This window comes from Tinamus guttatus, unplaced genomic scaffold (genome assembly GCF_059628265.1).
Source record: "Tinamus guttatus ecotype Peru unplaced genomic scaffold, ASM5962826v1 Tinamus_guttatus_pri_ptg000394l, whole genome shotgun sequence".
Classification (NCBI taxonomy): Eukaryota; Metazoa; Chordata; class Aves; order Tinamiformes; family Tinamidae; genus Tinamus; species Tinamus guttatus.
In genome coordinates this window covers 1,777,731-1,921,909 of record NW_028288928.1, presented here as the reverse complement: position 1 = coordinate 1,921,909, position 144,179 = coordinate 1,777,731, and positions in this window count along the sequence as shown.

Below are 144,179 nucleotides of genomic sequence, written 5' to 3'. Positions count from 1 at the left end.
CCCTTAAAAGAGATGGAGCATTATGTTATTCTTGGGTCCCACCACTATGTGAGGATCTGATCTGACACTCATCAACAAGTCTCTTCAATTTATTCTAGCAAACTTTAGGTTGAATCTTTAGTACCAAAGGTCAGTTTATATCTCGCTCATGTTATGTCTCACTCTTCTTTGATTTTTATTTTGTTTGTGTGTGTGTGTGTGCGTAGTATCCGAAATAAAACTAAAAAATCAAGAGTCAAGACACAATGCATCTTTTTTGTGAATTAAGCAAAAATGTCAGGCATTCCAGATAATAGAGTCCTAGTATTTTGAAAGGTTCATTACACAGGTATAAAATTGTAACAGTTGCATATGTTGTAGGTTGTTCATGGCCACTACTCTTGCTGTTGCCTTCCTTTTACCTGGCATAGCAGAGATTAAACAGGAGACTTCCGCCATGGAGATAGATCTGAATAAGATAGATTATAAAGCCAAACTTCACAGCTAGATCTGTTAACATGATCTCTTATGTGTTTCGATTTGGGATAGACAATATCTTTACAGGAACACGTCTTCCTTGTCTGTTACCTTGGCGATGGTACTTCTGCCCCATTTCTAAAAATCACAGAGGAGCAGTAAACATGACTAAACTCTCAGAAATCCTGGAAGCTCTTTACAAAAGCAGTATGGCCACTGATGTGACTAGAAGATGATTTGGGTTAATTCTGCCAGATCACACCCTCTGCAAGGAGCAGTTGTGTCATAGTAGGTCAGAATAGTCGTCACCCGAGATGTACCCCAGCTACCCATCAACTACATAGATTCCTAAACTGTGTATTTTCCCAGTGTGTCACTCTTCTGATAGGTCCTTCACAAATCTACGTTTTTTCAGGTGAGAAGAGAGATGCCTTTTTTGGAGAGCTGTCATATCTAACTTCAAACGTCTAAAACATAGATGAAGAAACCCCCGTTTGCCACACCAGACTACCCTTGTAGCCAAAAGGCCTTCTAGCAGACAGCTTCTAGCAGATAATCTGATTTAACATAAAGGCCCTTTTTTGTAATAAAATAATCTCCATCTGGATTTTGACATCTCTGAAAGAAAATAGCAATTTATTCTACTACAACACTGACAAAGGAACAGAGAATAATGAGACAGATTTTACATGGCAAAGTTATGTTATGTGAATCCTACACAGTGTCTCATAAAGGCACATAAAAATAATGTCATAAGACAAACTGATAAAGGTCTTTGTATCCCAGAAGAGCAACTCCTAGTAAATGATCTCAGCTGAGGCTAAGTCTCCAATGATAACATTTACCAGCTGCACAAATTCTGTGGATATGTCATTAAGGGATGATGTTATAAGGCTATCCACCTCATGGTATAAATAGACATACCTCTGTCAACTCCACTAGGACCCTATTGATTAATATTTGCTGGAAAATGATCTGAACATTTCAAAAGTTAGAATATTGTTATTACTGTTCTATTAATAGGATTGCTTCTGATGGAAGAACGAGGCTGTTCTTTCCTTCATTTTTTAATACAGCTGCGGACACAAATTCATTATTTGCCCAGATTTTTAAAATGTTAAATGAATACCTGCTAAAAAAACATAAGGTAAAAATCTCTGTGAGTGTGTATATGTACACAGAGTGTATTCTCTGGTGCTTAAACCTACATAGCAAAACAGTTTATTTGTCTGCAGTTTATTCTGAAAGCGGGTGGGTGGAAATATGAAATGTTTCCCCCTCCCTTTTTCTCTTTCCATGTTTCTCTTTCTCTCAAAAAAAAAGGACTTATTGTACCTGTCTCACAATATGTATGGGCCAATCTAAAATATATTGCCCTTTCCCCCAAAACAACAATTGACACAATGTAGTCCAGTCCTACTTACATAAAACTGAGAGGTTTGTAGTGATCCATGACCTTGTAAGGCTCATTATTAGATAGATACCAATTTGTCATGCTGCGCCTAGCTATCAGCTTTTCTAGTCACTCACTTCATGCTTCTAGTGGCAAATTATATTTGACTTTCAATTTAAAATCCAGGGTACTTTAATGTAAAACCTCAGTATAATAATGGTGATGAAGCAGCAGGGCATGCAATTTGACGGAATGGATTTTTCTAGTTTATTGTGTCGAATCCCCCTCCTCCAGACTTGCAAAGGAAGAAAGAAGGGAAAAAAAAAAAAAGAGAGAGAAACAAAAAGAAAAGGAAGGAGAAGAAGGAGAAGGGGAAGCAAAAGGAGAAGAGAGGGAGTATCACTACTATGAAAACCAAGAAAACCGGGCAGACAAAAAATACAGCAGTGAATTACTTAAATATGGAGACTCTATAGACCTAATCCAAAGCTGTTGTAAACCTTTTCAGGTTTGCTTCCCTGAGCACAAGTTAAGATATATTATATACATCATGATAAGCTATAATTCATGAATGAAGATTTAATTCCTTTTTAATAATAATAAAAAAGTTCATACTTCTTTTGCAGGTTACTGCACTTTATATTTTTTGCACAGTTCCTGTCAGGCATAAGTAATGTTTATTTCCCTTGCCGAGATGCCAAGCACCTACTATTAATGGTGTCATAGGCAACTAAACTCTGATACATTAGATGTATGATTTCAGTATTTTTTTAGTATAGACTTGATTTTGATTTTGAATAGTGCCTTATAAGGGATATGGGGCTATAGAAACTTACCAAATGAAACAAAATGTGTATTCATTACATTTTAGGACTGTATATTTTTATTATAGAAACATACTATTCTGTGAATTACAATCAGGCAACAAGAAACATGAACTAAAGGAAATATTTAATGGAAACAATAGCACATGTTTAATTTACCTTTTCCCTTCTTTCTTTTCTCTACAGGTAGTAAAGATTAACCACGCATTTAAAATGTGAGCTTGAGTTTCAATGTAATTCAGTTCATCTAAATTCTGTCACTAACGTAAGGCTAATTATCCATGGTTTTTCCAGAACAAATGGAGAAAAAGATACCTCTAAGGGTAACTCAACTGATATATTCATGTCACCTAACTTCAGACTTTTAACAGTTATGCACTGAAGTTCTAGCAGCATCTTTAAGCTCTCTTCTTAGTCAACAGGCAGAAATAACCGTTTTTAGAAGGGCACTCATCTGACTTACTTATAAACACAGTTTAGAAAGAAATTAATTGCCCTCTGGAGCTATTTATGCCACTCTGCTGACTGTAAAGAAAAAAATGTAGAGAGTGATCAGATCAGACTTGTATGTCTAACTTTAAGACATCTAAGTTAGAGTATGCTTCTTACATTTCAACTCACAACATACTGATAAAGTGAATGACTTTAAGAAAAAGTCAGTCTGTCCTTGACTATTGAAAGAGTGTACTCTAGGTGCTTAATTTTTAAACAGATAAATGTAGGTGAAATGAATTCTATCCTTCATAACAAGATTTGCTTCTGAAAATTCTCATGTGCAATTCCTAGGCATAAAATGAGGTACATGAACAAGTTTTTGCCAGGACTGGGCCTTCAGTTATTAGACTCCAGGCATCTGTACACTGATGTCATAATTCTTCATTTTGTCAAGATATATATCTGAGCTACATTGTTGACTGAGTTGTGCATAACAGTTAGGTTTTTAAGAAGTAAAATTTTCAAAAAAAATAGACTTAAATGAAACAAAATAGTTGGGTTTAGGCAATAAAATCAGTTCTTTCCTTGAGAAAAAAAAGTAAGAGTTACTCTCCATAGAAACAGAGAAAGTAGTTTTTACGGCTGGGGGGGTCTGATGGAAGGGAGAGAAAGAATGAAAGCAAAGTTTAAAAGGAATGAATTAACTGATTTAAAGGATTTGATTGTCTAAACATGGCCTTCTAGTGACATTTTAAATGAACAAGGTGTGCTCTCCGGCATCCAGATTCTGCTGAAAACATATGGGTTTCCCACAGAGCCTATGACAAATTTGCAGGCTTTTAGGCAACAACTCACAAACTTGTGTGACATAGCCTGTATGTTAGTGTGTCTTTAAACCAGAGAACTGTGACCCCAAGGTTGATGGTTACACTTACACATGGCAAGCACACAAGCAAAATGAAAATGTTATTGCAGAAACAGGGCCAGGGCTTTAAAATTTCTGTGTGCGGTTCCAGAAGAAAGCTTTAGGAACGCTGTTATAAATGAAATAGGTCATCTATAACTGATGGTTTTTAATTTTTACATCCATCCTACAAGTTTGCTTAAGTGTTACCCTTGATTTCACATTTGTATGTGAGCAGCAAGACTTTTGTCTGCAATTTGTTTGCTATAAATTGATAACAGATCAAATGCTTTCTAGAACATTAGTAAAATTCTTTTTCCACTCAAATTCCACACTGTGTTGAAAATGTTGCAGTTTGAAAGCCGTAGTGGTAGTGGTGGTGGGGGGGGGAAGGAGATATCAAAAAAAGTATCGGATTCACAAACAGTCTGTGGACTGTAGGTCCGATCGCCTTCCTAGGAGCGAATCGAGTTCCCAAATAGCGTGATCCACTATAAGCTCGACCCTGGCAGTATCGGATTCACGAACAGTCCGTGGACCGTAGGTCCGATCGCCTTCCTAGGAGCGAATCGAGTTCCCAAATAGCGTGATCCACTATAAGCTCAACTCTGGCAGTATCGGATTCACGAACAGTCTGTCAACTGTAGGTCCGATCGCCTCCCCCCAAACAAGTAGTCGAGTTCACAAACAGTATGATTTATTCAAATGCAACATTTACAAAGCAGGTTTCGGATGTCAGTACAGGAAATTCTCTACTAGAGCGTGGGGTTTTTAGCTAGCTCTGATGTACAAATGTGCAATCATCACTCACCCCAGAAGATGGGAGAGGGCTCTCAGTCTCGAGTCTCCTCAGACGGCATCCTGAGGGAAGGGGGCTCAGCCTGTTGATTGACCCAAGAGTTACGATGGTTTCTTCCCTCTAGACTTTTAATCCTTAGTTCACCTTTTATACTTTTCTTTACATTCAGGTGGAGTTTGAGTGACTAGAGTCATACTTAATATTGTTATTGATTGGTGAAAAAGTTTCTCGCTTTCATTTAAAGGTACAGTCAACCGAAAATCTAGAGCGCATGCTCAGTGAGGGGTGGTCGTACCTCGGAGGCGGGTAACTTTTGGGATGGAGGTATGGTTTTCACATTATAATGAGCAAAGTTCAAGCAAAGTTCATCATTTGCCACTTTTGCTGGCTCAGCACCGGACTTGTTATCGTATATCTCTCATTAAACAGCCACTGTGCAGCTTATCAGCAGCCCAGCACAGGGAGTGCAACAGAGTTTGGCCACGGTGCCTTCACCCCGCTCCATCCTCCGTTACTCCCCTTTGCAGCTGCGAGGAGGGCAGATTGTGCTGCCCAGGGAACCGTGGAGGAGCAGGGTCCGTGCATACCAACCATCCTGGAAGTGGCAACTGTGTAGCACCCCAAGCAGGCCTCTGTAATGCCAGAGCTGTGTTAGGGCCTAGTTTTCCTCTCAGTTACTGCTTTCAAACAATTCTTCCACAAACACTTCTTCCACACACACCTATATCTTTTTTTATTTTTCTTCTAATATGCTAGGGGATTACCTCATTGAAGATTATAGACCTAGGGAGGTGTTGGTTTTTTTCTTGTTTACTTTTTGACTTTATCTGCAATACATTTTCTGTGCTATATCCACTTTCTTGGTATCTCAAGACTTTTCACAATGCCACTTGGTGAATTGCATTGTTACGTTTTGTCCCTGCTGTGTTTTTTTTCCAAACATTAGCTGAACAATTAATGAACAGATCAAGTAAATTAGAGATGTTGTATTTTCCTCTAGATGCAAATGTGAAGGATATTCTTTTAAGCACTTATATATTTCTCCCTCACGCTCTGGGGAGGATGTACAGGCTTCAAGTTCTAAATTACTCACTCCTTCTGGCATCATTTATGCCCTAAGGAGTTATTTTCAGCTCCACTGTCAAGGTTTTAACTACGCAAATCCGTTTCTAAAGAGAAAATAATATAATATAGCATTTTCCAGACAATTCCTCACAGGTGCTCTAGCATCCATACAGGAAAGTGATACAAATGATCTAAGAACTGATACCCTCTCTTTCACAAAGTGACCACCATTTTATTTGGCTAAATCTCTCCCACTGGCTTAACGTTCTACTAGCGCAGGATGCTTAATACTAAATGAGATCAGATTATCAAGATACTCATATAAAGTCCTTCTAAAGTCTTCCAGATCTCAATATTGTAGTATTGTTTGAAGTTCTAATTATTTTTCATAATATTATTACGCTTTATCATAAGATTTAGAGATCCCACCTTCTGGAAGTAAGCAAGGTAATTTCAGATTTTCCAAATATATTTATTTGAAAACATATTACTACCTTATTTATAAAGAGAAACCTATAAATACATCACAATGATACTATAAAATCAAGTCAATAAAATAGTTCAGTTGTGGTTTTGTAGACATTCTTCCTGCTCTACTCAGTGATGTTCTTAAAACCAGATTTTCTTTTTGTTAGGAATTTGAACTTGCAAGAACAGCCCCAAGAGGATGGCCGGTCCAGGCTGTCTCAAGATTTCTGGTTACTTCTTATGCTATTAGTACCAAATTAGGTAACTACACTATAATGTCCATCCGGAAAAAAAAAATGAAAACAAAAACAAAAAACTGCGAGCTTCTGCAAGGTTTTCATAAAGGCAGGAGGTAGGGAAAAATAAAAAGTCAGATCCATACTGTATTCCCAGCTGCTTGGAAGAATCTGCTGGAAACCTGAGTGTAGGCAACCTATGAGATTAACTCTCTTCCTTTATGTTAAGGAGATGTATAAGTATTTTCTTGGAGTTATACTATGTGTACAGATCTGACTGCAATAGTGCAATAATAGAATTAGTTCTGAATTGTTCTGATGTAGCATGACAATTGCATCTGATGATCTGTTTCCAGCTCCATTTACCACAATGAGAGATTTATAAAATCACATACTGGGCCTCAGCCTTCTAGAAATTTTCTAGAAATCTTAACAACCCAACCATAAAGATAATTGGCTTTAGATAAACAAGAGTGTTAGCTAGCTTAAGTATAAATTCACCCACATCTATATGATTTTCCTAAGCATAGTGCAATTACAAGCAGGAAATTTTGTTCTGGTGGTTAGGATTTTGAAAATAAAGTGTTATTTGTTTGGAGTATGCCATGGGAATCCTTAATTTTTCTAACATTGACACATTTTTAAAATATTTAAAATCAGTATCTTACCCTGAATGTTACATTTGCAGTTTTTCCACAGTGAGATAAATACAATCTTCCTGCTTGCTGGGTAGCAAAGAATATTTTTGCTTTATTACAATACTTTAAACTTTCACTTTGCCAGGCATGATGAGATTTCAACACTTCAAAAGTTTTGGCATGCACTAAATCTCGAATCAACGCTTTCCATCAGTAGTTCTTCAAGGGAAAAAGAACAATCAAAGTCAAACCTTATCATAGGAAGGTGGGACATTCTTTGTCTTGAGAAAACTGTGAAGTTTTGCTATAGTGGTATAATTTCTATGTGGTATAATTTCTATAGTGGTATAATTTCTAGTGGTATAATTTCTATGTTAATTGTAGTAGGATTGGGTGCTTAAACTTATCTCTCTGGAATGTAAATATATCAAGAACACCTAAGTTTATGTGTCTTACTCTGGAGTGAATGACTCATTGAAAGCTAGACAAAATTATTCCCACTTAATACTGAGTTTAACTACAAATAATTTTCTCTTTTTTCCTTCTTCATTATTTACAGACAAGCCGGCAAAGCTTTCTGCTTTGCTCACAAATAGACTAGTTATCATAAAGCAACTCTTACGTCAGAAATTTTCCATCTTTCATGATTTTCTATAGCATCTTATACTCAAATTCCAGAATAACCCAAATTCTTTATTTTAATAGTGCAGAAAGATGGGAAGCTCTTTTTTTTTTTTTTTTTTTCCAGCAAACTCACTGATGCTCCTGCTCATAATGCCAAAAGGGCTCTCAGTCTCTGCTTCTGATTGCAACAGTGATTAGATGAGGGAGACTCTCACAAAGGAAAACCTGGGCAAGGGCAATCACTACTCATTACACATAGCCCATAAAGTCGCTCTGTGAAAGCTTTATCATTACTGCTACCTTGTTGTTAAGATTTGACCCAAGGGTCAAAGAAGTTCCTGATTTCCAGTATAAGTCTTTGTTTCTCCAAAAGTAATCGTGTATCTACAGTACCTTTATGAATACTGAAGGACTGTGTTGTTTAAACCTAGCATTAGATCCTCAGAAATCTTGCTGCTTGTAATTGTTTTTCTGACTGTGAATAACTTTTAACATAATGTTATTCCAAACCACTGAAACGCACATGTGCCCAAAATGACTAGTTTCGAGTCATCTATCAAAACCATGTCATTACACAGAAAATTCATTGAGATGAATGGAAACTATTGAATATACTGTACTTCCACACAGCAGGTAAGGAGAAAAACTAAAAATTCTAGTCAAATCTGTCATTCTTAAAACTTTTGTTTTCTTATTCCAAAACAAGACATACAAGCTGCTATAGTTCTAGGTAACTTTTATCAAAAGTTTTACTTCATGGCTCCTTATGCGGCCACTTATCACTGCATGCATACTGTAGATGCATACAGTGATAAATGATTCGACGCAAATCAAATGGAAAGGTTAGTTTTGTGATGTGACACCAAAAGACACAATTTAGAACAAGGATTAGGGTGGGGCTAGCTCAGTGAAACTTGGTAAAAAAAGTGCATTTTAACTAAGTGCATATTTCACAATAATTATATCAGTGATCACAAAAGAGCTTTTTTTTAAGAGAAATTGAGAAAATTCTTGCAGACTTTCTTCCTCCTCCCCACTACTCCTCCAGAAGACATGAGAAGATTTTTTTTTTTTCAAAAAGTAGTTAAAGTTGTTGCAGGTGGAATAACTGGAAATTCAGAGCCAGATAGATACTATTAATGAAACATCAGACTGATAGAGCAGTATTTATACATAAAATATAGAGTAGAGCTCAGTTGCCACATAGAAATCACTGGAGCGGGATATTTTGGGGGCATGTTTATCATTACATAATTTTAAATCCAGTCCATTCTCTTTGTTCTTAATACTTACTGTCTCACTAAGAAATCCCTTTTTCTCCCTTCTTTCATCTTCACATTGGAAAGGATGTTGTTGTTTGAGTAGAAGACAGACCAAAAAAAAAAAGGAGAGAGAAAACACTCTGCTGAAAACAATGACAAATTTGAGCTAAATTTCCCTCTTTTACATACACATTCACAGAAGGACTTATTGCAGGTCTCTTCCCCTTCAAGTAACGTTTATTTAAGTCCCTTTTCCTCCTGCTGTACATGTAGCCATTATAAAGCCATGTGATTATTTATATAAAACTCCAGTGCAGTCTTTTTCCTCCCCTCCCTCACTTGTTTTCTCCCTTTCTTATTTCCTCCCTATTCTAATCAGCTAAGATTGGCTCATGCAAATTCAGTAGCATAGTGTGAGCCAGCAAATCTCTGTGCGAACAACCATGGTGTGAGTAAAGAGGCAGGTTATGAACCAGAGAGACAGCTTTCAACACAGCATGATTTAAACTAACACAAAACTCACTTAGTGAGTGTCTTTATATATCTGATTCATGAACACAGTGATAGATATACCCGATCTCAACAGTAAAAATCCACACCAAAAAAAAAAAAAAAAAAGAACTCTTTATCCCATTAGTTCCAAAATGATCTGGTCTCTGTTTTTTTTGTATTCACTGCATAGCTTCCAGTCCCTCTGAGGGTGCAGGTGTGGTAAATCACAGCATTAGTCTATAAACTTCTTTTTTTTCTAATTCTTTTCCTTTATTTTAATGTTAGAATAAAACTGAATATGAAACAATGATAATCAAGTACTTCCCTACTACAAATGCTGATAGAGCAGAACATCGAGGGGGGGGTTTACATTTTCTCCTAAGTCTATACACTAATGCTGTGATTTACCACACTCGCACCCACACACAGGTTTTTCACAGCATGTTTTCCTGCCAGATTACTAAATTTCTATGCCTTTATGCTGATTGCTCCTGAAACATCCAGTAAGCAGGAAGTACCATTCTCTCTTCCAAGAACCTAAAGCCTAAAAATTCAAGCTCAGAACAGAAGAATCACTCCAATACTGTTTACCACTGCTGAAGATTAATTTTTACTAGCCACTTAGATGGCTAAGGAGTGCATTACAGTGAACATTGATATTCAAGTTCAGCAGAATAAAATCCATCAGTTCTGAGTGGGGTGAAAATGGTTTCTGTGTGAGCCATTCCTACTGCTCTATAATTTAGTCACATACACCAGCTCTACTTACATTGCAAACTTTATTTTTTGCAAGACGCAAAAAGTTCATTAGTTGGTTCAAAACACTTCTTAATGAGTGTGCTAATTGAGAGCACATTAATACATTTCACTAGGCTCCCATGTTTATTTCTTGAGAAGGGACACATATTTGTCTTCCTTTGTGTGGTTAATGCTAGCAAGACTTTGTTTAAAGGAAAGCAACTGTGGTACCTATTGTGCTCAGAAAGGTTAAAATGGTAAGAAACACATCACATAAACGCTTTGTGAAGTGTATTGGAAAATTAGACTGCAGTGTAATAACATTTCTTTCATCTTTAATGGGTGAATGAGGGGGAGAAGGGGTTTCAATCTTATTAGGAAGCATTCTCAATGATGCCACAGACTCTGCAGACATTTAATGTGACACGTGGCAGCCCATTTCCCATTTCTTTTCCTGATTCAGCAAGGTCCTCAAGTACTGGCCTCATTTTAAATGTTTGGGGAGTGTCCTAGAAGCCAAGGTTAGAAGACAGTAAATTAGCTTGTTAAAATGGGAGTCTTCCCTTGGATAGAATAACCAAATACCAAACAAATTTGACAAAGTTTGAATTTTTAAAAAGCTATTTGCTTCTCAAACCTCTGTACTGTTATTCTAATGGTTAAGCCTATCTGCATCGACTTGTGCTACAGTTTGTTCATCATTAATAATGAAGAGTCTGGCTTTTCAGTCAGGCAGAACCCCCTCCTGCCTTACTAGCAAATCTTTTTAACAAAACAAATTTTGAAATAGTAACTTCTCTCTGAAAAACTACTCTGAAAATGCAGTCAGAGGTACATGATAAAATGAGCATTTCTTTCCACGAAACCTGCTCGGTAAATGGCTTTCATAGATCTGCAGTGTGAGTTGAAGGAACTTGAGTCCATGAATTATTTCTTTTAAACCTTTACAATGATAAGGTGGAGGAAGACGATAAAAATCCACTTCACGTAATAGGAATCATTTTATTAAGCAAAAAAGCAGCACCACACATCCCATTGATTCACACACAGATTTCTTTCCCACTACAGTAGTAGTAAGTATTACAAAATTAGTGCCAAACTCAGAGGCATCAGACTGACTCATTAGAAAAACGTGAGTTTAAAACAGAACCCTCTGGCATGGAAAGTGTAGCAAGGTTTTGTTAAATTGCTTTTATTATATAAAATCTCTGCAAATAAACATAGCAGCAGAAAGCAAGCTCCTGATTTTCTTTCCACTTGGAGTGGTCGCTATGTCCAGCAGGCAAAAGGGAAGTCATTTGTACTCATGTCCAGCAGGATGGTCTCAAAGAAAAGTCTCTGTTCATAGTCCAGCTTCAGTCACTGCAGCTGACAGGCAAAGCCCTTAAGGATAAGCCTTGGAATAACAAAAAGGCTGCTAAGTCAAAATGGCCTGGGGCTGTATGTTTTTAAGCTATATCCATCTACTTTTTTAAATCACTTTGGTTAACCTTCACTCTGTTGTATTAAATATCAATTTAGACTTATATGTTAGCCTCCAAATATAAGAAAATATATACCAACTCTGTGCAAAATCGCAAGGAAGGTAGGAGTCAAATAAACTCTTTCTAGAACAGATGCCTCTAAATAACTGTATGCAGAAAACACTGAAGTAAAAAACAAGGAGTATGAACTCTCCCATCCACTGGGCTAGAAAATACCAATGTCAGTGATTCACAACCAGTTCTTAGGGGTTCAGGTAAATGGTCAGTGCCAAGGGCTCATCTCTATCTTCTGTGATTGAATCAGGTCTCTAGGTTCTGCAAATTATTTCTTAAAATATCATAAAAATCCTCTGACTTCACTCAGGTCAGATGCAATTTCACTAGGCCAGATTCTGATAATTTTGCTCGTTACTAGTAAGACTCGGCAAAAAATCCCCCTGAAACTTGGGGGTAGCAAGGGTAGCAAAACCTGGCCTATTCCTTCAATACTTTTTGTTTTCCTTACTTCCTGACAACAGAATATCTGAAAATTAAGGTGTGTAAGTTTTTTCTCAGTTTTAATAGTTTTGATCTGTGACAGATATTTTTTATTTGAATTTTAGAGTAGAACTCTGAGTTGGGACACTTGTTCATCCTTCTCTTAGCAGGATTCTTATAGCTGTGAAATAGATCTCTGGATACTCTGTATTTTCTCCTGCACTCTCCAGCATCACACCTTCTATGCTTAGAAGTGATTAGATTTATTTATGTTGCATAGAAACTAAGCTCAAATGAATGCAGAACTGAACCCACTCTTAGAAAGATCTGTTTACACGCCCTGATTTCTATTTAAATAGTGGCCAATTAAACATTAGTAAGTAGAAGTAAGCACCCATAGCCTTTGAAATTTCCAGGCAGATATGCAACATAGATGAGCATTTCAGGTTATTGCTCTCTAATGAGTACTCAAAGCACAGCAGCATTGTCCTTTTGACAATGAAGCCTGCCTGTCTCATTTGCAAGCACATATATGAATTAAACATAGCACCTAAGCATAATGCTCTTGCATCTTACAGTTGTGTACTAGACCTCTCCAATCTAATGCATTCTAAGCATGAAAAATCAAGCTAATGCATTGCTTCAGATCCTGGCTGTGCTGCAAAGGAATCGACCAGGCCAATTGGATTCTCCAGCAGCACACGACTGGCAGAGATGTTCTCATTGTGGAGCAGTGTCCATGGCTTCCCCATGCACTGGTAATGTCCAGCTGCCCATGGTGCTGCCAGCATCTGCTGCATGTTATTTAAGGCTGCTTGCCTACAGACTGCTTTCATGTACTCAAGGGAACATACCAAGCATTCAAGCAAACGCAAAAGAAGGGAGCGGAGGCATAGCTTGATTCCTCCCTTTCAGTTCAAACACGGAGAAAGCCCTTTGTGTTTCTGACCACAGCAGGAGCTCCGAGTTAGAAGATCGAACTCTGGAGCAACACAAGCTACGCTCTTAAGTGACCACAGGTCAGTGGCAGATGGAGGCTGAGAAAGGGAAGGGAACCAGAAAAAAAAAGCGCTAAAAGGAGAATGCATAGTGAAAATTTGGGGAGCGAAAGCAAGCTTCTCTCTCTCGAAGGTATGGGTGATGCAGCTACAGTTTTGCAGCTGACGCCCCCAGGAGATGTACGGGTCTTAGAGCCCGGTGTGAGGGTACTTGCTGGAGTTACACAGCATCTGTGCTGGTTTGAATAACAGCACATTGTTTCCAGAAGCTCCTGCTGAACTGCACACTTCAGTACTAGTTCTGAGCCAAAGCAGTGAGGTTGCACATTATCTAGCCTGGAGATGTTTTTAATTTGTTTTGATTTCTCTCAGAGGCTGCATTAGTAAACTGGTATTAGAGGCCCCCAGTCTCTTGCTGGCACAACTTCACCTCTCTTATAGTGCTGTGTCATAGAGGTAGAAGGAGACCTCTTTAGTGAAGAGACAAAAGGACAGCAAAACCATAAGTCAAATACTATTTTTTCAAAGTTATTTCTTGCAAAAAAAAATCAGACTAACCCTGCTGACAGGAAACTTAGCTCAGATCTGGAAGGTCTTCAGGTTGACTTTATAAAAAGTTTACACTATGGAATGAACACAGCTAAAATCAACTCTTCTTTTGAAAATCTAGTACTTTTTTATCTGGGAGGAAAAAAATACAGGCTACAGAAACTGATATAGCACAACATGTAAAGCCTGCACTGTGCAAAGTTTTATTTCTGAATAATAAGTTCCTTTAAACCAAACATGGAAGTGGGTCCACTTGCTGCATAGAGTCAATATTTCTCTTGTTACTTTGGCTTAACCTATTGTGGCTATTATTGGGATACTCAATGGGTGTAGGATATCTCTGCATAAAATGGCATCTGTTGGAATTTATCAGGAATGCTTTAGGTGTGCTCTGCTTCCTCCTCAAAAACCATAGGAAACAACATTGCTGCCTATTAGCAAATGTCTCCCATGGCCTTACTAAATGTGGATGTGGCAGCAGAAAGGACGTCCCTTAAAGAGTGTATTGTGGAATTTAAAAGACAACAGATGTGCTGAGGTTGTCAGTCACGAAACTTAGTTTGAGTAAAACAAGTCTTCAAAAGGACAAGCAAGGGAATGATCTGTTAAATGCAGTGGCAGCTTTGTTCTGTCCCTAAGGAGGAAGAAAACCATGTTTTCAAATCATTTGGCAAGGTTTATCCAAATAAACCTCTTTAGAAAAGTATTCCCTCAAGAATACGATAAACAACATCCTCCAGGAAGTATCCTCCAGCAGCACTTATCCTTTAGCATGGGATTGAGAAGCTGCATGTAGACAACAAGAAGCAAAGCCCCAGTCTCACAGAATCAATCATTTTGATGAAAATTTTGTCCACAGAATCAGACAGGGGGCCATCAGCCTCATTTCCTCATGTCCAAGCATTATTTTTTGAGCATAATTTTATCATTTTCAAAAAAAAGGTTGTGTGGAGGCTGAAGCAGAGGTTATCTTTAGCAGGTATCTATTCTGGAGGGAAAGCAAGATTTCTGCATGTGAGCCCCTCTCAGCACTGATGCTCTTTACTGATGGTTATCTGCCACCTTTTCTCTCTAGGTCAAGTTAGCCAGATAGCACAAACCAGTCAGCCTGCTGCCTGTTCCCAGAGAGCTCACTGCCTCTTCTTTGAATCCCAGGACCAATCCTGGCTGGAAGCATTTGCAGGACTCACACCAGAACACCCCACCCAGCAGGGCTCTGCTGGAGCAATGCCATGTGGGAGTGTAACCCACAAAGCCCTGAGGCATTCAAACAATATGCCAGGACATCGTCTCCTTCAGAGCTTGAGACTTCTAATTTAATTAAGTCTTTCTCATTTCATGCTAAATGATGTATCTTTCTACTATTGTTCTCCTCTCACAAGGTAAATCCCTATGTTCTCTCCCGACAGCACTTTCCAGTTGCTGGACTGGGAAGCAACTTACTCCAGACCCCATCCTGGGGCTTTCCTCAAGGTTTCCGACTAATGAAGCACACATCAAGAGGTAAGATGAGAAAAATATACCAAGAATATAAATCACAGAATCACAGAATGGTTAAGGTTAGAAGGGATCTCTAGAGATATCTGGTCCAACATTCCTATTTAAGCAGGGACACCTAAAATGCAGCACAGGGTGGCACCCAGGCAGGTTTGGAAGATCTCCAGAGAAGGAGATTCCACAGCCTCTCTGGGCAGCCTGTTCCAGGGCTCTGTCACCCTCACAGGTAAGAAGTTCTTCCTCACATGGAGATGGAACTTCCTGTGTTTCAACCTGTACCCATTACCCCTTGTTCTGTCACTGGCCCCCACTGAGAAGAGTTTGGCCCCATCCTCCCTAAATTCACCCCACAAGTACTTGTACATATTGATCAGATCTCCTCTCAGTCTTCTCTTCTCTAAGCTAAACAAACCCAGCTCACTTAGTCTTTCCTCCTAAGACAGCTGCTTCAGTCTCTTAATCATTTTCGTTGTTCTACACTGGACCCTCTCTAGAAGCTCCACACCCCTCCTATACTGGGGAGCCCAGAACTGCATCCAATACTCCAGGTGCAGCCTCACCAGAGCTAAGTAGAGGGGCAGGATCACCTCCCTCGACCTGCTGAAAACACTCTTCCTCATGCAGGCTATGATCCCCTTGGCCTTCTTGGCCTCAAGGGCGCATTGATGACTCATGGTTAACTTGTTGTCAGCCAGGACTCCCAAATCCCTCTCCATGGAGCTGCTTTCCAGCAGGTCAACCCCTAATCTGTACTGGTTAGTTAGTCCTCCCCAGCTGCAGGACTCTGCACTCGTCCTTGTTGAACCTCATGAGGTTCCTCTCTGCCCAGCTGTCCAACCTCTCTAGGTCCCTCTAAATGGCAGCACGGCCCTTAGGAGTGTCTACCATTCCTCCCAGCTTAGTATCATCTGCAAACTTGCTCAGGGTGCACTCTGTCCCCCTGTCCAAGTCATTGATGTGTTCACTCTTGTGATGAGTTGAACAGCATTGGGCCCAGTATGGACACCTGGGGGACATTAGTGGCCACAGACCTCCAACTAGACTCAGCCCCATTTATCACAATCCTCTGAGTTCTGCCATCCAGCCAGTTCTCAATCCACCTCACTGTCCACTTGTCCAGTCCACAATTCTGAAGCTTTCCTATGAGGACGTTAGGGGAGACTGTGTCAAAAGCCTTGCTGAAGTCAAGCTAGACAACATTCACAGCTTTCCCATCATCCATCCAGCTGGCCATCCCATCCTAGAAGGCTAGAAGGTTCATCAAACAAGATTTCCCTTTGGTGAATCCATGCTGACTACTCCTGATCACCTTCTTTTCCTTGACAAAAGGAAATCTTGACATAAATGAAATCTAAAGTGATATATAATCAGAAGTTATGGGTCTTGTGCAGCAACTCATTCTTAAGCACATAAGCAAAACCAGTAGGGACATATCTATATACCTGTGCAGGCATTTCAGGAAGTTTTAAAGAGGCTGGGGAGTAAAGCAATCTACTCTGCTTGATCTTACACAGCCTCACAAATTTTAACCCTTACAACTTTTGCATAACTCTTAGCAGCCCTTTCTCCTCTCAGGCTTTCTTGCTGTTTCTCTGCCAAAGAATTATCTCCAAGGAGATTCAAAATATAACCTTAATCCATCTTTAATTTATGACATGGAACCTTATTCCCACAAAAGAATGACTTATAATATACTATCAACCTCATCTTTACATTTCGGTTCTTGTGCAGTATATTCCACCTTTAATACATCTCTGAGCAGTGTATTTGGGATACGGAAATACCACCAATGAAAGAAAATGCTTACAGAGGTTCATTCTGCTGCTGGGTAAAATCATGCTCATTTCTTTTTGCCAAATATTCCATGAGGTGAGAGCAGAATTGTTTAGCGTACAAATGCAAAACCAATTAGTACAAGAGGAAATAACAGTGGAACAAAATTCAAACATGAGCACTGGTAGAAGCTGCATGGCAGTAGGTAAGCAGCCTAATAAAATGTATGATCTAAAGGAAAGAGAACTCTTTTCAGGGGGTTGTAAATGCAGAAAATAAAACAGTTAATGCTTATTCTGGAAGGGCTTTCCTGTGTATCTGTGCACTGTGGCAACAGCTCTGCTGATGCTTTTATTTGAGACATTGTCAGATTAGTCAAACTGTAAAAAGTGTAGAAGCTTTAGCTCCACAGATCCTTGGCACTAGCTGAAATTATTTCCAATTCACATACACAATATCTCATGCTGTACTATGTGTATTGGACATTTTATACTCTGCGATCTCCATGTTCTCCAGTTTCCACCCTTGAGCACATACAGATGAGTTGTCCTGGTATGAAAAACTACATCTCTAGTTACCATTTTATAATTTGCTAAAGTGTTTGGGGGACCTATAATTAATTCTGAATCTATTTTAATTAAAAAACATTATTTAAATCATTCTCCACAGGTGGATTCCCTATTGATGGCAGATGTGCGATCAGCCATATGCTCACTTCCAGATCTCAGCAGGTCAAAAGTGGAGGGAAATCAAAAAATGTCTTGGTAGTTAGTATGCTCAGTGCAATTTTATACTGCTTTCAAGTACAAAAATAATTTACGCATATAACAGGAGCTTGAATTGTAAAGGACCTGCATAGTACTTCAGGTCTGATGAAGTTCCACACTCCTCCTTTTTTTTTTTTAACTTCCATAGACTCTGTGGTGTCACCCATTCCTTGCGCTTCTAAAGATTTAATAAAGTAGAAAAGCTGCATGTGTCCTTTGAGAGGTACTAGATATTGAAGTTATTGAGATAAACATATGGCAGTGGAACGTCCAATATTTTATCATTGTTTATGAAAATCCAATAAAAGCATTGACCTGTCACTGCTGTAGAGTCAAAAAAAAAAAAAAAAAAAAAAAAAAAAAGCTATCTGTTCTAACTATAGCAAACACTGCCTTTTAATCAACAAAACTTTTCTTTCTGCTTTTAAGTCAAGATAGACAACTGGTTTAAATATATTAATTAAGAAAACATAAGTGAACCATTTCCAAATTTAGTATAAAAATGCCCCAGATTATCTTCATTTTCAGATAGGTATTCCTGTGTTTATAAATTGCATGGAAGTTCAAAATCAGATTTCAAATGGAAGTCACATTTCAACTATGGAGGACTACTGTCCTCCATATTTTATCCCCCCTGCCAATCCACAAAACGTGAATTATATAATGCACTTATATGATGATGCCAATGATATACATTTTTCACAAAGTATGTAAGGAGAAAATACATCACGAAGTGTGTAAAATCAATGAAGAATATTTGTATACCTGGATCAGTGGTCAGTGATAGCATGGTTCATTGTGAACTTCTCTTCAAACTGAAGTTTCTAGGCAAAAAGAAGTTGCTGCAGAGAAATTGTGTAACAAGTTCTGCACATACACAAGAACTACTAAACAGTCTATTCTTACTAGACTCATCACTTTTGTAATCTATCCTGTAGGGGGTCAGTGCTAAAATTAAATTATACCTGCCTACCATTCTCAATCTAATCAGGCTGTGAACTGAAAAATAAAACAATTAAAATCAGAGACAGGCCAGCCTCCCACTGTTTATGATCTCATTCTATTTGTGAAGAGTAGGTGGAAATTCACCCATGGTGAGCATTTGGTTTATGTCAATTTTTCTTGCTATTACAGCTGGGGCTTATTTTGTGAACTGTTTGTAGCTATTTCTGCTAAAAATAGGTGGATACCAATTTAAACTTCCTGGCAATATTTCAAGTCAAAGTATCATTAGTAGATAGTTATTATGCTGCATTTTATTGTAAGGGATCCTACCATGAAGCCAATCTATACAAATATAAATAAAGACAGCTAGAATTACCTTCCAAATGACTCTATTGGAAGTTATTCACATTTCGTTTAGCAAAACAAGTTAAGCTATTTACAAGAAAAGTTATTAGTCAGAGGAGCACTGACTTAATGAGACTTTTTAAAACTCTGTATCAGGTTAAACTGTTGTAGTTAGAGAGAGATTGGGGATCAATTTGCCTTTTTCCCACAGTCCTAAATAAGAGTAGCACATAGTTCTCCCTTGGTTTCCAAAGGATATAATTTCCTTTTATCACTCATCCCTCCTCTGTTGATTCAGCTCTGTCGTGCTGTCTCATAATAAAATCATCTTCCCCAAACACATTCTCTCACAGAAAAGATAACGTGACAATTAGATACAGACTTCCATATCTTCTCCTGACAGCAAGAGCTGAGATGTGAGAAGACCACATAATGGTGATTTGGTCACATTGTTGCATTTAATTTCCTAGCTAGCCATCACAGGCCTACATCTTGTTCTACAAGGAATGAAAAGGCAGGCCTAGTTGCTATTAAAGTTTTCAACAGTAGCATCAAAGTCTCAGTGAAACTACTCATGCCATTTCCAGGATCTTCACCTTAAAACTATGAGCTGTTAGTGTGGATGCAGCCATTGAACAGTCAATATTTCATTCTCACCAGTAATCGTCTAGTCTTATGGTGTTTGAACTCTGAGCTTTGTACAGACATACCAAGACTTTATTTTGGCTGCCATTCCTCACTGTAAAGGGATACATCTGTCAAGATCATTAACATTTTCAGGAATGCCCAATGGTGAAATTTCACAAAGCTAGTGACAGTATGTCTATCAAATGTCATGCCATGAAGGGCTAACAGGGCTAGGAGCAGAGTCCACAGCTATGGCAATAAAGAAAACAGTCCAGTCCCATTCTCTAGCCCTGAAGGCAAGTGATACAACATGACTTATATTCATAAAGCTGATCTCTCTCTCCCTCTAAAACAGATGATTTTTTTCATATTACATGTTAGGAACAGGCCCTCTTTGAGCATTGCCTAGGAAATGCTAACTGGCACAAGTCAAAATGCTCCCAATTAAACAGTATGGATGATCATGTACCAGTGCTTGTGTCTGTGCCATGGTCCAGTCTAGTTTTCCAGCACAGTCAGCCATAGAGTTGTAGGCACAAAAGCACAAGGCATAGCTGCATCGTCCCTCAGCTATTTAACTCCACAGAGAGGCAGAATGCACTAGAAGAATTGATTCTTTATTCTTCTCTTGATTCTTCCTGCTTAACAGCACATTTTAGCCTGAAAGGCATCTCTGGAAGCCTTTGCTCACCTCTTAGTATTGTCTGGAATCCACTTTTCAGACAAATAGAAGTAGCTGGAATGGGAAGACACTTGGGAGGAGAAAAGGTTCTGAAAAGATCAGAAGAGGAGAATGAAATCAGTTTCGTAGTGCAACTCTTCCAAAGGCTAGGCTGTTAGGCTGACTTTCAAGAAAGGGCTTTGAAAGGTTAAAATATGCATAAGATGCATTGCATCTTAAGATTATGGATGCAAATCTAGTGTTATTAACTTAAATATTGAACCAGAGTAGTTTATGTTTCTTTTTCTGAAGTTTAACACACAAAGATGAATTAGGTGTCCAGAGATCAAATATCTAAAATGGGAGAAATTTAAGTATCCATTTAGGAATTACAATAGTTTGTAAATGATTGTTTATATCAGATTTGCTCTTTAGTTATTTTTCTCAATTAATAAAAAGTATCTCTGCAAAAATAGAATTCAGAGAGTGTCTTTTTCCTTCAGTGCTTCCTTTCTTCCATCTAAGTGCCTACACATGGTGAGACCTGAGTTCTAAAGATGGGGTTCTACAACCCCCAAAATTATACTGCCATACAATATGGTATCCCAAAATGATATCCCAAATGAAACTATGATATCTCAAAAAAGTATTATCTGTCAAATCATCCTACACCATTCCCAGAAAGCTGGGATGAGATTAGATTCAGAAAAGCTTAGCAGATACAGAAATATGAAGCAGACACAGAAGCAGAAAACCAAGGATGTGAATCAGTAAGACCATAATACAGAAAATAATTGTATAGAAGATAATAAGATTGTATCTTTTATAGAATGAATTATTATGATTTCTAAATGACCCAGTGAGAAAGAGAGAAAACAAGCCAAAGTTATATAAGTGTGTGAATGGAAAGTGTTTTGAATGTCTGTTCAGAAAGAGAAGGAGCTTAGACATTTTTAGAAGCAGCATTTATTTGATGAAGAGACAGATAACAGTGAAGATTTTGACGTAAGAACAACTAAGGTAAAATTAGTAAATTAAATGTTGTCTTGCACAGATATCAGACCCTACCAAGAACCTATAACTAATGAAAGAAAGGAGAAGGTTCTCTGACTAAAAAACTAGAAGACTAAAGACCAGGCAGAGAAGTAACTGGAAGAACAAAGCATGAATAATCACAAGGAAAAAAAGAAAGAATACCAAAAAGAAAATTGCTACCAGAAATGCAACAAATATTTAGAAAGAGCCTGATGGATGGTGAGAAAGGAGAGAACTCAGCACAATCATACTTAGCCCTCCTTTTGAAAAAGTAATTAAGGCCTGGGATGGAAATGGTGAAAAGCTAGAAATAGAGAGTGTTTTAAGATGATGTCAGAGACTGTAATTAAGGTAAGGAAGAAAGTAGACATGTAATTTAATTACATGATATTCTAGGTAGAGTGTGGCAAGATAGCTTAATTTTTCTACCACCATATTAACACAAACTTTTTTTTTTAAGTTTTAAAATAAGTGGCTCCATTATACTTATTCTGCACTTTTTAGTACAGAGTATGCATTTACATTTACGTAAAAATATTCATGTGATTTACCCAAATCTGTCATGAACAGTATAAGAAATACTCCACTCTTTCAAGATTTTGGATCATTGTAGGCTTACATGCCTACAACTGAATGATCATTTAGCACATGATAAAATGGAGTATAAAAACTACCAACTTGGAATTTTTACTCTCTTTAGTAAGTGGCCACATACAATTAAAACTAATTGTAAAATATGCAAAACAGAATGGACTCATGTCATTTGTGCTGAAATAAGATTACAGAAGACTAATGAGCCAGGTTTTTTAAAAAGAAAGGAAAAGGCCTAAAGAATAATATAAATGTATTTTCATTTTGCACATGACTGACATAAGTCCCCCTAAATTGTTCCGTAAGTTAAGGATTCCGCTAGGCATTCCAATATGAACAAATTGTACTCATTCAAGATGTTACTAGAGGACTTCAGCTGTTAAATTCTCTCCTTGTTCTTCTAGACTTCCATCACGGGAGACCTATTTCAACTGTCAAACACCAAGACATGACAGATTTGAATTGGATATTCACTATCCATCACCAGCTCAAACTCACAGAAGTCTGGTATAAAAGGCACAAATTCTGCAAGGCACCAAAACAGAACAACAACAACAGAAAATCAAAACCTAAAATAACCCCTAGGTAATTTCCTCCTAATGTTACCCTTAATAGCTCACACATATCTCATCTTAGAGTTTCAGTAGCTGGATGAACAGCCCTTCAGAGAAGCTGATCTCTGTCACTCACTTCTGTCAAATGATTTCTCCCAGGTTATTATATTTTTATCCTTCTACCTGCTTTTTTTTTTCTGTAAGTATCTTTCATTAATGATATTATAATTCTCAACAAATCTGATAAGTTACTTTTAATGAATTACAAAACTGCATGTGGCTATCTGACAACAGTAAGTTGTGTTTATTTGTTAGAATGGAAAATAACAGCCAGTGGATTCCACCGCCACTGGCAAGCAAAACATCTTTACTCACCTCTATTTCTGAATTAGTTTAGGGTGACACATGACCAAATCTCTACCAGACAAAAGGCATTTCTGTCAGTGGACTGTTTCACTGAGATAAGAATAAAGGAAAAATAAGTCTTTATGCTTTTAGCACAGATTGTTTACCTTGTGATAGATGTAGGCAAGTCTATCACTAAGGAAAGTTGCATTTCAGTTGACATGATTGAAAAGTATACTAAATCTTTTTTCTTTCCTTCTTTCTTTTTTTTTTTAACAAACTAACATCAGAATAAACTGTTTCTGTTAAATCCTGTTTCAATGCATTGACTTGCTTTAAAAAATAAAACACACATTTCTGTAAACCATGAAGTGTGGTCTCTTTGGTACCAGCTCTGTATCAGATTTTAGCAATTACACAGTCATTTCTCTTCACTGACAGTTAAAGTCACAGGGCATAGTTGCCATTTACTTTACTGAGACCAGGATTTGAACTACTTTGTCTGGACTGATGCAGCCTGGAGACTCCTCTGTGTTGTTGCTATTATTCATCTTTTGTAACAGAAGTAATCCCACACTTCTATCCAAAGGTGGCTACTGCTCCCTTAGAGAAAAGCCTGTATTTTTTCCTAAGCACCATTGTTCAGCAGCATCTCTGTAGGAAATAAAAATAATCCGTGCCTGAAAGGTCATGAAGTTCTTAGAAAGCCAAATTCAGAGATCTCAGGCTTCAAATTTAATACTCAATCCTGCAAAAATCAGGTAAAGTTCATCTCACTTTCTGTAGGTCTTGAAAAATAAGGTTCACAAAGTGTGGACACTTTAGAGAATGTAGATTTCTAACTCAATTAAGTCTCTCCTGAGTATGTTAAAATTGAGATTTCTCATAGACGTAGAACTCAGCAAATGGCACATTCCCAACAGCAGATGGGTGGTAAATTCCACCACCAAATTTAATCTTTGTTCTAACATACACTGGAATTGTTTTGAGAAACAATATGAGAATTTAAAAGCAACAGAACAACATATCTTCCTAGCACTTTGTAGAGATTTAACTGTTGCTGCATTACTATTGCTTCTCCTCAGAAAAAGCAGAACACAGACAGCAGTCATAGAAATGCTGGGGCTAAGCAGTTACAGTTTAGTGAAGTTGCAAGGAAAAAAAAAAAAAAAAGCAGTGTTTTAACAAAACGCGTATCAAGTAATCATGACTATAGGCAGTACCAGATGCACCATATATAAAAACGTATTTCATCTGGGTTTCATAAAAAAACAACTATCACACTCAAAGATCTTTAAGAAAATTCCCAGATTTTGTAGGACATTTGCCAAAGCTTGCAGTAATAGAGGTAGGAATCCATCCAAGAATTATAATCATTGCTATAGCACAGACAAACAGAAAAGAGAACATTTGCATCAAACCAATTTTTTTGCTATCAAACTAATAGTAAGACTGAAAAGTTTAATAATATAAGTCCTTTCTCTCTGTCTGTGGGCAAAGTTATCATTACAATTTGGAGAGCTCTTTGCAAAGTCAACACACAAAGTTAATTCAGCTTTCTATTCTCAAGTTTTATCTGAAATATACATTCAGTAAGGCCAAACTTCCACTGACTTCACAGATAGTTTTGCTTGACTAGGACACTAGAGTTTGGATGGTGCTAATTACTTGCAGCCTGAGTTACCACATTATCATATTGCTAGACTAATTTTTTGCTTCTGACACTACAGAATTACAAAGTGATTAATTTCTATATACATTTGATATCGTGTCACATTTAACTCAGTGTAGTGCATTGTCATTCACTTTAAAATATATTTAGCATCACGGAAAATGAAAGTGAGGCAGTTTGTCATAGAGATTTCTTGTAAGAGTATGTCTAAGGACTGCGGCAAAACAAATGAACAAAATACTTTTTCCTATATCTTACAGTTGCCCATGCTGTGGTGTGTATGTTTTACAGTATATATCTTTCTTCAGCAGAAGAGAAAAAGAGAGCCAGAGAAAATCCTGTCTCTAATAAAATATCTGTTCCCTATGCAAAATGTTGCCTAATGATAGAGGAAGAGTAAGTTTCTGTGTATAGAGAAAATATTGGCTTACCACTCAACCATCTGGTGTATGGTGGGAATGGTCCGAGTAGCTTTCTCAGTTGGAACATTTGGAAAATGAATATACTGCTGCAGCAGCTCAGATTGTTGGCCATGATGTTTGTGATAATGTTGTTGATTTACCAGCTGTCCTGAAAATTCCTGGTGTGGTAGTGTTTCCTGCTCCTACTGAAGTCTTCATTATGTGGTGAGTTTATGATGGCTGTCATTTCTCACAGAGTAGGAAGGATCTGGAAACTACGTCCAAGCACAGCATGGAGTCCATCATCCACTCACCATTTACCATTCTATACCAACATGTAGCTTCTAGATTTCTAAATATTACATGGGAATACATGTAAAAACTTGACTAATACAACTAGCAGCGTTTGCCATTTTTCTCAATCATGTAACGCCCAGTGCAGATGCTACACATCTGTCCTCCTATTAGATTGCCCAGGCCTTTTTCCTACTTTCCAACTTGCAGGCAGGAATACAAATAGGAAGACTAAACGCTGTGTTCATTATGCTCATGAAGTGTATATGAGGTCTGAATAAACATGCTTCACCCCTCTGCTCCTTTTCTATTAGATTAATGTGAAAATAACGTATGACGTACAGGTGAGCACCTAGGCTTTAAGAAATTAATTAATTTTACTTTAAAAATAAATAAGCACATGTGCTGCTTTCTCCTTTTATTTCATGGTATCATTTCATAGAAAGGCCATAGGAGTATCCTAGGTTCATACAGATACAGAAAAGTGTAGTTCCCAACACTATCAGATGGGTCAGTTCATTTTTGTTCAGAATGTCCTGACATGTTCACCATTTTTATCTTCATGGTGTGATCATTGTTCAAGCAGCATGCTTTAAACTCTGTCTTACAAAATTATATCTTACAGGCTTGAATTAGTTGTCACCGGTTAAGTAAAAAAGTCAGAAAATGCACATACACACAAAAAAAAATTAAGGTTGTCTCTGAAACAAAATATAAATAAAGAAATATAAACAAATATGAAAATATATATATACAAACATCATTTATAAATTTAACATACAAACAGCATTTGGTTCATTTTTCACTTTATCTTGATTACAGTATGAATGTTTATGAGCTAAATTACTAGCTTTAGTTTAAGGAAGTTATATTGCCTAAGTACCAAAATCCTGAAGTACAAAATGTTTATTTAAAAGGTGAGTTTACTTTTGTCACATGCATCTTAAGGTATATAACAGAAGTTGCTTGAGCATCACTGTAGGCATTCATGTTCCATGGTGGCAGGTAATATCACCAGGGGACCTGTAGTTAGGAAATGTGGTTTGAACGAAATCGCTTTCTGCACACCATACAGTTAGGTTCTGTGATCAGTACAAATATTTTTTCTGGATGTTTCTGGAAAGTCATAGAGAAAATACCAACACATCTGTGATTAGGTAGCTCCAATGCCCACAAAATCTTATGTGGAAGACTTGGTACTCCAGACTAACTATAGCACAATGTCAGTAACAAATCTACCTCATGACTCAATACTACTTTTACAGGTAGAGAAGTCAATTCTATACCACTGAGAAAAAAAAATCAAGAAAAAGCAGGATTATTCATGCCTCATACTTTCACACAGAGCTGTCTTTTCTGAGTATGAAAATAGATCAGAGCCTGTGTGTTGAGTATGGGTAATTCATCTTAGAACAGAAAATTACTGTCATAGAATAGCATAGTATATATTACTTGTGTCATTTCAGCATTCAGAAACAGACAGCCTTTCTAAGACATATCCAAATCTCTAATGAAGGAGCACAGGGTTTCTCATGAAAGTTTCACCTGTTCTTTATTCAGATAGATTGGAAACCTCCTTTCTTCCTTATAATGTCTATCTCCAGGCTATCCAGATCCAGCTACAGTGAAAAACTATGAATCAGATTCTGTCAGTGAGAGCAAATTTTACAAACCTTCTCTGGTGAAGGAAAAATGAAGATACAAAATATATAATTTGTACTGAAGAAATGTGACTCCACATGGCTGATCACACTGCCCTTGCCCTGCGTGAGATCTCTCATTTCTCATCTCATTGCCAAGAGCTGTCTTTTAGCACAGGTAATTTCCACAAATATTCTGGATTCTTCCCAGGTGAGCCTTACACAGAAATGGGACAGAGACATGGTGCAGCTGGTGCTGCTCTGAGTCTTTAGCTAGGTGACTAGCAACATCTAGGTGGGAAACCTGAAAATAACTGCACTTTATTAGGGGTTTCCATGTGCCCTGCTCTTGAGCGGTGTTACTTCAGCTTGGAGAACCAGTGGTAGCATGATGGAATATTCACACCAAGACCTGTCCCTGGTGATTTGGACAGGCAGCTCACATCAGCACTGACCCCTCAAAAGTGATGTTTGCATGATTATTAGGATCAGCAACTTCCAAGTTGTTTCCAAAAGTGACTACCCTTCCATTTGAGAGGCACTTGCAGAAACAATTTAATTTATTTTAGAAAAATGTTCTTTCTCATGATGATTACTTGTAAAATTGTTGCCTTTACTGTATTCCACTCCAAAATATTTTCAGGCAAAAGGGAAATTAAAAAAATGAAGCTTAGGGATTTTATACACTACTTCTTGTAAGTCTGGCTGTGTTTAAAATGTTATTGAGTCATCTAACTCCAACCCCTCTGCTGACAGACATCACACCAGCAGCAAAGTCTGCAAAAGAAGCACAGCTTAGATTCCTCAGTCTAATTTGTTTTTGCTGAGACTGCTGATGAAGGTAGATTTAACTAAGATTCAAATGTAAATCAGAGCAAATGGAATTGTGGCAATTCCTTTACACAAACTCAACTATGATGGTGGTATCCTAAGACAGACAAGTATGGGAGACAGCTAAGGACAGTAACGTCTTAAATCATCCCAGCAAGATTTGCCAGAGCTTTTATGTCACAACAGCACTTTCTAACAAAACTACCTATATTTTGTACAAATGAAGCTTGCACAAATGTAAGTAAGAAACAATAGGAACCTTTCAGTACAACATCCAGACACCTCAGCAACAATCCACTAGCCTAACCCTTAGCTGTTCTCTCAAACAGAGAAAAAAAAAAAAAAAAAAAAACAGTAGGCACTGAAATTGGGTCCAAACAGAATTTGACCCTAAGTTCTTCATTTAATCATTTCAAGCTTGGAGAAAATACACATTTTGCCTTACCTCATACCCAGCTTGTGGTCAGTTCTTTTTTTTTTTTTTTTTTTTTTTTCTAAACTGGTTTTCTCCTTCCCCATTTTTTCTTCAAAAGTAATGAATATCAGTCTTATTTCCTAAAGGAAATAAGAATATTTTTTCCCAGAAGTTGTATGTACAGCAAATGGACCATAATACATTTATGAATTGTGTCCGTAGCAGTTCTTTAGATGGGAAAGTATTTGAAAGCATTAAGTTTAATCATTTTGGGTAATTGTAGGTTGTACATTGCCTGTTGGGACTCTGGACTTTTAGATAAATGTTTTTTTTGGAGGATATTACAGTTGGTTGCCTTTTTCTCTTCATCATTAAATGATGGGGCTGATGGAGATCAGCTGCTTCACTTTGTAAATGGCTAGCATTCTCTCACCTGCTCTGCATGACTACTGAACTGAGGTATGTTGTGACAGTCTGCCTGCTCTTCCCTGTTCAGATTAATGAATACAGCTTTAACTGTTAATTCAAAGGCAGTCAAGCTTATATCCAACAATTAGAGTACAACTTCCCTATTCAGATAGTGTATGTGTAATTTGGCGTGGTCTTTTATATTACTTTGGGGTTAAAGTGTGGTTCTGCTCTAAAAATGACTTTGTAAAAGCAGCTTCAGGATTCAGGGGGCTCTGTGTTTATTGTCCCTTGGAGATATCCAAGGGAAATTTGCTCATTTTGCACACAAAGATATTTTTGTTCCATCTGCCAGCATGCAAATTCAATCTGAGCTTGGAAAGAAAAATCTATCTTCTTTCCATCCTGTGCATCATTTCTGGTAATAAACATATTGTAGCCCAGATTTTGCACTTGGTTACATCTGAGCAACCCCACCGAAAACACTTGCAGTGTTTCAGTTGCACAAGACAGTCTCAAGGGCCAGGGAGTGCTCAGCCCTATGGAACACAAGTGTCTTGGCTGAGTAGTACTGGCAGAACTGAAGCTCTCACCAATCTCTTCTTTATTCATCCAGAGTTCAGATAGGAAACCCTCCTCCTGTTTCACTATACATTGTAATACAAACAGATATCCCATTGTTTACATAAATAGCAAATATTCACTCAGTCATGACAGTGTTTCACTCACAGATATGTCCCACAAATGCCAGAGGTATAATATTCCTCTTAATATAACATCATTTTCTCTAATTTTCTCCCCACTCTTCACTCTGAAAAGTGGAAGCAGACTTTGAAATAGCAGGTTGTTTAAGATTGCTAGGAAATTTATGCATGAAATGAAAAATGTTTATTCATACATCTACACAGGAGTAATAGTTCTGCAAAGCATGACTTAGAAGATCTGGAATCAGTGTTTAGTGCTACCCCTAATTTCCATGGACTACTTATTTTACTATAAAATGGCATCAATAACACTTCACTTTCATCAAAAATCTTTAAAACTTGCCTCCTATAACAAATAAATAGATGATCTGCCACTTTAGGTCCTAGTTTCAGCTAATGTCTCCAGAGGGTAATATAAATGTTAAAGGTAACAAGTGAGTAATCTGTTATAGACCTAGAACCCATCTCCAAAGCTTCTTTGAATTACTCCAAAATGTAAAATTCCTCGCTGTTGGAACAAAGAGCCTCATAAAGTGTGGTTAAATCTAGGCAAATGAGAGCTATCTTTCACATCTCTATAAAACAGCAAGTAATATTTAAGTAAGAAAGAAAAAGTATTGCCAGTGTAAATATCCAAAACGCCAGCAACTTTGCTACATAACTGCTATCTTCTTCTCTCTCTCTCTCTCTCACTTGGTGGGCCTTAGATTAAGGGGAGGCCTTGGGTCAAAACTGCTAAAATATTACTGTACAGGATAATGAATCACAGAAGTCTTTTATCTTCAGCTTTTCGTGCTCTTCTACATAAGATTCAGAATAATTTGTTTCAGGTTATCTGTTACAGATGCTAGGAAACTGGATTTAAAAATGCAGATCCCAGCTGATTTGCATTGACTTCGGGGTTTAACTGGTGGTTGAAGGGAGTTGTTATGAACTTCTGTTTGAGAACTAGGTGCTTAAAGTCTAATGAAGGTTGCTCTTCCTGGAATTTAGGTGGTCTGAATCAAGTCCAGTCTTTTCAGAATAATTGTGCTTTGATCATTAAATGCACTTCTCCCTCTCAAGAGACTTTAAAGCTCGAATCACTACTATGTAACATCTAAGAAATGGAAAAGGGAACATTTAAGAAAAAAAAATGCTAGCAATTCTTCAGGTTTTTGTCAAACTTCAGAAGTTGTTGCTAAGTAAACTACCAACATTAAAATGCAGTCAGCGACACGCACTTATTAAGAACCTGGATTTTTTCAGGCAGACGTAGGCCAAGCATGCTGAATTCATGCAATCTAAGTCCTTGTAGCATCACCTCTGCCTAATTAGCCAGATGCTATCATCCCAAAGAGCCAAAAGGAATTTCTTTGGTGCCAATATCTCAGCACTGTCACCTGGATTTATTTCATATCTTTTTTCTCTCTCTACTTGGTAGCATGTCGGACAAAGATTCCAAAGGGGTCTGTGTCTGATGGAGCAGACCCAACCGACCATTAGTGTTAAAAGATAGAGGAGGCTGGAGGGCAGCAGTTGCTGACTCTAGAGGGACATCTGCACTTGCAGCACAACACCCTGACCCGCGACCTCGCCAGTCTGCCCCTGCTTGCTCTTGCTTTCTTTAGCAGTCACAGGTTTAATGTCATGTCTCTGTAGCTTTCCAGAAGTAGAGAGGAAAAAAAAAAAAAGAAAAAAAAAAGAGAAGGGGCTATATTAGAAGTTAATGGTCCACTTTTGCAGCTACGCTGCAACTAAATGTAATCTTTCTCCTCCTGTGTGACAGCCTTTTTGTACGTTAGATGGGAATAGACTGTTCCTGCCCCTGTCCAACATCATGCTGACTTCAATGGCTTTGTAAACACAGCCCAAGACATTAGCAGCCGGCCCTGTGCTCATGAAGGGGGGCAGCACTTAGGGGCATGCATTGTCCATAGCAGGGCATTGTTGAGGCTTAATCAGGTCAGGTCACTCTCTATTTCATCCTTGAACTGCTACAATAGATTTGAGTGAGGCAGCTGGCCACTTACGGTGGGGATATCTCCCAAATAGTTTTCATTTCACACCTTTGGAAGATGCTCTGAAAAGCCCTCTGAAAAGCTCGGAAATGGCCATAATGCTGCCATTCTATTTGCTCCAACTTTGTCTTTAACAAGGTCTTAAAAACCTCACTACTTTGAGGCTCTATAGAAAGTGCAACCTTAGTAGAGAACATAGCTGTTTGTCAGAGCCAAATCCCCTTGCTGCTCATGCTCTGCCTCCACTGAATGTAAAACGTAGATTTTAAAGGGGGTGGGAGAGAAAAAATATACACTCTTTTAATATGTTAATGTTTAATATGATAATATGTTTCCAATCAAGCTTTACAAGATTCTGCTCAGCATGGTTTACAGCATACTGCTGAGCACTGCCTGAAAAGAAACACACCTTTTAATTATTATTTATTCTTTGTTTTCTTTTTTTCCCCACCCCTTTCAGAAAATAACAAGGCTTTGCAGAGAGGGAAGAGAGAGGAAGAGAAGACATATATTGCAAAATATTTCCCCCCACATATCAGCTAGTTACAGCATATGAATGTGTAGACAATAAAATTTGTAGTAGACAGTTAACGAAGCCGAGGATAAAATGTGAATTGGAATGTAATGAAAAATTCATACTTTCAATACATGAAAAATAAGTGAGTGCCCTTTAATTGTTCAGTTTCTTGCAGAGAGCACAGCTTAGATAAACTGAAAAATTATTCTATGTTGTTATAAACATTGCGGCCTTTTAAAAGCAATAATGCATGGTCTTCCATGCTTTATACTATATCTTTCAACCCTGATGGATTTAACACTGCAAGAATGTGAACCAGCACAACCCATCTGGCAGCCTGCAAACCCAGGCCGACTTGAAGAGGTTCCTTGAGGAGACAAGGAGCAGTGGTGTGAGCAACACACTGAATTCCTCTTTAACTGCTTCAAAACAATTCATGTGGATGCCAGACAGGGGTAGGAAGGAGAGCAGAGAGCAAGGTTGGTGGTGGAGTGAGGAAGGGACTTCCCTTTTCGCTTTTGCTGAACTTAAGGCAGCAGAAACAGGTTAAGAAGTGCAAAGCATGAGAAATTGAGAGCTGCACTGGGAGGGAGGAAGGGTAAGTTGCTGCTGCTGGAGGGACTGGAGAGGGAAAGCTGTTTCTGAGGAGCATCAATGGAACAAAAGGCTGTTGTTGAAGGAGATTTGCTGGCATGAGCAAAGAGAGGGACAGACGTGGGTGGAGGGGATATGTTTCTTACAAGATGTTAGAAAAGCACTCATGCCAAGAAGATGATGAAAACCTGAGAGCAAGGAGAAAACTGGGCTCAGCTGCATAAGGAGACTTCCCTTGCTTTCTCTATATAGGGATGCCACCCATATGGCTTTTGGCACTTCTGTTCTGGCACTTCTGAGTCGATTTTACCATCTGTGTACCTGTCCCTGTCTTACCTTAGTCCCTGTCTTACATCACTGACTTTCAAGGCTACTTGTTTGCTATCTTTTTACTTCTACAGATCTTCATATGCTTATATAAATCACAATTTAAATAGTAATTTTCATCAACAGAGTGCTTTATAAACGCTTGATTAAATTACAAAATAGGCATCACTTTCATTTAAAAGTAGAAAATTTAAAGTGTAGATTAAAATAAGTAAATAGAGGAGTCAGGATAAAGGGCCCATAAAATCTTCCAGATTAAACTCATGTCATGACAAGTGTCTGCGGCTCCTTTTTTTCCACTATAGCTCCTCAGACAGACTTTCACAGTAACAAGGCACCCTAGCACTATTCAATGTTCATATTGCTTCAGCTGAGTTTCCTACTCCTACATCCCTGAGTGATCAGGGCACCACGAGTTTGGTTATGATCCCATTGGACTGGAAGTTCTCAATTGATGGCAAGATTAAATATTTTGTCTATATTTTCAGGAACAACTAATCATAGAACTGCTGAAATGAATTTACCTCAGTTCTGTATCTCAGGTACAACAATTTTCTGCAAGAAAGTTTTATGTCCTCTTCACTCTGAATACTGCAGAAAAGCAACTCTTTTAAGTGTCTTGTAGTGACAAAAATGGGCAAGAAACATCTCCATTCGGGCATTCCTGGGCATTTTTTTTAATGACAGTCTAAAATGCCAAGTGAATTGTTTCATTTTCACAGCCATTAGCAGAAGAAAAGACCAAGTAGGTCAAGACTGTCATATTAGAAGCACTTAAATAAATAATAGTAATAGTCTGACATGCGACCAAAGGAGGATTTTTCCCTTCAGCACATCAGCTAGGTCTTTTTTGAGTCTAGTTTGAACATGCTATAATTAAAACACAGTGCAGCATGAAGTTGGTGAAGTTACAGCAAGGGAAATTTGCACATTATTTTCCAAGCAGGTACATCAGTTATCATTAGTCAACCTACTGAGGCAGTGGGATATATAGATGGATTAGTTTTAGATCATGTACATACATTTTCTCCTTTTATTTTTACAGAAGAAAAAGTGAAACTAAATTCTACAAACCACCAGAGTCAAATTTCAGTCACATACAGGACAGCAAAGCAGAGCTTTGTAAATATGATGTGCTGGCATGAGAGGATTCAGAAAAAAATCTAAACTTTTTGCTGATAATGATATGACAGCACGTTAATTTAATTTAAACATATAAAAAGCTAAGCCTACAGATAGATACACCAAACTAGCAATAAAAAGAAAAATATGACTCTACATATAGGCTTTTTCACACACTATTATATCTTTCAGCTGTCATCATTAACTGCAATTCTAGAAATGCCTTGTTGTTCTGTTGCCTTTGAAAAATAGATATGATGATTAGGATAGACTTTACTTGGATACACTGAAAAAATTATAATTCCTTGACAGGTATTTGCTTTTTTCAGGATGTTTCTTCAACACATGTTCATCATTATAATGATTGAATTTGAAAATTTACACATCTCTAGAGGAAAAAAAAGCTAGAATCTGTAAACTGTTTTCCCATGGCAATTAGAATGAAAGTCAAAACTGGAATAGTAGTAGTTACAGAACTTTACATATTTGTATAAAAAATGAGCCTTTCTGCCTCTTCACTGCTTATCAGCAAAGAAAATAGGGAGAGATAGAGCTCTGCAACCTAAACAAGCTGATAATGAGTGGTGCTTCATGGTATCTTGTAGCTCTTTTAAAAATAACAACAACAAAAAACAAGCTAGGATAACAAGGCAGCAGCAAACGATACCATAGAAATTAAGATGGTATTATTGGTACTGAAGTGTACTTATCCTTTGCAAACTGGCTGATATAACTGTGTCAACTGACAGCCAACTTAGTACTGATTTCCTTGACATATAAAAGGCAATGATTCACTGACTGTCACTTAAGGTGCATCTGTTCTGAATGAATAGTAACATTCATCCACTTCATAATAGAGATCCTGTTGTGAATAATATAATAAACACATTCAAGATGAAACCCATCAGAAGCGAGCGTGTCAGTCAGAGCGTAAATATGCTGATTTGCTGATTCTTCCTCAACTCTACCCAAAACAAGATAAAGCACATAAAAAAAACACCAAATGTGTTCCCACACCAGGTAACAAGTATTAAGATCAGAAGAAAATGTACAAAGAACAATTGCTAGCTGAGACAAACTAAATGCTTCTCCTGTACTAATGTAAATGCGAAATCAGTGTTGATCGACTGGTCTTTGGGTAGTCCTGTAAGAACAACATCCCATCAACTACATAGTGCTTGAAAGAATCTAAATGGGATGAATCAGATCTTTGGTAGGAAATTCCACCTACAAAATGCAGTGCTGAAATTTTTTCTTTTTTAAATTAAAATCTTAACATTTGTAATGCACACTGTAACTAAAAGTTGTGCTAGTGGGTCAAGGAGTACTGCATGCAAATATTCCATAAAAAGAAAAATCAATGGCATGGAAATTAAACAGAAATCATGACATTATCACTCTTTCTAATAACAAATGTTGGCGTTTGACTGCATGGATGGGTGTCAGTTGCATAGGTACAGGTAGCGAATGTTATCTGAAACCTCCTAATATAGCGTAACATCCACACAGGACTGGCAGGCAGAACTGACAGATCATTGCTCTCCAGAGCTTCAGCTACCGCTTGGAAGGATATGGTTCTCCCATAGGTCTTGTATCATATTTTCTGCCCCAGACTCAGATATGCTCACCTCAAATGGCACTAGAGGCTACAGTACATAAAAAGGTGGCTCCAACTCTGCTGCCTAAATTCATTCTTAAGCCCTGTAACTACTGGATGGCTGCTGAGTCCCAAATCTGGAAATTTCTTTTAGCCACCCATTCTATCCCCTCATCTGAGCTGTTTGTATCCCTCATATATAACATACTGTGCTATTGTACTATGCTATTATGGGACTAACACTACTGGCCCAGCTGAAGTCCTGAAGTGGTTTTGCTAAGTATGACCTTTCCCTGTAAAATAACTCTGATGAGATGTACCCCTGACTAAGCAAGATGATATAATATGACCTATACATTACTCAATTCTATCCTCCATTGACAGGCGTGAATGTCTTTAATCACATGAACTTAATGAATCCATTTTCTTCTGTGCATTAACAGTTGGCAGAATACTGGCTGAAACTGCTGGGTCTTATGCTCCCCTGTGGTATTTTCCTTCCTCACTCCCAGGATTTCATCGTGAAGTCACCATGAAAAATAATCCATCATATTTAAGAGGAACTAGAGAACTGAGTATCAGCAGGCACTTGATTTTTCAACCCTGGATGGCAGTAAAAGCCAGGTGCCTTTTTCAGTGGTTGACATTGTTTTTCTTGCCCCCCACGGAAATTCTGGGGCATTATACTTGATTTTGCCCTTTGCAGGAGTAATTACCTTGAAGCACTGCTGCCTGTGTGCTCTACTCCCTGCCTGCTGCCCCACAGCTTCACCTGTAAAAGCCTTAACTTGGCACTTTTAACATTCATATATCACTTTACATCTTCAAAGCAGTTTAGATGCGTTAATTAAATTACATGCCTAGGAGATAACAAAGAACAAGATACAAAGGCATTTTAAGCTACAGACAGACTATCAAGTTTTAGTACATCAAGAATAAATTAATAATGGCCTTTTATAATGACTGAAATGTTAGCTTTACTTTTTTTTTTTCCCCCAAGCAATAAACCAAGGAAGATTATTATGAATGGAAATGCAAGTTTTCAAGTTAAAAGTCTTGTGGACCTGCAGGCCTAGAAACTAAGCTATATGCTATTGGAAAAAATTGTGTTCCCAAGTTCCCATATTCCCATATGAAAAAGCATTTGATTCAAGCTCTGAAAACACTTCAGAGAATATAATATTTAACATTTCTGTGTATAAAAATGCTTGGAACATGATTTTCCACACATTAAAACATGGATGAAAAGACAGATATGGAGACATCTTTCTGTAGCATTTTGGTATCAATTTTGACTAGGCAATAGCTCCAGAAAGAGTTTTAGAAAAAGGCAGCAAACATCTCTTGGCCTCCGATATAACTCCATTCCAAATGTAACTCCTTCAGCTCTCCACTTACTTGCAGTAACCTGGGAGGCACACAGAGTACTTAGGCTTTTGAACCATCTACATTTTCAACTACAGAATTTCTTTGGCACCCAAAGTCCTGCTTGCCCAGCATACATAAAACTTGACCATGCTGGAGAGCTTTCTGCCTACTCCCCTGCTCAGCCTTGGAGATAACTACCAGCTTGCTCTACCAGGAGCATACACCAGAGGTGTTGATTCAATTTCTGCCCCTGTCACAGAAAGCCTGAACCGATTTCAACCATTTATTAGGATGGTTCCCATCTTTGGGCTTTGGGAACATAAAACTATGGCAACTTGCTGCAGCTATAAAGGCCTGAACTATTCCTTGAACATGAAAAGATATGGAGTTGAATGCACAGAGAGAATAGAGCTATGCATTACGTGCAGTGGGAGCAGATCTGGGAGGCCCAGAGTAAATTATTAGAAAGAAGCAAAGCTTAAAACATCCATTTTGTAACCAGTGTATCTGTACTAACTGTCTTAGATGGTAAGCAGTCAGTGTGCTGGCTTGACTGCAATCCTATCTTAGATATTTAACTTACTGTTCTTCTGTATTATCCAAAGGACCTAACTTAGATGATGCAAATTCTACTAAATGGCTGGGTACATAGAGCTAAGTTGAGTCAACATTCAGCTATTATAATATCTAGGCACCAACTCCTTCAAAAGGTTTTTTTTACAAGTATTATCTATAATTCCTTTTTCTGATTTCTGCAAATGGGACTTGTGGTTGCTAAGACTTCTGGTTTTGCCGAGGCTGACCTATATAATTCATACATTGCCACTTGTGAGTAATACAACCAACTCAAATCTAGGTCATTAAATTTTTTCCAATACTCCACACTATTCTCTGCATATAACTCCTTCATTCATATCAGAAAATTAGTTTTGACTCATGGGAAAACAGTCTGTTGTTAGTCTTTTTAAATTGATTTTATTATCCCCACAAAAATGGGAAATGAGGAGCTGAGAGATTTTTCGCAGTGATGTCCATATTCATTTCAGTTTGCAAAAGCAGTGTGTGTGCGTGCATATGTGTGTGTGTGAGAGGGAGAGAGAGAGAGAATAAAGAAAGGAAAATATTCCATTTTTTCTCTTTCCTGCATCTGCTTCATTTTAAAATGTGTATTTGCTCTATAAAGTAAAAATGCATAAAGAGAATATAAAGCCCTTTAGGATACCTGTTTCCTCAGAATTTTGTCCAGATTTTGTGTAGGAAGACTAATCTCTTTCAGATGAACTAATTGCATCTTTTTTTTACCTTAAAAAGAGGTAGAAAGGAGAGATAAAAGGTAAAAAAAGGACAATGGCATGGGCTGAGCTGTGTCGTTCTTTCCTTGTACTGATCAATATGTGAAACTCATTGTAGTACTCTTCTATCTTTGCCTTTGAAACACAGATCAAGCTGGGTCAATGAGACAATCCTTTTGTATTAAGCCTTCTTTCTTCTGTAGTCTGCAGACAACTTGTGAACTGAGTCTTCTGCAGGATAACTACAACAGCACCTGCTTTCAAACGAGGTTTGCTCTTAAGCAGTTCTTTTCTTTGTGTCATTTCTTGCGTGTGTGTGCAGCTCACTGACTGCCATCAGCAACTTAACAAGAGCAGAGTATTCTAAAGCCTTTGATCCTAAGAACTTTTACTCATGCAAGTTGTCCACAGTCACACCAGAACTCCCACTGAAGTATTGGATAAGAAAAATTAAATAGTATTATATGTATAAATGGCTGAAGCACAGGAGAATATACCCTCTCACAATCAGATCTCAGTCCATAAACAGCAGTTCATAAACATAAAAATATAATTCAGTAATATTCATGGACAAACATTTCTTATTCATTTTCAGAGACAGGAGGTTAGAGGACATTTGCCACAGAAGAAAATGGATTCTCTAGAGAAGTTTCTAAAATAAGGCATTAGTTCTGTGAGGCCCTTACTACAACTGTCATGCACTTACATGTTATACCCATTATAGACTGGAGAGGAGTTTTGGTTTTATAGCTTACTTTTGATATCTCTACAAGATACTTAATGCCCAGCTTAACACCAGTGGCAAAATTCCTCTTCTTCCAGCAGTGATACTGGATGTACCTCATTATGCAGAGATTCTCTTGAAGAATTTCAGAGAATAAAATGATTTTCAGTCAAAAAGGCAGTACTCCAAAAGCAACAGTTCAGAACTCTTTTCTGGATCTAATCTAAGACAAATAAAGAATAAGTGATTTACTGAAGAATCCAAGCTTCATTAGGCTGAAAAGTGAATACTACCTCTGCACCACTCAATAAGGGCCTTTAGTTGGGGCACAGGTGATTGGAGTTCTGGGTCCTGCTCTAAGAGATACTTATGCCTGATATCAAATGCTTGTTTAATATAAAAGGAATGATTTCAAAGTCTTGTTATGTGCAACCATGGTGTGAAACCTGCTATATTCATGTGGTTTTTTTGGGTTGCTTCAAAGCACCTTGATAACCAGGGAAAACCCAAGCAAATCTTACAAAATGTTGAGATTATAAACCATATAAAAGATCAAGTTTGCAATCTAGATTGTGGAGTCTTAATTTTGTGTGAGAATTACTTTTTTCTGCTAGGTTGAAGCCTTGAAAATTTTGACTGCTGATGTGAAACCTATGTCAGATTCACAAGTTTTCTCAAATAGGTCCTCAAGTTTTGTCCTTAACTGTTTTCAATAAGAGGAGTGGGAGGTTGAGGGGAGAGAGGAAGTAGGAGGGAAAGCTTTAATGCTTTTTAAAATAATTAAAAGTTTTAATCCAAAATTTTTGTGACAAAAACAAATAACTATTTCTGGTATGAAAATAATAATTATTTGATGTTTTATCATCATCATGCTAAGGAACATCAAAACCAAAAACATAAGTCCTGCTTCACGTGGGAACTCTGTATGTGTACCCTGAGCTCCAGTTCTGAAACAGAGTTTTCATTTTAGCATATGCTAAATCTGCAAATGTTAGAAGACATTTTCCTGATTTAATAAGGCCACAAAAGACACTAGGTTTTCTATAAATGCTAACAGTCAGCATGATGGAGAATAACCTAGGGCCCACATATTCATCCCAAGTCACAAGTGACACCCCTCCTCTGAGACGTGGAAGTTTCTTGTGAATATGATTCATTTCTTGCTTGAAATAACACCTAAAAAAGGTTGAAAAGCACCTGTTGCATATAAAACAACACCCTAGGTAGGATTCAGTTGCCTAGATATAGGATGCCAATATCGCTTAAAATGAAGAAGGCAGCGACAGGAACCAAAGAACAAAAGGGAATGCAACAGAAGTGATGTAAAACATATCCTAAAACAAAGTTAAAAACACTATCCATATTTTTAATTTAATTTTTAATTTACTCTTTCTAATATGCATATAGCATTTTCTAGTTATTCCGCTCTCTTTTTTGTTCCTATAGTTGTGCTCATTAGCTTCATGTTATAGGAATGTCAGTTCTAAAAATCTAGGCAAAAGACTTGATTTTCACATATCTTTGTAAGCAAAGATGCAGAATTCTGATGGTAAGTATGAATACATTCTTCATATGTATGAATTTTGCCTCATATTAGAGGAATTATTGAGCAGTTTACCTGGTTTGTTATTTATTGGCTAGCATTAAAGAATTGAAGACATGAAGAAACAAAGCTATTCTAAAGGCAGATTAACCAGGAACCCTGGTGCTCACAGGAACATTGTCTCCTAAGATTCAAAGTGAAGTAAAGAAAAATGCTGTAATTACAAGTAACACAGTCCTTTGAGATTTCAGCAACATTAAAAATCAAGTGATTACCATTTAACTGCTTTCAATCAAATTTGATGTAATAACTTAACATGAAAAACAGCAGTTAAGAAAAGCAGAGACTTATGTGGATAATAACCCCTTCGTTACAAAGTGATTTTTACGCTTGAAAGATGATTGATTGACAGCTTCAAATGAAATCCCCTATGTAGTAGCAGACCAAGTTCACTGTGGCCATCACTGGAACAAATACGCTCCCTACATCAGTAGTACCTTCAACTGGATAACAAGGCTATCTTGTAGATGGGCTGGATATACAAATTTGAAGGGGGAAGTTCAATGGCATGTTAAAGTTGTCCAATGCTAACATAAAAAGAGAAGATAGTGTCAGCACTGGTATGGATATTAGCTCATTTAGGGTTTATATGCAACAGGCATAAAATGGCACTACATAGCCAGCTACCTACTTGCTTAATTTTTGCATCATTTTTTTGCAGGACATTTCAGGTTCTGATTACCCAAACCCATTGGTATCCAGCAGTGGAGGGACAGCAAATTCCTCTTATTCGTCAAATATCTGAAGACAGCCTGAACCCTGTGTAGGACAGTTAGGTATTATGACTACAGGAATATATGTCCTATGCAATTTGATCCAACCCACGTAGTTAGCAAATGGAAAGAAAGATTTGATCATCACAGCAGTGAGAAAAAACAGAATGCGATATTATTTTTCTCTGCTATTATTTATTATTAATGACTTGATTCCTCAGAGAGGAGTTGACATCAATGTCAGTTGCCAGTTCTTGACACTTCTAAGGAACAGGCCCATTATTAATTAATTAATATTATTGTATTACTGCACCAGCTGTGTGATAGATGATTTACAGACATATTCAGGCAGGGTCTCTACATGAAATGTTTAAAAACTAAAACATGAAATTACAAACAGCATTATAGACAAACAAGTATGGGGGAGCTGCAAAAATGACAGCAGTGATCATATTTGTCGCAAGGTCACTGAGCTAAACCTTGGGCAAAAGGGGTCTGAGGGAACTTTGCTGTTGACCACACAGGCTCAGCAGTTTGCTGTTTGCTTTTGCTTCACAGAAAGCTCAGGTATTGTTGGCTTGGGGAAGGGTAAGAGGATGATTTATATGAGGAGATTCCTTTACAGCAACTGAGTTAAATGTCAGTGAAACAAAACCTGATATCAAGATGCCTGGGTCAGGGGCACAAAGTTTTGTCAGAAATTAAGTTTTGGAAGGAGTTGAGGATGAGCATAAAGAAGCAGTTGACAGTTAATTAGTGGATTACCAATATTAATATGTCCAGTGAATGTGCCATTGTTTCTTTTATCCAGCCCCTGGCAATTTAGAGAAACCACATTTTGATGTTTATGTCTAGCTCTTAAAATAGATGGAGCTATTTTCTCATTTATATGTACTTTAACTCAGCATGAACTCAGTAACTTCAATGAACTTATTCATTCCACTGTAAAATGAGAAAAATGTTGGCCTGGATTCACCCAAACTAACTGAGTCTCACAAGTAAAGAGCAGGGTTGCCTAAGGCTCCCTCCTTAGTAAATGCAGAGAGACAAGGACCTCCGGTAATCCTGACTGCCTAAGATCCAAATCACCCTCTGGAGATGTCTGTCTTTTCCCATTGATGATGGAGTTTAGGGTGATTACACTCCTAACTCCATCACTACAGCAAGGTAGCTGAATGGAGTAGAACAAATTCACGCCTCTATGCCTATGTATAATTTAAATCTACACCTCCCTCCAGCTCTGCTGCAGAGAAAGTAATTGCTGAGATCTAAGTGATCTAAGCAAAAGATATTCAATAGATAGGAAGACCATTAAGGACTGCTTGGATTACTTCTATTTTACAGGGCTTTCCAAGTGTGCATTCTGCCCATTAAATTTTTATTTAAACTGTTCTTAAATACAAGAACCTTACTGGATTTGTCTCTTCATGGCTAGGAGCCAAAGTTTGTATCCTGCACTATGCCTACTCATTTACAGCCTATTTTGGAAAAAAAAAAAAAAAAAAAAAAAAAAAAAAAAAAAAGATTAGTTCAGTCAATCAAGGATTTTAATATATTTATATGGTGCAATGGTGTACAGGTTTATTGACTATGATTTCATGATGCGGAATAGGGAGAAAGCTATCCTGGATAAATGTATTGTTATTTTATATGAAATTCATGATGCTATTAAGTTTTTGGTCTCGTATACTGTGGAGTGTAGCATTTCAGAGATAAACTATCTTGATGTTTTCATTTCAAAGACAGGTAATAAGTGGAATACAACAATTTTTTGGAAACCCCAGACAGGAGTAATCTGCTTTATGCAACCAGTCATCATCCTGAGGCTCTTAAGAGTTTTACTTTATAGCCAGTTTGAGAATCTGTAGGATTTGCAATCATGGCACTGGCTATATGGCAAAGATGTATTATCTGGTTAATAAATAGAGGGAGTGGGAATAGAAAAAGGAATCTATCATGGAGTAAATGAAGACTGCATTAAGGGAAAACAGTAGAAAACTGCTGTAGATGGAAGCAGATAAGAATAAGGAATTCTTGCTTTTTGGTGTTGCATTATGGATCATGCTGTCTGATCTAGTCCATAATGGCACAACTCTCTCTTTCTTTGTCAGCAATCTCCTTTTCTCCTACATGTACAGAGGTGCATAGACACTCTTGGTTTCCATACTGAGTTTCTTTGCCTTGTGGTGCATGTTTGGATGGATACACAGACCCAATGTTCTTTGCCCATGCTCCGAACTGGCAGGATGCCTGTTTCAGTCCATCAGGCAGACAAACAGCACTGTGTCCAAACACATACATCCAAATGCACAGCATCCTTGTAACCTGGTTATATAGCTTCTGGACTGGGACAGGATTGCATTAAGGCAGTTCAGAGAAAGAAAAGAAATATTCATCTACTTATGTCTACTTATACCTAATATCTATAGACTTATATATGTATGTTTATTTGTCTTAAGACACACATTTTTCACAGCAGAAGATCCATTCTGCACTTGTGCAGTGTCTAGCACTGGGCACACCAGTGTCTAACACAAGTTTCTGGGTTTCTGGGAAATGATCCAATTCTAGTAACAATAAAGAAGAAATTAGCCAGTAAAGAAGAGTTTAAGTAAAAGGAAATGTGATATCTATGTCTAATTACATGGTCATTGAATCTCCAACATGAATAGGACTTTGAGATACGCTTATCTTTCTTTATTTAAAGGATACATATAACGCCATTTTCTAAGGATATGGGATCAAATTTGTCTCAATTAAACCATTAGAAATCCATAGTGATGTCACTGAAATCACCAACAAAAACCTCCTGATTTACCCTGACATATCAGAGAAAGCAAAATTATACTGTAATTTCAGCTGGAAGCACCATACTCATTATTACCATTTCACTTTTTCCTTACGAAACCATAAATCCGAAATAATTTCGGTGTAAATGAGCTGAGGAATTGTTTTTTGACAGGTTTTTATTTCATGGGGCTCCATACATGGTCAGAGGAGAGAGAAAGATACCTTTTAAAAAGATTCTAATTCCTCAATGGACTTAAGAGATATTTCTCCCTCTTCACACAGTTCCTTGGGAGTAACTACATTTCCAACTTGCACACCCTTGGGTTCCTCCTCTCAATTTCTTCTCATGCCCTATGACCAACAGCCAGCTCATCAGTCAACAGAATTCTTCACTGAATCTTTCTGCAAATAGGCCCTGAAAACATTGTCAAATAGGAGGTATCGTCAGGCACCTCAAAGACAACTTTCTGTGCTTTGGAAAAAATGCCATCTCAGGAATTCTCATATGGTCTGCACATATGCACATCCTTGGGGATAGCTAGAAAGGGTTTCCAGACACACCAGAGAAGTAATTATAAAAATAAAAAGGGAAAACAGTAATACTGTTGTTCAAAATATAGCTTACTGCATTCTGTTAAGGACATTCCCTTCATGCTGGCTTCACAGGTGCTTGACATTCCTTAGTGTTCAGCACAGACCAGCTGTGCAATGCTTCTAGAATGATTCCAGAATGACTTCCAGATTAAAATATCTCAAGCAATCTAGTAGTTAGGGGTCATGTTTACCTGTTTCTGAATAGAAATTAATACAAACTTCAGTGGTCAAAACTTCCCATCTATATTTTCACACAGATGAAAAACAGGTTAGATGTTTTTACTCCCTCTAGAAATTGTTCCAACAACCTTTCTACACAAAGATGCACTTATGATTCTCTGTATGGAAAACGTGTTTCTCACCATCTGTTCCATATTTATAATTCTTTAGCTTATATTAAAGGAAACAGTAAGCTACAGGGACATTATGCATGCAATTGAGGATTTTATAAGGTTCAATAAATTCCCTCTTAGCAATCAGTTTTAAACCTAGATAAATTCTAATCTTTCACCTGCTCTGTATTTTACTTTCTCATTTCTCAGTCAGTTTTTGTTGCTCTGTTCCCTGCTTTAAGATCAAATATCAATTTTATGACAAGGTAACATGCTTGAAGAATTGAAACACTTCATCAAAACTAACTTTGTAGAAATCACTGATTTTGTCTGGCAAACTGAAGAATTGGGAAAACTATTTCAGAAGAAACAGATTTAACATGTTTTCTTTTTTTCTTGTCAAATTTCCATTTCACTGACACCAAACATCTCATTCCCTGAACCTGTAAGAAGGGAAGGTAGTGATGACCTACATTTAGAAAATGACAGGAAAAAAATCGTTTCCATTTTACGCAAAACTTAGAAATATGAGCATAGAGTAAGATATGGGTGATTCAAATCTAGTTCCTTTCTATACTGAAAGGGACTAGAATTAGCATCACCTGAGACTGGGATATTCCCAGGTGGCTTGTTGTTTTTGCAGAGACAAGGAAGCAGGTGCTGGAAGAGGACGTGTATCTACTATTCCTCTTAGGTGAGTATCTTCCTCACTTGCCTGAGCAGTTTTTTCCAGCAACTGGTTAAGTATTTTATACAGGGTTTTATACAGGGTTAAAGCACTTTCTCAGTACACAGGATTGAAAATCTCTCCTTGATTCAAATCCTTTTCCTGAAATGAGTAGAGAGTTGTTTCTGAATCTGATTTTGTCACAGGGAAGTCCTAGGCCTCTAGGATGAATCACTCTTTGAAATGGAGTTTCTTCTGTCCTCTTACTAGCTCTTTTGTACTTCATGTAGCACATATAAACACTTACTGTGAGAAAAAGAAAAGCAACGATGTTGAATTTCCAGCAAGCATAGCTCACCAGCGCAGGAGACAACTCCTAATTCCTTTTCCAGCTGATATTTTTTTTTTTACAAGATGAAATAGCATATGGAAATCCCTAACAGATTGTTTTTAGGGAGTTCTGATAAAAAAAATCTTAACTTTCAATCAGAAGAAAGAATTGATAACCATCTTCCACTTTACAACCACTTGCTCTAACTCCTGTAGTAAGTGAGGATAAATCCTAAGATCTTTTCTTTCTTAAGAAAAAATGTTTCACAATTTGGCTGAGATTTATAAATACTATCAAATCAGTCAGAATTACATTCCTTAGTGAATGTTCTGTCTGCCACAGAAGTGGTGACATGGTCAAAACTACCTGAGATGACCTGAGTTAATCTATTAGTTATGACACTGGTATTCTGTTACTTCTGGTTCTCTTGTAAATCCAGGTTTGTGCCACATAAGGCCATATACCATTTTCATCATGTCTCTGTGTGGTTCATAAATCTACAAAAACTTTCTGCTCTTCATCTCTGTTTAAAGAGTTTAAACTTCACTCGACATTCCTCAGATTTATGACAGATTATGACTCACAGTTCTTCCTGTCATCTATGAAGATAAGTGAAAAGGGTTAGTTTCAAATTAGCATTTACAGACTTTTAGCTTCATTCTTTTCCTAGTGACACGTTCCTTGTGCTCTGGAAATTGTAGTTTCCCGATGGAAAAACCCTGGTATCAAGGCAGAGCCTCATTGACACTCATAATGATGTCCTTCAACACAGTTTTCAACATCCACCAGTTTGGTGTAAGTTTACAGCCTAAATCAAAGAATCACAGAATGTTTGAGGTTGGAAGGCACCTCTAGAGATCATCTAGTCCAACCCTGCTGCTCCAGCAGGGACACCTAGAGCATGTGGCACAGGGTGGCATCCAGGTGGGTTTAGAAGATCTCTGGAGAAGGAGGCTCCCCAACCAATCTGGGCAGCCTGTTCCAGGGCTCTGTCATCCTCACAGTAAAGAAATTCTTCCTCATATGGAGGTGGAACTTCCTGTGTTTCAATTTACACCTGTTACCCCTCATCCTATCACCAGCCACCACAGAGAAGAGCCCGGCCCGGTCAGTAGTCTGCCTACTACAGTAAGAGAAGAAGCTGGGGATTTATATCATTTGAAGTGAGCTCTGGATCTCTTCCTACATGATTTTATATTTTCATTTCCTGTAGCTGTGTTGTCATTGTCTCTTTCATTTGAGTATAGAAATAAAAAACAAAAAGGAATAATTTCTATAATGTGCAGAAGAATTTGTGTGGAAAAGATGTAGGCAAAGGAAGAGGCACACATTCTTGCAGGTTGCTAAACCACCCCGGGGCTTTAACATAAATCTAGAGAAAGTGAATAAAGATTTGCCAAAAAGAATGACAATTTCTAAGAGGAATTAAATGTTGGTTCCAGCTAGTGTATATTCTCAAAAATATTTAAAAAAGAAACCAAAGATCTTTAGATAAAATAACCAAATAATAAACCAAAGATCTACAATAATTACATATCAACTACAGCTCATTATTTAAATGTATTTTTATGATCCAGAGTTTGCTGATTGTAGAAAAGATTAGGTCACTGGTTGAAAGCACAATAGTGACCTGGAATGGTTCAAAGTCTAATTTTTCTTGGAAATTTCTGGCAATAAAATCTATCAAAATAATAATATTAGTCCTCCTATTTTTTTAATTATTAAATACAATATTTTCTCCCTTCAATTTTCTTAGAAAGGGTGTTTGAATATATTAAATTTTTTGAAACATAGTGTATATATTTAGTTTAACTCCCCACCTGTGTAAGCACAGAAGGCATAAGGATTCTGGCAGGGCAAAACTGGCCTACTGGAAGTGCTTTAGGAGGAAGTAGGAAGGTAAAGAACAGTTCTGCTGTTATCCCTTCTGCAAGCTTTCTGAATGAGCTAAGGGCATTTCACTGCCCTCTGCCCTTCAAACTCATCTCCAGTCGCACTGTGCCAGGTGTCACGTTGTGCCAGGCTGATCACCATCATCAGAGCAGCTCAGCTGATTCCCAGGAGGAAAGGCACAGGATTTGTCCTTCCATAGGTGGGCGTTTTTCCCGTGAGTAACAACAAGCTAGGGGGAAACAGTTGCAGATTTAGTTTATTTATTTGTCTCCTTCTAGCTCGTGACTGCTCTCAAATCCCAACCTGTTTTGTGGTATAGGCAACCTAAACTATGAGTGCCTCCGATGAGCTAATGTTAGGACATGTGCATGCACCATCTTCCTCCTTGCTGAAAACAAAGGCAGGTTTCTGTCTTCTGCTTGGCTTGGATAAACTGCATCCCCCAAAATTCTCCATCAGTGTTGTGAGAGCTCCCTCTCCTGTTACTAACTACTCTATCGGCTGCTTTAAAGTCTCTGTTTTGGCATATAATGCTGAATCCCTGCTGAGCTGGCAGACAGAAAGAGATAATGCTAGGATCAGCTAAAGAAAAACGTGTCTTCAAGCAAGTGTCACACAAAGTAATATTGCTGATGGTGCTGCCTCGGAGATGACTTTAGCCCTCTGTATTTCCTTGGTTTATTTTTTATTTGTTTCATCAAATTCTGTCTTGAGGTTCTTCATTGGCTTTGATCAGATTGCAAGTACTATGTATCAGGTAAGATTTAATGCTTTCAGAACAAAACACTGAAAGCAAAAAAGAAAACCCCAGGCTATTACAGGGTTAATTCATACTATGGCGTGGCTAATGGGAGGGCAGGATGTGAAGAGCTGAAGTAGGTTTTCCAATTTTTGAGACTTACTGGCTACTCACCAGTTTATCACTATTCTGTTCTTATTTTATTTAATTATCTGATACATGAAAACAGGTCACCACAAGATACTTTCATTTAGTAGGTGATATGCACAGTGGCTAAAAAAAGAAATACAAATTGCACCAACAGACACAGCAAAACACAACACAAGAAAGGAAGAGCTGGATGAGAGGACACCATTGGACTTTTTCTGCCAAACTCTTACCCAAAATGATTTTGTATTCTGAATATCAACATTTCTAATGCATACAGGTAGACATATGAAATCACAGCTGAGATTCCCTCCTAGAAGAGTCTTCTTTAGCTTGGCAGGGAGAACTTCAAATCAAAAACACCTGCAATAAGATGGCACCAAGACATATCTTCCATTCAAACAATTCTTCAACTATCTAGAACAGGTCTTCAAAATGACCTAGGTGCCAAAATGTAAGAACACAACCCATGTGATTACCAGATGTTCTACCTTTACCTCTATTAATTTGGTCTTTCAGACCTAAACTCAAAATGGAAATTTGTTTTGCAAAGTGGGATTTAGGTCATAAATATATGTGAGGAGTAAGATGATGCAAAGGATATCTGTTATTCTTTTGAGACATGGGGAGAAAGAGGGCGGATTTGAACTGCTTCGACTGGGGTAGAGCTGAATTTGTTACTCCTATATCTGAATGAATGCCCAAACATGAGGCCATTCTGTGCACATTTTCAAAAAAATCAGCACCCATTTTTTCAATAGGTATCTTCTAAGTATTCAGTAAGCAATTTTTGAGAGTGTCTAATCAGACTGATCCCCTTATAAGGGGGATTATTTGTGCACAGTCTTAAGTAGGACAACTAAGCACTTCTCCCTTTCTCCTCTCAGACTAAGGACTTTTGGACGTCCACAGAAACAGAAATTGAGGTTCTTGATGAGTTTAGAAGTTAAAAACCAAGGCATCTTTAGAGGTAGCTTGTGAGTCTTTTCAACATTTGGATAAGATATGGGCAGAGAGTTTCACATTTGGATGAGATATGAGCAAAGAGTTTCATCTGGGATGTTTTCATGCCTGAATTCTCTCAGTTCTCTGAGATGATGATTTCCCTTTCCCTATCACAGTACAAGACGGATGTGGAGCTGCTGGAGAAAGTCCAGTGCAGGGCTACAAGGATGATCAGGGGCCTGGAACATCTGCCCTAGGAGGAAAGACTGAAGGAGCTGGGCCTGTTCAGCCTGGAGAAGAGAAGGCTGAGAGGGGACCTGATCAGTGTCTATAAGTACCTCAAGGGAGGCAGTGAGGAGGATGGTGCTGTGTCGACACGGGCATCTCAGACACCACGGACATGATCAATGTGATCAAGCAGTGCCAGTTTATTCAGGGTTCCAATTGCGCTCATATGCAAGGCTTCCCCAAACAAGCGAGTGCTTCTTTACAATGATTGGTTAAGACCCCGCGTCTATGCGTCTAACTATACAGTGTGATAGGCTAACTAGCAGTGTCCACGTGTCCTTATATTTAATGACCGTTCCCCTCTTCCTGTTTGTCTCAACTCTTTGACTCCTTATCTGATTCTTTGCTGAATTCCTCATCTTTTAGTCAACAGACTTTTCACCCTTTTCAGCTAGCTCTGGCACCTATCTGCCCATTCATCTAGGTCTGGCTTGCTCACAGTATGACCACTGGCCTTCAGAAATCCCACAGTGCTGGCCTCTTTTCACTGGTGACCACCGACAGCACTAGAGGTAATGGCCACAAACTGAAACACCAAAAGTTCACAGCAACTTAAGGAAAAAATTTTTAACAGTGAGGGTGACAGCGCACTGGAACAGGCTGCACAGAGAGGTTGTGGAGTCTCCTTCTCTGGAGATCTTCAAAACCCGCTTGGATGCAGTCCTATGCCACGTGCTCTAGGTGACCCTGCGTATGCAGGGGGGTTGGACTAGATGACCTCTAGAGGTCTCTTCCAACCTTAAACATTCTATGATTCTTTGATTCTCTGATTCTATCAGAATCCAAGGATGTACAAGCAGGGAATCTCATCAGCCCTGGTGGAACAACACACCTAAGTACCTGCCTAAATAACTTTGAAAATGTGATTTGCAAGTCATGACCAATACTATTCCTCCCATTTCCTTCTCCCTTGCACAAAGCTTACAATTAGCTAGTAGATAATAAGGATTTCAAAATCCTCCTTTCTAGGCCCATAGCCAAATCAGCTCTTTTATAAATTTATTGTTTCTTTAGGAAAAACTGTAGATGCAGTCCCCATGTAGAGATCACTTTGGTAATCTAATCCATATATTTGTGAAGACAAAACAAGCATATTTGGAAGGTATAGACTAATTTTACCTTAGTGCTGGCTCTTGTGAAAAAGAGAAAATTGTTCTTCTTGCCACTTGATTATATTCTGTGGGTAGTTATCAGGTTAAATTGAAGCTTTCCGGATAGTTGTAACATCAACACAGTTCCTTACCAATAGCACTTAATTATCAAGCACAACCAGTTGTAAAGCTATTAAATAATTATAACACATTTTACAACTACTAAAAATCTATATGAACTTTAGATGGTGATATTATCATATCCCTTGTTAATATTCCTCATCAGCTTGATAGAACAATTTATGACAATTAAGTACAGTAAACACCTTTTATTACAGTTTTAAGATATTTTTCACTTTCTTACATGCTAAGTCACAGTATCAAAGGAATTAGAATGAAACATTAAAATCTCAGTCTACTGGGAATCCTAGAGGGGCAACGATGGCAAGTGTATTTACTGTTAGTAAAGTTATACTGATTGATCCCTCGAGATAGATAGCGCTTCCTTCACTCGAGTTGCTTTGTAGGGTATGAAAGCAACTCTCAAGAAATTGAAAAGAATTTGTGCAAGCAAATTGAGGTAGTTGAGGAAAACATTGACAGAGATCAAAGTAATTACTTCTAGGTCACTCTACACAGTGGCCTGCATCTGACCTCTGTTTTATACCAGAACACAAATTCCCCCAGTATCATAGGATCCCCAGAGCATGCAGATGGTCTGTAGCCGTGTAAACCTTTTCTCCATTTGTGCTGTGGTTTCAGAATTTTTAGAAGCTCAGCCCTGATTTCCAGTTCTCTATTGCCTTTTTTTTCCAGTGGCCTGAAGCTAGTTATACAGCTTATGGGCAACAGCTATTCTTAGTGTGAAAACTTGACTTGTGGGCTTGTAGTAGTTAGCATAAGTTAGGCTTAGTTAGGCTACTAGTCTAACCACCTAAACTTTAATCAACTTTTTGTTTCAGCAGAAGTGGTTGAAATGTGGCCAAACCCTGGTTCCAAACAACAAAATGAACCCTGATTAGTTTTTGTGTGCTCAAGGCAGTAGATGATAGACAATCTATCCAAACTACCCATTGACTATAAAAAGAAGTGCAAATGTCCCATTGTGTGCTGAAAAGGCAGACAGCACTGAATCAGAAAATGACAATGCAAAATTTGAGGGACTTCCCAGGGAATGCAAGAATGCCAGGGACACCACAGCCAGTCCCAGGATCACAAACTGCACAGCTGGGACTGCTATGCCAACCCACCCAGCCCTTCTCCCACAGGACAGGGAAGATATACAATTTTAAAAGCTCCTGTATCTGTGATTATAATGTTTCGGTATTAAAATCAATTTAGTCTCCATGCTGTCGTTTGGTCTAAAACTGTGACAGGGCTGGCTGGGAAAATGCACATAACATTATTTTAATGTAAAAGGTTTTTGTACTGCTGGTTAAGCCCTACTTTAAAATTCTGCTTCAGAAGAACCCAGAAACACAGGAGAAAGAGTAGGTATATTAAGAATTTTATATAATATCAACAACTGTGATTTAGTTATATTCTACTGTATTGCAATGTATATTCTAGTTATATTCTAATGTATTGAGAACAATACATTAAAAAAGAAATAGACAAAAATCCACAGTGGTATTTAGTCATAAAAAAAAGAGGCATTATTTGGGTTCCAAATGCAAGTGAAGAAATTCATGGACCACAGTGGTCACCATTAGATAATAGATTCAACAGTGATAGGAAGAAAGAAAAACAAAAGTAATTAAAGTAATAAGATTCTCCAGAAATGTAAGAAGATTCTATACAAGCTCTTCTGGAAACATCTATCATTTAATAATGATAATGAATAATTAAATAAATTATTCTTTATTTTTAATTGGCCATAGCAGGAATATAATACTCTGTTAAATGCCACTCTAGGATTAAAAAATAATGTTAAATTTAAATTTTTCTCACAGGAGCAGCTGGGTGATTCCCTATCATCTTTCAAAGAGAAATCAGAGAGTCTGTTGTAGGACTCCCTATGAATTACAATTGCATGTTACTAAACATCAGATCCCGTTTGGTACACAGATAAATACTTAGGCTCTGTTTCTGCATTTGGTCATTCAAGATATATTCCAGCTTAGTACCATGGAAACAGATGTCTGAACGATGCAGTGTTGAAGTAAATCAGTGTAAGACAGAACTGTGATTTCTACAGAGGGTGAATTTTTCTCTGAGGTCCAAGTCATCTTAAATCTTGTAGTGTTATTCTCAATTTACAGCAAAACATTTGAACTTGCCAGAAAAAGAGGAAGGGATGGGGCAAGGATATGCTCAAAATGTTACAGAATAGGAGGCTGGGAAGGAGACTGAGCATAAGCTCCAAAATAACTCCCAGGACTACTTAGATCATCCCCTTGCTCCATTTTGATGCCCTCCAATTAGAACTCTCCAAGGAGTTTATGAAGGGGGCAATGCTAAGCAGTGACTGGGAAGCGAGATGTGCTACTTGACTTTGGGGACAGAGACTTGTTTCTGGACTTCCTTTACTTAGTAATTTCATAGGTCAAATGTCCCTGTTCATCAGTGAATTTTCTGGATGAATCACACTACCTGGGAAACCCCCTGCTCAACATATTCTCTTCATCACCCCTCAAGAAATAACATATCTTGAGCTCAGTGCGAATAGAAGTACCTGTAGAACAATATTGGCATCTCCAGATGTTCTAGTTAGATGTTCAAATGCTATTCTCCACACACAGAAGCACACATGGCTACTCCTGGGCTTTATGGGTACATGGGCAGTTCTACAATGTCCTCGTTCAAGCTTTCCAAACATTGGGACTCTGACTAAACAGATTCTGAGAGATGCTTTCTTACAGCTTTGCTTGAAAAAATAGCAAGAAGCTGTACAAACAGTAAGTGAGGCTCAAGAGAACACCGTATCCCTTTTCACCCACACATAACGGGCTTTTACACTCACAATCTGCCACTATATGCATGAAATGCAAAGAGGCATCCCAAAACTGAGAGCTGGATCCCCACAGTGAGAAAGATGGATCAATCCATCAAATGATGGATATGCATCTATTGCACTGTCTTTTCTTAACTGTTAGTAAAATAGACTAACAAGATAATGGTTTGAATGATATACTGGAATATTGTATCCAGTTCTGGGCCCCACAGTATGAGAGGCGTGTGAAGCTGCTGGAGAGAGTCCAGCGCAGGGCTACAAGGATGATCAGGGGCCTGGAACATCTGCCCTATGAGGAGAGGCTGAGGGAGCTGGGCCTGTTCAGCCTGGAGAAGAGAAGGCTGAGAGGGGATTTAATCAGTGTCTATAAGCACCTCAAGGGAGGCAGGAGGAGGATGGTGCTGGCCTCGTTTCAGTGGTGGCCACCGACAGAACTGGAGGAAGTGGCCAGAAAATGAAGTATCAGAAGTTCCACAGGAACTTAAAGAAAAATTTCTTGACAGTGAGGTTGACAGAACGCTGGAACAGGCTGCCCAGAGAGGTTGTGGAGTCTCCTTCTCTGGAAATCTTCAAAGCCCTCTTGGACGAAGTTTTGTGCCACGTGCTCTAGGTGACCCTGCATGTGCAGGGGGGTCGGACTATCTAGAGGTCCCTTTCAGCCCTAAGCGTTCTATGATTCTACAATTCTATGATATATCCAAGGATAGGAAAATTATGAAATACAGATGCCTCACTGTCTTACAGTGTAGTTGGTCTTCTGTCCTACTTCCTCTGCCTTTGACAAGTTCGCTGGTTGTGGTAGAATTGTTACATGGGCTCTTTGCTTTCTCATGTGCATTTTGCAAGCCTGTGATTGAATGTTAACGTGGCCTTCATTCTAATTTGCAAGTTATTAAATTTGTTTACCCCTATAACAGGCAAACGCCAGAGGAAGCAGTGGACTGGCCAAACACAGCTCTCCTACTGAGAGGCTTACTACACCTATAGTGTATACTAGAATCTGTTTCAAGGATAATCTTGACATCTGATCTCTGAGGTAATTAGCACAATTGCAAATTTTCACAAGGGATTCTCTGTTCTTGTCAAAATCTTTACCATAACAACCTTTGAATTACAATACAGCAGTAAGAGTTCTACGGTGTTCAGCAGAGGAAGAGATACGGTAGGAACATCTCTAAATGAAATTAATTAGATTGGTTAATGTTCGTGAAGCACTTTGAAGATGGAAAGAACTATAGTAGTGTTAAATTATAATCATTAGCATGCCAAATCTTGAAGGTCTTATTCATCTATTACCCATTTTTTACACAGCCTAAGCTTCCTTCACTTCAGTAGATTTATCTGAATGAGATACGATTACAGATTTCAAAATTCATAAAATAATAAATATGGATTAATACACCAATCATTGTGTGAAAAATCTGTGTTCCTAGTCCCTGATACTCTGGTCTTCTTTTCACCTGGAAAATTCCTTGGATCAAATAGCTCCATTATTCTTTTAATTTGCAATAGAGAACAGCATTAGGAAAAACAACAAAATAATGTACTCAATTAGGTGAAATAGAGCAGCTCTGTAGAAAAGGAGAGGAGAGGAGAGGAGAGGAGAGGAGAGGAGAGGAGAGGAGAGGAGAGGAGAGGAGAGGAGAGGAGAGGAGAGGAGAGGAGAGGAGAGGAGAGGAGAGGAGAGGAGAGGAGAGGAGAGGAGAGGAGAGGAGAGGAGAGGAGAGGAGAGGAGAGGAGAGGAGAGGAGAGGAGAGGGGAAGATCCATGCAGATGTAGGATCACAGAGAGGTGCAGAGAAGGGGCCAGGAACTTTGTCCAGACTGAGCTCATGAAAGGGGATGAATCTTTTTGGTCTGGTGCTATGGGAATCCCTGGGTCTTCTCACTGAGATGGGGGCACTGGAACATGGGCACCTTGCAGAGATGTGAGCTAGTGAAGGTCCTCTCTCACCAAATAATAGAGCTTCAGGAGAAGGTCAGTAGACTGTGCAGCATCAGGGATGATGAGAAATAGATTGACCATATTTCTGAGACTTTGCAGGATACAAGAGCTGAAATCTCCAACTACCATGAAGGAGGTACTCAATCTAATTTAAGCTTATTCAGTTTGGGAAATGGGGAATACCAGATGGCAAAGACTGGAAGCTCAATTTCTGTCATCAGGAGATCAGTTCCTGTCTGACCTGCAGTTCTGCACCTACAGAATAGGTTTAGTAGCACGACAGTAGATGAGAGACTTGGAGCTGTATCTAGTGAACCATCCAAGGAGATGAGTCTGTGCGATGCAGCAGCACCAAGAGGAAGAGGCAGGTGGTATCAGTGGAAGACACCCTGCTGCAGCGGTGGGGTTCCTGTCTACCACCCTGTACTGGTGTCTAGGGGAACTTGCTCCTTGCCAGGGTCTCAGATTCAGGATGATGTGGAAGGGTTGCCACGGCTTGTCCAGCACTTGGCCTATTACCTCCTGCTGGTCTTCATAAAGGGCACCAGTGATACTGCCAGGGAGACCTAGAGCATATCAAGTGTGATAACACATTTTGGGGGCAAGGGACTCCCGAAGACATGGGGGCCCAGGTAGTGTTCTCTTCTGTAACAAACATAAGCTGCTCACTTCAGTCACGCAATTAATTCCCAATGAAGTTAGCAAAACATCTTTGATTCTGTAGTATTTTGACCCACATCTTGTAAAATTGTTTTTCTATTTCTGCAAATAGCACACCTCCCATGCCAAATTTATTTGGATAGAAGCAGCCTACAGGGAGCATACTTCACATTGTGAGATGCAGTAATGTCCAGCTCTTCCAGCTTCTGTTGACAGCTTAGCAAACCAGTACTCCAAGTGCTTGCTAAGCAGCAAAAAGAAACTACAGCTGGCCAGAATGCCAGAAGAAGAAAATACACATTTAAAAACAATCCTTTTTTGTTCTTACTCAGAGCCAAGCTAACACTCAAGAGCTGTGTGACAGGTACAGCAGCTCCTGTGAGAAGAAGCTGTGTGCTGACTTCCTACAGAGAATTTAAAATATTGGTTAACATCATTAACATATTTTGGCTGCGTGCAAGTCCTTGCATGCTATCATAGTGCCAGGAAAGTACATGGCACCTTTGAGTCAAATAAAAGTTCTGGTTCCTGAATATAATCTGTGTTTAGGCAGAAGATAATAACTCACTGGGTGGAAAAAAAAAAAGAAGATAATAGTTCCCACAATAGCAACACAGAGAAAGCTGAGTTGATTTTAACTCTGTTGTGGCTCAGTAGATATGTATAGCAACATTCTCTTGTAAGCGTGCTGCAAAACCAAATTCATGGAAAATCGGATACCCTCAGTACACCCTGTCATTATGAACATCTTTGTGAGTCCTGGTAGAGTGAATAAATGTTTTGCTCACATATGTATCCAACTTTTGGGGCTTTTTAAACCACACTGTCTACTGTAGATGGCTAGAGTTCCTATACAGTTGACGGAGAGACTCCAACTCCTAACTTAGGCTCTTACCTCCTGCATCTTCATTGACTACAGCAAGCTGGAGCTCTTGCTGTAACAGTTATCTAATTTTAGCAGTCCAAATGTTTGGCTCTTGACTGAGCTAGTCTCCAAGCTGTTTCTACATTCAATGGAGAGAGATGGGTATTTTCAGGTAAATGGTAGTTTACTTTACTTCGACACTTATCTTGAGGTGGGATGAGTTGCTTTCTCTCAGGGAGTCTTGCCTCACTGTGCTATAGCAGTAGTGTATGTTATTAGCGCAAAATAGATGCCTGTGGTATAGAGATTATATTATATAAGGTGCCCCTTATGAACTTTAAAAGTGGTAAGCATTGAGCAGTGTAAAAATTGATTTGTTACCATCAAAGATTTTCTTACCATCTTCAACAGCAGGAAAGAATTTGGATTTATTTAATTCTAATATACTGTTAAAACTCCTAGGGGCAAAAACCTCTGCAAATCATGGTGCTGTTGAATTCAGAGGCATAATACCACAGTATGCAGCTGAGGGTTCAGAACTTATGTATTTCAAAGTACTGTATTCAGATAATCTAATAAAATAATTAACCACTTGTTCTATCTGTATCCTAGTATCTACCAAATTAATAAAGTTTTGTCTTAGAAAGGAAGAGTGTCCCATCAGAGGCTAAGACCAATATTTGGGGAAAAACTGTAAAACTGCAGCATTTATGTAATATTTTGAAGATATTTGGTTGGGAAATGTTAAACTCTTCCAATAAGTTAAACTGGCAAAAAGGGACTGAAAATACACACATTGATATAATTCTCTTTAATAATTTAATATAAAAAGAGAATACAATGAAATGAACTGTCAAGTATAAAAATCCTTTTAGTATTCTCTTTTCATGTTCAAATTCTTTGTTGTGTTTGAGTATCCATAATTGCTTTGCGTCAGGTTCCCTAAGACATTTCCATCTGTCTTTTAGAAAACTTGAAAACATTCTTTAGCACTTTCAGGTTTAGTAGAAATGAGACCTTTCAGCCAGCAAGGCTACTTTGGGCAACTGTTTATTCTCTGCCTCTCTGTTGTGATCGCTGGGACCATCTTTCACTCCAGCATGATACATGTCTATTACTGTTTGCACCATCACTCACAGCTCATAACTGGGGATAATCCAGGAGGGCATTGCATGCATCATTCCTTCTGTTTAGCCATGGAAATAACTTTACTCAGAATCAGAGAGCTGCATGAAACAGCTGAGCCCAGCAAACAGAGCGGCTAACAGGGGACTTTCTGAAGGGCTAGTTGCAGACCCTGTGCTCCGGCGTAGCACAGTTAGCTGAGTGGGATGTGAACATGTGCATGTGTGTGTGCACGTGCATATTATCTATTCATGCTTTGCTCTTTGGGAAGGCTGTGGGGACAAACTCCAGATCTCGGATCAGACCTAATGATTGGCTTGTCTGTGCTTCCATGGGACCTGTCTGGGCAGTAGACTAGTGGGTCTTTGATCAGAGCAGTGCTGGAAATCATCAGGCAGCTAATCCCTCCTAGACTACTGTGGGGATGAAACTGTGTAACAGGATTTTATATATAAATCTTTTGCCGAGCATGATTTGGAACCAGGGAAATGAAGGAAGAACGGAGGGGAAAATACTTTGGATGGAAGAGCAAGAATTGACATCACGTAACGCAGAGGAGAGATAGTTGGAGAAATCACATTTAGAAAGGGTTCACAGCACAGGGGACAAGGAGACCATTTTATGCAGCTGTTCGAATTCCACAAAATGCTCATGTCTGAGCCACTGACAAATCTTGTGCAAGTGATCTTGGAGGCTTACAGATCAATTTTCTAGCCAATATAGTACAAGGTGGGGCACAAGCCAATGTCGACTCCAGACCATCATATTACATTTCAGAACAACATGAGCAGCTGTATAAAAATGTGCCTGTCCCATATAAGAAAAAAAAAACTGATAAGTTGACGTTTCGATGTGAGTGATATATATCGGAGATCTGTCGGTATGAAAACTGACCTGGAATTTCTAAAAAATAAATACTGATGACAATTTCCTAACTCAAAAATAGTGTCAAGGAAGGATAAATTTGATTTCATCTTGGCAGATAAAAAGGCAACGATCTAAGAATTAAAAACAAACATTTTTAGGAGAAAGTCACCATGGTTTAATTATATTCATTATATGCAGACAGAAAAAAGAACAAATCAGTAATAAATATGATTGGTGATTTAAAACAGACAGGTTCATAAAACAGAAAACAGCTAAAAGCTGAGACAACTGGAGAATGGTATGAATAATTTTGGGGAACAGTTTAAATATTTCATTTGATGGCCAAAAAGCAACCATCCCATAGTAGCAAAATGAGGTGACACTGTTATAAAACAACCTGACTTTAGCAGAGACAACAAACACAGCTACGGAAGCTAAAATATATTTGTGATCTGTGTGTTTGTGTGTGTGCCTGTGTGTATGTGGAATGAAAAGAAAGAGAACATGACAGACACAGATATAGATTTAGAAGCTAGAAAGGTTAGGAAACTGATTAAGTCAACAGAAAGGAATCAGGTAAAAAACAAGGGAAATAATTACTGTTTTAGGTAATAACCTACAATGTACCTACAAAGCCCTGGTAAAGATGCTGGTTCTTTCTCAAATGAGCAGGATAGGGCTGTCAATAATACTGCAGAAGTGTTCAAAAATATTTCTGCTTTTTTCTTTGGAAAACAATGAATTCATTCACTTTAATATGATATTTTCAGGAGCTTTCTTTACAAATGAAGATGCATAAGAAAGAATGATAAGATTTTATTATTTTTATTTTAGAAATAAAATGATGTTTGAATGAGATTTAATCTGAGTTACCTGGACCTATATTTAGAAATGTTATAAACAAGCCATTTGTTAGCCAGAGGGGTCCAGAGGAAGCATTAGGCTGGGAGTCTACATTTTTTAAAGAAGTCACTTTAAACTCCTAAAGTCTCTTCAAACTGCTAAAGCACTAAACAGATTTACTTCTTCATCTTGAAATGCTGATGCTTTCTTCAGTAGAACGCCTGCTATTTGTTAGGCACTTCACAAAGTCTCGTATAAATTCTTTCTGAGCATCTGATGAGATGTTGTGTTTTTGGCAAGACAGGATGTCAGCGCCTGCTGCTTTTGAAGGTAGACTTTTTGTGGAAGGTTGTATATAAATACATATTAAGAAAGAATGTTTTAACATAACATTTGAAGCATAAATATTCATTCCCTGCTGCAAAATATAGATGAACAAGGTATTCTAATTCCTTCTGATTCTTAAGCACTTATTTTTGGGATGTTTGCTACTTCTTCCATCTGTTGCTCCTCGATGCTATGTTTTCTGCATAAAACAAAATATCTCTTTCACCATACTTTCCCTGGACTTGAGAAAGAAAGGAAAATTTGGGAAAGGAAGGATCATGTGCAATGGTGAAGCTGACTGGAGCAGTAACCACTGTTCTCCTGAGCCCCATATATAAAGGTAGTAGAGAATATGACGTTTTAATGATTCCTCTCCCTGGCAGCCTGAGATGCTCAGCATGATTAAAAATTTCCTGAGCTGTGCAGTTTATAATAGCCAAAAAAAAAAAAAAAAAAAAAAAAGAATCAGATAAGGACCAGTTCCTTTAAGTGTTTATTTGTGCAAGGTGGGCAGGGTCATTGGACTGGCTGGCTGCCAAACATCTCACCTGAAGTGCCACACGTGTGATGCTGCCATGCTGCTACACCACCGAGTACATGGCAGAGGTTAATGAGGTTGGTGTCTTTGGGGCAAGCCTGAGCAGAGCCTTCACAACCAGCCAAGCTCTGAGCACAGGCCACTGCCTCAGCCTGAGGGAAATATAAAGATCCCTGGTCACTGCAGCTGGTAAGGAAAAGGGTATTTTCAGTGAGAGCATTTTATATCTCTTATGAAAACGCTATGGACATTTTACCTCTTTTATGCAATTAAGAGTTCAGAATTTAAATCCTTTCCTTCCTCTGTTTAATACTTGTGAAAAAAAAAAAAAGGAAAAGGAAAAAAAAAAGCTTTCCTATATAAAAACAAAGGAAGCAAATATTTTCCTCTACATATTTCATCTAAAGAAAAAAAAGGCAAAAGCATTTTACATGTTAATAAAAGCAACTCCTTCTACTGGTTATTATCCTCCTTTCTCACTCATGCATATTGTCATGATCCAAAAGGAGAATGAGCAGACTTTCAGATCTTCCTTAGCATGCAAATGAAGCACCGGCTTACACATTCCCCCGTTGCATCCAAGAATAACTGGCGTGTTGTAATGAACCCTCCTTCAGCAAAATGGGGGTCTTTGGCTAGTCCTTCTGCACATGCAGGCAACTCTTTCCATCCCTGATGTGTAGGACTGAACTTAATCCAAATGTCAGTAAAATCGAGACAGAAGAGCAGATGAAGATAAGGGAGCAAATGAAAATAGATGATCATTTTATCAATATATACTTTAAACTGAAGGTATTTCCCTCCAGGTGTACACTCAAAAACAGATAAGAAGGAAGATCTGATCGTTTCCTAAAGTGTTGCCTGAGAGAATTGAGCACAGACCTTGGAGCAGATCCTCAGCATAGGCAAATTGATATATGTTTTTACACGGAGAGCCTGGTCCTTCTCTGTCCCTCATGTCTAATCATTAAATATGCATAAATGCAAAACAGTTGTCCACAGGCCACCAGAGCAGGTAAGTCCCCTTCTCCATCTTTTTTATGCCTCCAGTGAATTTTAGTACTCCATTTTGCTCTTTTCCAACTTCCTTTCATAGAGAACAGAAGATTTTTTTCGGCAATGACACTCAACTGAACTCTGCTTTGTGTGCAGTTAGATTTACTTCTTACACTTCTGAATGTCGTTGCCTGCACTGCTGCTTTTGTCCCAAACGTTCTTTTTTGTTGTTTGGTTTTGTATTGAAATCACAGTTAAGCCATTCAGCATGATATTTTCTCTGTAGAGTGAAAAGTGTGTGAAAGCAGCTGAAGGTCACACGTATTATAACAAAACAAAAGAAAGAAATAATAGGGCATCCATTCTGAAGTCCTCAGACATCCAGCATATTATTGCCTTGGTGATTTCAGTAAGGATAAGAAGAGTTGCAAAGGGAAGGAGGCATCTTAATCCAACTGCTCCTTTCAGCATCTACAATGAAAGGGATGCAGGGGTCCTGGTCCCCAGTGCTTTTCTGCCATTCTGTGCTGTGGACCTGAGTGGTCTCTGGCAAATGTATATCTATACCAAAGTGCCATAGTAGTGAATATCAGTAGATGCAGCGATACCCCTAGCAAGAATGTCAATTAAAAACACTGCACAGAATCAATCTGGAGGAACTAAATACCTCGATCCATCTGCTCTCAAACCAGACCCTAACAGCCCCAATTTCTATTTTAACAAACCCAGTTATACAACAGGTCTTATTTGGGGACAGTGACAAGAGACTCAGCAATTTAACATCTTGAGTAAAAGTAGGGCTTATTCCTCCGCTCCAAGAAACCAAACATAACATGAAACAGAAATAGAAAGAGACTGCATATTTCCTCACTGTAGCCTTTCTCCAGCCTCATAATCAGAAAGAAGAGCCTGCTCTGTCTGAAGAACAATTAATTTATTTTTGTGGGTTTTCCCAGTCTGTCAGTTTATCCAAACATTTTCCTTTCTTTTTTTTTCAGCTTTGAGGTTTTCGTCCCTCTTTATTACATACTAAGGCTTCAGAAGGATTTCTCATTACAGTTTGGACAAAGACATTTGAAAATGTGGAAGCCGTGAGTAATTTTTTAGCGTCATCTTTGCATCTCCTTTCAACTGCCAGGGGTTCTGCACCCTATCTATTTACTAGCACTGGTACAAGAACATATTGAGGAACTGTTATATAAGCAAGGCAAAAGTGAAGCTTGCTAAGGCGTGGGTATTTGAGGTGGTAGGTAGTACATCCAAAGCAGTTGCACAAAAGCCCTGCGTGTCTCTAAAATACATTAGGATCACCCGGTTGTGAGACATAAGGGGCGCTCGTGTGATTCATAAACCTTCCTGCATCGTTATCCCCTGGGTGCAAGCAAACAGCAAAGTGCAGGAGGAGTCCTGTGGCACAGGGGTCCACAGCACTTGCTGGTAACTACATTTTGGTAAACAGCTGTGTATTCCCACTCAGCTCTTGCTTTCTGAGTCCTTGTCTAAGAAGTTTGCATCCCTCCTGGGCACTATTTTGTTCCTTTGCCCAAAAAACTGAACAAAGGCAACAAAGCCCTGCCTAAGCATGCAAACAGTTCGGCATACTCATTAGTATACCCTTTTCTTTTTCCTCCAGATCAAATATTCCCTCAGATGGAGAATATAATTCCCTCAGAGTACAAAACAAGATGCAAAGCCATGAGTTAGTTTGGATATAAGAAGAATTAAAGGCACTTTACTTCCCTATATATATATAGTACCATATATATTTCTATATTAGCACAATACTCTACCCAGGCTAATAAACCTTGCTCTGCATTACAGGTAATAAACCCACTAGTTGGACTGCAGCCATTCTCACATTGTAGCTAACGTAAAATAGGTACCCAAGCAATCTAGCGACAGAAGGAACTGAGTAAATATTTGTGTGCTTAGCCTCTGTTGAACTTCATGCTGTTGCAGCTCCATTGCTTTCTATACCTAGACTAACTAGTTTAAAGCTTACTCAAGTATGTATTAGCTGTTACCCTAGGGGAATGTTAATTCTGCAGTGGTACAAAGCAGGAGAGAAAAAAACTCTACTCCTTTCACCTTCCTGAAGCAGAGTTATATACGAGACCATCTGTCTGAATATATATAGTCTTGCTGTCAGGACTGGTTAGAAGAGAGTCTTCATTCTTCCACACTAAGTCCTAAATCAGTAATCCTGGGTGAACAGAACAAGGGGGTATCAATATTAATATCTTATTTCATTGTTTTTAATCAGCTAAAATTATTCGTTAGGGGCAAATTCTGCTCTCGATTATCCTGATGCAATTCATTGACTTCGCAATGGCCAAGTGTAATTGTGTGCAGAATTTAGCTATTAATGTAATTTTAATAAAGATTTCTTCATGTATATTTCATAAATCTATTATTTTGCAGCAGGAGTTTTCTAATCAGAGAGGAGATATCTCTAGAGATTGTTGCTCATTTGGTAAGGTAGGCAATAGGTAATAAATACCGCTGCATTAGAAATGTAAGTGAAAGTGCAAATTGTAAGTTGCTTTAAGATGAGAGTAGATTAAATATGGTACATTTGCTTAAGTATCTTTATAATGTAACTTGGCTTTTCATCTTGATCTTTGGTTAAAATGATTTTCTCCAGATTTAACTCTTCCCACATGCTAGAACACCTCTGCACAGTTGGAATAAAAAGAACTTTTAAATTAAATGCATATTGTGCCAAAAATCTTCCCTCAGCAATATTTGTGCATGCAAATTCATAACAAGGTTTAAAATCAGAGATGAAGGTCACCTCTTTTGTATCACAGGCCATTACATTTCTCCCCTGTAAATCCAGTAACTTTTCTCAAAACATTTTAGTCCTCTTGAGAACTAACTGTTAAGTGCTTCAGGCAGAGATTAGCTGAAACAAAGCTACCACAAATGGCTGATGCTTTTGCAGAGCTAGAAATTGAAGAGGTGCAGCACTCCCTATAGCAGTAAACAAACTGGCCCCCATAACACTCTCAAATGGGGAAAACCCCTTCACCTCTGAAGGTGCAAATCCAAGGTAGTGGTGGAGTGAGCTCTGAGGGTCCTTGGTACCATTCCAGGGCACACGTCCCATCCACCCAGTGACTCTGCCATGGCTGTGGCTATGCCTGATGACTCAACAAAAGACAACAAAACAGCAAATACATCTGTCCAAGCTCAACCCTGAGGATGAAATCGTTTTGCTTGTCATCACTCTTTTAACAGATGGCTGCAAATATTAGGGGAATATCCCAGCTTCTCCTCTCAGTGGCCTAGGCAGAGATGGAAGGACCAGCGAATTTGTGGTTTTGTGGATTATAGTAGCTATCTAGTCTGATTTTCCCCAAGTGATAGTGATACATAGAATCTGTCCAGTAATTTTGATTCAAAGTATGTCTACAGGAATTGCCTTTAATCGTATTTAAATCTCATTGCTACAAAGTTATATGTTGTCATTTATGGCTGAATAATTCTAACTTCAGCCTTTGGACACAATGGTCTAGCTGGCATGTGTCAGGCAGACTGATCCCTTCTCTCTCAGCTTGACCCTGCTGTTAGAACTCCTTTCTGCAGAGAAGTAAATAAACCCAGTCAAAAGTAAATAAATCCAGTGACTGCCTCGCAATTAGTTGGTCAGGATACAGAACAGGGTGCATTAGAGCTGTTGCATGGTATTAAGCAATTATTCAGAGTAACTCCTTGCACTCAACTCTGAAGACTCAGGTTTGTGTACCCTCCTTCTGATTTGTTCATCACTGCTTCTCAGGAACATGTATTTCAACTGAAGGGGTTTCCCTGCCTCTTTAAAGGCAGGAGTGTAAATCCAGGTGTGAAAGAAACAAGGATAATGGCTTTGAGGATCCCCTTTTGACTGAAAGAGTGCAATCAGTCTCATGGAGTTTCCGAGGTCTGCAGGAATGACCTTGCTTACTGTAATTTGGGATTTGAGGCAGGTTCCTCAACCCAACAGGTTAGTGTTGCCAAAGACTTATGAATAAGCGTTAAGGAAAAAAAAGAACACTGAATACTCTCAATTACAAAGTTGAGATGTTTAAGTCACTTGCAACCTAGGCATTTTTCATCAACCAGACCATTTTGAGGTATCATCCAGAAAAGCCTGTATTTTTCTGTCCTACGAAAATGGCAATGGGAACTACGTTATCAAATTCTCATACAAAAAGATCGATTAGAAAAACATAGGTTTCATGCTTAGAAAGTGAAGGATATGTAAGTAAAAGAGAAACCTTGAAAAAAAGGACATTTTACTGGATCTAGCAGCACAATTTATCACAATTAGCTTAGCAGAGTAGCATATATCATACAAAATGCCATATTGATAGGAAAAAAAGTACTCAAATGTGTCATGTACCACGTAGAAAGGGTGGAACCAAACTGTGAAGTGCTGTGAGATATAATGTTCAAGGTACAATACACGGTGAGCCAGAATAGAAAGGGATGACAGCAACCAGACAGCAGACCAAAATATTAAAAAAAAAGAAAAGACATGCTGTCTTTGATCCTGTTTACAAGAGGAAAGCAACAGCACAGTAAAACTTTCATGATATCACAGAGTCTGCAGATGTAGGAGAGATTGTTTGTGAGAGAGGGCTTGAACCTGGAGTTTGCATGCGTTCCTCCCATTAACTTCAGCTAGAGTTCAATGTGTGCGGTGCCAGGAAGATTAGAGTCAAGATAATTCAGTAAGTGGCTTCAGGACAAATAAAGTGTATGCAAAAAAAATTATCATTGAGCAGTATCACATTGCACTGTCCTTCTTCACATTGTATGCACTTTGGAAATCAAGCGAATTTCTAATGAAACCTGAGTATTATACAAGGCTTTATCATCTTCTGAAAGCAGCCACCTCTATGAAAAAAAAAAAGTTTTAGGATTGCTAGGGAAGCTATCAACCCAGTCTTCTCTAAGAGGCAGAGAAAGAGAAGCAGTAATCCTGCACATAGAGGGCAAAAAGTGCATGTTTCAGAGGGATCAGCACTCCTCCTTACTCCTCAGAGGACAAAAGAGGAAGTCTCTTTAAAAACCTCCCTAGAATAAGGCAACACATTAGCTCTCAAAGCCTTTTACTAGACAGAGTCTTTGCAGCACTGAGCAGGTAGGGAGGGGGCAGAGTAGAACCATGGACAAGAATTAAAATTCACCTTTTCTAACATTCTGCAGCCTCTTCTGAACATGGACTAATCGCCCACACTTTAGGCAGCTGGAATGACCGCTGTTGAAAAAAAAAAAAAAAAAACATTATACTGGAACCTATGAAAAACTGAGTTGCACATAAAGCATGTGAGATAAACCTTATATTCTGCTCATTATTTGGTAATACCTCACTGTAATGTTATGTTAATCAGCGGGCATCATAGTTCAAGTAAAGGATGGACTAACAAGAAAACAGGAATGACCAGAGGTCTAAAAACACACTCTAGCAGAAAAGATGGAAAGAATTGTGTCCATTTAGTCATAAGAAATAAGATTGAGGATCACTGTCCTCAGACAGGTAGAAGTTACCTGCAAAAGGGAAAGGAATAAATTGCTTTTGCTGCCCATTAGAGGTAGGACACGAGGTTAAAAGCTTAAATTGTTAAAAGGAAGGTTTAGACAAGGTGTTAGGAAAACCTTCTTAATATTAAAAATTGGATGAGGTTGACAGAGAATTTTCAAAATGAATGCATGAAAAAGAAAAAAGGTTAACTCCTAACTAGTTCTGCCTTAACGCTAAAAATGGCTGAAATGGCCTGTCTAGGTCACTTGAGGATAAATTTATGAGCCAAGCTGCTGCCTCTGAAGGGAAATATGACAAGTTTATTTTGCAACTGTACTGTAAGTTTAAGGAGAAACCCTATCTTCTGTAATTAAAACTACAGAAGCATGAATTGAAGACTTGGCCTAAGTTAAAACAACTACTTACTGTAGCCTTCAAGAGACATTTTAATGATTATCAACAATCAATATTTAGGTCACAATCTCCCTTTCAAAACTGGACAATGTGGAAAATTTCATTCTCCTTGAAATGGCTGTGGAACATTGCTCCATACTCATTCACTGGACAGAGACCCATGTGTTGGTTCTCTCGGCAGTGTTTTATTCTGGCATATTAGTTGATTAGCTTCGAAAAACAGTGCTTTGGAGAGGGGAAATGTTGCTCCAAAGCATTTTATTTTTTTAGAGAGACTTATTGTTCCAAATGGCTTGCAGCTTTTTTCTCCATATAATGATTATGGATTTAAATATTGGTGAGTCTATATAACTAGAATAATGACAATAACCAGAGCATGGAAAGAAAATGTTAAACTAACAAATAAAGAGGTCAATTACTGAAACAGATGAGAAAAGAGAGTGCAAATTCCAATAGCAAGACATATCTGGCACAATTACTAGACCAAAGGCAAACTTACTGAGTTTGGATTCTGAATGCTAAAACAACAACAATGAAAAACAGAGGGCACACAAGACAGAAAGAGCACATAAAATAACTGGAGGATATAAGGGGGCAGAAGGGTACAACTGAAAAATATTATGAGACAGAGTGTCCAGGAAGGACAGGTTTACCTGAGGATGAAGAATTAAAATGAGTCACTGCACTTGGGTAATATTATGCAGCTACTCAAAAGGCAGGGTCCCACCCTCCTGCAGACTGGCCTCTCCTTGTCCAAGTGCCTTAACATTAAGTGTGGCAGTCATATCACGGGTCCCTGAATGCCAAATAAAACAAATCTCTGTGCATTTGCATTTTCTTCAGGCGGAATGACAATTTAATGTTCAGCACACGTGCTACACATTCCAGTTTCCAGGACACTCTCTGGTTTCAGTTATAGGGAATTTGGGGATACTGCACTTTTCAGCGTGTCACACGAGGCAGGAAAAAACTTGCTGCTGTTGATAAAACATGTCGAGGCTTCTGCTGTGCAGTGCTGATTGATCCAAATTCAAGTGGTGATGGAGCGGAGCTTCATGGACAAAATCATTCCATGGTTGTAAGTGATCGCCGAACTAACCGTGGTAGCCGGGTAAAGCGGAGCCCTTTGATTTCTCTTACATTAAAACAAGCAAGGCAGTGAATGACTGAAGGGCTTGAGCATGAAGACAAAACTTGATAGTTTCTATTTTCAACTTCTAATATCTAATGTTTCACAGTTCTTGTGACATTTCAGACACATGTGGCGATTGCACTAAAATCTAAGTCAATAGAAGTAGGCCAATTTACAGCAGCTGAAGAGCTCATTCTTCTAGGAACTACTACTGAGACAAATCATTTTGATTTTTAGGCTTTCCTTTACCAATCAATATTTTTATTGCTTTCCTCGAGATAGGAAACAATCATATAACAACAAAAGTTAGTTGATAGGTTTTGTTTTAGATTGTATGTTTTACTTTTTGCTGATTGGTTTTGAACACAGTGAGGTAGCCTCTTTTCACAAAAGAAAATATGAAAAAAGGGTGAAAAACAAATTTTTATTCTACTTTGGGGGAAAGGAGAGACAGAAAAAAAACTTCAATTCACTCTAAATAGGCTTATGCTGATTATTTATCCAGCCTTCTCAAGCTGCTTTCTCATCCATGCTGCTGTTTAGGAGCAAGGATTTGTATTCCTGAACAGTCATATGCTACTCCTGATGAGTCTCATTTTGCCTTCTGCTTCTGCTCTTGATTCATCCCATATAAAAATTTGTGTTCCAAATCAATTACGTAGAGATATCTATTACTAGATATCTCCACATTCCATTCTAAAGATAATATAAACCATCTAGCAGGAACAGAAAGCAGAATGGCCTGTTCAGTGAAGTAACTTTATGCAAATTGCCCAATCCATGAATTCCTGGTTTTGCACTGTATATGTCACAAGTAGGCAGGGGATGGGATAATCACTACGCTCTGGCTTCATGGCTCTAACCTAGTTTTCAAAATTGTTGCACTTTTGATCATTAATATAAAATAATTCTCTCTATCAAATCTGAGTTTTGAGAAGATTTTCAATACATCCTCAAGGTGGGGAAGATTTCTTTGTGTGAGTATTACTCACTTTACTAGCAACACAGACATCAATACCCGTTTCTCAGCATTTGATGAAAGATTTAACTCAACCATCAATTCCACTATTGAATTATTTGAAAGGGGCAAATCTTTGTGAAAAGATCTTCCCAAGTATTGCTCCATTATTTTTGTAATTTGTGGCAGGAAAGTATTAGTGCAAGAGAACAGATTGCTCTCTAGCTGGCAGCTTCTACAACATTCATAATGGTTAGCTAAACTAACTTTACCTACACAGTCTCATGTCCAGTAAAATTGGTTTAGTATTTTGTTCAGTAAAATAATTGTAAGCATAATGAGTTGGACCAATTCCTGGTGCTCTTCAATTTACTAGTTTAATTAAAAAATGTGAAAGCTGCTGACACTTTTGTATATTCTGCAACAACTCTTTAAAGCCTGGAATATACCAGTGAGAGAATCGTAGAGAAAGCTTCCAGAGAGAAGCATACAAAGAGAACTAGCAGAAGGAAAGTAAGGCAGCACAAGACAAATCACAATAAAAGAGAGTCCAGAATAATCTTGTACTGTGAAATGAATGTAGGTTCTTAGTTCTGATATAAACTCATTTTGTTTTCCTAAGCATCGCTTTCCTTCATTTCCCTAACTGTAAAATTATAATATGCCAGGACAAGCTATTGTTTACAGAAAGCCAGTAACTTGCTAAGAAGTGTTTACATACCTTCCCATTAAAGAGAGGAATTAAGTTATGTTTGAAAAGGACTGAGAAAAGTTAAGCGTGACAAAAATTCGATTGTTTCATACATATTTTTTAAGAAATATTCATCTGCTGAGATATTGTTCTGACAACTTTGGCCCTCCATCAGTTTGAAGTCCCTTATATACACATTTTGTAAGGACTATGCTATTGATACAGAATCACCATTCCCCTTCATAACCATATTTTCATGCCTCATGTCATTCCCACCTGTGACTCTGTAGTAATTAACGATGTTACAATGTGAATTCTAATCAAGCTGCATATGTATTTTCTTCATTTGTTTCCTCGTGGGAAACATTTTAATTTCCCATGGTCTTTCTATAGCAGCTGCATGTCCTTCTGATTATTTCTTCTGCTCAAAATTGGTTAAAGTGCTGCTTGGGCCAAATATCAGACCAAGTATAGGCAAACTCTTTTGTCCCAGTATCCTAATCATTTTATTATAAGATGGATAAATCCATGAAATATCCAGTAATATTAAGATAGAAATAAAGAAATTAACTTGGCAGAGGAGGGAGGGAGGAGCTATCAAAGCAGACTGCTGTACTAGGTATTTTGAAAATTACAGCAACTGTAGCACAGAAAAACTTCTTCAATAAACAGTGTTGTCTTTTAAGGACATACCTATATATATAATTCCCTTTCTGCCTGTGTCTGTGAACTAGATGAAAGCATTCAAGGTAGAATTTTCTCATTAACATACAACTAAATGTATTTTGAAAGGATTTTTTAATACATGTATAACAACTTGTCTGTTACTTTAAACTTCTGTTTTGTTGCAGAAAAACACAAAACCATCAAGCTGCTGCTGCACAGACCTGGGAATGGGGTGGTATAATCAGATCTGTCATAGGTTTCCCATTTATATTACTTCAGATCTATGAATCTTTCTAGGACTCAGTTCAATCTTCTGTAAAATGGGAACAACAGCTCATGCATACTTTTCAGGGAGACTGTGAGGTCTTCTTCTTCAAAGTTCTTTGGGAATCTGACACAAAGTACTAAAAAAATGCTAACTATTGCTTTTTGCTTTTACACATCTCTTCTTATATACTTCAAAGAGGTCTGAAGATGTATCTCCATTACAGCTTAATGGCCTGTATCTTGTTTTTTCTTCTTGTAGCTGGGAGCTATGTTTTAAATTAGGTTCAAAACAGTGAAAAAAAAAAAAAAAAAAAAAAAAAAACAGTCTTCCTTGGCCTTCCTGAATTGCCTTTATCTGCTTTCTCACCTTGACACAGTTTCCATACATAAAGTCTCAGCTCAAGGGAAAAAATATATCTGTACAGCTTTTGCAAACCAGTGAACTATCATGGGCCCATGTCTCCTCTGAAGTGTTTTGAATGCAGGAGATGATAATGAAATGAAACCCCTACATTTGGGAGGCCTCAGGTATTGAGTTTAACTGAATAATCAGAAAGGACTTAAGTAATTCATCAGACTGGCCTTTGGTAAGGGAATAAACAAATATCTTGCATATTTAGTTACATAGCACTTGATCCTGCAGTCCTCTCCCAGAAGTTCTTCTGCCTTCAGAGCAGGAGTATCTATTCAGGTTTAATTAAACCATGCTCACTTCTCCACTTAACTAAGCTACTATACTGTGATCACTCCTGGGTACCAAAACAAAAATACTGTCATTTTCTGTGTATAATAGCTGTTCCCATCACGTGCCTCCTATTTTCCTCTTTATCTGCCATTATCCCTTTCTGTTCTATGAGGATAACCGTGCTTTGAAATTTGACTGGGACTGGCCTTTCTTTTACATTAAAAGATACTTCCATTAAATGGCCTCCTGATCTGGTGAAAACTTCAGGTTTGGTAGTAGTTGGTGAATGTAGATCATTGCAGATGCCAACTGAATTGTGAATCCCTTGTTCTGTTTTCCAGTTGTCTGATGGTCAAAAAAATCAATTGATTTTTTGGAACAGAGATTACTGAGCTTTTGCAGTTGGTGGAATACACCTCCTAAAGGTCATATTATATCCAAGCACAAAGAAACAACACTAAGCAGAGGTCAGATCCTCTCCATTTTAGCAAGCTCTCCCACCTCTCTAAATGAATGACAGGCACACTGCTCTACATTCAGACAATGATTTTGAGCATCATGCTATTTGATAACTGGAGCCTGTGAAGAATTCAGTGTGTAGCTAAGCTCTCTATAGCAATACTAATCAACAATGACCTTGTCCTGAAAATATTAACTATGTTTCTTCATCACTTCTCAGCGATCTCTGCTGGTTTATGTACTCTGTTCAGCATCCTTGGAAACGTCTGTGCTGCCCAGAGACCTGATGGATCTAAATTTTAGTTTAGTAGCTCTAGACTCCAAGGCATCTACATGGAGACAGCAACATACTCACAATGCAGTTTTTCTCAGTAGAGCTCACTCATCATAAATGATCACTATCACTTAAGAGTACTCCTTTGTTTATGGATAAATAGAAAAACTCTTTGGGACAACAAGATCGATTTTTTAAAGTAAACCATTTTTTTTTCTGAGTTGCAGCTGCTTTTTTAATGTAAATAACTTAAAGAGAATTGCTTGATTTCTGTGTCACCATTCCTCCCAGCTGTACAAAGGAGATAGTAATGTTGTTTTATTTGACAGAAATTCTGTGAATAAAATTTATTATTCTGTTACAAACCTCCACTATCAGAGATAAGAGCTGTGGAAAGACCCTCCAAAACTACTTGCAGTTGTGCTTAGAATTGACTATCTGGGTAAAGTTAAATATATTCATAAGGGATGACTGCCTTCAGACATAGGTCAGTAAAGTTGCAGTTAAGGCAAAAATCCAATATTTTGAATTCTTAAAATAAAAAAAGAAGTGTTGCTCCTTTTCAAGAAATTGATAACAATGACATAAGAAACATTGCTCATATTTTCAAATACTGCCTTTCTTTCCACATTTCAACAGCATTTGTGGCCCAGGAGAGAAAGAACATTCTTAAGACTCAATCTTGAGGCATTTTCAAGGAGCTGTGTGGAATCATTAACTTATTGTAAGAATTTTGTGGGCAAAAATGGAAGGAATTCTGTTCAGTGTCTTATTACATGTTTTAAACATATTCTGTCAAGGATAGGTCCTCCCCCACATGGCTTTAGAGGTCCAGAGCCTTTCACGATGCTGAAGCTAAAGATTCTATCTATCTGACCTTCTGGAATGTATATGGTTGTTTTTTTTTTTTCCCCGTTTTTTAACAAATATAAGGAAAGTATCAATGTTCTCCAGCAATCTTCATCACATGACTTTTCAGAGGGAGAAGAACAAAAGGTAGAACAAAAAATGCAGGTTGTCAAAGAGGCTGTCATTTGGAACGTATTTCTCCTGAGCTGTATCTGAAAGGGGAGATAAAAGAAAAGCTAGTAAAATATTTTATGTGTGTTTGAGATGAGCTCAATGCGATTTCTGTTGTTTCCCTGCTAAAACACATCACTGACTAAAGCAACATAAAGCTCAAAATAACGTCTTTGAAAATAGTTAGACAAACACTACTTAGAGGCTTGGTTGTTTGGTTGTTTTTTAACTTTGCTTTAGCCTGTCAAAGTGTAAACTGTCTCTCTCTGCCACTTGTAGGCTCTGCCTCTGCCCCCCTGTCATTTACAAGGGCTCAGACAGCTGTTGCGAGTTCTCATCTCCTTTAGTTCTTCTCTTATGAATAGCGATGTGAGGCGCAATGAATGCCCACAAATGCCACTGTAACAGAAGGCAGTAACGCACAAGGACTGGATGACTTACGAAAAAAAAGGAGCCTGTCATCTTAGAAACCCATCGTTACTGTGTGTCAGTGCTTCGGATGAGTGCCTGCACTGCAGGCAGTGCTGCAGACATTCCTGGTTTCACCTGGGCTGGATGCAAAACATCTCTTATTTGGATGCTGTGTTTACGTATTATCCTTGCCCAGCAGCTGAAGGCAGTCGGCAGCCCGATCTGCGCGCTGAGCTTTGACGTTGTAATAGTCACAGCGCCTGAGAGGAAGGTTTGGTATCCACTGACAGAGGCATTGGTAGTTACAAGCTGTTGCATCTGTGTTTTATGTCTGCAGTCTGCTTTAATTTGTGTCTTATTCCACATCAAGCCTGCAGTTATTGCCTCACAGTTAAGGACAGCATTTTGCAAACAGGAAGGGGCAAATTCACTTCCAAACATCGATTCCCTTTTCAATCACAAGAAGCAAGATAGCAGGGACCCTCCAGGAGTTTACACTCACAGTCCCCAGGCATAGCAACATGCAGATAATAAAAGTCCTATTCACCTCCCTAACTGGAAGCGTGGAGGCTAAGCTAGCTGTTTAGCATCCACCTGTAGTCAGCAAAGAAAGAAAAACACTGAAGAGGCTGCCTGATCCAGTGCTAAAGAAGGAATCTCGGGCAAGCAGCATGAACTGACCTCTGGAGCTTAGCACCTTCTATTAATTATAAAGGTAGCCTGGACACTGGACTTGGAGGCAGCTTAAGTGAGATGAGCTGTCTTTCATCCCTGTTGAAAACAAACTACATCGGAATTCATTTCTCTGTGCCTATAGCAGGCTTTCTGCTGTGCAGAAACTTCAGGCAAAATCCTGGCTTAAGTCCATGGCAACACTCTAACTGGACTAGGATTTCTGCTGTCATACTTGCTTTTGATTCCCACAGTAGCAAAATCATACAGAATAGCCTCACAAAACCACCAGCTGAGAAAGGTTGCTGCAAAACCCTGCCTAAATAGTTTACAATGTAAGAAAAGTGTATTAGGAGAGGTGCAAAGACTGTATTCCAAAGCTTTTAGAAACCTTGCCACTCTCGTAAAATGTATACTGATTTTTTTCCTACCAGGCAGCAATGCTTTGACAGTAATCTTTTTTTTTTTTTTTAAGTAGCTGCCATAAGAAATGGAGCATTTGCCAAAAGCCAAAAGACCAAACAGAATGCAGCAGAAACGGGGCAGCTCTTGGACAATTCCCAAATACTGGGGTTGTGACCCTATTACTCTGTGGCTTACCAGAGAAAAAGTTATTGCACAGAATGAACACAGAAATTGAGAAAGCAGGAAGAAAGCAAAGAAATAACTTCAGACCGTGTACCTCTCAACAGATGCATAGGGAGACACAAACGCAGGAAGAGGGGAGGACAGAGGAGTTCACAGATAGATAGAATATGACTTTGCACAGAAAGGTTTAGAGATTCATAGGTACAAAGGGGAGCCAGGCAGAGGCTATAGCCCTAACCACAGCCGCTGGGGCTGACAGCTAACAGGAAGCCTATTTAGCATCCCCACTGGTGCTTGGCGGCAATCCAAGTGACACTGACGTGCAAAGAGGCCTTTGTTGTTTTGAAACCTTCTTTTCTTTCTGTTGCCTTCCTTCCCCTACATTTCGGCTAAGTAATGATTTCTTCTAAGGAAGTCAGCTTGTCATTACTGTCACTCAGATGTTGTGCCCAAAGAAGAGCCGCGGGCATCTCAACCTCCCTGGTGGGAACACGTCTGCAGGAGAAAGCGTGATGAACAGCCGAGTCCCCACCGTGTGGTAGCCAGGCTAATCGGCGGCCACCTGGGAGATGTTCAGGAGTGTATTTGAGGAAAGAGAAGGGCTTGAAACTTGTCACCTGAAGACTTGAGCCCAGGCTTCATCTACCTAAATCCATTGCAAAAAATGCTACTGGGCAATCTGACAATGCTTGTTTTTTCTGCCTGTACTGATTTATTAACTCCCTCTGTCATAGACTGCATTATCTATTGGTCCTTATTCTAGAAGGAGCCCTGCTGCCAGTCACTTGCCCTGGTATCATTGTGAGAGCTGCATTTGCACTGTTGATGGGATGGATGCACACATCCAAAGTGCCACCAAGGACCAACTAGCTGGGCTAAGTATTCATTAGCTGGGCTCCAGTACATGGCTTTTGTTCTCCTTGGAGCATGAGCAAGAGTTTGCATATACCCTTAATATACTGTGCGGGACATATCTCAGAGGGAAAGTCATGAAAGTTTCTGCTAACTCTGCAAAGGAGTTTATATATATATATAAAATACATAAAATATATAATATATATACGTATGTACATGTGAAAATATATATATATATATATATGCAGGCTGAAAGTATCAAAAAAGGTAATTTTACCCTTAATGTCATCAAATGTAGGTAAGAACCTTTTGTTCTACCTCAGCACTCTATATTGCTCACCATTTCCTATTCGTCTCTGCCCTCTCTCCATTCACAGCATCTGAGATTCCCTAGAACATTTATGAAGCATTCTTTAAAATAGCCTTGCAAAGTGAAAAAAAAATCAACCCTGTTTTGTTATTCCAGAGATGAAGTCACATGAGGGTTGCCCATAGTTACTGAGACAATCTAAAGGGTATCTGTGTTTGTACGTCTGTCCTTATTGCATCCAAGGCTGTGCCTATATGGCCAAAGTACCCCTACTGTAGAAAGATTGTTAGTCACAATATACAACTGGAGTTTCAATGAACTCTGAGCACAAGCCACAGCCAGAGGCATGCTTTACTGCAAATAAAAGCAAACTATTCTTCTTTATTACTGACTCTGAATTGCTAACCACATGTATTCAGAAGTCCTGAATTATCTCTACTAAGTTTCTGAGGAATAAAACTGGTCGAACACCCTGAAATTTTTAGGAGTCTCATAAAGGTTCGTTTCTTTTTATTGAACTCTGAGTTTCTGAGACTGTAGGGTGCACTCAGGTCAAGCTATTGAGGATTTCTGAGCTACCATGTGAACTATAAACTTATGCTTTTAAAAATGAAATATGAGATATGCCCCCAGAATGAGAGTTCAAGGAAAAACAACAAGTATCATAAGACTCTTTTAAACAACAGGAGCTGACAATGTTGTGACCCAGAAGTGACATGGAAGAGTCAGCACTATTTCTAGGTGCAGTGTGACACACGTTGCTAACTTTTGAAATGCCTGGAACTAACTGATCTGGAACTAAATTAATTGCTGACATAGTCAAAAAAAATCAAAGAAATTTCACCTGCTTATTCCATAAGAAAGTTTGGTCCTTAGTGTATTTTCTCTGCCCATCTGGGTGAAACACAGGCAATTTTCATATCAGCAAGCATCCTTTTTTTAGAAAAAAAAGCAGGAGAAACAAAATTGTTGTTTGTATTTTTGCTACTGTGATGTGGTACTGTGGTGATGCTTACAAGAGCATTTCCTATTAAGTTTTAGCAGATGATAGTGCCATAAAAAATAACCTTTCATATATGGAGGCTTCAGAAGGAGCAAATAAGGAATAATACATACAATTCTAGAAGAAGTTTAAAGAAGGATTATATCACTTCAGATATAAACCAACAATATAATATATATAAAAAAAAAAGGTAGCTGAACTATGTGGAATTACTTACCAGGGTATCCTCATCCCTAATCTATAATATATATGTGCTTCTTCTTCCTTTTTTTTTTTTTTTTTTTTTTTTTTTTTTTTACATTTCAGTAGAAATAATTAGATGTACTTGGGTTCCAAATGAAAAATACTAGATTATATATAAAGCAGCATAGAAGTATTTGAGGTTAAATAACACTCCCAGTGAGATACCTATGAATCTTTTTGATACCCAATTGTCAATAGGGGCTTTTCCTCTCAATTTCCTATTCTACTGAGGCTTCACTCCCTCTTCTCCAACTTCTCATGGAAAGGAACAAAGAGTTTTGAAGGCGGAAAAAATGTAAAGTCAACATAAGTGTTTTCTGTACAGATGACATGTACATGCAGCTGAGTTTACAGAAGGATATCATAATATGAAGACCTACAGAGATCAAAAGTAATAATAAGGAGCCTCTCTGTGGTGGCTTGAAAGGATGGCGCATCCGGGAGAATCTTTGCATTTGTTTGTTGACTGTTAGTGGATCTAGCTATTCCAGAGGGATATAAATCAATGAAGCTGCTGCTGCAATATTTGAGTCTATTATTAATAGAGCCCAATATATTTTTATAAGAATGAAGGAAAAAAAGTGAAAAACACATTTCATTTTTCAAATTCTTGGAGACGAGAACCATTCCCCTCTGTACACATAATCTGAATGTTCTACATTCATCTGGTCCTATTCAAGCAAGGTAAATAAACATCATAAATTATGACTAATGAATATAAAGAAGCTATGTTACAATACCAACTATAAGTGGAATTTGTAACTATATCTATAATTTCCCTACGGAATACAGTCCCCTTCCCTGGGGATTCCCATGCACTTGTTTTCTCAGTCTAAACCTGCAGTCCTAGGCTGAGATAGAAAAACAGGGATGAAGTATGTAACATTATGGTTGAGGAAAATATTCAATATCCCAACAGCAAATACTACCACAGTGAAGATGTGAGCTGGGATCTAGAGACATAATAAGAAAATCTACTCAAGCCATGCAAAAGGAAAGTGTAAAATATTTCAGGACTAAGGATTTCAGGTTGCTAAATTTCTGAGAGAATTTTCACTGATATATGTATAGAAAAAAGACGTCTAAATCATTTAGAAGACAACATTACGATTCAGGAACTAACTATCAAAGAGAGAGTTAAAAAATCCTCAGTCTACACTAGTGTTTACAGATAGGGAAAAAAAAAAAAAGGAGAGAGAGAGAAACTTGAAAATAGTGACTACAGGATATTTGTATCCAACAGAGTAAAGAATGAGTTCCTGTAATAAAGCAGCGTAAAGGTTTTCACTTCTGGAAAAGTGCACATGGAGGATTTAAGTAAACGAGAGTTCAAATCTAACAGAAGAACTTTAATAGGACTCAAGGAGTATCTGGCACATAGCAGGCTTGCAAAACCAAGATGCTATCAGGAAAAAAAGTGGAGGAGAGCATAAAATTCACCAGAATCTCCAGTTCCACCGTAATTAGGATGACTTGCAAGAAAAAAGAAAAGAAAAAAAAAAGGAAAAAAAAAAGGCAGGAATATAGAGAATAAACTGCCAAAAGACCAATCAATTATAGGAAGTTAAAAATACATATTACGTTAGGATGTGAAAGTAGACCAACATAATAAATGTAGAGTCATTTAGTCAGATAATTGTGTAGAGCAAACAAACTGGAGAAGCAAAATAGCAGAATTGATTAGAAAAATAAAAAAGACCTTTAAAAATTATTGGGGGAAGAGAGAAGATATAATGCAGAGAAAGGATGCCCACAGATACAGAAGAGAAAGCAATAAAAAGATGTCTAGAAATGCTTAAGATAGTAAGCTTTAACTTTTATGTGTCTTTAGAAATGAAATAATAATAAAAAAGTCCATTTGAATTAGTAAGATAGATGCAAAGCTTTCTGAGCACCATTGCATTATATAAAAGAGACATGGGGTTCCATGTTTTCCCTTCAAGGATGTGCTTGAAAATGCAGCTGGATGTATTTTTCTCTTCCTGATTGTTTATTTTTGAGACAGATTAGTTTTAGCTTTATAGCATGGACAAGATAGTCACATTCTGACAGAGCTGCTATGGTTTTTCTTGACTTTGCTGGTGAGACATAAGTTTATCACAGGTATGCCACTGCCATGAACATGAGGTGGTAGCTTTCTGACTCCAAAAGGCCCAGGGAAGCATGGTGTGCTAGGTATGACAAGCTCGTCTCAGTTACAAAAAGTTGGGGACCACAGCTCTGGTGAGTATTTATTCCATAGAATTTGCCTACATGCACACATAAGCAATGCTACTGGGCAACTAGGAAAAAAAAAGTGGCATAAGACCTCAGTGAAAATAACTCACCAAGTAAAAGTATTCCAAAATCGAATCTAATAACATGGTGTAGAAAAATCTATTCTACCAGTCTGGAATTCAAAGTATCACAAAGGTGGGGAAATGTGCAAGCAACATTAAACAAGACAAGCAAAATGTAATCCAGAGCACTTGTAACAAAAGCACAGAATAAGGAATGGGAGAATAAAAGTGTGAAGGCAGCCTAATGCTTCCACAATTAATAGATCTACTTAAAGAAAAAAATCAATTCAGTGCAAAGTTAGAAAGATGTCAGGAAGGAGCAATTATTCATGGCTAATTACTTTTTAGAGGATGATGACAATGGGTTAGTTTTCTCTGGTATTGATGAAGAAAAACCTCTGGGGAAATCATTTGCAAAGGTTACCAAGGATATGAATAATTCTGTGGTATGTATGAAGTACAAGAATATGAAAGAATGAGTAAAATACTAGTGTAGTGAAGGTCATCAAGACAACTCAGCTAATAGCATAAATTACCACTATAGAGATTCAAACATGCCATCAATATGTCTAATAATGAATGATTTCCTGGAAGGGATGATTTGTTATGAACTGTTCAGATACTCACTAGAAAGAAGACTTTAAAATAATTTGCTTCAAGAGAATATAGCAAAAGGTAAAATTACAGAAACCAGTCTATAGTTGTCCCTGTGAGTGAAACAACCAGAAAATCTCTTCATGTAGCTCTGTATTGAGATCAGTTCTCTTCCAGCAATGTGGAAGCTCCTTTCACTTCCCCCTCCCTTTCCAACGTAGTCTTCAATGTCATAGTCCTGTGCATTTTGTGCTTACTCTTAGCCATGCTTGTGGCTTCGTTATCAGCTGCCCCTTCAATATGCCCGTTCATAACCATCTTACCCATAGCAGTCTCTGAGATCACTACTGAACACTACAAACAGCTTTATCTCTTGGAAAATTAGCTTGTCTCATGGCCCCGTTATCCCAGTAGGCTCTCCATCCTAATTTGCTTACAGCATGTATTAGTTGCTGACATCGCTGCTCCAAGTGCCCTATAGCATTTGAAAATCTGACTATAAAGTCCACAGCACTCATTATAAATACTTCTTCTCTTACCTCTCTCATGCCTTTAAACTGCCACGTAACCAGCCTCTGCCATTTAGCCCGTACATTATACTGCTCTGTCCCCATTTCTGCTGAGGTCTTTGTTCATGTTCCTTCATCTGTCTACATCCCACCTTTGCTACATAAGGTAGCCCCACATACAGCTGTCATATTTATAGACCATCTTCACAGGTAGTTGAAAGGTTAGATGTTAGCTATCAACTCCTATACAACTCCCTGTCCAGTTACACAGTTCCTAGACTGCAAAACTTATGAACATACATAAAGGCTGCATAGACTCATACATTACAAGATGTTACCAAACTGTCCACAGTTCTGTTAGCAGAGAAAATAAAACTTTTTTTTTCAACCCAACACAGATCTAGTTAAAAAACATCAAGTTTATTACCAACTGTTTGGGTTTCTGTGTAAGTAGGTAAACATATCCTTCCTGTATTTAGGAAAAAAAAAAGAAAAAAAGTGTACATGCGATACATTTCCAAATGAAGAGATTAATATTCAAATTATAAGGTACTAAAATAAACAAAAGGCCTAGCCTGTCACTTTCATACATTTTGATGTTCAGTGCTATTTATCTTGCAATAAGCAACTTAGCTCCAGACATGACTTGAATATGCCATCTATTCTTTTCAACTGCTTTGATACAAGAGAGGTCTCATCCTTCCTGTGGTAACATGGTAACAGCAACAAAAACAAATAAAAAGGAAGAAGATGAGTTTGTGAGGAAGAAACAGGACAGTAATACAATAACAGTATCAGGAAACAGAGCCTGACCCTTTGAAAGCTGTCACTGCGGAAAAGTCTGAGTGCGAGGAGGCCGCGAATGCCTGGCAGGGAAAGGAAAGTGTTTCATGAACAGCTCACCTATCTTGTCAGCAAATAAAATCAATAGAGTTAACCTAATATAAAAGTAGTATGAGGAGAACCAGACCCTCACTGCAGAGATGAAATTGTGCTTGACCTGATGAAGACTGATACGTGTTTCATCATCTATAACCATGGCATCCTTAGGGTTAAGCCAGATTCAAACGGGTGGAAAGTTTTAATGCAAGCATAGTATCTGCAAATGATCAGACTCAAAAAACAATCAGTGAATAGACTGATGTCCAAGAGCAGTCTTGAGGATGAAACCCTTGCTGGTGATGGAGATCAGAGGCATTTCTCCTTATCTTGTCTCTAAAGAGATCACTTGCTCCTGAGAGATGGAGATGGAGAAGGAAAAGGAAAAGGAAAAAAGGAGAAGGAGAAGAAGGAAAAAGAAAAGGAGAAGGAAAAGGAAAAGGAGAAGGAGAAGAAGGAGAAGGAAAAGGAAAAGAAGAAGAAAAAGAAGAAAAAGAAGAAAAAGAAGAAGAAAAGAAGAAGAAGAAAAAGAAGGAGAAAAAGAAGAAAAGAAGAAGAAGAAAAAGAAGAAAAAGGAGAAAAGAAGAAAAAGAAAAAGAAGAAGAAAAAGAAGAAGAAAAAGAAGAAGAAAAAGGAGAAAAGAAGAAAAAGGAGAAAAAGAAGAAGAAGAAGAAGAAGAAGAAGAAGAAGAAGAAGAAGAAGAAGAAGAAGGAGAAGAAGAAGAAGAAGAAGAAGAAAAGAAAAAGAAAAACTTGTGTGTTTGTGTGTGTTTGCACAATCATTTAAACTTCATTAGGAAAGGTACAAGCGACGCTGTTACTCTCATAAAAGAAAAAAATAGATTGTAACATATCTAGACCATCTATTAAAATGGTATCAACAGTTATAAATTCCTAAACATAATGTTTGACAGTAAACTGTCATGGAAGCAATAGATTCATTATAAAAATGCTAGAAGTGCATACATCTCATTGACTGTTTATCATTAACTTCATGGGATGCTGATAGGAAATGTCTAGCTATAATTTATATTTCTGATGGCTCTCAAATCTATTACTCACTTTTCTCTAGTTTTATAGCTCCTCTGGACAGAATGAAAACTGAAGAGGCAGAGGAGGTTCTGAAGGGGATTTTTTTGTTGTTACTGTTCTCTATTATCTCATCTTTCCAGGCTGAGTTGTCCCTCACCTGTGATCAGACCTTCACTGCTCAAGAAAATGAAGTTTAAAAATAAAAAAATAAAAAAAAAATAAAAGGTGAGGTGTCTAAGTACATTTCTGTGTTAAGCCTTGCAGCAGTTTGATAGTGCCAATTAAACACAAACTACGGGTAAAAGCTGAAGACCTCTGTCAACTGTGGCTCTGACAAAAAATCTGCAAAATGTAACAGGAGTTTTAATAGCATAAAGACCTACGAAACCCCCTGAAAATGACCCTCCAGGAAAATAAAGAAAATGTATCTGTGAAATGTTCAGTAAATCAAATGAAATTAAAGACTCATTTTTTGCCAAGGTAAAGACTCCAGAAATATGATCTTCTGAAGAAATCAAGAATCAAGACTCAAATTCACATATGAATCTATTCTAATTACAATTAGAATTTGAAATGTTTATAATTGTGCTCTGAACATTATCAATACTTACTAAAAAAAAATCTAATGTAGCTACTGATGCAATTGCCTTTCTGGTATAATTATAATACTTCAGTGGAGTTAAAAAAAGGAAGGATTTATTCTTTTTCTTCTAAAACTGGTATCCAAGTTGATCTTTAGAAAGTTACAAAAGCAATGTTACAGAAAATTACAGAGCTTGTTAGCATTCCTCTACGTGACATCAACTAAGTCCTAGCTTTGGAAACAAAGGTTTGCTATGCACTTTCTCAGGATAGGCTATTTCTCTTTTATTGACTACATCTATCACATGTCTTACTTTTACGGAACCTCTACAGATGTTAGAAAGCGGGCAGACAATAATGGCATGACTTAGCAAGAGAAATCTTCATTCTACATTTTTTTTCCAGGGGTAGAGAAGGAAACAATTCTATGTGACCCCATGTAATGTGATCCCACAAGAAGTCTCTGCAAGAAAATCTAGAATGTTCGTTTCATGACCTATATTCAATATGCATTTTTATGCGAAAAGAGGGTCATAATAGTTCATGTAAGAACAATATAGGACAAAATCTTATAAGTTGTCTGCTGTAAATGATTCACTTATTCCATGAAGGATTATGTTAGTGGTTTTCTGTTTCATTACAAGATTGCAATCGCATTTCTGCACTATGAAATCTCAAATCTTAAATATTTTTTTTAAAAAAATATATACCACATAAATATCTCCTACACAGTCCCAACCTACAGTACTGGATTTTGCACTCATTTCTAGAGAAACTATCTCTGTGATTATCTTTCATCCCTGCAGTAATGCAATATAATCAAATATAACAAAGGATCCAATATTACTGTAGAAAATTTTGTTATGAAGTTTCTAAGATCAGGCATTTTCTTATATCTAATACAGTAATCAAAATAGATCTTCTGTGAGACAGCATGTCATCCTGAAAAACCTTATATCTTTCTCTAACTAGAATGAGAAGAGAAACTTCCACTTTTGCAGACAGCTTTACTGTGACCTGATGGATTGGGAGCAAAGAATCAGGTGGATAAATAAGACAACATATTTTACAACTGAGTTGTTCAATGAATAAAACCACAAATGTTAAATTACAATATAACTATCTGAATCAAAGTTATTTTCTTTACAGTATAAGAAAGGTTTAAGTCAATGTCAAATATGAAAATAACTAGGCAAAAAATATTATTCAAAAATTGTTTGGTATCTGAAGAAATCACACAGTGTAGCTAAGAAGAAATTCATACCCACTAGGTTGTGCTAAGGGGGCACTGTTAACTTTAAAGGTCTGAAAACTATCTTTCATGTGGAGCTATGCACCAGATGATACAAGTATTTTGCTATCTTCCACAACTCATGGACATGTGAAAAACAACCCTATTATTTGTACTTTGAGAACATTGTGATTATAATATTTCTGCTGCTGTTGTTTACTTTGCACCCTACCGGAAGACAAATAAAACCCAAGGGATTTGAGTCAAAAGCCTATGTCCAAAGGAGGATTTTCCAGAGACTTAAAGCAGGTCTTAACAACAAATATGAGAACAAGAGATTCACAGTTGTGGAAAGGAAAAGGAAAATAAGCTGATTTAAGGAGAAATTTAAAAAGCTGGAGTGGAAAGGGAAAGGATGCAGGGAAAACCAATGAGAAGATCCAGACCCTGTATAGCAGGGCAATAATATATCACAGAATCACAGAATCACAGAATGGTTAAAGTTGGAAGGGACCTCTAGAGATCATCTAGTCCTATATGAGAGTAAAAAAGTGTTTTTGTTGTGCCATTAGACAGAGTGAAATAGGCACAAGCAAGAGGCTTCCAAGGAAGTTGAAAGGAAATGTTCACAGTGACAAATGGCTTTGCTAGAGACTAGAGCGTTAGCTATAGAGCTTTAGAAACAGAGATCTTACTACTTTGACCTGGCAGAATTTGAAAAATGCAGAAAACCATTCCTCTAATCAGTGTGGCTGGCAGATTTCTTTAGCAAGCAATTTTACTTTTCCAGTCATTGTGTCAGTCCATCAATTCTAGCTATTTCCATTCCTAACCTCCAAGTGGAAGTCCTGGGTAAGGTGAGGTTAATGCCACAAGCATTAAGTTACTATTCACTGCTCTCACTTGGGCTGATAAAAATTTTGACTCCTTTTTCACCCATGGCATGTGTGCCTCTTCCATATCTTATATCTGCGTAGAGGATACAATATCTGACTTTTTATTTCTCACTAAGCATTTTAAAAGTTCGGGTTTTCATTCTGGTACAAAAAGAAAACTGTTTTCAAAACCCTGATATTTTTCATGAAGCACAATACAGTGGATTGTTTTTTAGCCTGGAGCCTCTGCACTGAAGAGAAAAGTGGTGTTTGGCAGTGTTTGGGTGAAAAGAAAGAAGATGACTTCAGGTGCAAGACAGAATTGGGTATCAGTCCCGGAGGCCTGGCTGAAGTTTCATCTTGGGTAATTGGACATATTCTGAGGAGAGTTTTATTCTATCAGAGCAGATTCTATTACAGTGACACAGAAAAAAAAAATCTGTCCAGGTCACAGTGTTTTGCAGGACTAATCATTACAAATCACCAACATCCCCATATCCAGGAGAGTATCTAGTCACTTTGTGAATACCTGCCAAAGAATCCATTGCAATGCCATTGTAAATTCACATCCTCCACAAAACATAGTTTTCCTCTCTAAGATGCAGAGAAATAGCAGAATTGCCAGACAATCAAAATACAGGTTTTTGAAAAGGTCAAAGGATTCCAGCAAAATATTATATTTCATGTAGTGTACAAAGCATGAAAATGTTGATATTTCATTACTGAGGAAAAAAATGTAACAAAAACAGAACCTGACAACTTTTTTTTTTCAGATTTGGGTCAAAGACTGTAGCAAAAATGGAAACGGGCAGCAGTCTAACATGATCTGAATATTGCTTTTTGCTTTATAGTCTGTCTGTTTTCTATGAAACCTTTAAACGACCTGAATCCTCAGTTATCTGATAGAACCTATGCTATATTGCCTCCAAGGATATGTTATGCAAAGAACACATGGAAAATGCAATTTGTTGTGGCATTTACAAAACAATTTGCTATTGCAACTTGCAAAAATGCAAGTTATTCAAGTACAAATGAGACAAGGTAACTTTACTTTTTTATCCTTCATGTAGATGGGATACTAAGCCTACTAAACCTGTTATTTCCCACATAGTCCTTGCCATTGCAGTAATGCATTCCGCAAGTCATTGAGCCTGTTAATCAGAACAGCTTCCAGAGCCGCCTTAGTTCTAACAGTTTTATTGCAGGTAACTAAGCAGCTGAAACTACAGAAGTTCAGGTGCTGTAGTAATTCAAATAGCCAGCTTGGATTTGGAAAAAAAAATGGAATGCACTATTCTATGCAGCTTTGTCTTGATTGGGAGAATACCATAATTCTCCAAGAATTACCACATACTAGAAGAAAGTACTACTTAGAAAGCTATCAAATGTCTAATTCTAGCACTGAACCAAAAATGAAGCAACAGCTATCTGAAGCCAAATTGTAAAGTGAATAGTGAATAAAGCAATAAATAATAAAATTGTATGTACTATATCTGATTGATCTTGGAATTTTGCCAGTTATCAAAAAAAAAAAAAAAAGTAACAATCAATCAGCCTCATTACCTCGCAAAAGAGGACATATCATTAGCTATTCTAACTCCTATTGGAAACATACGTTGTCAAAACAGCACGCTAAATCTGCTTTTATTTAAACTGGACCTAATCTTCACTTTACTCCTATTAATACACCCAGGGGTGTTAAACACCTAATGATGTCCCTTCATATTTTTTTAAAGAGGGTTTAATCATTATATTGATTATGCATGTAATTATTTAGTCTCTTACAACACAGGTTGCTTTCATTCCGAAAACAAACTACAAGGCTCATGCAAAAGGAGTAAAGAAACTTGGAATGAGAAGGTGCTCTTGATTTGTTCTAGTAGATCAGACTGCATGTCTCTGGTGAGATTCCTCCCAGAGACTTGGATGAAAAACAGATACTCGGCTGTTTTATATATATATACATATATATATATAAACACACAAATAAGGAATCCAAATTCTGACCTAGTTTGAGGGTCATTCTTGATTTATATTAGGTCTGAGAATGCCCAACTCTAACATCTACAGATTAAAAAGACTAGAAATACAGTTCCCATTTTGCAGTATGTGCAAATGGAATATATTTTTAAGGTCTTTACAAATCCACATCAATGGGGTTACCTATAGGGGGATAATTTTCATTTTGCTGTCTAAGGTTTTTTTCTGTATAATTGTTAGTATCTGTGGCAACTGGCATTCCAGGCACTGCTAGTCTATTCCTTTCCAATGTTACAATCAATGTCAGAGAAGGTTCATATGTACCTTTTCCCCTTCTCACTGCATTATTTATCAAATGAATATGAAATCAAAATGTTGAGGCCGAATAATACATAAACACTCTATTGTGCAATCCAAGCTTCACTTCTTCAAACTTTTGCAATGGTCATGATCTGTTTTCTAATGTTTTAACCACCAGTTGTTCTTGCCCTATCCTATTCATTTCTTTAAGTTTTCCTATCTTTCTTTTTTTTCTCCTGTTTATTTCAGCCAAAAAAAAACACCCTAATTGCAGAAGCTTTCATTGTATATTTTATTTTGCAGCTGATATCAACCATATCCAAGAGTTTTCAAAATGTAGACCTTGCTCCCAAAAATCTAGAGGTAGATTGACTTTGTAATTTACTTCTAACCTTGCCTGAAAACTGTGTTTTTAATGAAGTACTTCCTCTAGCTCCCTAATATTTATCTACCTATCTCTTGACACCTTGCATCTGCTAGTAGCTTAGCTTCACATTCAGGTTACTTTTCCGAGCAGGTCAAAACCAATTATCAGTCAGGACTTGAATAACAGGGCTGCAAGGTTTTAATGGATACCATGACTGGAAAAGTCACATTCCCACTATACTGAGCATATTCTAAGAATGGGCTTTTCAAAGTTGTCCAAGTCCATGGACTTTTCAAAGCTGTCCAAGTGCAGTACATTCTCATATCCTACAGATGTGCATCAGGGTACAATGGATTGATTTGTTTAAAATCTAAATCATGAAGCTCGAGTTTAGTGACCTGGACTTCTTTAGTGGTTGTTGGTCAATTCCTCTTACTTGTCTGACTCTGCTTTATTGATTCTTTGTATTACCAAAGTGCAAACTCATGGACTGAGGCCTTTGTCTCGAATGAGAGAATTCTTCAAGAACTACCACATACTAGAAGAAAGCACTACATAAAAAACTATCTAATGTCACTGTTACAGGTCCTGGAGGCAAACAGAAAAATGAATCTCCATCCCAAAGTCTACATTAAAGATAGCAGCTAGGTTCAAAGCCACAGAAAAGAGCGAGGGAACAAGGAGAGTGTGTTGATACCACGATAAGCAAAGGTTTCAGATAATTCTCTCAATAACGCCATGTCTTTGGAGTACTTCACGGCAAATTATAGTAAGGAAAAGAAAAATCTCCTCGTCCATGGTATGTTTCCCTACAAGGTACGTAACTCATTCCTTATTGTATCTGTTAGTTTTAGCCCAGAGCTACTACCTCCTACTTGATACATTTACATACCTGCAAAAACACCTGTGTGCCGACTTCCTCAAAACAGTTTGTCTGTTGTTTGGCCCTCCCTGCACTAATGCAAATAAGGTTTCACTTGCTCCATTCTGCTTAGATAACTACCCACCACAAAATTATCTGATACCATGTCATTACGGTTCAGGCACAGGTAATATTACTGCTATCTTAATCAGGTGAACTATCCTTTCTTAGGTCCTAGCTCCTATAAGCCTCAGTTAGATCTAATTATTATTGGCATAAATTTTGCCTATGAAATCCCAAGATACATGTCATTTAAAATTGCCAGTGCCACAAAAAGGCACTGACAAAAAGGAAATTAGAATAAACCAATTAGAAGTGAAAGTTAGATTACAAATTATTTGGGAGAAAGAATAAAGAAAGCTTTGATCATATATTGCTTTGATAGGGACTTAAGGACAGATATGGGCATGACTGGTATGCATTAAGCACTACAGAGATGGCTTATATGGAGTTACGTTCATTGACATCAGTTAAGAAGCTGTTACTATATACTTTTTAATCCAAATTTTAGGTATATTTGCATTTTTAGATGATTTTAAAAGAGATGCTGCCTGCTAAAGGTAGTCCTTTCGTCATCTGAGTACAGACAAAAGCAAACAAATAAAGGAAAAAATATATATACTCATAAATGACCTCAAAAAACATGGATAGAAAAAACTGAGAGGAGTTCATTGCTTTATCCTTCATCCTTGTAGGGCTACAAGGATGATCAGGGACCTGGAACATCTGCCTCATCCAGAGAGGCTGAAGGAGCTGGGCCTGTTCAGCCTGGAGAAGAGAAGGCTGAGAGGGGATCTAATCAGTGTCTATAAGTACCTCAAGGGAGGCAGTGAGGAGGATGGTGCTGGCCTCTTTTCACTGGTGGCCACCGACAGAACTAGAGGCAATGGCCACAAACTGAAGCACCAAAAGTTCCACAGGACCTTAAGGAAAAATTTCTTAAGAGTGAGGGTGACAGAGCACTGGAACAGGCTGCCCAGAGAGGTTGTGGAGTCTCCTTCTCTGGAGATCTTCAAAACCCGCTTGGATGCAGTCCTGTGCCACGTGCTCTAGGTGACCCTGCACGTGCAGGGGGGTTGGACTAGATGTTCTCTAGAGGTCCCTTCCAACCTTAAGCATTCTATGATTTTATACAGGTTTCAAAATAATTCATTAAACAGCTACCAGTTGTCCTGTCACTAACTCTCAGTCTAGAAATGGATAGTGTTCTAAATGTGTCTGCTTTCATCGCATATTCACCTGCTGTTGCAGTTGGTAACACTAGCCATACACAGGAGTCACTTTGCAGTCTCTCATAGCTCTCCTATCAATACTGCCATAAAACTAAGGAAATAGATGGGAAAAATAATAATCTCAACAGTCTAAGGTTATAGTTTAAAACGTAATGCTTCTGTCTACCAGACAAAAAATACTTGCCCTATAATCCTACATGACTGTAGAAAACAGAACTTTAATAATCAGTTTGAGATTTGCCATTTAAGTTTACAGCAGAAAGTCTGTCATATTTGTTGTTACCATTCTGAATAATCCTTAAAAACAGTAATCTGTTCATCATTTATCTTTTAATATAGCATTATTATTTCAGGAAAGCAAGCAACAAGGCTGGAATGGCCTTATTCCAACAACAACAACAAAATCAATCCCTTTCTACAAATTTGATATAGGCAGCCTGTGTACTATTTGAAAAAGTTCACTGAAACGTGAAGACTGGCATTTGCACCATAAAATTCAGCCTTTATTTGATGAAGCTATTGAACATTGCATTTACCTCAACTAAAGTTTAAAGCAATCATACATATTTTCACTGTCCTCTTAAGAAGGAAGCTTTGTCTACGAAGTGAGTCAGATTGCTGCTTCTGGAAATTTCAAAGGGATCTGAGGAGGGACACAGAAAGGATACACTCTGTTTAATGAAAAATATCAGTTCAGTTCGATTATGATACTAAAGACTCGGCACAGTGTAAAAAGGGGAGGATAAAAAAGATAAAAAAGACATAGTGCAATAATAACATGAAAGAATTTTGTTCTCTAGGTTTCTGATTAAAAGCGTATTTTCATGTCAACTTTAGGAGAAATTATGTACAAAGCCTGTTTATAACAGAGTCTGTTTTAATTTGTCAAAGGCTTACATTGTATAACTCGGTCACATTAATTGCAAAGATTTCCTCCTGTGTTTTTCATTTTGCTCCTGAAAGGCAAACAAGAAGAGCCCAACTAGTGCAGAACCAGCAGTGTGACAAAGTGCTGCCTTTCAAACAAACACTGACCATCACAGCTTAATGGTAACTAAGACCAAATGGCAACTTATTTGAGTCTCATGATTTTATTCTTTTAACTATAAACATACGCGTCAGAGATATCAGTTTAGGGAACAAATGTAGAACCTCAAAGGACATGTGTTCTTCTCACATGCCACTTCATATTGATATTCACCATGACCAAGAGACCAGTTAAGTGGTTTAGAGGTGGAATTACCCTGCGTCAACAGGAGTAGCATGTGAAAGACTGGTCTCTGAGATGGTTGCAAATAGGCTTATATTAATTAATTGAATCTTGCAAAGGTTTAAATTCAAGACAGTATGTAGGGGCAAAACAAGGTCAGCGTGTCTTCCAAAACACTGCTCAATAGCAAATTAAGTATACTTAGTGAGAACATGCATAATGTTCTGATAACACTGAGCGAACACCACTAGTTATGTGACAATCTTTTATTCAATGACATGAACATTTTAGCAATCACACAGGAATCTATTTTCAAGGTACTGTTCAGCCAAAGGAGATTCACAGTCACCTTTTTTACCTTCTAATAGAGCATCCTAACCACAGACTCTTCAGGTAAGCTGAGAATGGATCAGGCTGTTTGCCTTTCTTCTCATCCACAGTGAGCCACCATACCACTAAGAAGCAAGATTTCAGGGATCAAAAGGAACTAAAATAAAAAATGAGCATAACACCATCGTAAAAAGTCCAGAGCTCAGCATTAGGTAAGAACTTCTGTGGTCTCTGATTCCACTGTTAAACACTAAATAATAATAATATGCTATAATAATAATAATAATAATAATAATAATAATAATAATAATAAAGGATTTTCCAGCAGAATTTAAGATGCTCCATATTCTTGAAAAATGCCTGAAAGTGCTAAAGATATCCCAGCATCCCAGTTAAAAAATGGGTCCTCTGAGAATTATCCTAAAATCAAAGAAACAATAATTCACTGCACAAGCAGCGCATCTTCATTTGCAAGGCTGACAGAATTGTCACCAGACCTACAGATATCAGCCAGGAAAACCTACTCGGCCTCTGACAGCAGGTCCAGAAGGGTACAGACTTCAAGTATATTATATCTGACCACCTTCTATGGATGATTTGATTTCCTGTAGCATCTGAAAGACTATATGCAGATTAGGGAGATTGAATTGTGCCCCTGGTCTTCATAATCCTGCAAGGCCGGACAGCTGTGCATCTAACCACATAAAGATGTCCTCTGGGTTGAATAGTTCACTAGAAGTTGTTGTAGTCCTAAGAAGACTTTCATGTTCTGCTTCAATTGATAAGAACCAAAGAAGGCAGCCTAAGCATCACTCTCAGAGACAGAGGCTTTGTACACACCACTAGCAAAAGGAGGCCGAGCCTGAGTATGAGACACTTGATGGCCCACACTGTTGGGCTTTAGTCACTCGCTGGTGATGGACCATGACAGCTAGATCCTAGAAAAACTTGCTGCCGAGACAGGTAGTCATAATAATTGTTGTCAGGAATTGATCGATACCACTTGACCTTCTGGATAAGAAATGAGCCCTGTATTTTTTTTTTTTTTTGGTACCTGTTGATGAATCTAGGAAGTCTAATGTCTTGTTAGATTTTGTACATTACTCATCAGTGACTCTGAGAGCAGGATCCTAAGGCCCTGGAGTAATGCAGCAACGGAAACTTTCCAACCAAATGAACTATGATTGAGCGGATTCCGGAGAAGTAACTGTAATGAATTAGGTGACAGAAGGAAGTTCAATACAAAAATCAGCAAGTAAATAAATACACAGGCCTTGAAACAAATCTGTGCATTTGATAGCCTGTGCTGTAATGCATCAGACCTGTATCACACTTTTCCCCTGATGCAATACATTGAGTGAAGTGTTTCTTCTAGCTCTGATCACTGGGTCATTTGCTGACAAAAGCAAGCAAGTTCAGAAACAGATCATGGCCAGATGGACTTCGGGACTCTCAGTTAATATTCAAAATTGAAAACTTACAAAATATAGCAGCGCCCTTTAAAACAAATGTTTGTTTTCTGACTGCAGCCATTTGCAAAAGCAGTGCTTTGATGTTGCTGTCCTCCAATTAATTTAAAAGATATAGAGAATTTACAACCTTGATTAACAAACTCTGAGCTGCAATATCTCATCCTCTTCACATCTCATCCTTTTTACTGAATGTGCTTAAGTATTCATGAACACATGATGGTAATCTTGTTAACACTATGAAAAGCAATGACATCCTCATTATAAAGTGCTTGAAAATGCTCATGATCCTTTCACCAGAATGAGTTTTGTGCAATTAGAAGCCCAAAATGTCACAGGTGCACAACATTTTAACAGTTAGATAGGATGGCATTTTTATGTCAAGAAAGGTAAATTCCGCAGCTACAGACAGAGGGTGGGGCACACTGGTGCTTCTTGTAATATTAATTTCTCTTAGGTGTCAGGCAACCGGATCTTGATCATGTCGTCAGGCTGAAAACAATTAGAGATTCAGAGGCAGTTATGTATTTTCATCAAAATCAAATATACTGGCCTTGCTTAAGGTTCTTTGCCTTCATTATGGTGAGGAGAGTTTTCTTTTCCAGGACCAGAAAGTTCCTTGTGATGTTTGACTAGGATTTCTCTTGTTTTCTTCAGAGAAACACCATACCATGTATAAATATTTGATCTTTTATTGTGGGTCAACATTTTGTTCCATAAGTGGAGGGAGTGAAGGGTTTTTTGTTTGTTTTATTGGTTATTAGTAGTAGTAGCAGTAGTATGGAAATGGCTTTTTAGCTAAAGTTGATAGGAGGATCAAGTGGAGAAGGCTGTTAAGTCTTTCTGCATTTCAGAAAAAACGAGGACCTGTGCAAAGAAAGACTATTGGATGAATTTCTCCCAGCCTAGCATACCAGCCTCAAATCTCTCCTCTCAGCCCACTCACACTGCAAAACAAGTAATATTATGAGGTCACCCTAACTTTACAAGAACATGAGTCCTGTGCAGCCCTACCTTGCACTTTTTCTTTCTTTCAGCGTCTCAAATTCAAAAAAAAAAAAAAAACTAGGTTGTCTACATAAGGAAAAAAAAACAATCTCTGGAGTTTCAAATTATTTGTTTTCCTTTTCTTACCTTCAATCATCAGATTTCCATATTGCTGAATATTGAAGAGTAGGAGGGCTGAAGATATATATAAGAAGATGTGCAACATTTCTGTCATCTAAAATTCAAGACAATCTCAAAAGCGGATATCTAAATATACGCATGTGCATTGTCCTTTGCCTATACACATAGGCAGGCATATAGGAAGATAGACACATAGCTGGCAGGGGATATATTTTAAGAAACACTGAATCCAGACAAAGCAGCAGGTTTGGCATTTTGTGATGCAAGTGAGGCTTTGAGATTTGGATTCCATTTATCATTTTGGCCTTTCAAGAACTGATAGGAAATGAGAGAATTTCAGCTACAGTTCAGCATTTCCACTTAGCCAGCTAATCAAGCCACCGTTAAGTGGGATAAGTGGCGATGAAGGAAGAAAAGGTACAGCAGAGGTGTCACACTCAACCTGGAAGAGTCATATTTGACTTAAATACCTTCACTGCCCTAATTTAAAAAGGGACAGCAAGCAAAAGATTTCATTTACCTCACTTGAGACTTTCTGTTTAACAGTCCCTGCAGGAAAACCAAATGTGACAGAATGATGTGAAAAATCATGTCTCTTAGAAATCTGGACCTGCTTCTTTGATGCTAAAGAAACTTGCATAAATATATACACATCTGGAAAAAGAAAAGGTAGGGATATGATTATTATTTTGGAAATATGTTGCATAGTGCTTTGTCTTTGGACTTAGCCTGCCCAGACGTACATCAGCACATACAACAGTGGTATATTCAGCCCAGCATTTCCAGTAAGGAGTGTATAGTTTGCATTCCAGAAAGCTTTTAAGTGCATGCTTAAGGTTAAGCACACTTCCTCAGCAAGGAAGTCATTTCTAGCAACATTTGGGTGCATTTCTGCCAATACAATCAACTGGAACTGGGCACATTTTTCTTCTTGTGAATGAACTATTCATATCCCCAAAAGGCAATTTCATCCATTCCAAAACAATTTATGAATTCCACATTAATTTGACAAATAGTTTTGGCTGGGAAACCCTTCACAAACTTAGATGGACAGAAAAAATGCCTGAAAGAGTCACTGCTTTTCTCCAGTTGTCACCAACATAGATAAAGGAACCTTGATGTTCCTCTTAAAACAGACTCAAACCTCCAATTTTCATCTCTATAGAAAGGTTCTTAAACAATATGGGATGGAAGTATCTAAAATTCTGGGCTCAGTCTCTCCTCTTGACACTGTTCAGCTTTGCATAAACTACTTTAACATTCCCTGGCACAGAGGCTGGAAGCCAGGTGTCAGATATTCATATTCTCTTTTGCTGGCTCAGAGATGCTGTCGAGTGGCCTGCCGCAAAAGAAAGAAATTAAATAAGAATAAATGCTTCAGTGTACCACTCCCCAAGTCCTCAAAACTGGCTCTTTGAGATATGTAAATGTGTCATGTCTTCAGTCAGAACCTTGTCCAAATAGTGTAATTGAATTCCATATCTCCTTTGTTTCTCACATCTGTCTTCTTCTTTAGTTATTTATTTATATTCTTTTTATCCAAGCTTTGATCCTAAAGCAAACTGCTATACTGACCCTTGTGAGAGGGTGTATTTAATTAAATGGAACTAAACAAAGGGAAGAAGTCCAGCATAAAACCAGCAGTTTGCCAATGTAGTCACTTCCTTAAATAATAGTATAATGTTGCTATTTGCTGCCAAATGGCTGTCTATTTCATTCCAGATCTATCTGCCTTAGTGGCCACTAAGTGATTTACATAAATTCAGTTCTTTAAAGAAGAATCATCTAGATTTACTCTTCTAAATTGGTAAATAACACTGCAAAGTAGTTCCATTATATAACCTGAAACTGTAGTACAGCACATAATAAATAGGATGAGTCCCATTTGGGGAGGGAATCTACAGCAATGTCTTAACTAAACCAGTGGATATGAATGCATTTGTTAAGCATTCTAAAAAGCTAACTTTTTTGGTGGATTGTTTCTTTTTGCCTACCACACACACTAATTGTAACTTAATCTGGAAGAACTGAGGCTCTCCAAAAAAAAAAAAAAAGATATTGAAGATATTACTGCCTCTCTCAGACAAGTGATAGAGAGAAAAATCTTTCCTCTCAGTCCTTCAGGGCCACATTACTCTGAGCACCCACAGAAGCCTTAGTGGAGACCCCCAGGATATCCAGAGCAGAACTTTTTCTAACCACTGATTAGTCTTGGCCACGAGATCGTTTATAGCAGCCATGTATCATCTCAGGTTTAAAGTCATATTGTACAGGATAATTCATTCTCTGGAACTCTGTTAAAAACAAAGTGTGGGTATATAAATACATCTACTTAGCCACTGACTTTTGTTTCTTCCCTTTTAAATCAAGAGGTTTTTTCCTGGTACATTTGGAGTCGAAGGCAAGACACATTTTGGTCATGGTAAAACCAGTGGGATTCCCAGCTCAAGAAGTTTCTCAGGTGAGGAAACCAAACTGCTTCTAAAAAGACAAAAAGTCTTATCCTGTAGTGTCAGAGTAATGTGTTCTTCAAGTCCTGACCATTATGCATTCTATTTGTACCACTTCTTTAATCAAAGCTGAACTTGGTGATTTGCAAATAAGAATGAAAACATTAAATGTGAAAGGCCAACTTACTCATCTATATTTTCTGTCAAAATGACAGTTTGGAAATTACAAAGGTAAAATACTTCACTAAATAGGGTTATAAATGTGTAATTCATCATGGCAGAACATTTTTATGCGTTTAAAACTACTCTTTTATTTTAAGAGGTAAGGACACAAAATGGTAGGCTCATGCTTCATCTTTTCATTTTGCAGTTTATTTTTGATGGAGCAAAGATACAGTATGTCTGGAAAAACTCTTGGAATGGTATTTGCACCCTTTCTTTTCTGTTCTTGTTTATTCGAGAGAATATTTCAAATGTGAAAACATATTCCTACCCTAATTAGTGTATCTACAGATGTACCATGGCCCTCTACTAGATAAATCCTAATTGCTTGACAGAGGACATATATTGCTAAAAATGGGATATTCTACTTTCTCCCTCCTTGAATCCTATAATAAAGCATTATGTGGCTGCAGAAATAGAATCAGATTTCTGTTCCCACAATTTATGGGAATTCCTCAGTAATCTGCAGCACAGTGTTGAGTGTAGAGTTCCCTAGTGGCTGTGGATTTGTTGCCCTATTAATACAGATCACTGGGAAAACTTAGAGGAAAAGGTAAGCATTGAAGAAATAAAGCAAATGCTTTACTAGAAACTCCCACCGCTTCACTGTAATTTGCCTGAAATCCTTGCTCTTTATTGCAAGTGTGGATTTCACATACTGAGATTGTAACAGATTAAGATAAAACTCCTGGCACAGAGTTGGAGAGGAATAACATCTTTGCAAGGTCACATAGAGAAGAAGATCACTGCATCCAGGTAGTCTGCTGCATACGATGTTTTTGAGAGGCTGGCAGGAATAGAGCTTGAGGCAGGACAAGAAACTGTCACAGAGGGAAAGCAAGAAGAAAGGAAAATGTGATCTGACTCCTGTTTCATCCTGGGGAGATTGCCTCCAAATTCCAGACTGGGACTGGGTCAGCAACAAAAAGACTGACCCAAAATAATCTACCTCAGGCCAGACATTAGCCCCAGTGCCTCACGGGTGATAGTTTGCAGCATTTCACTGGTCTGAGTGTGAACACTTGTCAAGGAAGTAATTTCTTCTTCCCATTAAGTTCCTTGGGTGTGACACTGAGGCCACCAGGCAGATCCGAGCAATAAAGTCAGCAAAAGGCTGTGCTTTGATTTCAAGAGTTTTCAGCTGCATACTCTCTCCCCAAATAGCCCACTTGGAGGGCTTGAAGTTCAAAAAAATCCCTGAAAAAAAAAAAATCCTGAATTTTCACATCTCTTGCCACAGCAGTGGAAAGAAAGAGATGCCAATGCTGCTTCTTTGAATGCTCTGTGGGAAGACACAACAACAAGGTCTTAGAAGAACTTCCTGCCATTTCAGATTCACTCGGTGTTTTGCAGGGTGACCAGGCATACACCATGCCTCAGTTTCCTCCTAGTCAGGATTTGACCACAGGAGCATTTTCCAGTTCCCCATAGAAGTAGCCTTAGCCTGGACTGACATTCTTGGTGGATGGAATTTTCACTGTAGGCAGAAGAGTTTTCCAAATAGATGAATTGACATCACATGCTTTATTATAAAAGGAAAACAAAAAATTTTTGTGTGTGTGCTTTCTGATGCTTTTTTACTTACCTCTGGTAAAAAAGCAAAACAAGCTGCAACAAGGGAGTTGCATAAACCCATAATTTGGCAGCCAATTAGTCTTTGATTTAGACAGTTGCTTTTTGAATATTTTTTTTAATGTGATTCCTTGCAGCTGAAAAAATTTACATTTTAAAAAGTGCTTAATGCCAAGGCAGTAGAGGAATCCCGCATTTGTCAAGGAAGTAAACTGAGATGAAATTCAGCTCTTGTTAACATCCTAGCTTGAGATTGCTTTAATAGCAAATGAAAGAGAGGAGGGGAGGAATTTTTCCTCTGCAGATAAGGGGTTTGTGGAAGCAATTATGGGAGGCTGGTTTAATTATTCCTTCTTTGCACCAGCTAGAATGGGACACACAGATGTTCTCACAAGAACATCTGTGCAAATTTGTTATCAGAGACCGAGATAAGATGATCTGGAGCACAATAGGAAGGAGGACATCATGACTGTGGTCTTTCAGTAGTTCTGCCCCTGCACAGTGGTCCAGGAAGCTGTAGAATCAAGTGTGATACTTGAGCTGTCTACCACTCCTTGAGAAAATGACGGTAGCCTCTACACTGAACAATAGCCATGCAGGTATCTTGTTTGCAGTCTGGTTGCGGGCAGTTTTTTGGGCTGTTTATAGTTCTCATGGCAAGAACAAACTGCAGCTTCTTTGATAAATGCAGATGTAGGAGCTTGCCTCATTTTAAACACAGTCATGTCAGAACCACATAGCTTTGTATTAAATACAAAACCAGAGAAACAATACTCCCATTTGAGTAATAAGACCAGTGGTAATAAGACCATTTGCAGGAAGAAGCATCAGCCTTGCTGAAACAGGGGAAAAAATACCATGCTTGTTGGAATAGCAGTCTCCAAGTATCCAATGGTGTCAACAGATATCCACAGTCAGCAAAGAATACATCAGTGTATAATCTCTTTTCTCATGTATATTAGGGCAAGGGCATTAGGAATCAACTGAGTTATGGTGGAGTTGGATTAGGTATTATTATCTTTGCTATTCACAAGGTGTATTTCTCACTTTTTTTTTTTTCATTTCTTAGCAAGTTTAGAGGTCTGTCACTAGAACAGAACTAGAGCTAGAATTGATCTTGCTCAATGCCAAAGTGGTGCCCTCTGACAACTGAGGCAGCTAGCAGAGAGGGAGCACCTGGCCTTCTTTTTGACACATGAAAATTTTGGAGAGCGAAAATACATGTCTTACAAAATTGACTGGGTGATATTTAATAGATACAGTTTTCCTGGTTCCTCCTCACATAGCACACAGCTCTTCTGTGAGACTAGAGTGGAAGTTTGTGGTCCTTTCAACAGCCTAACAGCCTGGATGAGCTTACTAGGAGTCAAGGCTTGGAGTATAGTGTTGGGTGTACAGTTCCCTACCGGCTCTGGATTTGTTACCGTGTTAACAAGGAACAGTTCCTAATGGGATATGTGGATGATATCCTGTAGACTCAGCTTGAGCACACTAATTGATGACTGCTCCACTATGACTTCAGTGAGGGTCACCATGATGGTGTGGGGCTGGAGCACTTGCCCTGTAAGAAGAGGTTGAGGGAGTTTATTCGCCATGGAAAAAGGTGGCTTTGGTAGGACCTCACAGCATCCCCTCCAGCAGCTACAGCGAGGTTATCTAGAAGATGGAAGCAGACTTCACAGACATGCATTGCACGAGAAAAAGGACACCCAGACTGAGAATGAGGAAATTGTTTTCCATTCTCAGGCAAATTAAAAAGTAGAGTAGATTGCCCAGAGATATTCATTGGAGATTTTCAAGATTGACGGGATAAAACTCTGAACAGCCTGATCTAACCACAGAGCTAACCCTGCTTCGTGCAGGATTCTGGACTAGAGACATTCTTAGGTTCCTCCCAGCCTGGAGGATTGAATGATTTTATAACCTACCCACCACATTCTAGGGAGATTTTCAGTTGTGGTAGTTTAGGAAACAGAGGGCAGCATCACAGAACTGCTAATAGCCCTGAAGTAGAGCTATCAGCCACAGTATATTTTCAGATGCATTCACAAAGTTGGAGGAAATTACATGACTCTCAAAATAAGACTTCCAGCCTCAGACAGTTCTCTAAGTCCTCCTCTGTGGTCAAGGGGAAGAATGGGGAATCGAGACAGAGGGGCATGGATAGGCACTATCATTTTGGAAGAGACGATTTCTCCTTGTTGACTAGACTAAGGACACATAGATGAGTAGCTTCTTTGTGTGTATTTTTTCGACAACTAATGCTGAAAGAAATGATTCCTAGCTTGAATGTAAGGGATATGCAGGCTAATCACATACTCTCATTTAATCAGGGAACCAAACCGGTTTTGACAGGAATTCCAGGAGCACGGAGTGGCTCTGAGACAAGGATGGTGTCTGCTAGAAGTTTAAAAAGCAGAACATGCGAGAGCATGACTCCTGCTATGATCCCCTCAAGCAACAGTATGCAGAGTAATGCACTGGTTAAGCTCCCAGAATTAGGCACAGAAATGTCCATGTGAGAAGCGAAAGAAGAGCTATAGAATGCAATTTCGGTGAATTGGCTGGGATGGGATTTGCAGGATTAGCACAGCAGGTATAACTAATTGTGTTTATCCTGCCCAAGCAGCAGGCTTCAGTGTAATGTGTCTGGAGTTCCTGCACACTGTATGTTTCTCATCCTGTTTTCCCCAAACTGTCCTATACACACATCCCTAAAGGAATCTGTCTACTCCAGGTGTAGTGCAGTGGGCTAATCTCTGCTATCCTTCTGCCAGCCTATTCAACTCAGGCTACACTGGTGTCTCTGCTGACTTCATGATCTCCTACAGGTATAGAAGAGAATGGACCGTGTCTGCTCTGTTCTGCTTAAGCTTATAGACAGATTTCTTCTAAGATCGTATGCTGGCCATTCAGGATCAGTCTGAAAAAGAGCTACTGGTTATCTGCAGGCAGCGGGACATAGGCCATAGGGTGCAAAGCTGAAACCCTTGCTCAGCTGCTCCTCCTCCCTGAAGTCCTTACAGATTTTTATATATAAAACTTCCCTCAGTGCCTGAAAGATTTTCTGGCTGTGCACAGATGCACCTTCAGTTCTGACAGCACTGACAAGCTCCATCTCACGCCCAAATCCAATTAGCATTCAGAAACCTACTCTAACTCCCCTTCAGTTTCATGTTTTTTCACCTAACACACACCTACACAATCAGGGCCTTTATCAAATACCGTGGTTTGCAGAGCTTCCTTTGAAACTGCAGCCAGAAGAGGAGGTTCCCCTCGCTGCCCTTGCACAGTGATTACAGCACAGCAAGATCACAGAGGGGAGCCGCATTCAGTTCCCGTCATCGCCTGAGGGGATTCGAGACTTCATCTGTCTCCCAAAAGAGAGTCTGAAAAAACACAGGCATTTATACTCAGGTGCTTATATTCCTCACCCTCATGCCGAAAGTATTCCACCACACAGGAAATCTTGAACTTTGAAGGTGCTGGGAGTAGAAAGAGAGAACAAGAAACAGCAACCTGACTCTACAGCCCCGTGCTGTGGAGGATGGCAAAGCTTCAATAACAAATCTAGCATGGGAGATGTGAGACCCCTATATATATATATATATATATATATATATGTAATAGATATTTCATGATCTGCTCCCACATTACGGTCAGAGGGATGGAGATACAGAATTGATTCTTGCCTCAAGAGAGACATTTCACTGTTGACTGGTCTACAGGGCACCACTGGGCAGGGATAAAGTAACTCAGGTCCTGGGAGCGACATCAGCACCAAATTCATTGCAGCTAGTTTACACCAAAAAAGCAACTGTGGCCACAATGCTTCTCTTCTGAAGATAAACCAAGTTTCTCCAGTTGAAATTGTAACACAAACAGACCTCCCAACTGGGTCTCGGGTCTGATATTTTGGCTGCTCAAGATACCTAACTTGGAAACTCCTCCACAAGGGAAAAAAAAAGATATCTTGGTTTCAGGGGAACCACACCCACTTTTACCTTTTCTTATTTTTCTATGCAAGACAGAACAGAAGCATGCAAAAATGGAATTATGTTAAAAAGTTTACACCCGTTTTACCTGCCTTTCTAAATATGTTAACAAAGACTCACAGAGACTGAGGGACTGGTGGTTTGAGATCTTAGACTCAAGGCTCAGTAGAAGTGAAATGTAACCCTGTTATATATTTTTAAACCAAGACACTTTTTTTTTCTTCTTGTCTTTCTAGAATTCTTATATATTAGATTTTTTTTTTGATTACCATTGAAACTTTGGCTGGAAATTGTTTTTAGAATTGTGTTCTTATTCACTTCTGTTTTGATTCGTTTTTTATTAATGGCTTTAATAGGCTCTCACTGTCTAGTATACCTCTGCTTGTAATTTGAAAAGATGAAACAAAGATTTTAAATAACAATCCTTTGTTATTCAGCTCATAATTTTTATTTTTTATTATTTCTTACATATTATGCTTGAAAAAAAAAAAGAAAATAGCTTTGCAAAAAGCAACACGGAACATAAGCCTTTGTATTTTCCATAAATAGCCCAAATCTGCCACCTACTGATATAAAGCAGAATCTACAGGAGTAAGCCATTTTGATTTCACTCTGAAAAAATCTTGCTTATTTTCCAGCTATGCAAAGCTACTGCCATCTAGTGACTATTTCCAAGACTACTCAGACTAAAAAAAAAAAAAAGGCTTTCAAATATTTGTCAAAATATCTGAAATATCTGTTGCTACTGGCTGGACAACAAGATACTTAGCCATTCTGGAATGAATTCAATGGTCAGTTCATCCACTCACTCCAAACAAATCTCTGCAGCTACCCTGTATGTTCATTTATAGATTATTTCAACAGCAGTGATACCTACAACAAGACAGTGTAAGCTGTATTTGGGTTTAAATACGTTGTTCATTTTTACTTATTTTATGCTGTTACTTTGCTTCTACTTTTATCTTGTCCTTTCCTTAGTCATCAAAACTTTCATACGGATACTGAAAGATTAAAACATATTGACTTTTAAGCTTGCTTTAGAGGAAAAGAGAACTAGCTATTCCTCATGGCATCAAACATTTGGTGAAGTCAAATGGTATGTGCTTTCTAGTATCCCAGAGTAGCAAAAAAAATGTTATTAAAAGTACCTTCTGCTTTGTTAAATGTCATAATCTTTCCACCATTTGATGGGAATTGCTTCCAAATCATAAATTCATCCTACTCCTCTGTAAACACACAGATACTGCTTTTAATTTACACTAATGTCCCATGATTTCACTTTCATTGTTAAGATTCATTAAAACAGGTAAAAGAGGCCTAACTATAGACAAGGACTCCTCCTGGGACTAGATGCCTGAGTACCTTAAGCAGCTTGGTAGTTACTGGGATTTTCAGATACTCACCTTTAAAATTGCTTTTAGCATTTAGGCCATATTGGTTGAAGGCAAATAAATTCAGATTGAGGCCTGACAATATGGTCTTTTAAATGTACTTTGGTAATACTTCCTCATGGAATCAGATTCGAAAACAAACTTCTATACGTGTGTTTTTTTGGAGGAATATAAGGAATTCAAATTATTTTACAATATGTCTCAGATCAGGAGAAAAAAAAAAAAAGAAAAGAAAAGGCTCATTGCTCCTAAAAGGATCATGTGAACTCCATTTTAAATTCAGGCCAATAAAGTTTTCCTCTTTGCTGGATTACCATCCCTAGCTTTAGACTTTCACGGGGCCAAACACTCAGGTTCAATCCAAACACATTACACTTATAGTTAATAAAAATGCATGCAATCTTTTGAGGTTTTCTTAGAATTTAGATACCATTTGGTGAAGTGAACAGCATCACAGAAGCCTATACTTCCTCCCATTAATTGCAGATAGCATGTTGGGAACAGAAGATCTGTAAACAGTCACTGCTGGACAGGTAAACCTCTCCCTTTCTTGAAACAGTTGGGCATTGTCCTAATTATTCCAGAGAGAAATAACAATACTAATTTTGCTCTTAACAAGCCCTCAGCATGTCATAGTGGTAGTTCTACTGCTTTCCAAAATCCTTCTGTGTTGTACACGGGGGACCGGTGTGCTGGGGTTCCTGGGGATGCTTGCTTCAAGAAAACTACTCCCTTTGACAAGTTATTTGCTAGAAGGAAAGTCAACAATTTCTGTTTCAGGAATTGCTTTATCTGGATACAGGAGATGTGAAACACAATGGTTGCCTGAACAGGAATCACCCAGCATGTTGAACATCCCTGGGATCACACTGAGAAAGCTGAAGAAGCCTACAAAAAAAAAAGAGTTTTTATCTTAACATTAAAAATGACTTTCATGCAACATAAAACTGAAGTGCATCGTTAATTCTGTCATGGAAAAGAAAGACATTACAAACTCACGGGGCCTGACAAACTTGTATGTCATTTAAACAACTGTAACATCTCAATATGCAGGGGGTGATGAAGGGGTGAGAGATTATATGGTCTGCTGCCTTTGCTCCCGTGGAAAGTCCATCAGCATTTGCAGAATCCAAGCTGAAAAAAGGAGTTAACCTACCATTCCTCAAGGCAGCAGAGGAAGCCTTCCAGACATGACCTTGGTAAAACACAGCACCGTGCTGAGCCCACACCTGAGAGGCAGTTTCACAGACTGCAATATGTGGGGTGAGGACTCTTCTCATTCATCTCATCAGTCCCATTCTAGGAAATACTTTCACTCTGAGCAGAAGACACACACTTGAAATTCATCACCCATTTGTTGACATGGGTGACAAGGAGAAAGAGAGCAATTTAAAATGTAGTCTCTCAAATTCCCAGCACATGGGCAAAGCTATTCAAAATGAAATGACAGGACATACCGATCAAGAAATAACAGATGTGTTTGTGAACAGCATCAGCAGTTTGTAGCTTGAGGCGGAGAGATGTTTGTGCATATAGTAGTATGTAGTACCAAAAGCATGAAGAAAAAAACCATTAACGGTGCGATATGCTTCAAGCACTGACATGATGTTCCATGCGAAAGCCCTGCTTCCGAACCCGTGCAACTAATTTAGACACCTGGGTGAATAGTGCTGTATGAAGTAGTGAGTATTTAGCCCTGGCATATAAGGGAAGTCTGAGAGGACAATCCTGTGTTTCCAAAATGATTGCTTGCACCCTCACACAGAGAGTTCAGTAAAAGACACACTACTGAAAGACTTCTTCAGTTAGCCAATGCACTGCAGCCAACTTCCAGTATCTCTTTAATTGCTCTCCAGTGTTTGTGCTTTTCTGTATATAAACAATGTGTCAAAAGAAACAGATCTTCATTCCCATCTTTTAGGGAAAATGGCTTGGGCCTGGGATCTTAAACCATACATCCTTAGAGAATATCCCAGGCACTGTAGACTTCCTGGCAGTAGGAGCACAAGGGACTAGCCTACCTACCTAACTTCTGGCAAATTTCCATCCCTCAGTACTTCCTCTCTTACAGTTTCTACCACTAACTCACCTAATACTCAACCTCCAGACCTTCCACCATGGTTTTTCTGTCACAACTTCACAAATTCTTCCCTATCATGACTGAGAGAGAATTCCCATAAATTTTAGCAATGCAGCCCTGCAGTTCCTCCTCAAGTTCAGCTCTGCTCAAGCTTATCTTATTTCTCATTTGTACTTTCCACTTTTTTACTTTGTCCTTTATTCATTTTTCTTCTCTCTCTCTCTCTCTCTCTCTCTTTTTTTTTTTTTAAACAGTGAAGTATTTAGGGTTCTTTTCACTCTGTGCTTCTATTGCAGGCAGTACAACTGGATCCAATTCCCTGAGTGGGCTTTCCAAACATAATAATAAATAAGAATATGAAGGAGGCATTTGATGAATAAGTAGATATAAAGTTGTCATTTTGAACATTACAGAAACATCAAGCTTATCCATATCTGTTGACTAAAAGCTTGGCACACAACCAAAGATGTATATAGTCTTCTCAGAATGGATATCATCTCTCCCCTATTCTCAGAGTAGTTTTGCATGAGATGGGAAGAATCAGCACTAGACTCGAGACAAATTTTCCTTGAGGCCAGCTTACAAAATAAAATGTTGAAGCATTGCAAAACCAAGTGACTTCTTAGACTAGAAACAAATCATTCCTGTGGTGAGTAGCTCCTTGCAGAATCAAAACTCATTTGGAAGCAACTTAGCATAAAGTTTTCAGGCCCCCATATTGACAAATGAGACTACCACCAGCAGACCCAGGGCAGGAGTTTTATAAATGTTTGCTGTTCCTTCTGTTTATTGAAGCTTTGCTCATGTATCTAAATGACAGAACTAGAACTTACTTGCCATTTTAGGACATCACTGCCTACATTTTTAAAAAAAAATGCGACCTTGATCAATCAGTTTTCCACTACTAAGTGCTTTTATCTAACGATAAATATTGCAGGGGAAATGTAATGGTACTGAATCAGTGACAAAATTACCCCTGACTTTCAGTGACTTAGAATTTCTCCACACACCTCTGCTAAAATCACCAGGGAAAGCAGTACTGGAGAATGAAAGGGACTATGGCTAACTCAGTGTGACCCAATCTTTTTTCCTCCTTGTATTGACATATTGCACTCATATTTGCTACTTTGCCTATGTCAGTATTTACTGGAAAACCCTCTTATTTCAGCTTTCTCACCTGAAACATCTGCTAGTATATCAAGGAAAATTTGAATGGCTGAATAGACTCATCTGATATTTTTTTAAAAAATGGCTCTCCACAAAATATATTCAATGGACAGAAAAGAGATATTTTGAAAGAAATTCAAAGTATCAAAGACTTCTGATTTTTTTTTCCTGGTCTAGTGAGGTAGATGTCATATAGTTCACCACTTTCTATGATTCATTGTACTTATATAATAACCGTTTTCACAGCATTGGTTATCATAAGCTGCAAATTTCAAAAACATTTGTTGTCTCACGTATTTTATGTCAAATTCATCTGATGTTAGTAGGATTGTATGAAGACTATAATAGTCTAATAGAGACATTTGTGAGAACAAATGATCACAAAATAGCAGTTTAAAATATGTTGAATTTAAATTGTGCTCTCTTACAGTTAGTGAAGATCTGGAGACTAGTTTACTTCAAAGATTTAAATTCCAGGCATCTTAGTTATTGAGAATAACAACATCAAATTTCTCAGACGAAAAAACTGAAACGCTTCTTCATATATTTCTTAATTAAAATAGTATCTTTGGCATTCTCAATTAAATAGCAGTGTGCTTACTTTTCATTTGGCTTGAAATAGGTAGTTCATATACAAAAATACAGAATTCCTGACAGATTTTTAACTTGTTTGTTAATGCAAAATTAACAATGAAGCCAGAGAAGAAGCCCTACTGTAACACAAACAGAGATGCTGGATGTGGACATGCCATTATCAGAGGCCTCCACACAGTTTCTCCATGATCTTCAGAAGAGGTAGGGAACAAGTGCACGACTATCAGTCCCCTTCTGGACTGATACAGGGAACAGCTGCACGACTAGCAGCCTTTTGCTGTGTATTTATAGAGTGCAGGTGTGTTCTAGATGAAAGTGCAAAGCAGAAAGCCAGTGTCTTCAGCAAATAATTTTGGACTTCTCTTTGGCTACATGATACATGCAACTGAAAGCCCATATAGCATATCACCCTCAGGAAGCTATATAGTTTCTGTGACTTGAGTATGTATCTCTGTGAAACACAAATTTCCAGCCAAAAAGTCATTTGAAATTGTCCTAGATGTCTCTATTTCTAAGCTACTTTTGTGTAGTACTGATCTTGTATTACTGTGGCAATGACTGGAAAAGCCCACTGCAGAATTTGGGCAATGCTATCTATGCCAGGGCATTGCTAGGAATGTCCTATAGGACCTCACACAGCTAAGAACTTCTTTGGCAGTGAACCCCTATGCACCACTTTAAAGGATGAAGACATCTCCTACAGTGCCTCTAAGAATCCTCTCTATCAGAATTTGCTAAAAACTCTATATATTGTCAGTAACTCCAAATAAAAAAAGGGCTAGGAAGCATTCTTGCTCCAAGGCCAAGGGTGATGCTCATACTGACCAGCATCTGCATCTCTTATAGGAGGTCAGTCCTACAGAGAACTGGTTATAACAGTCCAAAACAAAGCAATGAATAAGTGAAAAAGAAGTGTAAAAATCAAGGTTCACTTTGCAGATCTGCCCTCCGGCACTCTTTTATTTAGACCCACCCCTAAAGGTTTGTCCTGCATTGTTTTTTTTCAGCAAAAAAGGGAATGGAGAAGTAACAAGCATCCTGCCTGTAACATTTTTAAGGCCAAGTTCTCTTCCCACTCATTCTACTGGAATAAAAATGGCAGAAGTACTTGTGGATTTTTTTGTATGCAGGACCATCTTCAGATTTTTTTTTGATGGACTTGGAGCAAGCTCAGGCCTAAACCTAAGCATGACATTGGCAGGAGTATGCTTCCTTGCAGATGCTGCACAGGTCACGGCATATAATATGCACTGAGGTATTCAAAGATACTCAAGGTCGAAGCAGATCTATGGATGTTCACCAGCAAACGTTTACGACACCAGATTTAGGTAGAGGGAGAAAAGACCTAAACTGTAAATCTGATTGCTGGTGTTCCTCCTCTGAATCTGACCCTATACCTTCACATTGCAAGCACTCTAACCTTCCTTCTGATTTGCCCATTAAGATTGCTAATTATATTAAAGACTATCATCACTTATTCATGAAAGCATCTCTTTAGCACATGCAAAGTGACTGATCCCCAAGGTCAGAGCTACAATGACAGAGAGGAATGTGTGTACTTTCATAGAAGCACTCTTTAAATGAGTTTTCTTTTGTAACTTTTTCGGCAAACAAGGTCACTTCTATTGGTTTTGTTCAGTTGAAATTCTTTAGCACTAGAAAATTAGATTGTGTAATCTACATGCTCCACCACCTGATCTCCAACCTAAGTATGCTACCTAGCTCCAGTGATTTTCTTTAATGAGGTTGAAATGTATATAATAGTTTTAAAATGCAGACTAATATTTTCCTCCATCTATAATTATGCAAATCATTATATAGTTGTGTTTGCCTGACAGAAGTAATAACATCTTATAGAGACCCTGAACAAACTCAGTGAAATCATCTACACAGATGGATACGATTTCATAGAAAACACAACACAGATACATTAATTAGTTATGAACTTCCACTGTGATCACCTAACAAGATACGTGAAATGGGCCAACGCATGTTCTGTAAAATGACATAATTCTGTTTTGTTTGCAGTAGATAACTGATACACTCTCCAACAATTAGGAGACAATTATAGGATTGTTCCTATAGGATTAGGAACAATCAAGGTAAGAAGTTATCAGTCATTATAATGACTGGAGGAGAGGCACCTTGTGTATAGTTTACATACAATCCTGATTTTGGACAAGAAATAGTATATTCTTCCTTCAGTGTTTTCTGGACTTTTTCTCTCCTTCTTTCTGCCTTCCACTCATACAGCAGTAGCCATTTTAAAACAATTCATAACTCTTCAGCTGATGGCTATAACACAGGATTTGAATACAATCTCCCCTTCGAGCACTGGATATGGCTGGTTTCCACACCAGGAGAAGGTGCCTTTTTAATTCCACTTCTCTATATATTTGGGTGTGGATGATTCAAGTGTTTTAAGATGTTCAAGAAGCATCCTGGTCTCCAATGCACCACACAGTTTTATTATTAAAATAGAAGAAAAAATGTTTTAAAAAACCACTTTATTTTAATTTAATGGAAACAATTTAGGATGAATTGCATTGACTTTATATATATAAGTCTATATATATACACACAGTAGTCTTTAAAAAAATAAAATACTTAAATACATCCCCGTGACCCCTTTCTTGTGAGCTGTTATCTTCCTTCATTGTTTCCATGAAGTAACTCATGGGCTTTTAAAGAGTCATAAATCAAATCCATCAATGATAGCATAAAGCAAGGAGAGACCAGCCAGATTCTGCAGCAAGAGAAAAATAATCTTAGAAGAAGCAGGGACTCTTGCTGAAGGCAAACTTCCAGGCCATCTTTTGCAGTCAGGCTGTAGGCAGAGTACACGCACAAGAGTTTCCAGAAAGAAGAGCAGCTGCCGTACAGTTGGGACCTTACTGACTATGCATCATATATCATTCTGACCTATGCACTCCCTCAGTGCAGGGGCACAAAAAGGAGAAGCAGCTTCTCCTTCTGCAAGGCCTTTAACCTCTCTCTGTTATGAGCCAGAAGATAGAATCATAGCTTTTCCCATCAAACACCTTAGCCCCTTGTACTCTTGATAAAGCTTGTGCAAATCTTTAGTCATTGCCAAACAAACGTACACATTTTAGAGCGATGATTCTTTCTCAGCTTTTCCCCTTCTTTCCTATTTCATGTAGCCTTTTCCTTCATGCAGCCCCTCTATCCCTTTCCTAATCAGACCAGTGAACTCTAAGGGCACTTAATTTCACAGCTTCTTCCAAGAAGAGATATTTAAATAAATATGGCAGGCCAATCCATGCGACAAACACAAGCACAAATATACATCAAGCATGTAAATGCCTTCAAAATGTATGCAAATAATTTCTATGTTGACTAAATTTTACCTGCATAGCTTTCACAGCCATTCAGCCAGCTCCAGGCTGTGAAGCAATCTACATGCTTGGAAGGAGAGACATGTTCTTTGTACACCCTCCTATTCAATGGAGAGCATAAGCAGAGGACAGAAGTATGTCACTAATGTCAAGGGAAGGTCTGTTTCTGAGGACGAGATACTAGAAATCACTAGAAAAGCAGAGAGTCTGCACAGCGGGTGCCTGTCTTTTCTCTCTGTTCCAATACAACAGAGACTGAATATTCAAGGGATGAGCGCCTTGAATCTAAAACCTTTTGTCCCCAAATTAACCTGGCAACCGAATCAACTTCTCTAGTCTACTAGAAAAGCTAAATATTTTTTACAATTTTGAGGAACGCTTTCTTTGGGAAAACAAGAAAAGGAAGGGAAATGTTCATCACATATTGACATAAAAAAATGTTAAAAATGTAAAAATTTTATCTCCAAATCACCCAATAGTCTCCTCAGTCACACAGCTGGGATGTGAAAACATGCCTCCCTCCTCCCCCCCCCCCCCCCAAAAAAAAAATCATTGTGGAAAGGGAAGGATGTTCAGATTTTAAAGCACAAAATTTTATGGGACAGGAAAATCACCTCTAGTAGACATATATTATATCTGCCCTTTGTGGAGTAAAGAAAAATCCCAGAGGTCAAGTAGTAGAGAATACACCTGCAAGTTCAAGAAAAAAAAATCACAGACTTAATGGAGATCTATTGGAGGACACCAAGTCTGCTTTGGGGAGACAAAGGGTGTAAAGCAAGAGCAGTCTTTATAATGAGAAACTTCTGTTCGTTCTCTGAGTGTCAGACACTTTACCACTGATACTATTTCTCTTCCGTCTCCTGCTCATTCAGACCATTCGATTGTGCTGCCCCTCTCAGCTTAGCTTTAATAGCTGTCTGGTCTGGACATCATTAAAAATGTTGGAGCTTGAGGCAGTAATAACACTCTGATCAGTTTATTCATGACAGCAATCCATAAACAAATGAATGCCATTTTGCCTGGAGCCTGGCTTGGGTTTAAAAAGGCAGTTGAGAATCATTTCTGCTTTAAGTTTCTGACTGTGCAGAGTGTCATTAAATCATAGGAAAATATAACTGTACATTGTAGTGGCCTTTCAGTGGTTAATGAGTTCCCCACTGTTCCTGAAGAGTCTTTCTTTAAGTGCCCTCTTCACTGTAAAACTTCCATAGCTCCAAAGCTACTGATGCAGCCAGCCGGAGTAAGAGGCTCCTGAAAAGTGACAGATTTAAAGGAAGAAATGTTGTGCAGTTTGCTTGAGGCAAGTTATTTTAATATAATGCAGCAATGACAGCTCTCTCCATTTAATCATCAGGCTTCCGATTTTCTCCTCAGCACTTGAATTTCATGCAATTTAGGGATTTGGGGAGATGCTCTTTTACATTTCCTCTCAGCTGTTGAGAGTACTTGCCAGGTACATGTTGGGAGTCATGGTTGTAAGTTTCCCAGTTATTTTTAACAAAAACATAAATAATTGTGTGCACGAGAGACAGGCCTCAAAGATCCTGGATACAGGATTTCCATGGAGACTTGGCTGCTCTGGCATTTTCAGCATGGTTGAGACCCATGAGTTTCACATGTCATCCTGGTCTATCAAATAAATCATTTTAATTCTTTAAAATTATTTCTGTGATGCCCCTTCAACATGAGCAAATCTGTTTACCTAACTAACTGCTGCTGTGAACAAAGGGACATGGGATTCCATGACTTCAGTCTGACTTCCTTTTATCTCTCCCATAAAAAATGAATTACTTTCATCATTTCTCGCTCCTTCCTCTCTCTTCCAATGCCAAAACAGAGGAAGATGACAACTGAGAAGCCTTGGAAGTCACCAAGGCAGGATTCATATCACCTAACTTTAAAGTTCTGCAATATAGACCTTTTCATCTGAGTCTTTTCCTCTGGACTCCCTTGTTAGACAAAGAAATGGAAACTTTATTTAAAGGATGGATTAATCTGACCCATTTTATCTATCTACTTGAAGATAGGATAGAGAAGAATGGAGGAGTAGAACTAAGATGGCGCCAGAGCATATGATTGCTTAGCAGGATGTTGAGCAGAGGCTATGAGGAATAAATTAACAAGGCTGGCACATGTGAAGTAGTAACAAAATTCAAATTTGAAGCTGGAAACTGCAGTCTGAATGACACACTACTTGAAGGAAAAAGGAATGAAAAATCCAAATTCATAGTCACAATATAAAACTTTTTTTTTCTTAAAGAATTCTTGTTGGTTTTGAAGTCTTGCATGTATATTACTCTTTTTAGTTTTTGAGTCTAGTAATAATGATATCTCTAATACAAAGCTGGTTTAAATGAAGCATCATGTTATTGGCAATTGTTGAGAAATAAGAAAGAAAAATAAAAGCAATGGTAAGCAAAAAAATGGAGAGGGAGAGGAGAGGGGATACACATGCCTGAAATAAAGTTATACAAACCATTGCTTGAATGTCTTTGAGCTCAGATTGCAAAATATCAATCGGAAAGACAAAACTCTCCCTATACCTAACCCTCTGTGCTTGACTTTCTAACAGGGAAAGCTCCCCACTTCTCAGTATGAGACCTGGCAAATTTGCTGGGTGACAATGGAAGCTTGTAAGTGTCTATCCTCAGTCTCAATTCAGATGGTGTGCATTGGTGTCTTAAAAATGTCACTACAGAATTTTTTAGCATGCTTGAAACTTGTATGTCTAGGGCCGAACTTATTTTAAAGAAAACAGCAGGAGGGGAATGGTAGACTGCAATTGTAAGACTTATTGATTTGTTTCTCATCTCCTCTTGGTGTTCTAAAAACTAACAACAAAGAAAATAGTATCCGTTCATTCAGTCTGACACTCTGTCCTCTTAAGAGGAAGATGTCTGCTTATTCTTTGCTCTGCTCCTGCATTAGAATACTATTAAATTAAATATGGCAATCAAATATGAATATAAGTGGTTAATATCTAATCACAAGAATATAATCATCAAATTAATATCCAATAAAACAACACCCCCTGAAAATATTAACAACATAAGAAAAAGATGTTTAGATATCAGAATCTGAAAAAATATTGTCAACCTCAATGCCAATAATTCTTTTTATAGCTGTGACTTGATCTGATTTCTTTCCAGACAAATGGACTGATATAGAAAGGATCCATTCACTCTTAAGTCAATATCAAAGGCAGGCCTCGTCTCACCTGATTTGCTATATGATATTTAGGCAGCAAGTCTAGGTGCCTAGGTTCCATCCATTGGGTTTCATCATCTAATCTATGTTCAACATTTATGTACCATTCTCTTGAATTATCTCCACCGCCTAGAGAAGGAATCTGTGCACTTAAATTAATCATTCAGCTGTAAGATGTCTAACGTTACCTGAGGTTAATCCCACTACCCTTATAACAACTTGCCCAATTCCTACCAAATCATCTCATACTCACTTTCTCACTTCAAACAAAGTACATCTGTGGACATTTTAAAGTAAGTCAGGGTTATGCAATGGTTATACGTAGCTAGTAAATAAGAAAATTAGATAATGCTTACCTTGCTTGGAGCAGGAGGCTTGTCTAGAGCCTTCCTAAGGTCCTTCAGAATCTGAACGACCCATGGATCCTATGATTTGATGATATGGGCAAATTTTTAAATCCTGGCCTTAAATCAAATTTAACCTTGCATTTGGGTAATATTGTGTTTTCAGCACTTTTCCCTTTCTTTTTCCTTCTATGTGTATCAATAGAATGAATGCTTTATTTTTGTTCTTCTTGCAAATACAGAAAGTGAAAATTAAGAATTACAGAGTGTTCTGAAAGTCAATCACTGTATTTAAAAATCTCTTTCAAGTCCATGACCAACTGCATTCATGTTCACTCTACTGCAGCTTGATATGTAACCAGTAGACTATCTCACCAAATGAACAACTGTGAGAGCTAATAATGCTGTGAGAGCTAATAATGCTGTGAGAGCATTTGAAGGTTCCACATGCTTCCAAGAGAAAGTTATTTAGAGGAGTTGTCGCAGTAATTTTGATGAATTAGGAAAAGTCATTGTTCAGTGGAGCTCAGACTGTTGCCTTCACCTATGGAGAAAGATGGCCTGCTGCCAATTTCTCTCTGCTGCCTGTTGAATGATACAGAAATATTGGCTGACTCACAGTCTTTTCTACCTTGTCTTTTCTTCTGTATTTAGCTAAATGTTTTCTTTAATTGTTCCTTTTATTTGAAAATAAAGATAAAAAGGAAACTAACAAAGGTTCTCCACATGGCTAACTTTGTAAGGAATCACTAGGGCCCATTTGTGAATTGCTTTAAATAAATTCATATATTCTGGCTTATGCTTTCAACTCAACTAGACATGGATTAATGCTGTTTTATTCATACACTGCAGTGTCTCCCTGGAATTCTGAAGTGCTATTTAAATGTATATGGCTAAGTAGATGAGGCTTGTAAGTTTTCAGCTAAAGCTGTGCAGTTCACATTAATTGTGCAATTACTGTCTTGGGTCCATATTCGTAGAGGCAATCAATTTACGCAGTTCTTCCTTCCCCATTATTGACTGATACACCACAGATGTACATTATACATGCATATAAAATATTATTATAGCTATATTACAAGTAGAGCTTTCAGCATTTCCTATTTTGCTTGCGTAACACTTCCTAGTGACTTATGACTGTTCAACTTGAAAATTCTCATTTAAAAATTTCTTTGCTGCCTGCTAAGGCTCAGAAACACCAGGAAATTTGAGGAAAATAGGCTCAGAATGAAAGTAAGGAAAAATGTTTCATCTGGCAGTCTCAGGACAGAGCTAATGATCAAAAAAAGAGTCAGTAGGATGCTAATTCAATCCTAGTTTACACTCAAGATAAGGAGATTTCTCTGGCTTCCTTTATCAAGTCATGGTCCTATAAATGTGCACAATCACGATGCTACAGAAAAAGTAGACAAAGTTGTAAGTAGCAGTGAATGGCCCTCACTGCAAAACCTGACCGTCTACCCTGTATTCTAAAACAGTGGAATTTACTTCATTTTTAACCCTTGCTTTATGTTACATGAACATACCAGCACAAGTCCGCCTTCAAGTAATCCTACATGTGCATCGTGTCCTATATGACACTTTTATTCAAAAGAAAATTCTGATCATTTTACTCCCAAGAGCCTTAACCCTTAGGCTAAAGAATTTCGCTCTTCTCCATTTTTACCTATATCAATAAATGCTCTTGACAAAAAAAATAAAATAAAAAAAAAAAGTTTCAACAATATAAATCTTTAAAGCTACTTCAGTCAGTAAATCAGAGCATTTTCCTGGGCAGTGTGATATGTAAATTTCATTTCTTCCTGAAAGAGGAACCACTGAACCCACTGGCATCCAGTCGCTCAGTCTATGGTTTCAGCTAAAGTCTCTTACACACTCCAAGAACCTCACAAGATGAAGCTCTGGTCAAAAATAGAACGAAGGCATAAGAAAAATTCATCTGTCCTACCAAGACTACAGCAAACTTCTTGGCTGATGTTAAATGCTAAGATGCCTATGTATCTTATGTTCTTCCAAGTTAGTAAGCACTTGAGAAAAAACTGTAATTTGAAGGAAGAGCCATTGATTCCACTGAAGACAGAAAGGTATCTTTTGAATCCAGATCAAGGTCGCTGTGCAAATCTAATTCAAAAATCTACAGTCCTTTCTGTGTCCACTGCTCTTTGGCATTTCAGTACGTATCTGAGAAAACATCTCAAAGGTTAAAAGTCATAGACTTTGGGAAGAGGATGAGCTACAATGCAGAGAAGAAATTGCAGATAAAAGACATACTTTCCCTCTTCAGGATAGTCTGTATATATATGATGAAGGTGCAGAAGGCAGTTTTTTCTCAAGATTCAAATATCAGTGAAACAAACTGTTTAGACCTTTTTTTTTTTTTTTCCCCAAAATCTGCTTTGCTTACTACTATTTACCTGTCAAGCATAGGATGAAAAATATCTATGAAAGTTGCTAATATGGTGTTTTTGAGATTCTGTGGTAACATCTAAAAGTGAAACTTAAATATATATGTTTTTCTTTCTACACACCAACACAAATATTAGGTATAAGTGGACATGCTTTTAAGAAAAGCATTCATTCTCTTTGTATTAGAAATAGACCAAGTAGTAATCGGTGCAAATACTTCGTCACTTTATTTGTCTCGCCTCTAATAGTGTCCCTAAAAAAAGAAAGAAAAAAGGGGGGGGGGGGAGAGAAAGAAATAGACAACATTTATTTATTTGCAAACATTTATCATGGTATTCCCCTGAAATCCCTGAAAATAGGTGTGCACTGTGCAAGCCCTATGTATCTGAGATAATCATCTGGGCAGCCTATATAGTCAGTGGTGAGAAGCGAGCACCACTATAGTGCGATTAATCTTTTCCAATATTTGTCTCATCCCAGCTGGACAACTAAAACTGGTCAGATGTCTCTTCTGTGACTACAAAGGGAGACTAAAGTGACTGGCCTAGATGGAGATGTCAACACAGCAGAGATCTAGGTAGGATTCAGCTCTTCTCCCTTAACTCCCAGAGCTTAATTTGATTACTCACACATTAGCACCTTCTCCCAATTTTGAGGGCCTCCACATGGAACAGGTGGACATTACACAGGAGGTACAAAAGGTTCATGCCCTTCTATAGTGTCACCTGGAAGCCTTAGGATGCCTAAAATACATGAATGAGCAGGCAAGTGAAGCCAGCCCATACGTCCTCTCTCTACAGGCTTGCCAAGTATGTAAGCTTCTGCAAAGACTTGTTCAATAGATCTATAGCCATAATCTCCAAAGTCAAAAAAAAAAAACAGGCAATATAGTCAAAGGGAATCTAGGACTTGTTATTCTAAGGAAGATCATCTCTTACTGATGCTGCTTAGGATGCAAATGGAAAGAGAATGTTACATTCCTAGAGTCTTACAATTTACAGTGTACCATCCTGTTTCCTTCCCAGTTTAGCACCCGTTCCTTTTCAGATGTATGGGCATAGCACAAGGAATCAGCAGAGTTATAGGAAACCTGATACAGAAATGGTGGGAGTATGGCTCATTTAAAAAGGTGGAGAAAGGTGAGGTGGACTGGTGGAATGGTATTTTTCTTCAGATACATCTTCTGGGACTGAATTTCATATGAATAAAAATGATCTAGAGAGGAGTTGGTCTAGAACTGAAGTCCTGACTACTTTTATACCCACAAAGTACTCTGGGAAACTATAGGAATCAAGGCCTGACACCAGTATAAGTGTTCATAGAGGGTCAGAGTCCTAGAGTTGGTTTTAAATTTCAACTGAGTAAAGAACCTAGGGTAGCTCCTGGAACATGGGGACACTGCCTAAGCCTTTTTAAGAAACCTTTCTTCGTAGTAATGAGTAATGATTCAAGCAGACCACACAGACATAGCTCAGAGAGAAGAGAAACAGAGAAAAAGAGAAAGGATATATTTGTGTCTAGAATCTACATAATATGTTACTTTGTTTGTTTGTATGTTTATTTCCTTAAAAGGAGAAAAGAAGAGGGAAAGTAAGGATATCTGAGAACTAGAAACTTTCAGTGAGAACAAAAATGTTAGCATGGCTTACCTCATCTAAGGATAACAGTCAGGATCAGAAAAACTAATAACCATTAAAAGGACAGGAAGGCTCCGTTAGGAGCTTTGCCTCTCATTCAGCATATGATATAATGAGGCCCTTTCTCATACAGGCACACTTCTAAAACTAGATTATGTATAAAACGTAGTGCTCCCTCAGGTAAGGAAATTTTTAAACCTTTTCAAGATACTGAATTAACAAAGCTATTTGGTAGTGTTTCTACTCCTACGAGACTTCTCTTCTCAGCTATTGCTTCAGCCCAGCAGCCCAGATAAAAGGGACAGAACAGACAAGGGACTCTGCAGGCAGGGGTAAAGAGATCATTTTCACATCATTCACAAGAATTGGACCCCTCCACTGCATAGGGAGCTAAAATTAACCTTCTCTACAGGTCTTCAAATTTTCAAGTGCTTCTAACAGCTCACAGACTAGAATCATACTTTACAGATCTGCAAGAACCACCTTGACTGAAATTTTACTTGCATTCATAAAGAATGCAAGGGAAAGAATAAGGAGAATGTGAGGATCTTAGCTTTTCCTCATCTCTTTTTCCACTAACACCTTGAGGGAGTTCACTTGCAGCAAGGTAAAGCCTTGATTTATCCCTCCTTCCTGCTTCTCATTGTCCTGACTCAGTGTCTCTCCACACAAGTGAGTTACCAAAAAATCATGAAGACATGTTGGACTAAGTTGTGATCAGAACTTGGCAAAGATGGACTAAATACCCCATTCAAGAAGACATTTACCCGATCTTAAAAGCACCTTAATGAGAAGCTCTATTAATGAACAGTTAATAAATATTACCATAAATGTTTTTGACAGAATGGCATGCATGAAAGTTCATCTGCTTTAGCAGCAGAAGCAAAATCAGATTAAAACCTTAATTAAAATATGAAGAAGAGGCCTGTCATGATCTTCAACACACCAGAAGATTCCTCTTTTGAAAATCAAGCTCTCTCTTACTGTCACATTACACTGTGTTGCTAATGAGCCCTTTCATTTCTCTGTGCACAGCAATATATTTAATCTTTGCTGCATATTTTAAATGATTGATGTTCCTCTAATTACATTTTATGATATATTGTGCTATGCCACCTCTAATGAGTAGCAAACATGGCATTACCTCACTAGTACTCAACCACAGAAATCAATAACTGACACTTATTCAATGAACTGCAAATTGTGATTCACTAGCTTCTCTTTGTGTTGAGTAAATTCAAACTGTAATTAATTTTCATGCATATCACAAATAGCAAATGCATGTATGGGCTAGCTTTAAAAGTGATTTGCCTCTTCCTCGACTCATTACAACACAGCAAAGCCTCTCAAGCCATCACTCAAAAGGCTGAGGAAAATCAATGACTTAATAGAAACCATCTTTTCCAGAAAGATAGCGCATAGTCATATTTCACACCTTTGGGAATACTTCAGAGTTATCTCTTAAGACACAAGATTGTTCATGTCTTAATGAATGAAGCTGATATCATTCACAAGTAATCTCACCTGTATGTGCTTGTGCACAGGATTGAGAAAGAAACTCCTCATTATCTTCCCTGCTGGTAACATACTGGGAATGTTTAAACAAATACTCTATTGTGAGAAATATAAAACTACCTTCAGTATCACCCAGAACTTTTAACAAGACAACTGACCCACTTTTAGTCAAAAATGATAGTTTTGTTTGTGAACAACATTAAATTTGAAAAATCTACTACTTCCTGTCCCTGTCAGAATTTTTGCCTCTGGCTTTGGTTAGCTTGTATTTTCTTTACTGAAAATTCCCACACAAGTCAGCCTGGAAATCAGATTTCAAGACAGAATCAGAGAACTTTATAGAAGATACCCTACTAGTTTACCAATATAGGAAGACAAGTCTACAAACCTAACTTACCAGCAAAGATGTAGCCATGGTCTCTCTCCCATACATGTGTTGCAGTTCAAACAGCTGCAGCGACCTGGTTCAGGGACGGCACGGCGAGCACCCCCAAACCACTCGGGCTATCAGCTAGTTGACAGCAATGTGGTGGACGGCAAATGGCCTTTATTGATGGGAAACAAGGTGTTATATATCTAGGTTTACAACGTCACATCTGTCTGCTTACACCACAGACTAAACACTATTGGCTACTAGGGGCCCTATCTTTCCGTACAGCATGATATCTTCCGGCCGCCGTTCCCTAACTATCTGCAACAACTTCCCCCCTCCCTATGCATAACAAAACTAGCTAAAATACAACTATCTTATTCTTATTACTATCTTATTCTATTCTTATAGTTATACCAATCTTAAAATTACATATCATAAACTTGACATAAAACATAAGGCACAAAGAAGAAGGCGCGTAGAAGGTAGGGGATGACAGGTAATACCAGGGTGTAGGAATAGGGTGTACCTTGGGATAACTTGGGGGTAATACTGAGTGGATATATTCTTAAAGCAGTTGTTGGTGTTCTACTAACATGATGTTAACCTTCTCTAGCTGATTCTTGACAAACGGCATGAGCTTATTCAATATACAGGGTCCAAAGATTAGCGTCATCATGATCATTGTGATCAGCCCTATCAAGGTGGATATCAGGGTGGTTAACCACGGCGAACCGGTGAACAAATTTTTGTACCGGCTGCGTTTGAAACAGGGTTCAATGGGTGCTAGTTGGCAAGGCATGGCACTGAAAACTGGTGGCCCTGTAGTTATTTTTGTACTAATTGCTTGAGATTGTTCGATCTGTTCAAGTACCCCATTTAAAGGGCTGGTGTGACTCTACCTGTCCTATAGTGACAAGCTGCAAAATTAAGATAACGCAAAGGCATCGCGGCCCCCTCTTGCGGAGGCTGTTTTGTTGTTTTCTGGATTCGGTCAGCGTGGAACTCGCAGGCTCGGGCGGGACGCTTGTCACCGGGGTGTACGGGTTACGGGGGTGTCCGATGATCCGGTCCTGTGAACAGAAACTCACAATTTTCATTAGTTTTATTTTGAAGGTAACAGCCACCTGAATTGGGGTCAGATGCTCTTCCTTTGCAACATGCTTAATCATGAATGCTCCCGCCGGTTTTTCTTTAATTCGGATGTTTACCTTCTTTTTCTCCTTCCTTAAGTTTGAATCGGTTGTGAGCCACTCGTCCTGACTAGTGGCTGATCCGGAGTCGGAACTCGACTGACTGGTCACTTCCGGGCTCCGGTACTTTTTCGTTGGGCTTTGGCGTTTTTTGAAATGTCCGCTCTGATCGGTTCTCCGCCCCTCCCTCGGGCTCGCTCCAGGTCCCTCGCTCGGACCTCCTCTCGACCCCTCCCTCGGACCGCCTCTCCGCCCCCCCCTTGGGCTCGCTCCAGGCCCCTCCCTCGGGCCTCCCTCAGCTGTCCAGTCACTCCCATTGGTTCTCGGCGCCTCACTCGCGCCGGGGGCACCCTCGCCCCGCCCTTCCCCTTGTGGCTCGGCGCCATTTTGAGGGGCATAGGGTGGTGGCCTGGCCCAGACGTCACCATGCTCTGACTTATTTTCAATGTTCCTAGCTTCCTCGGCTAGCTCGCTCCAAACAGATTTCGGCTGTTTCTGCTCCTCTGTAAGCGGGGCGGGGCTCGGGGATGGAGGGGATATATCACCCTCTTGCTGACCTTTAGGCTCAGCAGAATTGCCTTCATCTGGGGGGTCCAAAGTCTGCGCAGTTGTCCCGATTCCCACTTTGGACGTGGCCAATAAACAGTCTTTTACTGCTACCCAAGTCTCCTGCTCTTTCATAGGTTTCTGTAAGGCTTGTACAACTTTTCCCCAAGCCTTAAGGTTTTTCCCACAACCTGAGAACATTGTCTCCTCAGCTAATGCCATAGTACATTTGTCCCACAGTTCAGGGTGGAGAATATCCACCGGCTGGTCTATAGCCTTAATTTTCAAAAGCCTTGTAACTGCAAGAGTAAAATCTTTTGGCTTACAATCAATCCCCCAGTACTTATGTAATTGCGATACGACCTTTATGAGGGCTTCCATCCTCCTTGTTGATTCAGTAGTGTCCCCTTCGCCGGGGTGGTCCACTTGCTCTGGCTGCTGCTCACGCTGCTCGCTCATCCAGGCGATGACGTTCCCGGGTTTCGGCACCACTTGTTGCAGTTCAAACAGCTGCAGCGACCTGGTTCAGGGACGGCACGGCGAGCACCCCCAAACCACTCGGGCTATCAGCTAGTTGACAGCAATGTGGTGGATGGCAAATGGCCTTTATTGATGGGAAACAAGGTGTTATATATCTAGGTTTACAACGTCACATCCGTCTGCTTACACCACAGACTAAACACTATTGGCTACTAGGGGCCCTATCTTTCCGTACAGCACAATATCTTCCGGCCGCCGTTCCCTAACTATCTGCAACATACATGGGAACAGATTTCATTTTTTTCTTTAAAGGCTTCCCTTTGACGTTGAGACATCCATCATAAATCTCTCAGGACAAGTGTATGAAGCATGTTTCATTTGCTGTTACACCCTTGGCAGGGATCTGCATTTATTACTTATGCTGGATTTATTCATATGATTAACACAGTGTGAAAAAAGTGCAGTGGAATATGTTACGTTAGGATACACTTGGTTCTGAACCAGAACCCAACTATGGGCTCCCAGGTTTACTGCTTGACTTATCCAGGTGTCCCAAAAGGTGACTAGAGGCAGACAATGATCTGATGAGAGACAACCTGCCTAATTTAAACATCATAGTTGCACCTAATCTCCTAGTGCTTGCTGAAACAGTGCTCCTAAAATACATGCCTAAATTCACAGAATCACAGAATGGTTGAGATTGGAAGGGAACTCTAGAGATCATCTAGTCCGACTCCCTTGCTCAAGCAGGGACATCTAGAGCACGTGGCCAAGGGTCGCATCCAGGCAGGTTTGAAGGCCTCCAGAGAAGGAGACTTCACAACCTCTCTGGGTATCCTGCTCCAGTGTTCTGTCACCTCACAATAAATAAGTTCTTCCTCACACGGAAATGGGAGCTTCCTGTGTTTTAACTGATACCCATTACCCCTTGTCCTGTCACTGGCCACCACCAAGAAGAGTTTGGCCCCATCCTCTTTACATTCTGCCCTCAGGTATTTGCATTCTGCCCTCAATCTTCTCTTCTCCAGGTTGAGCAGGCCTAGTTTGCTTAGTCTTTCCTCATACAATAGACGCTCCAGTCTCTTAAACATCTTCGCTGCTCTACACTGGACCCTCTCTAGAAGTTCCACGTCTCTTCTATACTGGGGAGCCCAGAACTGCACACAGTATTCCAGGTGCGGCCTCACCAGACCTGAGTAGAGGGGCAGGATCACCTCCCTCAACCTGCCGGCAACACTTCTCCTGATGCAGGCCAGGATCTCCTCGGTCTTCTTGGTCACAAGACCGCATCGCTGTCTCATGCTTAACTTGCTGACAACCAGGACTCCCAAATCTCTCTCCGTGGAGCTGCTTTCCAGCAGGTCAACCCCTAATCTGCACCAGTGGCTGAGGTTATTCCTCCCCAGGTACAGGACCCTGCACTTGTCCTCTTTGAGCCTCATGAGGTTCCTCTCTGCCCAACTCTCCATCCTGTCTATCTGAACGGCAGCACAGCCCTCAGGAGTGTTGGCCACTCTTCCCAGTTTTGTTTCATCTGCAAACTTGCTCAGGGTGCACTCTGTGCCTTCGTCCAAGTCATTGATGGATAAGTTGAACATCACTAGGCCCAGTACTGATCCTTGTGGGACACCACTAGCCACAGTCCTTCAAATAGACTCAGCCCCATTTATCACAGCCCTCTGAGCTCTGCCATCCAGTCAATTCTCAATCCACCTCACTGTCCACTCGTCCAGTCCACACTTCTAGAGCTTCCGTATGAGGATGTTATGGGATATTGTGTTGGAAACCTTGCTGAATTCAAGGTAGACAACATCCACAGCACTCCCACCATCCAGCCAGCCAGTCATCCCATCGTCGAAGGCTATTATGTTGGTCAAACATGACTTCCCTTTGATGAATCCATGCTGACTACTCCTGTTCATCTTCTTTTCCTTCACATGCCTAGAGATGGTCTCTAGGATGAGCTGCTCCATTACCTTTCCAGGGATGGCTGACCAGCATGTGGTTTCCCAGATCCTCCTTCTTGCCCTTTCTGAAGACAGGAGCAAAGCTGGCTAAATTCCTTGCACAGTCACCAGAAACTGGTAGGTATCATTAAAAGACTGTAGACAGAGAGCTTGCCTGGACAATTGAGATGCCCAAAATTAAGCAAACAAGATTTTTCTCTTTCTGAAGCCTCCCAAAAATACCAGCCTCCTTCTTCGTGCTGCAGAGCTTAAGAAAATTGTTTTTTGATGCAGACAAAATGTAGGCACAAATTTGACATCTCAGTCAGAGATTCCACTCTGCTTAAATGGTATCCTGAATTTGAACTTGATGGTTGTTGAGTTTTGCTCAATATTCAGTTTCCTTACTCTGTGCAAAGCAAGAATGAAGACACTAAAAATTACATCAAGTCAAAAGAGTTCTTTATGATGACTGAAGAGAGAAATATATATATGTTTATGCAAGTTTTTATTTTAATACTTATTTTAATGATCACTCGCATCAAGTAATAAGAATCTAATAATTTTATTTTCTAATTTAACAACTAGTCCTCCGTTTATTCAGAGAGTTGACTACTGCTAGATCATATCTCAAAATTTTATCAAGTTCATTTATTAAAAAGAGACTTCAGTCTTGGCCCACGTCTGCAGGAAAAAAATATATCCTTACTTTTGAGAAGGGTACTGCTCTTGGTTCTTCTCCATGACCTGTGAAAGGACAAGGACACAGACAGGTAATAAACTAAAACAAAGAGTGAAGTAAAATTATCACCAAGATTTTGAAACAAATGGCTTGAGTTACTTTTCAGCCTTGCTTTCATTTTTACCTTCATTTATAGGTGTCTGAAAAGCAGAGATGCCTCAGGGTCAGTTCCAGAACAACCTTGCCAGAACCTAAATCTTTATCTGAAAAAAAAAAAAAATGGCAGCAATAAAAGAGCAATCTCTCACACTCCTAGACTGTCATCGGAATTTCAGCCAGAATTTAAAGCAGATGAGATATAAAGGCAAAACAATCAGAATCATAATTTGTATCCGTGATCTGTTTTAGGAGAAATTTCACTTTGATCCCAGTTTCTACACACTAGCTGCACCACAGCAAAGTCCTCTTGTAACCCACCTGAACTCTGACAGGAGAACGATTATAGAAATATATTTTCAAAGATCCTTTGACTTCCTAAAGCCCCAAACTGTTGGTATGAAGTTAATGTAACCTACCCTGGACAAATGTAGGTCTTCATCAGCATTGAATGGTTAATCCCCAGACAAGCCTGGTAATGAATCTGCGGTTCCTTTGAGGTTAATGAACCTTTGAGCATACCGTCAAGGCACAGACATTTAGCAATTAGCGCCTTGTATTCAAAGCAACTGACAGGCTGGGCAGCAGCTGATTCATGGCTTTCATTGCAGAGCCTGTTGCTATAGTATCTAGCACTGCAATTGCAAGTCCACATGCACTGGTTAGGTTAGTTAAGAATGGATTCCTCCACCTTTACACTCAACCCAATGACATTGTGACTTCTTTGGGGTCCTATGCTTTGTATGAATGATCTGCACATCTCAGAAATATTTTCTTCCTCAGAAGACACCAGTTCAATCACCAAAAATCAAACAAGATAGTTACCAGACCAATGTCACTGTAGACCAGTGAAAAACTATTTTCAGTTCCATATATGTGATACTAAAATGCATGAACATGTGGATACTAAATGCAGTGTTCATTCACAGTAAACACTGCTCATAGGATATGTTGTCTCTGAGAACATAGAGTACTGAAAGGAAATACAGGATTTTAAATTGCCTTTGTGCCTTTGGAGGAAGCCATGCCTGAAAAAACAGTTCATTTCTAAGGAAAGGAGTGGGAGAGGAGGAAACAAGAGAAGTAAAGAAATACTATTATTCTTCCTTAATGAATAAAGAAAATGAGACACAGAGGGAGGTAACCACATCATCCATTTTCAGCTACTTTAGTATCTAACTTGCACGCTCTGAATTGCCCCCTGGAGGATCCTACTTCTTGTCACCGGCTGTACATGTAAATTGCCAGCCTTACTTATTACCTTTTGTATCTGAATTGTAGCTAAGATAAATTACTAAAGCAACCTAAAGTAAATGTTATGTATATGCTTCAAAGAAGCAGAGGGTTCTGTTCCAAAGTGACAGCTGTTTCCCCTGGGATGAATCTAGTGGCTTTTAAGCCTAGTTATTCATCCCACCCTTCTCTTGGTTGAATAAATGTCTCAGTTGGGATATTGTCGCTGCAATTGAAGCAGCAACTAAACTGTCATATTTTACACACCAGCTTATTCAGGTAAACTGACTTACTTTGATAAACTAGGCTGTCACCTCTGACAATCAAACAGGACATTCCTATCAACCAAGTGACATTTTCTTTGCCCTGGTCTCATTTGTACCACATACCACACAGGCTGCTAACATTCAGGTAACCTGAAAAAGACGGTCCATATATACACAGCTGAAAGCAGATCAAAAACACTAAGAAAGGAAGCCAGTTTGACAGCAATCTTATTTTCATAGTGACTTTGGAAGATATGTTTAGTGAGGGACCTGCACCAAACTTCTGACTCTAGTCTGAAATTCATGCACATATATATTTCCCCTGAAAACTCGACTTCAAAATGCCTTGTCATTTGGGGAAGTTTTGATTAAGAACTGAATCTCAGACCCCATAAAATCGTATGTTATCCTACTAAGCCCATATGAAGTTAAGAGACAGAGATTAATTCCATGGCTTTAATTCATATCGGTTTACAAATAAGCAAATCTAAAGAGCCTGTGTTAAGTACAAATAATGTGAGGGGGGAAAAAAAAAAGCTAAATAATAGACAAAAATAGCTTAGAAGAATATGCAGTCAAAATGTAGATATTCCCTTGACTGCTTTGACCAATCCAAGCATAAACAACATCCTAAGTCATCTGCTAAGAAAACTTGCTGATACTAGATCATGGATCATTTATATTGTACTTCGGGTATTTTTCTTTTTTAGTGTTGTGAAGTGCCTGAATTATGTCCTTCTGCTATGTAAAAATATATATATTCCTTATAAAATGATACAGGAAGCTAACTGAAGAACGTGTGCATTTTCAAAACGAAAATCTTTGCTCTATTACTTTTTAGTAATAGAGATTGTCTAGATTGCTGGAATACCCAAGCCTGTTCTCATATTATCTTCACATGGATCATACCGTAGCAAGAGTAGTTTGTTGCCAAGTAGCCAATTTCAATTAATTTCAATTAATTTTCTTTTACTATAAGCTATCTTTAATAGCTCTCAGTTTTTGCTTTTCATTAAAAATTGAGTTAACATTATCTGAGAGGACCGCAAACAGGTGCTCTGTTAGTGCTTTGGCATGTTCTGAGAGCAAACATTTTGAGGTAGAATCTCCCCTTTTCAGTTATTTATTTTCTCCATCTTCTTTCAAAGGCGTCTTTTCCCATACGATCAGGGAGTGTCTTCTCAAGTTTTAATATCACTATCACGCTAAGGCCAGTAAAGTTTCATCATCTGTCTCCTTTATTCTTGGGTATTATTCTCTCAAGTATATATCATTTAAGATTACCAAAGAAGTATTAATGATGTACTTTGGAAATTATATCTAAATGTCATAACATGCACAAAATTCCTACAGTTCAATTTAAAAGAAAATATTGAGGAGGAAAAGTTTTATCTGTGCATGTGTGTGTAGGGGTGTGTGTTTGTGTGTATGTGGTAGTAGTGTAGATGTACCCCTGGATCTATCCTTTTTATTTACATCCTTAAAATTAGGTTGAGAGCGCACTGGAACAGGCTGCGGAGAAAGGCTCTCCTTCTTTGGAGATCTTCAAGACCTGCAACATGCTCTAAGTGTTCCTGCTGGAGCAGGGGAATTGGAGTAGATAATCTCTTGAGGTCCCTTCCAACTTCAACCATTCTGTTTTTCTCTGATATGTGATAACTGCTGTTAAAGATGCAACCTGGGTTCCTTTGCTTTATAATTCCTAACAGCAATAAGGTTCTTTGGTGAAGTACAGAGGACGAATTTAAGAGATGATTTGTCTAGACACTGATTGTTTTTGCCATAATTTGCCATTAGATCTAGCTGGGATTTTATTTACATGTCTCAGTTGGCAACATTTTCACAGAAGCGTGGACGGAAGTACGTAATACATTTTTATGATATGCTATGATACCTTTTCATTGCTCTTTCAGAATTATGTTGCTATTTTAGAGGCATTTGGGGGGTAAAGTGTTCTGTGAAGAAGAGTGATTTAATCCTCTATGCTGTCATGACGGACTGGTTCCTTGGTTAGTCTGTCCATGATTTAGAACCCTTTCATATACACTCTGCAGTCTTTCAGTTTTAGGAATACTTGTTACTTGGTAACAACATTTTTTTCAGGTTTGGCTGCTGGGAATGAAAATTAGACTTTCCAAACTGAGGTATGTGCTGACAAATAGCAATGGTACAATATGCAATCATATAATCATTTTTGTAACACTGTGTAAGTGTTTTGCTTGTTTTCAGCTGTTGGGCATGAAAACTGCAATAGCTCTCTGCAAGTTTGTATATTCTTTCCTCTGCAGAGGCTGTGGTACCAGGAAGAGAAGCAATATCTTAAAGCCATTCATATTAACATGAGGAATTTCTCTAGAAAGCCATAGTCTGATATTTCTACTAAAAGAAAAATAACATATTCTTTTTGTAATGATTGATCTTTAGCTACATTCTATTTGGATCAGCAATATCACATTTATAGTAAAGAGATTAGGCGTGCTTACTCTACCAAAAAATAGTCTATTATGTATACAAACAAGCATATCCACATTTTTTGTGCTGATTTTGCAGAAAATAAAATCATATCCAGAAATTATGCTTGAATGCTACAAACACCTCTACAAAATGAACTGTAATAAACAAATCACCTGTGAGTCAATACTCAAGAATTCAATTTCTTGTGCATCTTGTTCTTATTTTTGTAGGGCACACACATGTGACAGGCACTTTGCAAAAAGCATGAACAGCCAAAGGCCAAACATTTTAGGAATACTTGATGATTTTAATGCCTGCTGTCTGATTTTAATTTTCTACTGCTTAGCTTCAACAAATCTTAACAAAACAATGCTCAGCATATTGCCATTAACTTTCAGGCCTCTCTCTGGGTGGCTTTTGAATTTGACAGTTTTTAGCATGGCACTCAGGACAGCCTTCTGCATGATACCATGCCTGTGTAACATCCTTGAAATGTTTCACTGGTCACTCAGGGACACTGGCGACTAGGGAGTAAAGACATCCCACAGTTGCCCTGCCTTTGTTCATGTCATGTGTTCTAGAAAGCAGAATGGTAGGGTGCATTTTGGTTAGCCACTTTTATGTAAGAGGTGTTACATTCCAAAACTGAGATGCTAGTTTTATACGTATCATGTTGGATTTCCATCATCTCTGAAGATGCCTTCTTTAGCCCTTCTCTACTGATATCAGAAGGGCTATCATTAAATTCCTTGTCTCCTCTTCCACTGTCCTTCACACTCAATTGATCTGGAGTGGAATGAGAAACCATTAAAACTTTCTGTTTCAGGAAGCACAGGAATATGAAATACAATATTTCCAACGGTTAATTGGAGAAATAGGTGTATTTACTTGAAATTGGAAGAAAGATTTTCCTCCTGACAAAGAAATGAAGGATGAAAAGGAAATAAGAACTTGACTTAATTGGAAAAGAAAAATGTCCTTACTTGCTGTTTTGCATAGATTTAAATATCAGCACGACACAGCAAGAGTTTCAGATTCAAAAAAAAAAGACCAAAGTGCAAGAACTACAGAGAAGTAGAATAATAAACATAAACATAGCACAAACATATTTGCCTCATACTTCTCTGTGTTATAACCAGCAGAGTTACAGGATGAAAAAATCAATTTTTTGCACATTTTATAGACAGAGAAACAAAGAAATCTGTCACTGAGGCACTCAGCAACACAGAGAGTTTCCAAATTCCAGCTCTCCATTCTTTTCCTTGGGTCAGGTCATATATGAGTTTTACATAACTATCATCTTCTACAAGTACAGTTTCACTGAGAAGAATGTTCTGCCAGTCTCCTCAGTGAAATAATTGTGCAGCTTGGCAGTTACAGCAATAAATTACTGGCAGAGCTAAAAGTAGACAAGGTGAATCTACCAGGGATCTCTGCCCTGCCTTCTCTACTTGAGGAGGCACAAGGACTCCTGGCTGCTGTCCTGGGAGAGGGAAGTGTCACTGGGGCTACAAGACATTGCAGTAACAGCAAGTTAACAGGAGCTGGCCCGGCCCTGGCTGTAGAGCCCATCAGCAACCTTCTTTCTCCATCCCACACCAGCCAGCAGGTAGAGGGCCAAACTGGCATGGATCCCCTCATCCCAATGGCGAGGGGAAGGGGTAGAGTCATTTGCCAGCCACCTGGAGGTGAGCACCAGCACGTTGCCATTCAGGCACCCATAGCTCACTGACATGAGTGAGGTATCCTGCTCAGCCCTGCAAGCTTCAATTTCCACCTCCTGCAGCACCTTACAGTCCAGCAGCTATGGGTTGTAGATGGTTCTGGGAGATGGTCAGAGGATTTTTCAATGAGTGGGACATCATCGTTCTTGTTGCTCACCTGTAGTATGCTGGCAGTTGGTCTTGAACTGTAGAGAGCTCAGGTCTTCAGCAATCACTGTGAGGTTGTAGTCAGAATCACAGAATAGGTGAAGCTGGAAGAGGCCTCTGGAGATCTTCTAGTCCAGCCCTTCTGCTCAAGCAGGGTTACCTAGAATATGTTGTCCAGGACCTTGTTCAGAGCAGTTTTGAAGAGCTCCAAGGATGGAGTCTCCACAACCTCTCTGGGCAACCCTTTCCAGTGCTTTGCCACTCTCATGGTAAAGCAGTTTCTCCTTATATTCAGACCGACCTTCCTGTGTTTCAGTTTATACCTTATCCTTTCACTAGTCACCTCTGAAAAGACTGTGGCCCCATCCTCTTTACACTGCATCTTCAGGTATTTAAATGTGCTGATTTCACAATATCCAGGTGAAACAGCAAGGAGATGGGTAGCACATTCTCTGGCAGCTCCATTGTGATGGAGGCCTGTGTGAAAGCGGGGCTGTTGTGACTGGCATGAAGAATACAAATATGCAGCATGGCCATGCCTGAATGCACTGGACTGCTGCTGCTCTTCCTTGGCCAGCAGTTCCAGTGTGTAGGCAGACTGGTGCTCATGGTCCAGCTCCTGGACCAGCACCTGGTCAGCACAGCGTGCTCCATCCACCTGTGTCTGCGCTTCTATGCCGAAGTGGGCTGTTGAGGGTGAATGGGAGCTCTGTATGGAGTTGGAGCCTACATCTTTGCCCACGGCAACCTCCAGCAGCAGGCAGGTGCTGAGCTTTGCACCCTCTGACATGTCCAGCATCGTCTGCGTGCATGAGAAGCTCAGTGTGTTGTTGTTGATATTGGGGACCTTCAGCTCCTTTGGGGCTTATAGCTCTTCAGACACCTCCTTTGGCCAGTCCTCTGACACCAAAGGAGATTCCCCACCCTGCTACCCATGGCAGAGTCAATGCTCTTCCATGCATGGACGATGTTGGGCACAAGCAGGCCTGAATGCCATAGAAGCAAGTGGGGAGCATGCAGGGCTGCAAATAGCAAAGTGCCGGGAAAAGAGATGCCTTGCTCAGCAAAGGCTTCTTGAATATCCAAGACTGACTGTCTAGGTAGGGTATTTTAAGCAGAGTGGCGTGCATGCTTGATCCTTCTCTTCCCTGTATCCCGACTGATCTGTGAGAATCTCTAGGGTTAATCCTGCAAGACAGAAGGTATCAATTAGCCACAAAGCCACCACCGAAGGCCACCTGTGGAGGCAATCAGAAGAGATTTGCAAAGAGAGAAGAGGATTTACCTGCTGAAATTCTTTCCTTTCCTTGTTCTAAGGATGCAGGTGTAATGTCAAGAGGTTCATTTAAAATCCCAAAATATATGAAACATGGTGGTGATTATGAAGGCTGGGCAGTCTCCCATCCAAATGTACCAATAGCCCATTTCCCAGATTATGGGCACAGTTGCCTTATTTAATCTTCTGGATATTACTTAGAAAACAGAAGGAAAAAAAAAAGAAAGAAAAAAAAAAGAGAGAGAGGGAGATAAGGAAAAAAAAAAAAAAAAGGTCTACCATAGGAGCACAGAAACTGCTGAGAAGTTTTACTTTGCTCTTTCAGAGATGACTTTCCTGTTTGTCCTGAAACATAAACGGCTGATGACCGATGAAACTGAAGAGATCAGTTAAAGCTCGAGTGAAGCAGAAAGTTCACCTTAAAAAGTGAAGCCAAAAGGAGTTGTGTGGCCTCTCTATGTATTTATCTGGCTGTTTCTAAGCCAACCTGATTTTATGCACCAGTGCACTAACTGGAGAGTACTTGATCTGCTCTATATGCCCAACTCTGGTCCTAGTAAAAGTAGCAAAATTACTTTTGAACAAATCCTTTTTATAGGTATCATGAATATTTCTTTATCCGATAAGCTCTATACAGCAAATCTTCCAACTATGGATGATCCAATTTTCCATGTCTTTTTTACTTGATAGAGCCAGTTGAATTCCTTTCACCTGACAACTACTGTAGCATTTCAAGGTATGTTTTGACAATGATGTTTTAGCAATCAGGGGCCAACGGTGTATGACTTATCTCTTGATCTTACTTTTTTGTAAACTTAAGACACTGAGCCTGAAGTAGCAACATTTTGCTAGCTATTCTCAGGACTTTATTTTAGTCTCTCTAGAATCATGCTTGTTCTCTGTGTTCTGCACGAACCCCCGAAGGGCTACACCTGTAGGTGTATGCTCATCCTGTCGTTTTATTGCATGTGTTGTGATGGACCGTCTCAGAACAAAACAGTATGTGCTAATCAGGGACATCAGAGATTTCTACTGAATTGCTGGGAGGTCACATCTGCTGAAGGGTATTGAAAGCTCCAAGGAGGAATAATGCGCACAGGGCAGCCTGAACAGCAAAGAGTGGTGGTGCAGTGGGCACCCGCCAGCAGTGTGTCGGGGCCTGCAGACGCTGGCGTGCAGCCCTGCATCACAGCTGGCCGAAGCAAACAGGAGGCTCAGGGCTTCTGTGGCTGCCCTTGCTGTCTGCAGGAAGAAACTGGCAGCTCTGGAGGGCGACTCACCCTCCCTGCTTTCAGGCAAATCTATGTAATTCCACAAATCTATAATTCCCTCCTTGTACTACAGAGGGAGCCCAGGACTCTGCTTTGGAGAGAGCAAAGGCTACGTGAGATGAATATCATGCACGGCATATGCAGCTTCCATTTACTCGGCTCAGCTTGCAGGGACACGGGCTAGGCTCAGCCCTTATTGCTTACAGTGAGGAGTTTATTTCAGAGCACTGCAGACACCAGTGCTTCAGAAGTTTAAAACCCAAGCTACGTGCGACCTAATGCTCAGGGAAGTCAGGTTGCTCTCCTCTCTGTGAAAAATAATAAGAGACAAGCCCTGCAAGAACAAGGAGAGAGTTGTGAGTTATTGGTCAGACACTGCAGATTTAGCTGTCTTCTAAAATCTTTTCCAAATCTCTTTCTACACATTCCATAATCACTAACACTAATCATGAATCCACCATCAGCATGTTCTGCGAAGAAATAAAACCACAGGGAAGCTGCTTCAGACTTCCCAAATGTAATGCAGTCAGTAGTGACAAGGTTTGTTTTAATGGAAACATAAACTTTTACAAGACATTAAAAAGTTCTGCTTTTTACTCCTTTGTTTTCCCTATGAGGTAAACAATTTCTGCTTGATTTTATCCCTCACATAGATTTCTGTAAAGCCTGAATGCAATTTGCATTTCTCAACTGTATGCACATTCTGTAGATTTTATGGCAGCATGTTATCATCCACAATAGCTTCAAGATTTAAACACCAGGAACTGGGGCCATTAAGACGATACCAACGTATTTGTTTGAGAAATAAATCTGAAGAGTAGGGCTTGGTAGTTTTTGTGGTCGTTGTTGTTGTTGTTGTAATTTTATAATCACTCCTTCAAAAACCACAGTTAATAATCTCAGCCAAAAGCACGCAAATGAGATACATCTTAATGTTGTGTTATCTCATATTCATACTAAACTCTGATATCTCATTCTTCTGTGAATGGTACCAGAGGATTCAGTCTGCTAAAAGAAAGATATCAGTAAAAATACTCAACTCCAATAAAACGTATCCAGAGAAGATAATTCAGGATCACACAGAGCTAAATATGTCATATATTCAGTACCCTAGCGGCAGGTTAAAATATAGTTCAGATTACTATAGCACAGCAGTGTAAGAAAAAATCACTTTTATCAATTCAAAACCATCTTTTCTTTATTCTTTAATCTGGTAGAAATTAAGGAAGTATCATAATTAATTTATATCAGACCTAAATACAGAAGATGATTTCTTCTATTACCTCTCCTTCACCTTATCTGTAATCTTTTAAGCCATTTTTTCCCAAAGCTCCTTTTTAGGCACATGTTAAACAGAGAACATTATAAGACTCCAGCAAGGCAGTGTTTGTTATTCTAATGATTTAAATCCAAATGTGCTACTTATTAGCAAAGGCTAATGTCAGACTCATCAGTGTGGTTGCAAGTAAATTAAAAGGCTAACATTGGATTCATCAGTGTGGGTGCGAGTAAATTAGCCATTGACTTTCTGACACATAGCATAAAACTGTCAGGTGAGTTAGGTCTGACCATTTAAGCAATTAATTTAGGTTCTCTATGGACACCATGAAGACTACAAGGTGGGCTGAAAGTACTCATCTCACTCAGTTGACTAATTTATATTAAATGCCTATTATTTAGACTACTGAAGCTAGGGAGGATTATTTCACCTTATGATAACATAGTTATAGTAGAATCCAGTTTCATAAAGGTATGCAGGTGTCTACCTCTCACTGATTTCGGTGGGAAATATTTTGAGGTCTAGGTGTAGAAAGGGCCTAGATACTTTACATCTTTGGATCAGAAATGATTTCACAGAGGAAACAAGGACTGTATTCCTGATTTGTAGATGGGGTAATTGAGGTACAAAGAGAGATGAAGGAGTATGTATTGTAGGAAGGTGAATTGGGACTGACTGACTGCTTTGCCCTCCTGTACAAGAACTGGAGAACACACAATGGGACTGACAGGCAGTCCCACAATCCCCCCATGAAGCGAGTAGAACAGGTCCAGGGATGGTGAACTGGGTCTACTGAGAGCCCAGGGATTACTAGGCCTACAGTGATGAAGCAGGTCCGAGATCAAGTGGGGAAGTCTAGGCAGTGAGCCCGGATCATAAAAATGGCCCCGGTGAGGCACTTGGGGCCTGTGGCACATACTTCACACAGTAATTACAAGGGTTAATCTGAGCAACCTCTTGTCAAAGGATAGCATAGATACTGAAAGATTAGCAAGGTTCAAAAAGTGACAGCCACAACATATTGGGCAGAAAAGGAATGAGAGATAAGGTCTTCATCTTGCTTTGTGTATTGCTTTCTCTCTACAATGTATTTGCTAGTACACCAGTACACAGACGATAGTGCTTGAAGCTGTTCATGTTACAGCTGTGGTGCAGTCTTTGAGCAGTGACACCTTCTGTTGCTTGAAGACCAGAACATGGTTGTTTGGGGGTGGTTCCAGTGGCTACCTGGACCAAGTAAATTCAAAACAACAAGCATCTGTCTGCACCCCACACATGCTTCTTGTGTGCTTTGGGGATTTTTGAGGGGTTGTTTGTTTTGTTTTGTTTTCTTTGGTATAGCTCCAACCATGATCAAAAACAGGAAATAACGCTTATTGGGTGAAGGACCAAACTTCAGAAACATCAAAAGGTGACATCAAAGAGTTCTGCAGGCAATAGGGGGAAATATAGTGTTAATAAAATCCTTCACCTGGAAATCAAGAAAATACAACAAATTGCTTAAATTGAATCCCAAAATTACTTTTGAATGCAGCAATAGCATTATGGATTTATTCTCATAAATACATAGAGGAGCTGTATATTTCATTAATGAGCATATTAAGTTAGCACTGCTCAAACCCATAGGAAACTAGTTTTGGTTGCTTGTGTGTCTTTGAATGTTTGCTGTTTTATTTAGAGAATGTTTGCAAGTCCCAAACTTCACATTATTCTAGTTTCTCAGTATCCGTTAATTGCCATCATTAATCATTGTTTTCTTGATTAAAAAGTAACAGTCAGTTCAATACCATGTGATATGGATGACTAATCACAGCTCAGGAGTAATAAAGAGTCGAAATAAATGTTCATGAGCAGGTTGTCATCTGTAATTTGTCCTCATAAACTAGTTGGCAAATACTTATGCACAATGAATACTTCTATACAAATTAAGAAGAGCTTGAAAATGATTCACTAACAGGAAAAAATGGTTGAATTCATCTCCTATTTCGCTTACAATAAATAATTTAGACAAATATAGATATCAGAGGGGGAAGCAGAAGACCTTTATGTAAAGTAGGTATCTACAAGGCAAATGAGTTGAAAATCACTGTTGCTATTACTTTATGCCATCAAAATTTTAAAAGTGCCAGGTGCTGATGCAATTTCCCTAGCAAGACTATTCCATAATCCAAATAGCATTCATGTTCAGGAAGTTTTGCCAGAATTTTCTCTTTTTTAATCATACTATTTCCTCTTAGACTCTCTATCTTTCTTACTAGTAATAAGGTTCACGCAGACTGCTCTGCGTATTCAGTGCACTTGGTGCCACCAGCCTTAAACACATCTTGGGTAAGATTCCATCATCTGTACTGAATTGTCATCTATTGTAATTTGAGATGCCTTGAGGTATCTGGCAGATCCAGATGGGTATCAGATAAGATACAGAATTTTTGATTTGATGTGATATGATATGATACAGATAAGACCCAGCTCCTCTGGAGATGAGCTGGAGACCAAACACAAACCTTGGGGTTTTTCCAGTAGTAGTAGAAACTTGCATGTGGGCAACTGTTGCAAAGAAGATATCTCCATTACTGGTAATGATTTTCAGATAGCCTTGCCTGAAGGTAGAACTTGTATATAGAAACCTAAACTTAGGTATTTTCATCTGGAACTGAATCCAAATCCTAGAATTAGGTGACATGAATTTTGCCTACAGAGACTGTTTTCTCCATGCAATAGCCTTGTTTTTTTTGCATGCAGCCTTAAAAGCACTTCAGATTTGATCTCAATTATCACCCAGTTATTTTCAAAATTATTAATTTATTTGCATTAATTCACACCTAAATCACCTATTGAAATGCTTTGGCTACCTGTTTTTTTTTATTATTTTGCCCAGCTTAATTAATCTTTATTCTATTTTTTTTCTTTTTTTTCTTTTTTTATCTGTATCCACATTCAAGCAGACCACTGTTTCCATGCTGGCATCACAAGGTACTGTGGAGATAGTTCATGTAGTCTCTTAGAAAATTAATGCAGCTGTTAGATAACAGTATGATGATGCATGGTGCCCATCTCTAAATTATAGAAGGAATCTTCTAAAAGCTTCCACAATTTAACTGGGCCAAAGGAAGTTATTTTACTTTTATGGAATCATAAAATAACCAACAGTCCATAGCAAGCCAATAACTCACCTGAGCATTTTGATTTCCTATTAGGAAATGATCAAATCTGATTGATTTGGGTTCCTCACTTGTACCTACATTTTAATTTTCAAGTAAAGCATTTTTTCTACAGGGATTTTCTAATTTCTCTACAGAGTCACTGAAGAGAGGTAGGTGCCAGTTAAGACCTCTAGAGGGAGGGCCTGCCTGCCCAAGTTGACTGGCCTGGATCTGTCTCCAAAACCTTATACTGTTGTTGCCATTTAGGTATCTAGTGATTAATGTATTGGTTTCATTACTTTAACCAAGCTGCAGGGTTTATCCAGCTGCAGTTATCAGATTTGTGCTTTTTACTTTTGAGGAAAAAAGTGAAAAAGTGATGTAACATGTTGAAATCCAAATATTTAAAAACATCCAAGCTCTGATATGTTCTGCTTAGTAGAGTTGAAATTATTGTCACAAAAAATAATTTTATCATGTGATCTTCACAGGATAGATATGCATGTGAATGGGAGCACAAGTGAGTGTTTATAAGCATTTGTGTGTAATTTGTCTTGTTGCTGGAATCTCATGCAAAGTTGCTCCCAGGACCAAGATTAGTAATACAAACTAAAGGGTAAATCAAGAGATAGAAATAAACATACACCGTCTTGGACAAATCAAATAGCTAGCTACTATAGATGATCTTTTTATACACCTACAAATTACACAGCTGTCTCCAAGGTGATGAGTTATATCATCTTTTACTATTAACTATTATTGTTGCAAGCCTGGAGTGATGGAGTATTATGCTTCTATTTCAATTACTCAGGTTTGTTTACCAGGTATGGATTGAGTTGATTTTACCCTATCTGAACAAATGCTGTTATTACATTTAATGATTAAAATCCTACTCTCTCTCAGCTGAAATATAAATCAGTAGTTTGGAAGAACAGGCTTCAAGCAAAACAAAATTGCTTTGGGAGACCAAATAACTCGGGGAATTACCAATGGGCTATTCAGGCTTTCACCTCTATAGTAGGTCACTAATTGGATCTAGACCAGGTTCATAGTAGTGACCTGAATTTGGAACAAAAAATATTCTGTCTACTGTGCAACCTTCAGTGCCTAGTGGTTTCCATTCAATTCCTAGAAAGTATCTGAACAGAGAAAGTCATGACAAGGGAATGACTCACCCCAGCCATGTTATTTAGCTTAGGCTGGGATGAGTCACATTTTAGAGATGCCTATTTCTCTCCATTAAATAGAAATGTCTAGATTTCTAGCTTACAGTTAGATGATTCACTTTTATATACCCGAAATGAGATAATATGAATCCCACCTCTAGTTGGAAAGACCTGTATTCCTATCAAAAGCTGCTGAGCCCCTTTGTAAAGGTGCAGAGCAGCCAGCAGATATGGAAATTTTGTCATCTATAAAAACCAGGTAAACAAATTTTGCCTACACTTCTAGAATTCATAATCTGTAAACTCATTTCACTATATGAAGAAAACAAATAGGTATGAAAGAAACCAATAATACTGATAGTCTCCTTGTTTTACCATGAAAAATGAATCTGACTGAGCAGGTTTGGATACTAATAGAGGTCTTTGCAACTACAGTGGGATCCATGTTACCTAATTCTAGATATGTAAAAATAAACTGTCAGCTGTAGACTAGAAATCTGGATACTTCCTCCATTTAATAGAGAGAAGCAGACATCTCCAAAATGTGAGTCATCCCAGTCTAAGCTAAATAGCATGACTGGTGTGAGTCATTCCCTTGTCATGCCTATCTCTTTCCACTAAGTATAGAAAGAGCCCTGGCAACCAGCTTTGACTTTGAGAGCTTGTCTTTTATGTCAATATTTGGTGAGATGAGTCTTATTCTAAATTTGCTGCTAAAACAATCATCGCTAGATATCTACCAAAGATGGAAGTGATAAAGGATCACCATCTTGGTTGCTGCAGTAGAAAGGATAAACTGAGAAACATTAAAATGGCAAGTAACAACATCCTTAAGAGCATATTAGTCAGTTTGTTCTACTACTTAAGCTAGTTTGTCTTCATAATCTGAATCTGCTTCATTTCTTTCAATCATGAGATCCTTTTCCTTGCATTCCATCGGTGATATTTGTTTTTCTTAACCCAGGAGGAAAAGCACAATACTGATCTTTTAGAAAATACAGGTGATTCTTACTTTTTATTGCTTTCTATTTGCTTAGTGTTTCTACTGCACACAGGTTGAAACTAGTACCTTAAGTAGTGTAAGCTTCTGTGTACTTCCAATTATTGATTCATTTGTTAGAAGAAATTCTGGACTGTTTGGCACACATGCTAACTTCTTTTCCCCCAAATCACCTGACCCCAGTACCTTTTCCAGTAGGTATCTTGCATGGAGTCATCTTGCTTTGGAGACTACTCAGGACTTAGTAGTATGGACATAAGCCATCCCATACCATTTGACATTTGTGTCACAAAATGGTCATGTTTACACATACGGACTGTCATGCAAACATACTTCTGGCTTCTTTTCTGCTTTTAGTGTACATTCAAAAAGTCCAGTGATTCGGGACGGAGATGAGGTAAGACTATGCCCTTCAAAGTTAGAAACATATTTGGAGCAGGAGACAGTTTGGCCCATAATACAGTAATACAGAGAATTTACTACATCTCTATCTCTCTCTATCAGTTGACATGTTTCTGTGTTCCTCCTTCACCTCCATACAGACTTATGAGCCAGGAAGATCCCTGCAGAACTGTTTTATCCCTAGGAAAGGTCACAATTTCATATCACATCTCTTCAAGAGCCTTTTGAGCCTTTATAATTGCCTTGCGATTTCAGGCAAAACTTCAGCTATACACTGTATTTTTCACCATATTAATTTTAATGGAACTAATCAGACTGTTTTGTTGTTATTGTTTTTTAACTCCAAATCTCAATAGCTTTGCTTGAAAGAATATGTTCTGAATACACTCGCATTTTATACTTTGACAAAAAGAGGTTTGCTGGGTAATCTGAGCTCTATGAGTGAAAATAGGCATATATTCATTGAATTGAATAAGGCTTAAGTGGGAAGCATTTGGTCAGTGTCTCATTTCCTCTTCACAGTCTAAGTAAGTCTGCTACTTTTCACTGCCAGATGGTGTGTGAGATTTATTTCTAAGCTTCGAGACAGAGACGAGGTATTTGAACTTCTTTAAGGCCATATCTCTTCCCCAAAACTCTTCTAAGCATGGATTGCAGAACTCTCCACCACAGATTTTGAAGCTGAAGTTTTTCAGAATTGAGTTTGCATTTGCTTCTTGTTCACAGAGGAATTTTTATGTCCTCTTCCCAATCAAAACCGCCTAAAGCCACAAACTTATTAAAAATACATTGCATGGACCACACAAGCCCACTTGTACAAGCCACATGCCCATATGCAAAACTTGGTAGGTGGATTGCTGAAAGACATTTGCTTCTGACTGCAGAGGTCCAGCTATAGTCAGCATCCTATTTTGAATAAACACAGCAAGACAATATGGTTCTACATAAACATGTCAAACTTTCCTCAGGACTCCTGACAGCAGGGAGCCAATTACTTTGAAAAGAGTGGGTTCTGTCTCATGACTGCAGTAACACAAATGCATCTCCCTTGATCCCAACATCAAGGTAGAGCTTTGCATTTCTGATATTTTAATTCAATACAAAGCAACATTTTCAATGTTATTTATTTATTTATGGTGTGTGGCAGCTTGTTGAGTTTTTTCTGCAGTCAGGTGTAGTGGTGGCATGGCTAAAAGAGGCATATAAATAATAGATGGATTCTCTCACTTAAAGAAAGAGATCTGCCAACTCTTGCCCTCCTTTTAATTTGGGAAGAGAATATCATTTAAAAGATGACAGATTCTTTCCCACCAATTCAGAGAAGAAGGAGGCATTCAGAACAATGGCTGATGCCATAGCAGGACTATGACAGGCTTGAAAAGCAACTGTAAAGTTGCCAACACAACAAGCCTTTTATCTTTGATGATAGTGTTTGAAGCTTGTGATTTTCATCCAAGGAATAGAAGGAGGTATATAATGTCCTCCCACTACCTCTTTTCTTACTGTTTTAATTACCATTATTTAAAAATATAAATATTCCCCAAATAGGCATCCTTTTTTGAAATTCCTATAAGTGAGTTCCTTCCTTCCTCAAGGAAGATCTTCACAACACAGATGAACTTGGCTTTATTCCTAATATATAAATACGTAACTCTCTAAATTTATTTGCCTTTATTTTTAAGTAAATAGGAAGCCTTACATGCAATTAACTTTCTTCAAAAGCTTAGTCACAGGCACGTTCACTTACTGGGAAGAATTTCTGCATGTCATTAATACAGCTGAGAACTTTCTATCTGTAAGATGACAGTCATGGGGTTTTCCTAATCAGGCTGTAGCCCTCAGCATTCCATGGGACACACTTGAAGACCCAATTAAAACCTGCATTTGGGTGTTACAGTAACTAGAATCCCATTTTATCACCCTGAGTAATAAAAGTTTAATTAAAATTATTCCACTCTTTCCATGTGAAAAACAGGCTCATGCTGGCAGACAGCACTAGCATACAATTAGGCTCAGGAACTTTCTGTATGTTCCTGAAAGAGGGCCCCAGAAAGGTAGCATATGCTGTGCAAGGCTCAGAGGTGAAATGACTGAGTGCCTCACTCTAGTAGGTGAGGAGGCATCAGTTCCTTAAATTCCCTCCAAGTAAAATGAGAGATAATTTAGTTCCTGCACTAAGATTTACAGCAGCTTGCTGTGGCAGACAAAGCCAAAGGGAGGGATGCGTTTGCAACATTGCTCCATGCTTAGGCTGGAGCACTTACCTCCTACACCTCTGTGAGCATGTGGTTT